The 144179-nt window shown below is 37.4% G+C and overlaps 1 protein-coding gene across 4 annotated transcripts; it reads left to right on the plus strand.

Moving 5' to 3' along the window:
• The first annotated feature begins 24809 nt into the window (after positions 1-24809).
• On the plus strand, positions 24810-75965 carry LOC149255423 (large ribosomal subunit protein mL101 (rPPR4)-like). Of its 4 annotated transcripts, XM_089460483.1 has the most exons (6): positions 24833-24928; positions 25021-25073; positions 25182-25629; positions 73781-74872; positions 75174-75338; positions 75421-75965. In XM_089460483.1, exons 1-5 carry the CDS (start codon positions 24926-24928, stop codon positions 75210-75212), a joined length of 1635 nt encoding a protein of 544 aa, XP_089316609.1. In that variant the 5' UTR covers positions 24833-24925; the 3' UTR covers positions 75213-75338; positions 75421-75965. The 4 variants fall into 4 exon arrangements, with proteins under 4 accessions (XP_089316608.1, XP_089316609.1, XP_089316607.1 ...); XM_089460484.1 differs by lacking the exon at positions 75421-75965 and having other exon boundaries at positions 24834-24928; positions 73781-75057; positions 75174-75328; XM_089460482.1 differs by lacking the exon at positions 75421-75965 and having other exon boundaries at positions 24810-25073; positions 73781-75057; positions 75174-75328.
• Positions 75966-144179: the final 68214 nt, after the last annotated feature.

The following is a 144179-nucleotide window of genomic DNA, read 5'->3' on the forward strand; positions in this document are numbered from 1 at the left end:
AACCACTAAGTGAATTCCTGGGATAGATGGTTCAATGATATATCAACATGCGAAACTATGTTTCTTCCCACTTTGTATTTACATTTGTGTGAAGGGATAAAAATGGCTCCTCGGGTGCGATCGCTGACCCGATTCCTTCTTGTTTAGTAATGTGTTTCGGTTGGGGTAACACCTTCTGGTATGGTAATTAGTTGGCTAGGTATAGTGGTTTGATTTCGTTACACTTTGTTCATCTACGAGCAAGGCTTGTAAATGGTAATCCTAGAAACTATTTGGCACTTTACTTGTTAACTCTTCACATTGTAGGTAGTAGAAGGAATTCATGGAAAACAAGCTATCCCTGTCACTTGACATTTTTAATATTATGTGAAAAGTTACTATGAGAACCCAATATTCACCTTTCAATTCTGTAGTGAGTTTCCAACAAATTCATTGCATATGATCAAGGAAGAGGATCATTTTGGAAGGAATGTATTTTTTTTTATGACTAGAGGAATCAACAACTAGGTTGGTCTTGTGTTCGTGTGGCATGGTTTATTCCTACAGTTACCACTAGAACCCCTAGGTGTGTTTAAAAATGTAACTAGAGTCGGTCTTCATATTATCTTGTATCACTATGTATTTTTTGTAAAAAAAAAAAAAGGAAAAAAAAATATTTTTTTCATCATTATTAGTTAAGCATGTTCTTCATGCTTCTAGGTTTTATTAAGTCAAAGAGTCAAATTCATATTTGGACTTCTTGTTAAAAAAAGGGAAAAATATTTTCAAAAATGTAATTTGGGTTAATTCACCTCAAGAAGTCAAGTTGACCCTCCTGGATGATAAGTCAGCTCACTCAAAAGATGTGTCTTTTCACTTATGCAAACAACTATATATTGGCATACATCCTCCACCAAAATGGAAAGGAATTCAATGCTATTTTTTGTGATGAATTCTGAGATAGAGATGTAAAGTTAAAAAGTTATTTCCTTGTGAAGGAATGCGAGTTCATGAGGCTATACATCTGCAAAGTGATGCAAACTTTTCTATGGAAATGATTTGAAATGATGTGATCTATTTATGTGGAAGATGATGTGATTTCCCTAAAGTAATATATTTGTTATTATTGCGAGTTTCTTAAAGTGATACATATGTTATTAATGCAAGTTTTTGTAGCCTATAAGGCTACATTCGAATATTGACATGAATTCTTTGTCACGACCTATATTAGGAGATTGCTACGAGTTCTAGGTGGCATATGAGCTAAGTTACCGTGACTAAGATTGATCTTATTTCCTATGACTATGATGATGAATTTGGAGGGCTTTACTTGGATTTTGGGAGGTTGGATTTTTGGATTTGGATTTCTTACTTTGATTTGATTCTATAAGAAGAGGAGATTTTATGGGTTTTCCCCTTTGTGGGGTTTTTTCCTGGCTTGGAGCCTATATCTTGTGTCTCTTGTTCTATGTGATCTTCATACTTTTGCATTTTGATAATTGCTTGATGAAAAGAAGAATACAAATGTAATAATAATAAGCCAGCAATGATTTCACAAGTAATTATCGAGTAAGAGAAATCGTCACTTTTACTCGCATGTTGATTTCTCAACATGGATTAGAGCTAAGGTTAATGGATGGTAGCTTGAAGATCACATTATGTTATCATTCTTGAAGAAGACTAATCTTTGTTGTAGCAATTATCCTAGGTCTACAAATTCCAATTGAAAATACTTATAGTATGGCTTGCATATATAATTACAATGTGGCTCAAATACAATTACAACAACTCGTACTATGTGGCTTGTGTGTCTCTGTGGCTGGTTCGTACTATGATATATACTCTATGATGGATTTCACATATACTTTGTGACAGTAGCTCACAATCTGTAAAGACTTGTTGACACATCTTTGTGGTTCGTTCCATTCACTATGGCTCTAATGCTCAGTTAAGCAACTTCTGTCTATATTTGAGACTTGACATACTTAAGTGGTTCAATTCTGAAGCTCACTCTAAATCATCTATGGCACGCAAATGAATTATACCAGCTCATTCTTCAAGTGTGTTTCTTTACTATGTACTTTTGTAACTTACAATCTGACGGTCACAATATGTTCTAGACATGAAGTGATCCGACGGTTCATTCTCTCCTCGGTATTACCAACGTTTGATCTGTGGCTTAACACCCCATTGGTCCATGATCTCTATCTAAAGAGCATGGAGGGTCATTTGTAGGGTAATCGTTCATGAGAGAAGCTTATGTAAATTTTCGTTCTTTGATTAATAAATTGCCTGGAGTGGCTGTGTTGGCTCAGGCCGTGGACTGTTTCCCTCTTTGAGGGTTTTAACCACGTCAAGAATACTGGTGTATTGATCTGTGATTTGTTTGTGAGCGGTGTCCTTCGGTGTTCTGTCTGAGGAACTTACCCTGTAAATTCCTACATGGTATCAGAGCTATTTGAGGGTTGCATCCGTTGGTGATCCAAATCTGAAGCCGGTACAACTGCATCCCATTGTTGTTTCTTAGATCTACTATTTCTAGCTGATTTTGGGCCAAGAGGACTGCTCTATTGTGTTAAGAGCATCTGTTCTAGTGAGGAACCCCTTTCGTTTCACGCGAAAAGGTTTCCGGTAGCCCTAGCTATGTCATTTTTAAGATTTTGAGGTATACAATCTTTATTTGCAGTTCTAGATATTCATCTCTCTGTTTATTTTGGATTATTTAGCTCTTTGTTTTTTATTACTTTTTCTATACCTTTCATTTCTGTGTATGCTCTTTTCCCCGCGACTCTGTGCGATCTGGGAAAATCAAAAACAGAAAGGAAGGATTTTTTTCATGCGTATGTCCTTTTCCGTCGCGCCTTAGTGTGATTTCGGAAAATTAGAAACATCGAGAAAAATTTTTGGTTTCCCCTTCCTCTTTTCCAAAAATTATTAACCTTTTAAACTAGTTTACTTGGTCCAAACTTACTTTATGAGAATAGAGGTCTTGAGTTCAAGTCTTTCTTTTTGTTGAATTACTTTTTCAAAAAGCACATGTAACTTATGTTTTAAACTTACTTTATGTAAAAGTGTTCTCACCCATTATAAAAAGTGAGTCACTTATAATTCTAAAGTTTATCTTTTATTTAAGTTACAATTTAGTGGGTAGCTCATAAAGTACCATTGTAAAAGTGACTTTCACTTATTTATAAAAGTGAGTCACATAAAATCTTCTTCTTCTTCTTCTTCTTTTTTTTTTTTTTTTTTTTTTTTTTTTTTTTAAGTGAGCTAATTAGATTAAGTTTGGAAAGGGGTGGGGGGCGGATTTTTTTAAATATAACATTATCATTTATTTCCGCACATTCACACACTTCGTTGGCATCTTCAACAATTTTTCTTCAAAAAGCCATAACTTCTTCATCCGGAAGCCATTTTCACAGCCCTTTTTTTTTAATCAGCCTAATTTTTCGAGATCTTTCCATTGAAACACTTAGTTTCAACATCTATAGCTTCGGTTTTTGTTAAAATGGAAAGTCCATGCCAAGTTATTCTTGACAGCTCCAACTACTTCCAATGGTGGTCCTACATTGTGGATTTAGTTAGAAGTAAAGGTCTTTACATAATAGCCTCAGGCCAAGAAACCAAACCTCAAGATGAAGATAAGGTAGCCAAATGGGAAAATAGGCAAGATCAGGCACGTGGGTTGATAGGGATATTTCTCCAAACCTTAGATTCCATATCGCAGAACTTGATACTCCTAATGAAGCAATGAAATATCTCACTAAAGTTTTTGGAATTAAAAATGAAATTAGAGTCCATCAACTCGAAAATGAGTTGCTTACATTGAACCCCAATAATTTTCTTCCATTGAATATTTTTTGTCCAAGTTCAAGACCCTTAGACTTCTCTTGGAAGGTTAAGAAAGAAGATGGTAGCCTTATCTATTCCATTCTCACTAAGTTGGGACCAACCTACTCTGTGTTTGTTTCCACCTTCCATTCTACTAGAGAAGCCTTTATTTCTCAAGGACAAGACTACAAGTCCCCCCTCTTTTGATGCCTTTTGTGATTATTTAATAAGAGAACAAGAAAAGCTCTTATATCTTGGTCTTCTTAATCTTGGAAACTCTTCTAAGAAAGCCTTAGCCGCCTAGCAACAACCAAATTTAAAGAATCCTAAGAAGCAGTATCCTAAAAAGAATGGTCCTAAACCAAACAAGGGTCCTAAGCAATTTCAGTCTCAAAATGAAAAATTATTTTAACAAAATGATAAGGAAACTAAAAACAAAGGGAAGAAGACTGATAGACATTGCCACTTTTGTAATCAATATGACCATTTAGAATCCAAATGCTTTAAGAATATGGAAGCCTTGGAAGCAACAATGAAGAAGCATAACATCCATTTGGGCACTTTTCAACTTCAACTTCATCTTCGGGAATATCACTTTCTGCATGTGGTTGTCAAGCATCTCAGTATGGTTATGAACTGAATGTATCTTCTTCTTCTCATTCTCATGAGTGGCTCATTGATTCTGGAGCTTCTTATCACATGGAAAAAAACAAAGCCATGTATTCCTCTTTAAATGATTGTAACACCAAAAATATATATGTTGGTGATGATAGATCTCATAGTGTTGTTGGGTCTGGAACTGTTCATCTAGACAATGGTCAATGTAATGATGTATTATGTGTTCCAACCTTATCCTGCAACCTTCTATTTGTATATCAGATAACTCATTCAGGTGAAGGTAAAATCATTGAATTTTCACCTCACGATGTTTTAATTAAACACCTAAGAGATCCTAGATAGATTTTAGCTACTGGCATTACTGATGATTCTACAAGGTTGTATAAGTTTAACAACTTTGGGTCATCAAATCTTCCCTCAGTATTTGTTGCTCATAATGATGAAGTGAGCAAACTTTGGAATGAGTGATTTGGTCAATTAAACAATCGCTCCCTTCAGAATCTATGTAAAGAAAATATGGTGATAGGTCTTCCAATGGTATCTTGCAGAGATGGTGTTTGTTCCGGATGTGTACTCAGAAAGAATCATCGGGATAGTTTTGGAAAACATGCCTCACCCCTTTATAGCTTGTGCATAGTGATTTATGTGGTCCACTTCCAGTTGTTTCATTCTCTGGCTACAAGTATTTCTTAACTTTCATTGATGATTTCTCTAGACGCACTTGGGTATACTTCTTGAAACTGAAGAGTGAAGTATTTAACATGTTCTTGGCCTTTAAGGCCTTTGTTGAAAAACAATTTGGACATCAAATTCTTAAGCTAAGATCTGATAATGGTGGAGAATAGGTTAACAACAAAGTCATCAACTTTTGCACTGAGAATGGAATTAAAATGCAACATATTGTTCCATATACTCCACAACAAAATGGTGTAGCTGAAAGGGAGAATCACACCTTAAAGGAAATGGTTAATTCTATGCTTCAATCTAAAGGACTTAGTCTTAATTTTTGGGCATAAGCAATTAACTGTGCAAATTACATAGTAAATCGCACTCCTACTAAGGTTTTAAAGAATATCACTCCAGAAGGAGCATGGAGCTCAATTAAACCAGATGTAAGTCACTTTCGTGTTTTTGGAAGTGAAGCATGGGCCCATATTCCAGATGAGAAACATAAAGCTTTAGAACCTAAGAGTGAAAAATGTATTTTTGTTGAATATTCTGAAGATGTCAAAGGATATAGACTTATTCCACTTAAGTCCAAAAATGTTATCATTAGAAGAGATGTAAAGTTTGTTGAAAATATATCGGCCTACGAGCCTAGTTCGACGGATGTGCCACTTCTCTCTATCCCTTCTACTTCTGAAAATATTTCTTCTCCAGATGATGACAACAAGGATGAAAATACCCCCCCACCTTCTCAAGATCCTCCTTCAACTCCTCAGCTTCCAAAATGGGTTCGTGCTACTCAGGATGCAGTAGGTGCTCGGGGTGCAGTGGGTGTTGGAGATCCTACAGATCAGCGACATACACGTTCTCAATTCGCTAGAGCCTCTTCTTTACTGGCTCAAGCTTCAACGAATTATGATCCTAACACCTTTGCAGAAGCTTCAAACCATTTAGATTGGGATGCATCTATGAATGAAGAATATTGTTCATTATTGGAAAATGATACATGGGATATTGTTCCTCTTCCAAAGGGATGAAAACTTGTTAGATGCAAATGGGTTTACACAACCAAGTATGGACCAGATGGAAAAGTTGATAAACATAAAGCTCATCTTGTTGCTAAGGGTTTTTCACAAGTTGAAGGCATTGACTATACCGAAACCTTCTTCCCTGTTGCCAAAATGAACTCTATTCGCTTTGTTCTTTCCCTTGCTGCCTCTTTCAAATGGGAAGTCCATCAGATGGTTGTTAAATCTGCCTTCTTGCATGAAGAAATCTATATGGAACAACCTACTGGCTTTATACAAACAGAATCCAGCCTTGTATGTCAGCTTAAGAAATCCCTTTATGGTCTCAAGCAAGCCCCTTGGGCTTGGTATGCCAAAATGGATAGCTTTCTTTTAGAAATTGGCTTTTCTAGGTGTCATTCTGACAATATTGTCTACACCAAGAAAGTGGGCAAGTCTCTTATCATTCTTGTTCTATATGTTAATGATCTTATCCTTAGTGGTAGTGATCCCAACCTTATAAACCATGTGAAGTCCAGCCTTAAAAAGAAGTTTGAAATGACAGACTTAGGACACTTGCATTATTTTCTTGGTCTTCAAGTCTTGCAATCCAAGGAAGGTATTTCCCTTTCCCAGTCCAAGTATGCATGTGATCTTCTACGCCATTTTCACATGGAAGACTGTAAGCCAACCCCTTCTCCCTTTCAGTATGGAGCCAAACTTTCAGTCACTTGTACTTCCCCTGAAGTTGATGCTACCTTATACCATCAACTTGTAGGAAAACTTTTGTATATGACCCATACTTGACCTGACCTCTCCTTTGATGTTGGCCTTATTGCTCGGTGTATGCAAAATACACATGAAAGTCATTGGAAAGCAGCTAAAAGAATACTTTGTTATGTTCGAGGTAGAGTTCAGTTCGGGATTCATTACAGTGTAGAAGCATCTCTTCTATTGGTTGGTTTCACTGATTTTGATTGGGTTGGTGACCTGATGATTGGAATTCTACTGCAGGTTATGTGTTCACTCTTGGTTCAAAACCTATTACAAGGGTTTGTAAGAAACAAAGTGCCATTTCTCTTTCTTCAGCAGAAGCAGAGTATCATGGTGTTGTAGAAGCTAGTAAGGAAGCCCTGTGGCTTCGTCAGATCCTGTCAGAGTTTAGCTTTCAGTAGCAGCATCCGACTACACTTTGGTGTGATAATCAAAGTTCCATTCAACTATGCAAAGATCCAGTCCAACATCAGCGCAACAATCACATTGAACTGCACATGCACTTCATCAGAAAGCTCATTCATGACCATGTTCTTGAAGTGCAATATTATTCAATAGATGATCAAGTTGCAGACATATTTACAAAGGCTCTCACAGAGGTGAAATTTACTAAACTTCAATTTATGGTTGGAGTTCAGGAAGTTGTCACTAAGGGGGGATAAGCTCTAATGTCTCCTTCCTTCTCCTATTGTGTCATATTTGTACATCCGTCAACCCTATCCCAAGTTGTTCTTAAGGGGGGATGTTAGGACATTCTGACACATAGGAAATAGTTAAGTATAACTTGGTCTAGTGTAGAGTTAGGTAAAATGTGTTTTTTACTATGTACTTTTGTAACTTACAATCCAACAGTCACGATATGTTCTAGACATGAAGTGACCCGATGGTTCATTCTCTCCTCGGTATTATCGACCCCTAATCCGTGGCTTAACACCCAATTGGTACATGATCTCTATTTAAAGAGAATGGAAGGTCATTTGTAGGGTAACCGTTCATGAGAGAAGCTTATGTAAATTTTCATTCTTTTATTAATACATTTCCTGAAGTGGTCGTGTTGGCTCAGGTCGTGGACTGTTTCCCTCTTTGAGGGTTTTAACCACGTCAAGAATACCGGTGTATTGATCCGTGATCTGTTTGTGAGCGGTGTCCTTTAGTGTTCTGTCTGAAGAACTTACCCTGTAAATTACTACAAGGCTCACATTGCCTTGGCTCGTATTTGTTATCTATTTCACAATTATTATGGTTCAACTTTGATGCATCTACTTTACCTCTACATTGCTTGACTTTTCGTACCTATTGTGGCTCGTATCTCATTGATATCATTCACGTACATTACAGTGTCATTGACTTGTACTATATGGCTTGCTTCAGTGGCTAGGATGTTGCTTTCTATGGCTCGATATATAATGGCTCAATTTTATTTTAATATATAGTGGATCACATTAATGTACAACAATTCGTATATCCCATCTATGTCTCATTGACATGTATCTTTAGCTTGTTCTTTATGGCTCACATACTTTGTTGAAGCTTGCACACTTCCTTGTGATCACATCTTTGTGGTTCTCACATTTGTTTATGGCAATGTCACTAAGGCTCGATATATATATATATATATATATACAGTGGCATTACATCACTATGGCTCACATTTTATACTTTATGTCTCACACGTGATGTTAAAAATTATTGGCCAATGACTTTGACATAATGTAACGATCTATATAAGAATAATAACATGACTCAGTTGCTTAACAAAGATACATGAAAAGTCTCCTAATGATATAAGGCAATTGGTTGGAAGATGTATGGCTATGACACATATTCTATGATGACAACGATCTAATGAAGATTGGTAGTAACCCTAGTAAGACAGTGATATTTGACCCTCTTGCATAATAATGACTTCAATGGATGACGCTGATAGTAATCTTATTGTATGCCAGAAGGACTCTCACAATGACAACAATATAGAAGTATGACATAATGTCCTCACTCCTATAATGTATAACTACAATGTATGACAGTGACAAATTGTGAAGTATATATAGCAATCATGAAACTTTGTTTCTATATGATGGATTTCACCATGAAGCTGACCTTTTTAGAAGAAACCAACTTAACTTTTTTTAATTAATGGAAAAACCTGTGAGCAATTTATGAAACCGACGTTTCGGACTAGCTAAGTGAGTCCATCATTAGGGTAATGAGATCTGTATTTTGAGAAGAGAGAGTCAAGAAGATGTGAACCTATTAATAGAAGGATAGAGAGATAACTTTGGGTAGGTGAGGTCGGCTTGAATTTTCATATATTTATTAATAAATTGATTAAAATAATTTTAATTTAGTTTTGAATTTTATTTTAATAATAAATTTAAAACTAAATTAAAAATAAAATTAATTTAACCTAAATTAAAATTAAAATTAAAAATAATTTAAACTAAATTTAAAATAAAATCAATTTAATTAATTAATTAATTAAATTAATTTTAAATTTAGTTTAAATATTATTTTAACTCATTAATTAATTAATTTAATTATTTATTTGTGTATATATATATATATATATATATATTATTATTTTAATTATAATTTTTTAAATTATGAGTTGTAAATGTTGTCTCAAGGAAGAATTTGCATAAATTAAAGTTACTTTATTTTATTCAGCAAGGGTTTCCAGGTATTACTTAGTTTAAGACCATCATCCCTATTCATATTATTAGAAGATTTTTCAATTTCAATTGCCTCTTTAATTCTTCTTTTTAAATAGTGGTCTTCCTTATGGATTAATTTAGCTTGTGCCATGCATATATAGTGAGAGGAGGAGCAAGCGTGCTCTGCAAGACCTGATTTATCAGACCTATTTCTAGTAATATCACTAGTGTGTTCTTTTAATCTTACTCCAAAGGATCTCCCTGTTTCCCCTATATAAACTTTACCGCATGAACAGGGAATCGAATAAACGCCTTTGTGATTTTTTGGGTCGATTGCATCTTTAGCAGATTCAAGCATGTTTTTTATGGTGTTAGGGGGGGTGAAAGCTACCATAATGTTTAATTAAGCATAAATTGTTTTAGAATTCGCTTTTTAAGTGCTCTGTTATGGCTTATTGAACAATTTAGTGTTTTTCTTGTAGAAAATCTTGTAGATTCACAAGATCATGTAATCTACTAAAGCAAGAGACAAGAATCTACTTCCACTCTTTACAGCGGAAGCCCTTAAACATCGAGCAAACAATAATCAATATAGGAAGAGAATCAAAGGCACATAACACAATAAATATCTCGGGAAAGCCACAGCTCAAAACCCCACTATTTGTTTTGTATTAATCCAGAAAATCAAGATGAAATTACAATGCTTGTTCTCTCTAGAACAATCCCAGCACTCAACAAATTCAATCTCCAACTCATAAGCAAGCTCAAGGCCAAATCTTAGCCAATTCACAAGCTCTCCAAGTCTCTATTACAATGTGTAATTCATATGAAGAATAGCTTGTATTTAAAGGGAAATAAAGCCTCTAAAAATTGCGCAATCCCTCAAGGATCAGTTCCTGATTGCATGCACTGTCAGTGCAACTCAGAAAAATATAAAACAATTAGTACACTGTCCCTACACTCTAGTCTCAACTGGGTCTTTCTCATAATCGACATGCATGAGTTTCTAATGGTGGAATCTTCAGTTAACTAGAGTAGCACTAATTAGGTCACTAGTGTCCCAATTGACTGTTTACTCACTATTTGTTCTTGAAACTTATTAGAACTAATTTAACTAGACTTAACTTAATAAAATGAGTTAACTAATTACAACTCATTCATAACTCATCCTTAACTCCTATAAGTTAGGGAGAACATATACATGTCTTCTAAAAGACTTCCAATTCAAATTTCCTAAATTAATTAAGTTAATTAATTATTTTCAAATTGCTATGAGAAAATAATTCTATTTTAGTTCCACAGTTTAATTCAAGGACAAATTAAACTAGAATTTCTTATTGCCATTTCTCAACATTTCTTCCATTGAGATATCTAGAATTCATCCTCAGCTAGATGCTTTAGATGTTGTCAATTCCATTATTCCTCTGCTCACCCCTCTACAAAGAAATTTGATAATAATAAAAAAACGCCAGAAGGATTGCCTACCTTGCCCCTGTCTAAAGATTCCTCATTTTTTCATCCTCTCACTGAAAATCATTAGCTTAATATGACTCCATGCCTAATGGATTTTCCCTCTTCCCTGCCATCAAATTGTTAAACTTTTTCCTGTCAAATATCAATACCTCGCCTAAAACCTAAGACAACCAATCATCCAACTGACTAAAGATCCATATAGAGAGACCCATACTTGAAGTTGAAAGGGCTAGATTCCAGTTTTAAAGTGGTTTGTGGTTACCTTTGGATTCCTCTCCTCAACCTGGAGGAATTACGAAGTGCTAACGCCAAGCACAATAGTGCTAGAGATTTCAAAAAAATAGAGGTGACCCTATAAGCAACAAGTCTTGTCGAACTTCCCATTGACCTCCATCTACTCTATAAACATGGAATCTATGATATATAACAAATCGAGATTGTGACAATAGGACATTTATAAGGAAAATATAGTCACACACCCCACCAATACCTTAAATGTTCTTTGGAGTTTGTTTTTCTGTATATTTAAGAGGATAATGTTGTAGGAATTTACAGAGTAAGTTCCTCAGATAGAACACCAAAGGACACCACTCACAAACATATCACAAATCAACACACCAGTATTCTTGACGTGGTTAAAACCCTCAAAGAGGGAAACAGTCCACGGCTTGGGCCAACGTGGCCACTTCAGGCAATTTATTAATAAAAGAAAGAAAATTTACATAATCTTCTCTCATGAACGATCACCCTACAAATGACCCTCCATGTTTTTTATATAGAGATCATGGACCAATCAGGTGTTAAGCCACGAATCAAGTGTCGATAATACCGAGGAGGGAATGAACTGTTAGATCACTTCATGTCTAGAACATATCGTGGCCGTCGGATTGTAAGTTAGAAAAGTACAGAGTAAAGAAATACACTTTACCTAACTCTACACAAGACCAAGTTATACTTAACTATTTCCTATGTGTCATAATATCTTAACATCCCCCCTTAAGAACAACTTGGGATAGGATTCAAGGATGTACGAATATGACACAATAGGAGAAGGAAGGAGGCATTAGAGCCTATTCCCCCTTAGTGATAACTTCCTAAACTCCAACCATAAATTGAAGTTTAGTAAACTTCGCCTCTGTGAGAGCCTTTGTAAAGATGTCTGCAACTTGATCATCGATTGAACAATATTGCACTTAAAGAACATGGTCATGAATGAGCTCTCTAATGAAGTGCATGTGTAGTTCAATGTGTTTGTTGTGCTGATGTTGGACTGGATCTTTGCATAGTTGAATGGCACTTTGATTATCACACCAAAGTGTAGTTAGATGTTGCTGCTAAAAGCCAAACTCTGACAGGATCTGATGAAGCCATAGGGGTTCCTTACTAGCTTCTACGGTGCCACGATACTCTGCTTCTGCTGAAGAAAGAGAAATGGCACTTTGTTTCTTGCAAGCCCATGTAATAGGTCTAGAACTAAGAGTGAAGACATAACCTGCAGTAGACTTCCGATCATCAGGGTCACTAGCCCAATCTGAATCAGTGAAACCAACCAATAAAGGAGATGCTTCTACACTGTAATGAATCCCAAACTGAACTGTACCTCGAACATAACGAAGTATTCTTTTATCTGCTTTCCAATGACTTTGATGTGGGTTTTGAATAAATCGAGCAATAAGGCCAATAACAAAGGAAAGATCAAGATGGGTATGGGTCAGATACATAAGTTTTCCTACAAGTTGACCATATAAGTTAGCATCAACTTCAAGGGAAGTACAAGTGACTGAAACTTTGCCTCCAGACTGAAAGGGAGAAGGGGCTGGATTACAGTCTTCCATGTGAAAGTGGCGTACAAGATCACAGGCATACTTGGACTGGGAAAGGAAAATACCTTCCTTGGATTGCAAGACTTGAAGACTAAGAAAATAATGTAAGTGTCCTAAGTCTGTCATTTCAAACTGTTTTTTAAGGCTGTACTTCACATGGTTTATAAGGTTGGGATCACTACCAGTAAGGATAAGATCACCAACATAAAGAACAATAATGATAAGAGACTTACCCACTTTCTTGGTGTAGACAGTATTGTTAGAATGACACCTAGAAAAGCCAGTATCTGAAAGAAAGCTATCCATTTTGGCTTTGATACCATGTAGGAATTTACAGGGTAAGTTCCTCAGATAGAACACCAAAGGACACCGCTCACAAACAGATCACAGATCAACACACTAGTATTCTTGACGTGGTTAAAACCCTCAAATAGGGAAATAGTCCACGGCCTGAGCCAACGCAGCCACTTCAGGCAATTTATTAATAAAAGAAATAAAATTTACATAAGCTTCTTTCATGAACGGTCACCCTACAAATGACCCTCCATGCTCTTTAAATAGAGATCATGGACCAATCGGGTGTTAATCCACGAATCAAGTGTCGATAATACCGAGGAGAGAATGAACCATCGGATCACTTCATGTCTAGAACATATCGTGACCGTTGGATTGTAAGTTACAAAAGTACATAGTAAAGAAACACACTTTACCTAACTTTACACTAGACCAAGTTATCCTTAACTATTTCCTATGTGTCGGAATATCCTAACAAATGTAAGGATAATATAATCAATTTTATTTTTATTATCATCTTAAGTGTTATCAGGAGCTTTGTTTTTATGCATCTAAGATTTAATGAGATAATGTGGGAGAAATTTATTGATATGATATTGTTTAGGGTGGTTTCAAATTTGTTTCTTATATAATAATAATAATTTATTTTTAAAATCACAATCAAGATAGATATTAAATTGGTGTATAGAATATTTTATTTATGGGATAAGGGACCTTCTCTTTACAACCTTTTGACTATTAAAGTCTACAAAGTTGTATGACTCAAGTTGGTAGCTAGAGTGGTTGGGAGCATGGTTTGTTCCACCTGGGTTCAATTCTAAGGGATATGTTTGGCCTGCTATGACAAGACTCGATCAATAGGCAACCCCACCCATATGACATCTTGGCTCTTGTTAAGTCATAAGTTATTGGTATATTTGACTTGCAGGCTATTGGATATACTCTTGGTGTTAAATGACAACCATAAGATTCAACCTTGGGCCTTGCCCATATTACTCCAATGTGTTACCAATTCACCATGTTTAAGAAAAAAAGTCTACAAAGGTGTACATACTCTACCCCCCTTTGGATTTGAACCGATATCCTTTAAGAAGGAAACACATGTTCTTAACCATAGGCCCACTATTATGTGGTTATATTGTTGTTTTCAACTTTTGCATTACAAGTGGCTTTTAGTTTTGTTTATGATGCTATGTTTTTTTAAGTAAATGGGAATCAATAACTCGTTAAAATGACTCGCATTAGGTTTGAGATCAAATCAAATGGAAACTATTATAACTCAAGAGTTATCCAATATTCCACAAGCCACATATACCAATAATTCGTGATTTAATAAGGAATGAGGCATTCCAATGCACACCAAAGTGGACCTCTATCCAAGGGGCATCTATTGTTCTAACTTTATCATAACAATTTAGAGTCTCATTGGAGATTCAAACATGGATATGAAGAATGCAAGACCTACCTCCGAACCATCTCATTAAACCACCTCAATCCTATCTATAATTATATGTTATTCCAATGTGTTTATTTCTTAAAGTGCATTGCCCATCCACTGAAGGTGTATTTTTTTAGATTCAGAGTCATTGATAAAACTAGTCGGGTTTGTTTGGGTAATCCTCAAGTTCAAATCTAGCTACCATTATAACCTCTATGCTAGTACCTACAACCTGCAATCTACCACCTAGTAGGAAACTTATCTTTGAATGAGAGTTAAGGCATCCTAGGGGTGTCTACCTTTCCAACTTTATCACAACGAGCCAACATATCACTTTATGAGAATGAAACCCAAGTGGAAAGGATTACAAACAAATTTCCAAAATATTCAAACTAAACCCATGTGATATCCACTTATAACTAACAAACATTTTAGATCCATCTTAACTTTGAATCTACCAAGCACAGAGAGGAATCAAATCTATCAAGATGCAAACATCATTTTGAGTGCAAAACTTGACAAAAGGTTTGCACCTCAAGAAATTTAATTCCTCTCAGTGCTTGGTAGATCTAAAGTTAAGATGGATCTATGTTGGTTCTTAATAGTATTATTTAAATTTATATAATTTCACATTTTTATATCTAGAGATATTCTTATTTTTAATTTTATTAAAACCTTGATGATGATATATATATATAACAAAACACCTAACATGTATCCTATATATTAATGGTTATTTTATAACTATTATCATATTATTATTATAACGTTAGCATGAAAATCAATTGCTAGAACTCTACATTTACAAGAGAATATAGCCTTTGCAAGAGAATATATATATATATATATATATATATATATATATATATATATATATATATTATCATATTATTATTATAACATTAGCATGAAAATCAATTGCTAGAACTCTGCCTTTGCAAGAGAATATATTCTCTTGCAAAGGCAGAGTTCTAGCAATTGATTTTCATGCTAAGGTTATAAAAATAATATGATAATATTTACAAAATAACCATTAATATATATTCTTAAGTGTGAATCATCATTTATAAATTAATAAAGAAACCTAATTTTGTTTTTTCATTCACATAGGGATTTGAACCTTGAATTTCTTTAACAAAATTACAAACATTTTTTACAACGAAAAATCATCATATACATATCATATTAAAATAAATTTAAACAAGAGAAACAAGTGTTGAAGAGCAACTTAGTCCCTGCCATCCAAATTATAAATTATGTTCACGAAATATTGCATACAAAACTATAATCTACAGTGGTTAATCTTAAATTAATAGTGGTCAATAGGCAAATCAACTGTTATAGTCTTGATTTGGTAGGAATTCATGTTTTAAGATTTGAAGTGGATAAATTAATTACTTATGCTTGGTAGTAATCACTAGTAAGTCTACACATTTACAATTTTACTCCTACACCAATCTAGATCCATCTTAACCCCAGATTTATCAAGCGCCGAGAGGGATCAAATCTCTCGAGGTGCAAACCTCTTTTTTGAGTGCAAAACTTGAGGACAGATTTGCACCTCGAGAGATTTGATCCCTCTCGGTGCTCGATAGATATGGGGTTAAGATGGATCTAGGCTGGTTTCAGTCGTGAGCAGACATACAAAATTTGTTGAACATTTAATTATTCTGATCATTTTAAATATGCTAAATATGTCTAATATAAATTTGGTCATTTTAATTTTAGATTTGCTTAGTTATCTTAGTTTGTTGAGATGAGAAAGATTGGTAGTAACTTGAATGATGAAAAATGATGAAACAAAATTTTTGAATGCAAAGTGACAATGTTGAATGATAGAAAATGTGAATACTAAGAATGTAGTCAATTACAAACAATCTTCATTGTGAACAACCTGAAACTATTTTCTTCTATTGTTCTTATTGTCACACCTATTAGTTTTTCCATCTTTTCATATCGATCATTTGAAAAGGGAAGTTGAAATCATAGACCATTCAAATATTTAACTCGACCTATTATAGTAAACATCATACCTTGTCTCTCTTGCTCTCCAATACTAATAGTAGTTTTCTCCAATGTCAATCATTGTGATTTATCGAGTGTTAAACCCCAAAATTTTTTCAATGGTAGTTGTTTTCTACTACCTCGTTTGAATGCAAAGTGATTAACAATGTTGAATGATAGAAAACGAGAATAATAAGAAAGAATCCATTTACAAATAGTTTATAGTTTAAGGAAGGACACATTTAAGGTACGTGAACATTTTATTTAGGATGAAAATTCAAGTATTGTATTTATGGTTGAATTACTGTAACACAAAAGTTAATGCACATCATCAATAATTTTTATGTGCTTACACTAACATCAATGCACACTATTAATCTAATTACTTTGAAAATAATGTACATCATACACCTAGTTGCATCAAATCATAAATCAACATCTACACTGAAATCAATGCATCTAGTGCAAACGATCAAACATGATTAGAAATCAATGTCTGCACTGAAATCAGTGCATCTAGCACAAGCAATCAAATAGGATTAGAAATCAATATCTACACTGAAACCAATGCATCCAGTGCAAATAATCAAATAGGAGTAGAAATCAACATCTACACTGAAAATGATGCCTCTAGTGCAAGCTATCAAATAGGATTGGAAATTGACATCTACATTGAAATCAATGCATCTAGTGCAAGCAATCAAGTAGGATTAGAAATCAACAACTATACTAAAAAATACAACTATTTTAGTGAAAAAACAAAATATTCATGAATTTATAGATGTAACTTCTATGTCTATGTTTGTCTTTGTGTGTCTCTTTCTTCTTCCTTCTCTATCCACCTTCCATATTTGTGTCTATCTCCCTCCCTCTCTTTGTCTCTCTCGCCCCCCTTCCCCCCATCTCTCTCTCTCCACCTCTCCATCCTTCTCTATATCTCTCTCTTCTTTCCTCTCTCCCCCTGCCATCTATACCTCCCTCCATCTCTCCTTATTTTTCTCTCTATCTCACCCCCTAAACACATGCCTCTCTCTCTCTCTCTCTCTCTCTTCTCCCCTCTCGCCCCCTACATCTATATATCCATCTCTCTCCATCTCTCCTTTATCTCTCTATAGCATCACACAAACATACACACACATTCTCTCTCTCTCTCTCCATATCTATATATCTATTTATCTCTTCCTCCCTCTCTCTCCCCTCCCCTTCTCTCTCTCTTGTCTCTCCATATCTATCTCTCTTCTTCCCTCCCTCTCTTTGTCTCTCTCTTCTTCCCTCTCTGGCCCCCATCTATATTTGTATCTCCCATTGTCTCTCGTTCTTTGTCTCTCTATCTCACCCCCCAAACTTACTCTCTCTCTCTCTCTCTCTCTTTCTCTTCTTTCCTCTCTCCCCCCTCCATCTATATCTCTAACTCCCCTTGTCTCTCCTTCTCACCCCCAAAACATCCACACTCTCTCTCCATATCTATCTATCTCTCTCCTTCCCTCTTCCTCTCCCTCTCTCTCTCTCTCTTCCCCTTCTCTCCCTCTCCCTCTCTTCCCTCATGCTCTCCTCTCTCCCTCACTATCTCTCCCTTGTCACTCCCTTTCCCTCTCCACCTTTCTATCTCTATGTCTTTCTTCTTCCCTCCCTCTCTCACCCCCTCCAACTCCACATCTCTCTCTCCTTCTCCCTCTCAAGTCCTCTCTCTCTTCCTTCCTCTCTCTCCATTTCTCTCCCACCTCCCTTTGTCTCTCCCCCATCATACTTTCTCTGTCCACCCTCCAACTCTGTCACTATCTCCCTCCCTCTCTCCTTCTCTCTCTCCCCCCCTACATATCTCTCTCTCTCTCTCTTCCCCTTCTTTCCTTGTCTCTATCCTCTCCTTTTCGCTCTCTTCCCTCATCTCCTCTCTCATTCATTTCTTCTTCATCTCTCTCTTGTCATTCCCTCTCTCTCTCTCCACCCCTATCTCTCAACATATTTGTTCTTCCCTCCCTCTCTTCCCCTCTCCAAATTTATCTCTCTCTCCATCTCTCTCTCCTTCTCTCTCCCCCTCCTCTCTCTCTTCCTCCCTCTCTCTCCCTCTCTCCCACCTCTCTCTCTCTCTCTTAAATCCCAAAGAATCTAAATTAAAAAAAATATATATGATTGGTTGTAAAATTTTAAACCTATATTTTTGATCAATCATGCCAAAGAAAATACAATAATAAAAAACTTAAAGGAATTATGCATTATCTTTCCTTTATCATTGTTAGTCACTTTGCCTTATCTCTTTGCTTGGATCCTTAGTTAAGATGCATCTATCCCAGTTCTTTATAATATTATTTATATCATATAGATTTCACATATGCATATATGAAAGTATTCTAATTTTTAATTTTATTAAAAACTCAATTTAATCTCTATCCCGGTTCTTTATAATATTATTTATATAATATAGATTTCACATATGTATATATAAAAGTATTCTAATTTTTAATTTGATTAAAACTTCAATTTAATCTCTATGGGAATATTTTTAGTAGTTGTAAGGATGGAAGGATGGAGGGTTTATATATATATATATATATATATATATATATAATAATTATAACCTTTTTGCTTTTAGATTTAATTGAAAAATGTCATAAAATAAAATAAAATAAAAAATATTTATAAAATATTTTGATTGTGAAATAAGTTATGGTTTTTGGGCATGTGGTATTGATAAGCCATGGTATTGTAGCAAAATAATTAAAAGCTTAGATCCATAACATAGCAATCAAAAGCAAGCCCCAAAGGTTAGCTCAACTAGTCGAGTCCCCGTTATTAAGTGCCTTGCCAATCGGGAGGTCATAGGGTCAATTCTCCTCGACACCCTTGGGGTTAGGCCCTACTAGTCTAGTCGACGGGCTTTAAAAGATTCCCTTCGGTGTTGATTTGCCTAGATTTTCCCATGGATGTAACAGCCACCCAGTGTCCGTGAACCACAACGTAAAAAAACATAACAATCAAAAGCTTAGATGACCCATGGTATTGATAAACCATGGCATTGACCCATGGTATTTTGAATTTATTTTATCTAAAAAATTGTTCATAATTTTATTAATAAAAACAAAATTAAACTATAACAAATTAAATTTTATTATTTTTATTACTCAACTCAAAGTCGTTTATTGCATAAAGAAGGACTAAAGAGAACATAGAAGTTTGTGTTGTTTTTTTAAGTTATTATTATTAGTAGTAGTAGTAGTTATAATATAGTCGACATTAAAAATGTTGACATACGATCTTTTTAACATTACATCTAACACCTACACATCTACCCTACACTGAGTTGTAGAGCCTTTCTCAAGGTGAAAACCCTTAAATTTGATGGGTGGGTTTATTTTGAAATTCCAACCCTACTTTCTAGCCCCAGTTAATCACATGGTAATTTACAAATTTTTAAAACCATCTGACACCTACACATCTACCCTATATGTAGTTCTAGAGTGTTTCTTGAGGTGAAAACCCTCAAATTTGATGTGTGGGTTTATTTTGAAACACCAACCCTACTTTCTAGCCTCGATTTATCACATGGTAATTTAAAAATTTTAAAAACCGTCAAAATCCTTCTTTTGAAAAAAAAATCGTAGGGGAAGTGTGAAAATTTGAGGGGTGGGTCTATTTTGAAATTCCAACCCTACTTTCCAGCCTCGATTAATCACATGGTAATTTAAAATTTTAAAAAACCGTGAAAATCCTTCTTTTGAATTATTTTTTGGTAGGGGAGGTGTGAAAATTTGAGGGGTCGTTCTATTTTGAAATTCCATACCCACTTTCGAGTCTCTGTTAATCGCATGGTGGTTCTGTTTTTGAGATATACAAGGACTTTGGAAACGAGAAGCATCATCTTCATGCCCCGCTTTGCTCCCCAAAATGTATTACCCAGAAACGAAATGATATTTTAACGTCCACGTGACTAATAATAGTCTATGGTACAATCGGTTCCCTGCTTTTTCATCTTTTGCAATTCAATCCTTTTCTTATTCAAATTGATGATGAGCTAGCCCAACCTTCCAACAGTCCCCTCGCTGAAAAGACAATGCTAAGAAACCAATGCTAACATATTCTCATAACTTTCTCTGATGTCTTTGAATGCCTCATATTCCAAAATGAAATGTTTTTCCAATTCCACTGCCCCAAACGTGCAAAATGTACACACTCGTTCTTTCCAAACTTTAGGTTTTTTCCACCGTCTTGTTTCACATCGAAGTTGATGTGAGTTGGTTCTTAATTAAGCAATAAGAACCTTTCCCCCACACAGAATGCTAGCTCCAATGAACTATTTTTGTTGTAGTCACATGCAGGGTTGAATTCCTCAATGTAGTACTTCTTATTTCTGCCCAACTCTTTTCCCCATACTGGTTTACGAAACTTCTCCATAACAAAATTCTTTAGCTCCTTGCTATTTGTGGGACATACATTGAGGTAGATATTCCATTTTTGCATCCATGTGTAGTTTTGTCTCATCCATGTTTTCTTTCTTTCACTCATGCCTTCATTGAAGATAACATTAGGCCATCTACCTACTCCCATTTCCTCAGTTCTTTTTAGATATCTTATGAGCTGCACCATAGCAATTGCTTCGATGGGAGTTGCTCCTGTTTCACTCAACATTATCTCATAAGGTATTGAACTTTTTATTTTGAACTTGCTCATGATAAAGCATTTTTGGATTTTCTCAATTTGTTTTCATTTTGAGATGGGGGTGCTGCTTACCCACAATTCACACCCATATAGCATCACTGGACAAACTAGGAGTCCAAAAAGAACTTTAATCATTTTCCAATCCCATAACCCTCTCTCTCTACATCTGTTTTGAAGAGCATATGATGCTTTCCACCCTCATAAAATTCTCTTCTTTCTACAATCCTCCCAATTAAGTTTGTTCTTGAAATCAATCTCGAGGTACTTGTACTCATTTACTTCTTCAAGAATGTTGCCTTCAAAGAAGAATGTATGTTGGCTCTGCTTCCTTTTATTAGAGAAAATCATTGTTTTGGTATTGCTAGTATTGACTTGCACCCCCACTGCTATTCAAAAATTCTCAAGGGCATATAGGTGCGTCTACAATCCATGAGCCAATTTAGAAATGAATACAAGATCATCAACATATAAAATAAGGTTTATCACAAACTCCCCCAACCAAACACCATCTCCACCTCACAGATTTAGGCACTCTTCCAGTTTATCAATATATAAACAAAAAAGAATAGGGGATAGAGGACAACCTTGCTTGACTCCAATGTCACTTCTAAAGCTTTCTGAAATACCCGTTGAGGTTCTAATTTGACTTTCACCTCTTCATAAAGTCTATGGACAATGACTATATAATGCAAAGGAATTTCAAGTTCTTTCATTCTACACCACAACTTATCTCTAGGGACTGTGTCAAATGCCTTTTTGAAGTCAATAAAGCAACATAATACTTCTTCCCTTTCTTGATATCCTTCTAACTAAAAGAGACGGGTCTCTTGGTTTCCAAGTCTATAGAAAGAAAACCCATACAAAACGATATCTACATGCAAATTCCCATCACCACCCTAAACAAAAGATTTGCATCATTACGACCTTAACCACTAGGGAGGCCAGAATATCTGATCCTGACCATTTAAATGATGAACTCAATCATCTTCACAAAGTGTTTGAACTAAATGGCTATAATAGAAATACCATCAAGAAATCCATGCACCTATCCCTAAACAAGAATAACAATGATATCAAAGATCAAATTTTATCAACTCCTAAGGTCTCCCTTCCATACATAAAAGGCACCACTGATAAAATTACTAAAATTCTTAATAAACATAACATTAATGTAGCCTTCACCCCTACTAACACCATCAGACAATTATTCAACTCAGTCAAGGATCCCATAAACCCTAACCTTCAAAAAGGTGTTTATGTGATTCCTTGCTCATGCGGTAAGGAATACATAGGTGAAACATGTAGGTCTCTTAATATTAGAATTAAAGAACACACTGTCGACTTAAGAAGAGAAAGGACCTCAAAATCAGCCTTAGCAGAACATGTTCACTCTTTCTCTCATTACATCTGCATGGAAGAAGTCAAACTGGTCAGAAAAGAAGACCACTATCTTAAAAGGAAAATCAAAGAAGCCATTGAAATAGAAAAAAGGAAGAATAACTTGAACCGGGACAATGGATTAAAACTAAGCAACACCTAGAAACCTTTACTTGAAATCTTAAAAAATCAATAATTAAGTCATATCCCTTAAAAGAACCTATTCCCTCCTCTCTTAAAAAATTAGTATAATAAATAACAAAAACATCAATTATATAACATCCTCCTTAAACAATAAAACAATTAACAAATATAAACATACATTAGTAATTGATTACTTCACATATAATCATTTGATAATATTAAAATATAACTAATAAAATGCATATAGTCATAATTACTCAAAGCTAAACAATTAAAAATTAACTCTAAGAATTATAGATAATTTTATAGCAAAATAAGTTACCAAATCTGTAAGGATTAATTAATTAATTAAATAAATAAATTAATCAAATTAAAATAAATTAATCAAATAAAATAAATAAATAATTAAACAAAGAAATAAATACATAAAAATCAAATTAATAAACATATTAATAATTAATAAATAATAAAATTAATTAATTAATCTATTCTTTAATTAATTAATCAAACAAATTAGTTAATTAGTTAAACAAATTAATAAATTAATTAAACAAATTATTTAAAAAAATTAATTTTACATAAAATTAATAAACATAATAATTAAATCAATAAATAATTAAATTAATTAATTAATTTATCCCTTTAACTTATTAATTAATCAATTAATCAAATTAATAAATTAATAAACATATTAATAAAGAATAAATAAATTAATCTATTCTTTTAATTTATTAATCAAATTAATTAAACAAATTAATGAATTAATTAAACAAATTATTTAAATAATTAATTTTATATAAAATTAATAAACATAATAATTAATTCAATAAATAATAAAATTAATTAATTAATTTATCCCTTTAACTTATTAATTAGCTAATTAATTAAAAAATTAGTAGTAATAATAATAAATAATTAAATAAATGAAAAACTAAAAAGATAATGGCCGACCTAATTTCTTATATCTTTTCTTTTATAACCTCTATATATATATATATACCCTAAATATAGCTCATGGATACATTATTAATATATGAGAATATCTATTGACCATCCCTGATGATGGACTCACTTGGTAGTTCGAAACGTTGGGTTCACAAACCTTTTCAATAATGTGTCTCAATGTAATACCATGATCCATTGTAGAATGCTTCGGCCTAAAACCCGCTTGTCTTTTTGCCCCTTTTTTTTTTACTTCTGCTCACCTACTGATTCTATTTTCTTCCAAGCTGCCGAAAAGATTTTCAAACAAAGGATTGATCATAGTGGTCCTATAATTGGAAGGATTATTAATGTCTCTACTTTTAAAAAGGGGTATTGCTAGGGTAGTTGTCCAGTCTCTTGAGAATCCTTGCTGAATGATGTTGTTGAATATTTCCATGATGTGTGGTGCAAGAGTGTCCATTCCCATTTTAGATACTCTACTTGAAGTTCAACCAAGTCCTTTGCCTTTCTTGTTTTTAGCTTCTTAATTTCAATCTCCACCTCTTGTAACGTGAAGAGCTTTGTAGTTGTGTTGATCTTGGGGGGGCTCCGCCTGCAATTCTCTCTCATAGAGTTGTTTTGCACATTCAAACCATTGATTGACGATAATATTATTTTTGATTTGCTTCTTCCTTGGTTGAAGTTCCTGCCAAAAAACGCTTTGGGTTATTCTTGCCTAGATATATTAACTCTTCTCGCCTTGTTTGCATGAACTCGTCTTTTTTCATTTTTAGTATCTATTTATATAATTTTACATTCATCTTCTTCTTGCTTGCCTTTTTCTAGGTTCTTCTTGCCATTTTGCATTTCTCATCAAACCAAATATTTCTAGGAAAACAATTTGATTTCCATTTCCTATTTTTTGCTCTTTTGCACTTCTCAAGTGCACTTGGACTTACTTATATGTGTTAACTCATGATTGTTGAAGCTTTTGAAACCAATTTTCTCCCTCTGAATCAATTTTTCTAACATTATCTTGAAAATAGCACAATTTTTTTTTGTGTTACAAGAATTTTGCTTTTTAATAGTGATTAATGAGTACCATAATAACTTTATATGCCATCATAATAACTTTATATAAATTGGATTCTGGTGAGAAGCAAACATGACATTTCAAACAATGAAGAAATTGAACGTCGGTATTTGTGGAAGCTGACACACTTTCAAGGTAGCGTCGATCAGGTTACTTGTTTTCTCATTTTGAAAATGGTAAGAAAGCTGTGTATTACCCCGCAAACACAAAAATTGTAGCAATGAAGAAATCCAACGTTGGAATTTATGGATGATTCCTATTTTCGTAGATGTTCAAGCTCGCAGCAATGAAGTCACTTGTTTTCTCAGCAATTTCTAAATGGTAAGGAAGAGCTTTAAGTTCCCCACTATTTCAATCGTCTCATTTTCGGGATTTGCAGACTCAGGAAACCGTCGATGTATTTTTAATCAGGCGTTTACTTACATGCAGGTTTACCCATTTTTCAAATCGTAATTCATCCGTACGATTCGGCCAGAAGTACATGGCGCCTTTGTGCCCTGGCCGCCTGAAAATCCTACTTTACAGGGAGCTTCATGGATCAGTGTTTCGTGAAACTCTTTTCATGAATGGGAAATTTTATAGGTTCAATTATTCATCTGATCACTTTAGGGTTTCGAAAATAGGGATCTTCAGAGCAATTCAAACGCAGGCATTTGCGGCTGGAAAAACCTTACACGAGGAAATGACAGAGAAACCAGTACCGGAGCCGCGGCCTTTCGATTTGTACAAGGCTATATGCTGCTCGTCGGATCGTCAGGGCAATGCAATCGCAATGCTGGAAGGGTGGTTGAATGAAGGCAGGAAGACTGCCAAATGGGAGCTAGACCGGATCATTAAAGACCTAATGAAGTACAACAGAGACAGCCATGCTCTGGAGGTTGGTTTTCATACTCCTTTTCTTTTCAGCTACTTATTTTTGTTTTTGTCTATTTTGACGCTTTATTTTCCATTCCAGCTGTCCGTAGTAGTTTATTTGTCTTTCCAGCTATATGCCTGTATGTATAAATATAAGTATGTCGAGGCGCTTCACAGTAGAAAGCGGACTTCCTTCGTCCGAGGTTCCATGTCTGAGGCGTAGCTATTCTACCAAAATCGCCTGGGACTTGTAACCTACCTCTCACCCCTTTGACATTTGTGCCATAAGGGTTGTGCGGATCACAACAAAAATGGAACTCTCGTGGATGACTTAGCAATCTTCAGCTTCACTAGGGTACCAATGCCCCAGTGGCTCGCTGAATTTGAATGCCAATGCTACTTTGTAGGTATTTTCACAGTGACGTTTTTAGTATGGAATTTGATGCCCCATTCAGCAACTCAGAAAATTAAGTTTATGATGAACAGAATAAAAAACAGGAGTTGTAGATGCTCCTGCATTATAGTCAAAACATCTCTGGCAGATTGCACAGGGTGGCAACTATATTTGTATGGACCAATCAATGTGCAATTGAGCTTGATAGGTTGCCTATGACCCCATTCTTAAACCCACCTTGGAATGTCCAGGTGATCATGCACACGAAACAATCAAGCATAACAACTTTAAACACAGGGTACCAGTTAAACTTGTTTAGGCCAATCAAAGTCCAATTGAGCTTTAGTGGTTGTCTTAAACCCAAATCTGAACGCAACCTGGGGATGTATAGGTATGACTATAAGTACAAACCAATAGAATGAAGTAACTTTTTCTTTTCGTTGAAATCTATTAGTATAATAGATTATCAAACAGCTTATTTATATTGCTACATGGGGAGAATAATAAATTGACAGAAGAGATCTTCACTAGAGCTTGAAATCTAGATTGAAAATAGAAAATAGTTAGTTATTTGAATGTAGTTTGTCCAGTCAACCATTTGATATCTGAACTATTATCATATATAAACAGCTCTGAACAAAACCATTATCTGTATACTAAAAACGGCCCTAATTGTAGTTGTAAGGTTCTTTAACGTGTGTATTTCTATGCAAAAGTCAGCGAGGTCAACTGATGGATATGTGTGTGCTATTTATTGATATGCATAGTCTGTAGTCTGCCATGGACAAGATCATATTATTGCGCACTCTTCTCAGGTGTTTGTGTAACTCAATTTGAGCTTAATTTGCATGCATAGATCATAACTATTCTATACACTTCTACTATCACTGGACGGATATTGAGATTGCCACATCTTACACCTATTTGGAATTCGGGGTACGGTTAACAGTTTCTAGATTTAGCATGCCATAGGAACTCCCACATTGGTTTTGTAAAGGTTACAACTCCTTAGCCCTCATCGAGCGATAGTCCTTCCAACCCAGTTCCAGGACATCTCAACCAAGCTCCACCTCATGGAGACCTTTATCAAACCCATGGTCCTTTATGGTTTCGAGATTTGGGGATGTTAAGTTTAGGTATGTTCTATCTTAGAGCAATTTATTTCAATTTTCACAGTTAGCTTAGAATCTTTTCCAGATTAGCAATCACATTAGCATTAAAGTAAATTGCAGATAGAACATAAACATAAATCGTAGAAGACAAGCCAAGACAAGAGGACACAAGATGTGGCGCAAGCCAGGGACAAACCCCAATGTGGGGAAACTCTTGATCAATTCTTCTTTTGTGATCTTCAATAGTTTAGTAGAGAGAGAGATTGTACATTTACAACAGAAGTCAACATTTTGACTTTTCTAGATAAGAGCAAAGATCATCTCTAGGAAGATGATACATGAGATTAGTTGAAGACATTTTGCTTCAACTGATTCTCCAAGGTGACTCCTTCACCTATCATTGTTTTGCATCTCGTCATCATGCTGCACCTCACCGCGCTGCACCATGTTGCACCCATCATTACAATGCTGGATCTCATGCTATACACATCATATTGCTGCACCTTATGCTGCACTGCTGTCCCATGTGCCAGATTGCTGCCCCACTGTTATGCTCCAACAAGCATCATAGCCTGGCTGTACCAATGTGTTAGCAACACCATGCTTGCCACCATGTACTTACTGTTGTCGCTGTCCTATTGTGCCACTGCTGCACAATGTCATAGCTCTCCTAATCATTATGCTATCCCAACATGCTGCTGTCCCAATATGCTGCCGTCCCATCATTGTGCTGTCTAATGAGTTTGTAGCACCATGAACCATTGCTGCTATGTACAACAACACTGCTGTCCCACTGTTGGCATTGTTGCGCCTTGTGCATCATGTACTTGCTGTCCATGTATCCAACATGAACCATTGTTGCTATGTACAACAACACTGCTGTCCCACTGTTGCTGGTTAGGGCATATTTGCTTGCTGTAATAACCCTTGATCAACTACTAAAACAACCCTTGATCAGCTACTAAAACAACCCTTATTTACTGCTGCTTACCCTTGGAGAAGTGGTGGCTCCCATCACTATTGTTCTGGGCATAGACAGCCCCCAATACACCTTCACGCTGCCTTGTCTTAGAGTGGCTAGGCCTGCGGCCTACCACAGACCTCCGCTACCACATATAGCCCACTCAAACCACCATACGTTGCCCTCCAAAAAGTTCGTAGGGCTGCAGCTTACCCACAGCAGTCTACACTGCCCTTTACCAAGCATTGGGCACCTAAGAACTCCTTCACGCAGGCTGCAACAGCCTTTCCTTATCTCGGCCCTTTAGGGAGTAATCTCGACCTCCCTTATGACAAACTCAGCGCTCCAAAAGATCATGAAACAAGGCTCTATAACCACACTGTTCAGCTCTCCTTTGTTGCGGCTAAGACAAAGTTCCCTTGCCTCCAACTTAGGGCTATCTCCTTCACAACATGACTGCGTCTTCTTGGATTAGGGTATACTGCGGCTAGGGCATCCTTTCTAGGGCAACTCCCTTCGTCTTCTTTCCTCCAATATCTAGGGCTTCCACTCCTAGATTTCTCTTCCACTAAAACCCAAGACAAGTGGAGAGAAATCAAGATAGAAGTGTGTGTTGAAATGACTCTCAAGTCATCTCCTTTTATACTAAAACATTGAGCAAATGTGGGGTTTATTTGGTTGCTCGCTAACCTTGACGAATTGGCTTATAACACAAATAAATTCATAACTTCATGAATACTTATCAGAATCAGCTGCCATAAGTAAGATGACCCACATGGAGTTTGGCCCTAGTTTCCAATTTTAACACTCCTTCTCAACTAGGGAGAACTCCATTTGCTGATCCATATGTCCGACTGTACTATCTCTGGCATCAGTGCCTTGCATTGGTCTGGTCTGCTCTGTTGAACCATGAAGAAGAAGAATTGATCGAGAATGTCTCATACCATTCTCTATTGACCTGAAGTCAGTTTTATTGATCCCAGATCAATATCACAATAGAGTGTCTCAAACCACTCATACTGATCCCAGATCAGTTTCATTGATCCTAGATCAATGGAGGTCATCCTAGCATAGGGAGTATGATAGATACAACGATGCATCCATCAAAAGTACTATTATGGCCCCTAAGCCCATTTCCCTTCTCATTGGCCAGATGAGAGGTACTTCCCATGAGTCCCAGACTGCATGGGTGTTAGGATATTCCGACACATAGGATATAGTTAAGTTCAACTTGGTCTAGTATAGAGTTAGGTTAGAGTTAGGTAAAGTGTGTTTCTTTACCGTTGTACATTTTGTAACTTACAATCCGACGGTCACGATATGTAGTGATCCGACGGTTCACTCTCACCTCGGTATTACCGACACTTGATCCGTGGCTTGACACCCGATTGGTCCATGAGTTCTATTTAAAGCGCATGGAGGGTCATTGTTCGGGTAATCCGTGCATGAGAGAAGCTTATGTAAATTTTCATTCTTTGATTAATAAATTGTCTGTACCCACGTTGGGACAGGCCGTGGACTGTTTCCCTCCTTGCACTCTGAGGGTTTTAACCACGTCAAAAATACTGGTGTATTGATTTGAGATCTGGTTGTGAGCGGTGTCCTTTTGGTATTCTTCTGTGGAACTTACCCTGTAAATTCGTACATGGTATCAGAGCTATTTGAGGGCCGCGTCCGTTGGTGATCCAAATCTGAAGCCGGTAGAACTGCATGCGGCTGTCGTTTCCTAGATCTGCTGTTTCTGACTGCTTTCGGGCCGAGAGGACTGCTCTGTTGCATTCGGAGCATCTGTTTCAGTGAGGAACCCCTTTCGTTTCACGCGAAAAGGTTTCCGGTAGCCCTAGCTGCGTCATTTTTCAGATCGGGAGGTATACAGTGTTTTTTTTTGCAGTTTACTGTCATTTTCTCTCTGCTTATTTCGGTTTCGGTTTATTTAGCCTTTTTTTTTCCCGGATCTATACCTTTCATTTCTGCGTATGCTCTTTGCCCTGCGACTCTGTGCGATCTGGGCAAATCAGAAACAGAAAGAAAGGATTTTTCTCATGCGTATGCTCTTTTCCCTGCACCTTAGTGTGATCTCGGAAAATCAGAAACATTGAGGAAAATATTTAGTTTTTCGGCTAAAAGCTAACTTTGAGATTTTTTTAAAAATTTCTAGTTTTTTGGCTAAAGCTAACTTCGAGCCGTAAGGTTCGTTTTTCTTTGGATATTCGTGTTGGGTTTTGTGTTTTGTGTTTTGTAGGGAAAAGAGTCTTCCCAGGCAAGCACGCAAATCGAGGCCCCCCCCCCCCCCCCCCCCCTCTCTCTCTCTCTCTCTCTCTCTCTCTCTCTCTCTCTCAAATCTTTTGTATAGATCAATTGGTTCAAAGACCTTTTAAGAGAGTAGAGGTCTTGGGTTCAAGTCTCCATTTTGTGGGGGCGGATTTTTTCATTCCCGCACATTCGCGCACTTTGCCGGCAACGTCAACAATTTTTTTCAAAAAGCCATAACTTCTTCATCCGGAAGCCTTTTTCAGAGCCGTTTTTTTTAAAACCGCCTATTTTTTCGAGATCTATCCATTGGACCACTCACTTTCAGCATCTTCAGCTTCAGTTGTTTTTCAAAAATGGAAAGTCCATGCCAAGTCATTCTTGACAGCACTAACTACTTCCAATGGGTCGCCTACATGGGAGATTTACTTAGAAGTAAAGGTCTCTTCAGAATAGCCACAGACCAAGAGAAGAAACCCAAAGATGAAGACAAGGCCGAAAAATGGGAAAATCGACAAGATCAAGCACGTGGCTTGATAGGAATGTCTGTTTCTCCTGATCTTAGATTCCACATTGCAGAAATTGAAACTCCTCATGAAGCATTAGAAAAACTTGCTAAAGTTTTTGGGATTAAAAATGAAATTAGATCCCATCAACTTGAAAATGAGCTGCTTACTTTGGATCCTAATAATTTTTCTTGCATTGAAGATTTCTTGTCAAAATTCAAGAACCTTAGATATCTCTTGGAAGGTGTTAAAGTTAAGAAAGATGATGGTAACCTTATTTATTCCATCCTCACTAAGTTAGGGCCAGCCTACTCTGTATTTGTTTCCACTTTCCATTCTACCAGGGAAGCTTTCATTTGTCAAGGCAAAGACTACAAGCCCCCTTCCTTTGACTCCTTTTGTGATTCCTTAATAAGAGAACAAGAAAAACTCTTACACCTTGGTCTTCTTAATCTTGGAAACTCTTCCACAAAAGCGTTAGCCGCCCAGCAGTATCCAAATTCAAAGAATCCTAAGAAGTCTTATCCTCAAAGGAATGGTCCTAAACCAACTCAGCCTCAAGATGAAAGATCATTTCAGCAATATGATAAGCCCAATAAAAACAAATGGAAGAAGACTGAAAGACATTGTAACTTTTGTAATCGAGATGGCCACTTAGAATCTAAATGCTTTAAGAAGATGGAAGCCTTGGAAGCCGCAATGAAGAAACATAACATCCATCTGGAGCCTACTTCAACTTCAACTTCCGGAACGGCATTTCTGCATGTCATCGTCAATCATCTCAGTCTGGTTATGCATTAAATGTATCTTCTTCTTCTTCTCATTCTCATGAGTGGCTCATTGATTCTGGAGCCTCTTGTCACATGGCCAAAAACCAAGCCATGTTTTCTTCTTTAAATGATTGTAACACCAAAAATATATATGTTGGTGATGATAGATCTCTTAATGTTGTAGGGACTGGAACTGTTCATCTAGACAATGGTCAGTTCAATGATGTATTATGTGTTCCAAACTTATCCTGCAACCTTCTATCTGTCTATCAGATAACTCATTCAGGTGAAGGTAAAATCGTTGAATTTTCACCTCATGATGTTGTAATCAAGGATCTAAAAGATCCTAAACAGATTCTAGCTACTGGTCTTGCTGATGATTCCAAAAGGTTGTATAAGTTTCACAACTTTGGGTCATCCCATCTTCCCTCAGTATTTGTTGCTCATAATGATGAAGTGAGCAAACTTTGGCATGAGCGGTATGGTCACTTAAACTATCGCTCCCTTCAGCATCTCTGTAAAGAAAACATGGTGACAGGTCTTCCTATGGTATCTTGCAAAGATGGTGTTTGTTCCGGATGTGTACTCGGAAAACATCATCGGGACAGTTTTGACAAACGTGCCTCTTGGCACGCCTCAGCCCCTTTACAGCTTGTGCACAGTGATTTATGTGGTCCTCTTCCTGTTGCTTCATTCTCTGGCTGCAAGTACTTCTTAACTTTCATTGATGATTTCTCTAGACGCACTTGGGTATACTTCTTAAAACTCAAGAGCGAAGTATTTACCACCTTTTTGGCCTTCAAAGCATTCGTTGAAAAACAATCTGGACATCAAATTCTTAAGCTAAGAACTGATAATGGTGGAGAATATGTTAAAAATGCATTCATCACCTTTTGCACCGAAAATGGCATTCAAATGCAACATACTGTTCCATACACTCCACAACAAAATGGTGTAGCTGAAAGAAAAATCGCACTTTAAAGGAAATGGCTAATTGTATGCTGCAATCTAAAGGACTCAGTCTTAGTTTTTGGGCCGAAGCAATTAATTGTGCAAATTATATAATCAATCGCACTCCTACTAAGGTTCTAGAGAATATCACTCCAGAAGAAGCTTGGAGTTCCATTAAACCAGATGTAAGTCACTTTCGTGTGTTTGGAAGTGAAGCATGGGCCCATATTCCAGATGAAAAGCATAAAGCCTTAGAACCTAAGAGTGAGAAATGTACTTTTGTTGGATATTCTGAAGATGTAAAAGGCTATAGACTTATTCCATTTAAGTCCAAAAATGTTATCATTAGAAGAGATGTAAAATTTGATGAAAATAAATCGGCCTGCGAGCCTAGTCCGGCGGATGTGCCACCTCTTCCCATCTCTTCTATCTTTGAGAACATTTCTTCTTCTGATGATGAAAGCGAGGATGATAATCCTTCCCCACCTTCTCAGGATCCTCAACTTCCAAGATGGGTCCGTGCTACTCGGGATGCAGCAGGTGATCTTGCCGGTGATCCTACAGATCAGCGACGTACACGTTCTCAGTTTGAAAGAGCCTCTTCTTTACTGGCTCAAGCTCCAGTGAATCATGATCCTGACACTTTTGCAGAAGCTTCAGGCCATCCACATTGGGAAACAGCTATGAATGAAGAATATCATTCATTGATGACAAATGATACATGGGATCTTGTTCCTCTACCAAAGGGACGCAAACTTGTTAGATGCAAATGGGTTTACAGAACCAAGTATGGACCAGATGGGAAAGTTAACAAACATAAAGCTCGTCTAGTTGCTAAGGGCTTTTCACAGGTTGAAGGCATTGACTACACTGAAACCTTCTCTCCAGTTGCCAAAATGAACTCTATCCGCCTTGTTCTTTCCCTTGCTGCCTCTTTAAAATGGGAAGTACATCAAATGGATGTTAAATCTGCCTTCTTGCATGGGGACTTGCAGGAAGAAATCTATATGGAACAACCCATTGGCTTCATACAAACAGACTCCAGCCTCGTTTGTCGCCTTAAGAAATCCCTTTATGGCCTCAAGCAAGCTCCTCGAGCTTGGTATGCCAAAATGGATAGCTTTCTTTTAGAATCTGGCTTTTCTAGGTGTCATTCTGACAATACTGTCTACACCAAGAAAGTGGGCAACTCTCTCATCATCCTTGTTCTTTATGTTGATGATCTTATTCTTACTGGTAGTGATCCCAACCTTATAAACCATGTGAAGTCCAGCCTTAAAAAGAAATTTGAAATGACAGACTTAGGACACTTACACTATTTTCTCGGTCTTCAAGTCTTGCAATCCCAAGAGGGTATTTTCCTTTCCCAGTCCAAGTATGCTTGTGATATTCTTCGTCATTTTCACATGGAAGACTGTAAGCCAGCCCCTTCTCCCTTTCAGTCTGGAGTCAAACTTTCAGTCTCTTGTACTTCTCCTGAAGTTGATGCTACCTTATACCGTCAACTTGTCGGAAAACTCTTGTATTTAACCCATACTCGTCCTGATCTTTCCTTTGTTGTTGGCCTTGTTGCTCGTTTTATGCAAAACCCCCGTGAAAGTCATTGGAAAGCAGCTAAAAGAATACTTCGTTATGTTCGAGGTACAATACAGTTTGGGATTCATTACAGTGCCAAAGCAGCTCCTCTGTTAGTTGGTTTCACTGATTCTGATTGGGCTGGTGACCTTGATGATCGGAAGTCTACTGCCGGTTATGTCTTCACTCTTGGTTCAGGACCTATTACATGGGCTTGTAAGAAACAGGCTGCCATTTCTCTTTCGTCAGCAGAAGCAGAGTATCGTGGTGCCGTGGAAGCTAGTAAGGAAGCCTTGTGGCTTCGTCAGATCCTATCAGAGTTTGGCTTTGAGCAGCAGCATCCAACCACACTTTGGTGTGATAATCAAAGTGCCATTCAGCTATGCAAAGATCCAGTCCAGCATCAGCGCAGCAAACACATTGAACTACACATGCACTTCATCAGAAAACTCATTCTTGACCATGTTCTTGAAGTGCAATATTGTCCAACGGATGATCAGGTTGCAGACATCTTCACAAAGGCTCTCACAGAGGCGAAGTTCACTAAACTTCGATATATGCTTGGAGTTCAGGAAGTTGTCACTAAGGGGGGATAGGCTCTAGTGCCTCCTTCCTTCTCCTATTGTGTCATATTTGTAAATCCTTCAATCCTATCCCAAGTTGTTCTTAAGGGGGGATGTTAGGATATTCCGACACATAGGATATAGTTAAGTTCAACTTGGTCTAGTATAGAGTTAGGTTAGAGTTAGGTAAAGTGTGTTTCTTTACCGTTGTACATTTTGTAACTTACAATCCGACGGTCACGATATGTAGTGATCCGACGGTTCACTCTCACCTCGGTATTACCGACACTTGATCCGTGGCTTGACACCCGATTGGTCCATGAGTTCTATTTAAAGCGCATGGAGGGTCATTGTTCGGGTAATCCGTGCATGAGAGAAGCTTATGTAAATTTTCATTCTTTGATTAATAAATTGTCTGTACCCACGTTGGGACAGGCCGTGGACTGTTTCCCTCCTTGCACTCTGAGGGTTTTAACCACGTCAAAAATACTGGTGTATTGATTTGAGATCTGGTTGTGAGCGGTGTCCTTTTGGTATTCTTCTGTGGAACTTACCCTGTAAATTCGTACAATGGGTAGGATGCCTCGACAGGAGAACCATTCATCCTGTCCCTAAGTCGCCTCTGGGTATCATAGGGGAAGGTTGAGCCATTCACCCTGTACATAGCGCACCATTAGGGGAGGGTGAGTCGCCCTATGGTCGCGTGTTGCTCCAGTAAGTACCCCCAGAGCTCCCATAGCTCAATGCATGCAACATGCAGGACCCTCATAAGAGGGTCTCTCAATGAATCCAAATTGTTCGGGAAAGTCACAAATTTGACCTTTCCCTGGGGCTTTGACAAAATATCTGTGACCTATACATCAGTCTCAATGCAATGGAGCCTCCTCGCTTATCGACGTACCATATCCCTGATAAGGTAGTATCTGATGTCTATATGCTAGAGCAATCATAGAATACGAGATTCCTCAACAATCAAATCCCCCTTGGTTGACACAAAAGATCACGGTGGTATCCATCATGTGTACAAACAGCTCATTAAAGAGCTTCCACAACCAGGCAGCTTCATACGAGATCATACTCGTAGCTATGTATTCAGTCTCGACGGTGCTTATAGCAACTGACTTTTGCTTCCTGCTCATCCATGATATTGAAGCAGAATCCAAAGAGAACCAACACTCAGAAGTGCTCTTGCGATCCTCCACACTACCTGCCTAGTCAGCATTCGAATAATCATGTAGCTTCACATTTCCGGCAGTGTATCTCAATTCATGAGAGATTGTGCCCCGAAGATATCTCAGAAGATTCTTGGCACCAATCCAGTGAGGCTCAGGCTCAATCATGCTAATTGCAGAACATATGTCCGGACGGAAGTTCACCAAGAACATCAACGCGAATGAGTTTATGAAACTCAGAGGCATTTCCCAAATCTGGTCTAGCATCACTACCACATAACTTCTAAAAGTTAAGATTCTCGAGGTAGTCACGGGCTTGTAGTTTACCGTTCCACATCCAGAATCCAACTCCCTCTTAATCCTGCAAATGAGAGGGTCTGCACTTGTCAGAAATAGGTCGTCCTTAGAAGGTGTTGGTATGAGAGGTCTATCATCCACAACCTTTGAGCAATGGTTTGGATCGGTTTCACTCCTAGTGTATCTCAGCTTCATCAGACAGCTATCGATCCTCTCATACTATGCCCGGGGTGTTTTGCTTCAAGCCATAGAGAGCTTTCTTCCACCTGTATACATGAGATTCTCAATCATGAATCTCAAACTCCTCGGGTTGTTCCAAACCTATGGCAGCTACATAAGGGGAATGGTCCCCTTGTAAGATTTTCCTTCGGTACATCTCAGACATGTACCTTCATGTTCTTCTTGAATTCAGACATCCCTGTCACCATTTGACTCACATCAGGTAGGGCCCCATAAGTAGACCTTCGATGTTATAGATGAGATATCCCCAATGGACCATCTTGCAACTTGATATAAATTGCCAACCCTGAACCCATGGAAAAAAAAGGATCTTTGAAAATTCTATTTTCAAACACGTACCTTTCCATCGATGAATGCCACCCTGAAACCTTTGACTTCCATTGTCGAAGTGGACACCGGGTTCTTCTTGCAATTAGGTACATAAAAGAGATTCTGTACATGAATCGAGTTACTCTCATTCAATTGAGGGGTAAAATTTCGTACACCCTTTCTGGGATAGGTGGCATCGGCTCCAAGTATAATCCCACGATTGTTTCCATTTCTTACCAAATTCGAGAGAGTACCCTTCTATCCGATGAAGTGCCTTGAAGCACTATAATCAATAAGCTAGATTCCCACATAATCTGGAGGAGAGGGCCAATATAAGATAATACTTATTTATCTTACCAAAAACAACATTTGATTCTTCATACTTGGGGTTCCTTGCTTTCTCTGAAGAGTCGGCCATTTCCTTGATGACCTGTATTACTTGTCATTCTTCTGATCATTGAAGATGTCCCTGGAATGATTGTTATCATCATCAAGTGATGTGTTCCTGCCATTTGGACACTCCTTCGCATAATGGCCGAACTTATTATAAACAAGGCATCTGTCTTTCTTTCCACCCATAGATCCAGACTTCCCATTGAAGTGATCTTTAGGCCATCAGAAACTTCCGCTGCGCCATTCTGATAATATTCTTTGCTTCGACTTCACCCTCAGTGAATTTGAAGATGGATGAAGAATCCATTGAGCCTTTTGTCCTTTCCCAACTGTCTTCGATGATTGCTCTTTCACTCTTGCTTGGGCTTTGTTTTCACCTCAGCTCTGATACCATGTTAAGTTTAGGTATGTTCTATGCTTAGAGCAATTTATTTCAATTTTCACAGTTAACTTAGTATCTTTTCCAGATTAGCAATCACATCAGCATTGAAGTAAACTGCAGATAGAACATAAACATAAATCACAGAAGACAAGCCAAGACAAGAGGACACAAGATGTGGCGCTAGCCAGGGACAAACCTCAATGTGGGGAAACCCTTGATCAATTCTTCTTTTATGATCTTTAATAGTTCAACAGAGTGAGAGAGAGATAGTACATTTACAACAAAAGTCAACACTTTGACTTTTCTAGATAAGAACAAAGATCATCTCTAGGAAGATGATACATGAGATCAGTTGAAGACATGCTGCTTCAACTGATTCTCCAAGGTGACTCCTTCGCCTATCATTGTGCTGCATCTCATCATCATGCTGCACCTCACTGCGTTGCACCATGCTGCACCCATCATTACAATGCTGGATCTCATGCTGTACACATCATACTGCTGCACCTTATGTTACAGTGCTGTCCCATGTGCTATACTACTGTCCCACTGTTATGCTCCAACAAGCATCATAGCCTAGCTGTACCAATGTGTTAGCAACACCATGCTTGCCACCATGTACTTGCTGTTGTCGATGTCCTATTGTGCCACTGCTGCACAATGTCATGGCTGTCCTAATCATTGTGCTATCCCAACATGCTACTGTCCTACTATGCTGTTGTCCTGTCATTGTGCTGTCCAATGAGTTTGCAGCACCTTGAACCATTGCTGCTATGTACAACAACACTGCTGTCCCATTGTTGGCATTGTTGCGCCTTGTGCATCATGTACTTGCCGTCCATGTATCCACCATGAACCATCGCTGCTATGTACAACGACACTATTGTCCCACTGTTGCTAGTTAGGGCATATTTTCCTACTGTAATAACCCTTGATCAGCTACTAAAACAACCCTTCTTGACTACGGCTTACCCTTGGATAAGTGGTGGTTCCCATCACTGCTGTTCTGGGCATAGACAACCCCCAATACACCTTCACGCTGCCTTGTTTTGGAGTGGCTAGGCTTGCAGCCTACCACAGACCTCCGCTGCCACTTATAGCCCACTCAAACCACCATACGTTGCCTTCCCTCCAAACAGTCGGTAGGGTTGTGGCTTACTGACATCAGTCTGCACTGCCCTTTACCACGCGTTGGGCGCCTAAGAACTCCTCCACACAGGCTGCAACAACCTTTCCTTATCTCGACCCTTTAGGGAGTAATCTCGGCCTCCCTTACGACAAACTCAACCCTCCAAAAGATCATGAAACAAGCTTCTATAACCACACTGTTCAGCTCTCCTTTGTTGTGGCTAAGATGGAGTTCCCTTGCCTCCAACTTAGGGCTATCTCCTTCACAACATGACTACGTCTTCTTGGATTAGGGTAGACTGCGGCTAGGGCATCCTCTCTAGGGCAACACCCTTCGTCTTCTTTCCTCCAACGTCTAGGGTTTCCGTTCCTAGATTTCTCTTCCACTAAAACCCAAGACAAGTGGAGAGAAATCAAGATAGAAGTGTGTGTTGAAATGACTCTCAAGTCATCTCCTTTTATACTAAAACGTTGAGCACATGTGGGGTTTATTTGGTTGTTGGCCGACCTTGACAAATTGGCTTATAACACAAATAAATTCATAACTCCATGAATACTTATCGGAATGGGATGATTTTTAGATCAATCCTACACCTCTCAATGAGAGGGATCCAAGAAAAATATCAGCTGCCATAAGTAAGATGACCCACATGGAGTTTGGCTCTAGTTGCCAGTTTTAACAGGGACCTAGTTTACTACAGTCAGATTGGGCCACGGTGGAGAGGGTGTAGACCCTGCTTATCTTTCATATCATCTGCTACAAAGGCATAGTTTTGCATCCCATTATTCAACAGAGTTTGGGGTCCACCAATTTCACCTTGAGGTCATTTTCCACTGGGTCTTTTTCCTCCATAAAGTCAGGGCTTACAAAGGTTTCTACTGGGAGAGAGAGATACCCCTATCTTGCACTTTGTTCTTTGTAGGCCATCGCTTTGGTTACCCCTTCAGGTCGTGCTTGTGGATGGTTCGTGGAGGTATCTTGGCTCCTTCAGTTGATGACCATCTCCCCAGATCGCCTTCCTCCATTTTTCACTCTTGACAGACCAACAAATCTCTTTCCAACTCGTCAGATATTGAATTATGCCATTAGAGAGGATATTTACAGATTATACATTCAAGTCACTTGGACATCCCCCTGGGTGAGCCTTGGCTCAAAGATGTCCTTCTACCTAGAGCACTTTTTGGAGTTGTAGGATGGCCTCATTGTTCACCTCCCTTATATTCCAAGCATTGAATGCACTCACTCAGGATCCCACTGCGGCAGTTTTGAGTTGGGTCCCATCGACTTTCATAATTACTTTGTGGTCTTGACTCTTTTCTATCCTGTCAATGATTATGAGGATCTCTTTGCATGTTGATTGCAATTGTAGTAGTCATTTGGATAGATAGTATAGTAGTTCATTAAGCTCTTTTCTAAGCTCCAATCTCAACTTTAGAGCATTGAATTAGAAGAGGTACTTATTGTCATATTTAACTTTGGTTTATGTGGCATGATGTCGTCTTGCTTACCAACACCACTCTTAATGAGGCTTTCATGTGTATCTTTGCTATAGAAAATAAAAATGTTGCGAAGAGTCACTTTGGTGTCTTGTTGAATTTTTTTGCCTTTTCCCCTTCCCACACACTACCTCCTCTCCCCCATGTAGCAACTAGATTCTGCTTCTTCAACCACATAATCACCCATAACACAACCGATTGTTGCACCTTGAAAGCTCGCTAAGAGGCTAAAACTTTGTTTACTATTCCCACTGTTAAACCTTAATCCTTGAAATCAAATCTCCTTGATTTGGCTAACACTTCCTCCCTTGATCCCAATCTGACCTTAATGATTACCTCTCTAACTCTTGCTACTTCCTCTCTCTTTTGTCACAATTGTGAAATTAATTAGTCCTTGGCTCATTTGATTATTGACAATGGATGTGAACTCAATCTTGTATCCCAAGCATTGGTTTTTGAACTTACTACATCCCATCATCAACCTTACTATATCAGCTAAATAACTATAGGAAACATAAATATATTAATAAATAATCATAAATATACGCTATTAAATGTTACAGCTCAAAATGTCACCATCGAGGTCGATCATAGCTCAAAGTGACACCCCCTTGGGTCTACTAGGGAAAGACATCAAAATGGAGGTTGGAATGCTGGAAGAAGTCCATGGAAACCCTACCAAAACTCGTGTTTTCCCTTCTCACACACTCTCTCCTCTCCCATATGGAGCAACTAGATTATGCATTTTCAACCACATAATTACCCATAACACCACAAATTGTTACACCTTGAAAGCTTGCGAAGAGGTTAAAACTTTGCTCACTAACCCCACTGTTAAACCTTAACCCTTGAAATCAGATCTCCTTGAGTTGGCTAACCCTTCTATCCTTGATCCCAATTTGACCTTAATGATTACCTCTTTAACTCTTGCTACTTCCTCCCTCTTTTGTCACAATTGTGAAATTAATTAGTCCTTGGCTCATTTGATTATTGACAATTAATGTGAACTCAATTTTGTATCCCAAGCATTGATTTTTGAACTTAATCTTGCTAGTACACCCCATCACCTACCTTACCATATGAGCTAAATAACTATAACAAACTATAAATGTATTGATAAATAATCATAAATATACACCTCTAAATGTTATAGCTCAAAATGTCACCATCAGGGTCTATCATAGCTCAAAGTGACACCCCCTTGGGTCTACTAGGGAAAGACATCAAAATGGAGGTTGGAATGCAAGAAGAAGTCCATGGAAACCCTACCAAAATTAGTGTTTTGCCTCTTCAACGCCCATAGAACACTAGCAAGGTGATTTGCAATGCTCCAATTTCACAACAAAAAGAGTTGAAGTAGCTAGAGTTGGCAAAGCAAAAGCATAAGGGCAGAAAAGTTCAAAATTGATTAGTTCTAAAAAATAAGGATGAAAGAACCATATCAAACATAGTCAACAAAGTGCCTATATGCATTTGATCACTCTTCCAAAGCTTTCTATATAAGCAATGTTCTCAATGGAACAAGGGGAGAAAAGTTAATGTAATGAAATGTTGTTGGAACGAGAACTTGGTTTCTCGTTTCGATAAGTTCATTCCAACAACATTTTGTTACATTAACTTTTCTCCCCTTGTTCCATGGGGAACATTGCTTATATAGAAAGCTTTGGAGGAGTGATTATATGTATCTAGACACTTTTTTGTTCATGTTGTTATGGTCCTTTCATCGTTATCTTCTAGAACTGAACACTTTTGATCTTATCCATTCGCTTTACCAACCCTATGTTTGACATGGTCCTTTCATCCTTATCTTTTAGAACTGATTGATTTTCACCTTTTTTGCCCTTATCCATTCGCTTTGCGAATCCTAGCCACTTCAACTCTCTTTTGATATGTAACTGGAGTGCAAAAACTCTTTTTCACAATCCAACAAGAGCATTGCAACTCTCCCTGCTAGTGTTCTAGTGGCGTTGGAGAGGCAAAGCACTAGTTTTGGTAGGGATTCCATGGACTTCTTCTTGCATTTCGGCTTCCATTTTGATGTCTTTCCCTACTATAGACCCAAGTGGGTGTCACTTTGGTCTATGATAGACCTTGATGGTGACATTTTGCACTGCAACACTAAACAAATAAATGAAGTGACACATCCAACCAAAGGACATGACTCTTCAACCATTGTGACTAGTTAATTTTTAAGCATACCATCACATGACATTGTATTAATTATTGAGAGGTTTGTCATTGATGTTGACGTAAGGGCCATTGATGAATTGCAGTTCACATGAGTTTTCTTGAGATTGTTGAGAGGTCAATGAATGGTGCATATTAAGATGCAACTAAACACTTCCAAGATATGTTAGGATGAAAACCTTTTGGTTGTGCCTAGTTGCTTAGCAATAAAGATCAAGAAGCCAAATTGTGAAAACCAATCAAACAACTAATGATGTTCACAGCCAAACAGATCACTACAAGGAGAGACCCTCCATGGCATGCATGTAATAGTAGGCCAAATCATAATAGGTATGACTTTTGGTAAGAGGATGTTTAGCTGCTCCCCAATAAATTTTGAATTATGCAGCAAAATTATGATCATTAATGATGCCTGAAAAATTTGCAAATAAATGTTGCATAAGACATCTCCAATGACTGTAAGCTTGATATTAAAGGGACCAACCAAGGATTCTTGAGCTAAAATTGTTTAAGAGGATTAGAAACATACTATCTTGAAAGGGCATTTTGCAAGCAATGGGCAAGAATTGCAAGAATCACCTTCATCGTTGAATATGTAATTGTTATTGGAAAAGGAATGGGAAAGCTTGACCTCCTATCTTCACAATATTCTTTCTGAAAAGGAGAATTGACCTTCTCCAAGAATATCTGCGGCTTGTTGTTGAGAAATCAATATGCTAGTAGATTAGGGTCGATTCCTCTTTCTTGATAATTACTTGTGAATATTTGTTGGTTTCTTATTAATATTATGTTCTCTTCATCAAGCAATTACTAAAACATAAAGATCGCAAAGAGACAAAGAACACAATAAATTAGGCTCCAAGCCAGGGCAAAATCCCACAAGGGGGAAAACCCAAAAATCTTCTTCTTATAGAATCAGATCAAAGTGAGATATCCAATAACCAAGACCAAGACTTCCACAAAGACTGAAGTCAACTCTCCTTCAAATCTCCTCCAACCAAGTCAAAGTCAACAAAAATCAAAGTTGGTCAAACCTTGCCAAATCTAGTCAAACATAGTTATTTGAACCTGTAATTTCGTAGAGTTGCCTAGCACCTTCCCACGTGTGAACAAAAAGCAAGAAAAAATTCAAGTTTTTCTCTCTCCTTTGACTTTGCTATCTTTCTTCTTCTATTTGGCACGAAAATCAATGTGTGTTGAGTGATCAAATGAGGTCGAAATGTCTTCTATTTATCGCTGTCTAGGAGGTCGAATAGGTGCCTCTTCTAGGCCGACTTGTCCAGGCATGACCGACTTGATCTTGTGGATGACAAATTGACTCTTTTGACTCAAAATAAATATTTAATTTTTCTTACAAGTATTCCAAATGGGACTTTGACTCAAGTACGTTTGTTTGACTCATAAATTTTTTTCTTCTGACTCAATAAACCCTAGAAGCATGAAGAACATGCTTTGACTAGAAAATAATAATAATAATGAATGGAATAAATGAATATAACAAATATTTCAATAATACATTTGAGTTATATTATGAAGATCGATACTAGTTACATTTTCAACACTTGTATGATTTCGCATGCCAAACAGAAACAAATCCACTAGGCTTTTGTCTAAGATATTTTACACTCCCATTTAACAAATCCCCTTGAGATCCCTCTTGGCGAAATTGATAATGCTCTAACATAATACAGGTCGACTCTCCTCTAAAGTCGTCATGGTTATTAATGAACTCAACTAATATAAATAAAACATCACATTTCCTCCATTTGCACACAGATCTAAGCCAATAAAGATACAAAACTCGACAAGGATAAGAAAGAACATTTGGACTTGAGGCAAAGTGAAGAGGAATTGTTTGAAAGATTTTTTTTTTTGGATAAAATTTCTATTTTGGTTAAAGGGTCTTGGCAAATTGTTTTTGAACACGATGTTGGGATATAAGACCTTGAGAAATTTCAACTACCTTGACTTGTGAAGAGATTTTTGGCCTTAAACTAGGGCATTTTAGTGAAATTCCAAATCTCTGAAGTTCACCCTTGCAACCTTTCAGACCTATGAAAGAGGAATAATTCAAACATTTTGAATCTGTGGAGTAGATCTATACCTTAGACCTTGTTGTAGCGACTACAACAACACCCAAAATTTCGGGTATGTTCAAAATTTTGGGTCCCCCTCTGCTCGCCTCGAGCCTTTAGGATTTTGATCATGTTTTTCAACTGGTTACTTTCCCTGCGACCCTTCCTATCAAACCTTGCTGATGTGCCCACTCACGCTTCACACATTGCATCTACACACCATGTGTTGTCTCAGATGCTGACCTTATGATTGCATTAAGCTTTTGAAGGTTTGTCGCTTCATTGATGTGTTAAGAATCTCCCATGAATTCGAAACTTAACTTTCATACTATTCATCGCCAATTGGTGGAGGCACTATGCATGGACAGACAAGACTTCAATTTGGTTTTCATTATGTTGACCATACTAAGGTTTGGGAGAAACCCTAAATTGGCAAAAGAGTGATCCCCTTCTTATTTTAACCTAGTTCGTATGCCTCTAGGGGCACATTCTCGTCGACATTGCACGATATCATGATGAGAGTCATTGCAGACTATCTTCTCTTAGGTTCTTGACTAGTACTACACCTCAGCATGTGCATTAGGGTTTGCGAGAATTATGTATTCCCCTTGCATCATTGTAACCCTAGACGTATGCGATTGAGTGTCCAATCCTACCTTGAATTAATCCTCACTCTCTAGGGTGCTTATCATCTTCGCCCTTCTCATCTTATCTCGAAACATGATCACATCAGTAGCATTAGGGTTTATGGGAATACCTTTTCTCAGTGATTTCGCCTCACCATCATTCTCATCCCTTACAAATTCATTAGGGTTTATGCATTGTTACCCTTCTCATGCACGCCTGAAACCCTGAATGTTTGATTAGAGTCCCAACCTTGTGCATTGCGACTAATGTGTTATGGTATTGACAACACACCGTAACATCATCTTGATGTTATTGGGTCATATTTATGTGACTGCACTAGGGTTGGAGAGATTTTCCTGACCCCCATATTATAACTTTGATCTCTTCTCTCTCTAAGATGCAATCATAATTTCAGTTCTAGACATGACAGCTGCATAGTCATTATTGAAATTGAGGCAATTCACGTGCTAAGGGGTTTAATACATTTGAGAAAGTGTCATTCACATACCCAAGATTAAAGTCTTGGAAGATACTCAAGCATGCACTCTATCATGCTTTTGAGAAGGTCATTTACATTAGTGGTATTTATGTCATCATTCAAAACACCTCTAACATTTTTATAACAAGTATTTTAAGACCCAACCCCTATTTATTTCACTTTTAGGTCTGAGCATTTGAGTGTGCAAATTCTTTTCTTTGTGACTTATAATATCGTCTGTTCATTTCACTTTTAGGTCTGAACATTTGAGTGTGCAAATTCTTTTATTTGTGAATTATAATATCCTCTGTTGACCCCGTCGCCTAAACCTACATACAAGTCAGTGATAAAATCTTCAACCCCACAAGGTGTGGTTGGTGGCAAGGAACTAAGAGAAAAGGCTGTCACACTAAATCCCTACTCTCTCCATTTAAGCTATTTCCTAGGTTAGCTATGGGGGGTGGTCCCTTAATGGAAGACTGAGTTAAAAGAAATGTGAGGTTCTAGGAGAGATGTTAAAGTGAAAGTGGATTACTTTTAAGAATTATGAGCAAAATATGATATGAGCAATAAAAATCATTAATATGATAAAACTAGTGCTTTAAGATAAATTGCTCAACAAGGATGAAAGATACATTTGCTCAAAACAAAAGTAGAATATTTCCAACCATGAAAGCAAATCAATCCTGAAATGGAAACAAAGATGTTAGCACGATAATCAATACAAGATATAAAATACTTTCAAAATATAATCAATGCCTAAATCAAAACATATAGAGGTATCTTGCAAAAGGAAAAATAATTAGTGTTCTACTTGAAAAAGGAAAATGAAACAATGTTTGCCAACATAAAATATTCAACAATGACAAGTAGAATGGACAATTGCAAGTAAAACCATAAGATGTATTAGCATGAGATGCACTTATACTATATTTAGATGCAATTAGTCTTAGTTATTTTTAATCTAAAATACCTAATCTAAGTGATAAGTCTTCCTCTTGGGCTTTTACCAAAGGGTAAAAATTGGGATCACTGTAAGAAAGAGGGGGCGATAGCACATATATGTCATTAACGATACCCATCTTTTGAGTCTTACAATCTAGCATGTGCCTTTGTTCCTACAAGGGGACAAACCACCTTCATAACTGTAGGGTTACAACGCTTTTACCTTACTTCATACCAGATGGAAGAACTTTCCAAGAAAGTTTTTCTTTATACTTTCTATCAATCAAACTTATGCTTGGAAGTTAATTTTAGTGAGGCTTGGAAGCTTGATTTGGAAGTATTCCTATATTAAAATGCTTAGATGAGAGCGTAGATTGTGTTAATTCCCTAATTAAAATATACTTACATGCAAATGCTTCATAAATGGAAAATGAGAGCTTGTAAAACTTTGAGGATTGAACATATAAATGAACTCATATGTGCTTGCATGGAAAATAAGCAAATGAAGTAGATTGTTTTAAAACTACGATTGTTACAATAGAATTGCTGTAAAAGTTACCAATGTGTATAATAAAAAAAGTGAAGCATGTACTTGAAAGAATAATCAAAACTTGTTACAATGTTGAATGTTTGCACATATGATAAAATTTATTCAAAATTTACAAGTTGAAGCTTATGCATGTGGGGGATTTAAAATTATGAAAAATTGTATGTGGATTGGAATGAGTTAATTCTTAAACATGAAATTAGAAGTTAAGAAAACTAGAAGCAAAAAATCAGCCAAACCATAAGAATTCCCTTCTCAAATGAGGAAGAGGGATGCCATGGGAAAAAATTCCAAGCTCTCTCAAAACATAAATTTTGTTTTATTAGTGCTTGAGATAAGTTAAAATGCCTTTAAAGAACTGCCCACAATATGATAGAAATCTTTACAAAGTGCAAAAATGTAACAAGGCTAAACTCTGTCTCAAAAATATACAACAACAAGCTACAAAGCTCAAAAAACCCTTCAAAAGATAGTTGCCAGACTCAATAACGCCTATGGCCTGTATGAACTTGCAGTTTTCCTGAAATGCTCATGACTTCCCTTGAAAAATCAATCTTTGAAATGGGTGAGGGGGTCTTGCATGCATACAAGTAAGTAGCTTTTCAATGTCTCTCTTCAAAGCTCTTTGTTGTCCAATGCTTCAAGCTTATGAGATGCAAAATTAAAATCAAGAGTTAGTTGAAAATAAATCAAAACAAACAAACTAGAATACAAATTTAATGTACAAAAATACCAGCTCAAGTATTGGAAGTAAATCCCCATACTTACGTAGTTTTGATGATGGTTCTTGAATAACAAATATGCTTTTGAAAAACTAGAATCAGAGAGGTATTTAAATGATGATAAAGTAACTATAGAGTAAGGAAACTCCATCTTGCTTCATTGGATGAAAAACCTTGGAGTGGAAGATAGCTAAATCTTGGATTGCTATGGCTTTAGGAGTTGGTTGATCTCGTGAAAATTTCCCTTCTTTCAGATGGATTCTTGCACACACAACGAAAATCTTTTCCACACACTTGAAAGAGATATTAGTCCATACATGGATTAGAGTAATATAATAAATAGGATAACCAAAAATTCATCTGAAAATGAATTGAAAAGCCTATTCCTAGAATATTACTCTAAATCAATGGGTGTGTAAGATAGCTTGTACATACCAATCCAAATAAGATGACAAATACAATCTAATATTCATTCAATATGCAAAAGAAAATGAACATAATAACAATAGCATGAAAATAAGTCACTTCATAATGCCAAGGGAACACAAGCCCATGTAGCGCCACAGTCTTGATTATATTAAGAATATACAAGTACAAACATGCAGAGTCTCCTCAAGCCCAATAACTCATAACATGATACAATATGAGAGCCCATAACCTCATTATATAGAGAGTTGAGAGCAAATGCCAATGAAGAATGACAATGGCAAATGACATTGGAGCTAATTCCAAGGTAGAGAGAGCCAAACTCTAAGTGGAGATGAGAGAACCACTCAAACAAATCCAATTCCCTGTGTGTCACCACCAAATTCTCCAAGAGAAATCAAATTCTCTGTATCACAAGTAGAAAACTTAAGTGTGAAGTGAGACAAGTAGTTGCCTCAAGTCCTAATCCAATCCTCATCCATATGATGCCACCTCTGTAGATGATCCCAATGAGGGATAATGTAGATCCTCAAGGAATACGTGGTCCCCTCTTTGGAGCAATTCAAATTCCTTAACTGTAGCTGAGTGTAGATGAAGTGAAGTTCTAAGTGGGACAAGCTCCCATGAAATCTTCCACCAAAATCCAGTCAAATATTCTTCTGTGCATTAACTCATCCAAGGAATTCGATTTCTTCACATGTGAAGTGCTATATTAACTCTGGGACATTGTGTTTTTCCAAGGACATTTGTCCAAAAATAATGGTGTCTGTTGTTGCATAGATTGTCACGACAACACTCAGATCGGGGGCTGTCACCCTGATCCCCGATTTCTCTGTTTAAGCTGTCTCCCGAGGCTAAGGGAGGTAGACCCTATGGGATAAAGGAAGACCAACTGTGGAACAATTGGGTTGGGAGACACAACAAGGGGAAACAAGCACTTGATTGATTTTATAAGTCAATGTACCAGTGCCTTATGGAGTTAATGATGAAATGATTATTTATTAAATATTGCAGAAATATTAACCTTGTAAAAAATCATTTATCATTGAATATCCCAAGCAATACAAGCTATTCAATAAACTCCACGCTTTAATAATGATCCAACAATTAAATTTTAAAAGATTAAATGCTTTAAGCGACCACAAAATTTAAATGTTGACCAGCTATCACTTTCATATATCCAACTTGTAAATAAACATTTAAATGCATTTAGCTATAGAAAAAATACCACAAAAAGACACCAAAATGATTTTTCAATTTTTAGCTAAACTTTTCAATTTTTTTTTTAATTTTTATACATTTTTATATAATTCTAAGCTGAAAAATCAAAGTAGAACAAAATTAAAATCCTAAATTAAAATCTAATCTAAAACTATAAAGGAATTTTTTATATTTTAAAGTTAAAAATGAGAATAAAGCCTAAATCTATTCTAAACTAAAATTCTAAAGATGAAAATGAACCTTTTAATTTTTAAAATGATTTATGATTTTTTTATATTTTATATTTTTTATAATTTTTGATTTATTAAAAAAATAAAACAAAACTAAATTCTAAATAAAGTAAATGAAACTTAAAAACACTAAACTAAACTAAATAAATAGAAAAAAGGAAATAAAATAAAACTAAAACCTAACTAAATGGGCCTAACACATATATACAAACTGAAAAGAAAACCGGAATTTTTTTTTTTTGTTTAATTTAAATTCTAAACTATAGTAAAAAAAATAAAATCGAATCTAAATCCTAATTAATTGAAATCTGAACATATGAAACTAAAATAAAATTACGCCAGCCCTGTCTTAAACTAAAGCTAAAGCATAAAAAAAAGAAAAAAAAGAAAAAAAAGAAAACAAAGAAGGAAAATCGAATTTTTCTTTTTATTCTTTTTATATTTTTTATGTTTTCTATAGATTGCAATATTTTAAATTTAAAATCAAAACATAATAAAACTAAAATCTAATGAAAAATAAAAAAAATCTAAATCCTAACTAAAACTTATATCAAATAAAAAATCTAATAAAAAACCCAACTTAAATTTAACCAACGCATAAAAAAAAGGAAAAGAAAAAAAAAACTTACGCTAACCTACTTTACGCTAACTTACGCATATCAATTTTTTTTGTTTTTTGCTAAGCGTTCGATGTGTGCAGGCTTGGACGTTTGAGGCAGTGGAGATTGCAGCGATGGGGGTTCGACGGACAGGGGATGTGAGATGGAGCAGCTGCGTGAGATCGCCGGAGGAGCTGTAGATTCTACTGCAGATTGAAGATCGATGAATGGTCAAGGTGAGAAGCTCGGTGGTGGAGATTGTAGACAACAAGGAAGAAATGCGTGGGCAGTAGCAGTGAATGCATTTTTTTTTTGCAGGTACAATGGCAGTTTGGATATGCGGTGAGAGATGGACGGATGGCGTGAAGGAGAAAGAGCAGCACGCAGGAGAACGGGTTGATGAAGGGAGCGTGGAAATATCGCAGGCCTGGCAGCGTGAGGAGCTCAGGTCTGATGGAGCAGTCACGCTGATGGCCAGACAGTTCACGTGCAGGAGAGGAGCGATATGGCAGAATGCTGGCGGGCATCATGGATACACGCAGATGGCTGTGTATATATAGTTGGATGGTGAAGGGAAAAAAGGCAACAGTGAAGGAGAATGGAATCATGCAGAGAATAGAGAAGCTGAGGATGCAGATAGAGCTGAAATGGCAGAGGGTATAACAGCAACATGCACAACACAATTTGCCTTTAAAAAAAACATTAAAATTAAACAAAAAAAATTCGAAATTCTCCTGCGAAAATGAAACCCCAGCAGACAAATGGCTTGGAAAACCTCGAATTTTTTCAGAAAAACCCTGCAAATTCTCCAGTAAATTTTAAATTGCCCTGCATTCAGATTTGTCTAATGAAAACCCCGAAAAATTTTCAAGATCTGTACCTGCAACCTGCAATGGCAAAAATAGAACACCCAGAAGTAAAATGTGCAAGAAACAAAACCTTAAAAAAAACCATAAATCAGCTAAATAATTACAGTATTTACAAATTAACGACTCTAACCAACCAGATTTATCAATAATCCACATAAATATTTTCAGAATTTTAAATTTAATGTGAGATGCTTCAGAAAACCTTTCATGCATTCATTTTTTTTTTTTTCAAATGATAAGCCTGGGATCAAAATTGGTTGGGCTCTTTCAGAAAACGCAATCTGGGAGTTGGCTGGTTCAGCTGAGAACTTCCCCTAACGCCTGGTAAACTCAAAACTAAAGATATTCTGTACAACTTAAATCAACCATTAACATAGAGGGAGAAAACAATAGTGAAATTCAGATCAAATGGAGATACTTGCCATTATATTTCAGAAATTAAACTATCATTTAAATCCCAGAGATCAGACAAGATACCTGTGCCTAAATCAATCTTCATCAAGCTATCATCAAGGGCTGAAAATTAAAGTATGCAGAAAAATAAAACATCTTATAGCATTTCCAGAAGAGTAACACCAGCAAGATTTTCAACCCCAAAGTCTTTCTTTATTGCACAAAAAAATGACTACAAGAGAACTTTCTTTAACACATGACTCTAAGATCGAATGATCTCAAATGACCCCTGACACCCTATTTAAAGGAAAATTTCCCAACGGCTAGTTCGAGTGATCCGTGTCAAAATGATCTCGCAATTTTAAATGCATTTTAATATATAAAACATTTAAATTTTGCATTTATTTTCTCAAAGTTTTGACTACTTATTATTTTATTTTATTTTTTAAAATTTTTATTTATCTTTTTTAATTTTTATTTTATTTTAATTTTAATTTTTTTAATTTTTAATTTTTAATTTTATTTTTGGATCATCGAACTTAACCCTTTGGAAAAATCACCTAGGACCTAGGACTTAGAACTTATGAGGGGATTAAAACATTTTCTAACCTTCAAGACACTTTACATCATGATTTTTACAATTTTACATTTCAAGGGGGAAAACCCATTTGACATAGACCCTCATAGACCACCCAGTTCTGCGACACAACTATAATCTAGCAGATCAAGCAATTTGTAATAACCTAACCAAATAGTTAGAGTTATTTCCAAATTACTTTTACATAGACTCAACCAAGTACACTAGGAGTCCCCTAAGATTCTAATGACAAAATCCATTTCGGCTTTGGGGTTAGGCTGAAGGAAAACTCTGTCGATCATGGATTGGTGAGACAAAAAACCTTCCGGAACGTAGATTATCACTAGAAAATTAGGTTTGCCTAGGCAATTTACATACATGACTCAGATCTGCTAAGATTATTTACAATTTACACATGCAGACTGAGTTTACAACATAACATGATCGGGCTGATGATGACAATCGAATGGCATGAACACATTGATCCAGTGTTGTCCCTTTTGCGAAAAAGGGGGTGTATTGCTACGGGTAGTTGACACACGGTCAACATCTGGCTCTACTTGGGGACACGCTGCTGCACTGTAGGAATGTGAGAATCCAGAATCTGCATGCATGCAACACACAACAAAACATAAGTAGTGTCCATTCAAAAATCATCATATAACATTAAGCACAGGAAATATATAAGCTCTTCATTTATTAACTATCTAGTAACATGTAAAGTAAATCTAATCCTAAAACAGAAATGAAAATGCTGAAAAAACAAGGAGTAGGGTTAGAAATACAGAGGATGCCCCATGGCATCAGATGTGTTCAATATAGTGTATACTGAGCATTTGCCTGCTTTAAGGCAAATCTGTCGGCTGCTTGTCGAATGTGTCATGTCCAATTCTGCATACAATAGGACTTTTCCCTATTCGAAAATCAAGCTGCTCGCAGCCGTCTGATGCATCAAATCTTCTTCTCGTTTTCCTTCTCTTGCGCTTTTTCTTCGTGGTAGGCTGTATTACTGATAATGTGGTACTTTTTGCTTCAAAGCTCTTAGATGAAGTATGTAAGATATGCGTGACATGTCTTTCTTCATCTTGCATCTGATCTTTATCGTTTTTAATTTTATCTGGATCACCTTTAATCAACCACTTTTCAATTCAACCAATGACCTCCTCATAATAAGATGGAGCTTGTTGCAGCAAATAAGGACGCTCCTGATCTATTGATGTTCCCTGGTTTCTTTCATCCTCTAACTGCTGTTGAAATTTATGTACCTATATTGTAATGGCATCTATCTGGCTAGAGTGTTCAACTTTCATAGCATTGATTTCCCTGGCATGGTCTTCTTCCATATCTTTTATTACTTTATCGTTCTTTTCCTTTATGGTCATCAAGCAATGTTGCATAGAGTTTCTCTCTTTCTTATGATTTGCTTGCATGGTAGCCAACTGATTATTATGATCGAATGTCATGATAGTCATTTCTTCATCCATAGTTAATAATTTGTTTTGCATAGAATTAATTTCCATATAATGATTAGCTTTCATGGTCGTCATCTTTTCCTCTAAGCCTGATAACTTGCTTTGCGTAAAACTAATTTCTGTGTCATGATTAGTCTTCATGGCCTCAATTTCCTTAGCATGCTGATTTTGCATGATCTCCATCTCCTTATTACATTTTTCCAGGTGGGTGCATAAAGTTCTCACATCATTGGCGTAATTAGTTTGATTGATCTCCATATTTTTTACTAGCCGCATTAGTTCTTGTATAATTTGCTTCTGACTTTCCCTTTCATTGTCGACATTGATTTTATAATTTGTCCCTGCTTTTCCATTATCATGGATTTGATCTGCAATGGTACAAGTGGATGGCACATTCTGATATGAAGAATTGTTTTGAAATCTTTCATCGACAGTTGGACCTTTTATAAGATTACTTTCATTCTGTTGCACAATTTTAAGGGCATAAGGCGAGCTATCTGGATCACCATATCTATCTTTAAAAGCATTGACAATCTCTTGTAAAGAAGTGAAAGAATCCTTAGGACAATTGTTAAACCAATTCAAAGCATCACCCTCTAAAGAAAGGACAAAAAGACGCATTTTGACATCTTCATGATTTTACTGAGGGGGTCTACAATATATGATCATTATATGAGTAAACAAGCCTAGATGCTTTTTAACAGTGATTGAATCACTACTTGAGAACAAAGGTAATTTAAAAATGGCCACATTTGGAAAATCATGGAGATCATCAGTGAAATGACATGGTTTAAACGAATAATCCATGATGAATAACGAGGGACCAAATGGATGATAGAAAGAGATCTCTGCTCAAGAAAATCAAGAGATGAAAGAAGTGGAGTCGCCACTTGAACAATGAATTTAATTCTAGGATCCAAAAAGCAACAAACAAGCTGATATGAGAGCGACTTCTTGTCTGGGAAAAATAAATGAAAGAAATGGAGTCGCCACCCAAACAAGAAACGAATTGAAGAGTGATGAAAAGATCCAAATGATGCCAAAAAATGTCGAATCTGCCAGCTCAAATGAGAGATGAGAAATGAGAAGATGAATGTTGTTGAAACGCCAGGGACAAAAAAACTCTATTCCCGGCAACAGTGCCAAAAAATGTTGTCGCACAGACTGTCACGACAACGCTCAGACCAGGGGCTGCTACCCTGATTCCTAATTTCTCCTTTTAAGCCGTCTCCCGAGGCTAAGGGGGGTAGACCCTATGGGATAAAGGAAGACCAACTGTGGACCAGTTGGGTTGAGAGAAACAGCAAGGGGAAACAAACACTTTGTTTGATTTTATAAGTTAATGTACTAGTGCCTTATGGAGTTAATGATTAAATGATTATTTATTAAATATTGTAGAAATATGAACCTTGTAAAACAATCATTTATCATCGAATATCCCAAGTGATACAAGCTATTCAATAAACTCCATGCTTTAATAAGATCCAGCGATTAAATTTTAAAAGATTAAATGCTTTAAGCGACCACAAAATTTAAACGCTGACCAGCTACCACTTTCATATAGCCAACTTGTAAATAAACATTTAAGTGCATTTAGCTATAGAAAAATACCACAAAAATACACCAAAATGATTTTTCAATTTTTTTTTTTTATACATTCTTATATAATTCTAAGCTGAAAAGTCAAAGTAGAACAAAATTAAAATTCTAAATTAGAATCTAATCTAAAACTACAAAGGAATTTTTTATATTTTAAAGTTAAAAATCAGAATAAAGCCTAATCTATTCTAAACTAAAAATGAAAAGGAACCTTTTAATTCTTTAAATGATTTATGATTTTTTTATATTTTATATTTTTTATAATTTTTGATTTATTAAAAAAATAAAACAAAACTAAATTCTAAACAAAGTAAATGAAACTTAAAAACACTAAACTAAACTAAATAAATAGAAAAAAGGGAAATAAAATAAAACTAAAACCTAACTAAATGGGCCTAACACATATATACAAACTGAAAAGAAAACCCAAAATTTTATTTTTTTCGTTTAATTTAAATTCTAAATTACAGTAAAAAAAAATAAAATCGAATCTAAATCCTAATTAATTGAAATCTGAACATATGAAACTAAAATAAAATTACGCTAGCCCTATCTTAAACCAAAGCTAAAGCATACATTTAAAAAAAAAAAACAACAACTACTAAAGGAAAATCGATTTTTTCTTTTTATTATTTTATATTATTTTTATGTTTTTTATAGATTGCAATATTTTAAATTTAAAATCAAAACAAAATAAAACTAAAATCTAATGAAAAATAAAAAAAAAATCTAAATCCTAACTAAAACTTAGATCAAATAAAAAATCTAATAAAAAACCCAACTTAAATTTAACCAACGCATAAAAAAAAGGAAAAGAAGAAAAAAAAACTTACGCTAACCTACCGTACGCTAACTTATGCATATCGGATTTTTTTGTTTTTTGCTGAGCGTTCGATGTGTGCAGGCTTGGACGTTTGAGGCAACAGAGATTGCAGCGATGGGGGTTCGATGGACAGGGGATGTGAGATGGAGCAACTGCGTGAGATAGCCGGAGGAGCTGCAGATTCTACTGCAGATTGAAGATCGATGAATCGTCAACGTGAGAAGCTCGGCGGTGGAGATTGAAGACATCATGGGAGAAATGCGTGGGCAGTAGCAGTGAATGTGATTTTTTTTTGCATGTAGAATTGCAGTTTGGATATGCGGTGAGAGATGCACGGATGGTGTGAGGGAGAAAGAGCAACACGCAGGAGGACGGGCTGATGAAGGGAGCATGGAAATATCGCAGGCCTGGCAGCGTGAGGAGCTTAGGTCTGATGGAGTAGTCACGCTGATGGCCAGACAGTTCACGCACAGGAGAGGAGCGATATGGCAGAATGCTAGCGGGCAGCGTGGATACACGTAGATGGCTGTGCGCATGTAGCTGGATGGTGAAGGGAAAAAAGGCAACAGTGAAGGAGAATGGAATCATGCAGAGAATAGAGGAGTTGAGGATGCAGATAGAGCTGAAATGGCAGAGGGTATGGCAGAAGCATGCACAACACAACTTGCCTTTTAAAAAAAAAATAAATATTTTTTTTTCGAAATTCTCCTGCGAAAATGAAACCCTAGCAGACAAATGGCTTGGAAAATCTCGAATTTTTCAGAAAAATCCTGCAAATTCTCCAGTGAATTTTAAATTGCCTTGCATTCAGATTTGTCTAATGAAAACCTTGAAAAATTTTCAAGATCTGTACCTGCAACCTGCAGTAGCAAAAACAGAATACCCAGAAGTAAAATGTGCAAGAAACAAAACTTAAAAAAAAAACCTTAAATCAGCTAAATAATTACAGTATTTACAGATTAACGACTCTAACCAGCCAGATTTATCAATAATCCACAGAAATATTTTTAGAATTTTAAATTTAATGTGAGATGCTTCAGAGAACCCTTCATGCATTCATAATTTTATTTCAAATGATGAGCCCGAGATCAAAACTGGCTGGGCTCTTTCAGAAAACGCAATCTGGGAGTTGGCTGGTTTAGCCGCGAACTTCCCCTAACGCCCGGTAAACTCAAAACTAAAGATATCCTGCACAACCTTAAATCAACCATTAACATACAGGTAGAAAACAACAGTGAAATTCAGATCAAATGGAGATACCTGCCATTATATTTCAGAAATTAAACTATCATTTAAACTCCAGAGATCAGACAGGATACCTGTGCCTAAATCAATTTTCATCAAGCAATCATCAATGGCTGAAAATTAAATTATGCAGAAAAATAAAACATCTTATAGCATTTCGAGAAGAGTAACACCAGCAAGATTTTCAACCACAAAGTATTTCTTTATTGCACAAAAAAATGACTACAAGAGAGCTTTCTTTAGCACATGATTCTAAGATCGAATGATCTCAAATGACCCCTGACACCCTATTTAAAGGAAAATTTCCCAACGACTAGTTCGAGTGATCCATGTCAAAATGATCTCGACCGTCGATGAGGATCAAAATCCCTTTCAATCTCATTCGTCGAAATTTTAAATGCATTTTAATATATAAAACATTTAAATTTTGCATTTATTCTCTCAAAATTTTGACTTATTATTATTTTATTATTTAAAATTTTTATTTATCTTTTTTTAATTTTTATTTTATTTTAATTTTTAATTTTTTTAATTTTTATTTTTGGATCCTCGAACTTAGCCCTTTGGAAAAATCACCTAGGACCTAGGACTTAGGACTTATGAGAGGATTAAAACATTTTCTAACCCTCAAGACACTTTACATCATGACTTTTACAATTTTACATCTCAAGGGGAAAACCCCATTTGACATAGACCCTCATAGACCACCCAGTTCTGTGACACAACTATAATCTAGCAGATCAAACAATTTGTAATAACCTAACCAAATAGTTAGAGTTATTTCCAAATTACTTTTACATAGACTCGACCAAGTACACTAGGAGTCCCCTAAGATTCTAATGACAAAATCCATTCTGGCTTTGGGGTTAGGCTGAAGGAAAACTCTGCCGATCATGGATCGGTGAGACAAAAAACCTTCTGGAACATAGATTATCACTAGAAAATTAGGTTTGCCTAGGCAATTTACATACATGACTCAGATCTGCGAAGATTATTTACAATTTACACATGAAGACTGGGTTTACAACATAACATGATCGCGCTGATGATGACAATCGAATGGCATGGACACGTTGATCTAGTGCTATCCCTTTTACGAAAAAGGAGGTGTACTACTATGGGTAGTTGACACACGGTCAACAATGTCATGTGGTGTATTTATTTTTATTTTTTTTAGTTGCTGATCTGTAATATGTTGAGGATGCACTGGCGTTTATTTTCAGTATTTACTTTGTAAATAACTTGTTAAAATTAACAAGTAGGTAGGAATAAATTAGGAAAAGTGCATGAAGGGTTTCCAAATTAAGTCAACTTAGAAACTTCAACAACCTAATTCTTTTGAGGGATACCTACAACTTATCAAAATAATTCAAAAGTGTTCTAATGAGACATGTTAGACCTACAAACATTAGAAATCAAAATATAAAGGGAAATAATATAAGGCTAAGAAGGATATATAGGAGAGGACTTAGCAGCATAAGTCCTTGACTTCTGATGCCTCAGACTTGTTCTTCTTTTGTGGAGCTTCATTGCCAATATTTGCTTATTCCCTATCCCTCTCCTTATTCCTTTGATTCTCAGGACATTGATTCTTGTAATGACCCATCCTATTACAAACATTAGAAATCAAAATATAAAGGGAAATAATATAAGGCTAAGAAGGATATATAGGAGAGGACTTAGCAGTATAAGTCCTTGACTTCTGATGCCTCAGACTTGTTCTTCTTTTGTGGAGCTTCATTGCCAATATTTGCTTGTTCCCTATCCCTCTCCTTATTCCTTGGATTCTCAGGACATTGATTCTTGTAATGACCCATCCTATGACAGTTGTAACATTCAATTTTGGATAGGTCAACTTTCTTCTTTGGTCCTTTGAACTTCTTGAAGAATCCCTTTTTCTTGTGACGAGTAGAATAGGCATTAGAGGTATTTTCTTCTTCACCATCCTTCTTGTTGTTTACTAGTGATATTCGAGTTTCTTTTTGACTGCATGCATTCCACATTTGTTCAAATGTTGGAGTATCCTTCCAATTGTTAATTCCCAATGCAAAATCACTCCAAGATTTTGGTAGTCTCAGAAGAGTAGTAATTATGAGCTCTTTTTTTGGTATAACTTTATCTATTGCTTGGAGTTCATCTTTGATTCTAGATTTCCTTATAAAGTAGAATGATACAATATTGTCTTTCATCATCTTAATAGTTCTTAATTCATTCTTGAGGCTTGCTATTTGACCAATGTTCTTGATGGGGAATAATTTGGAGAGAGCCTCATACATTTCTCAAGTGAAATCTATGTTGGTTATGTATGGAATTAGTTTGTCCTTTATTCCATCCACTATTAGGTTCATGGCTAATATTTCGGTTTCTTTGAACTTCTCTTTCTTTGCTTCATCAGAAGGCTTCTTGACTTTTCCTCTAAGAAGATTTAAAACTTTGTGCTTTTCGAGGATAAGATCTATCCTCTTTTGTTATGCCCTGTAGTTGGAGGCTTCTTCTAGTGTATTTTCTCCCTTCATTGAAGTTGACATAGTTCTTGTAGACAATAGGCTTCTCTTATTATATAACCTTTTCCTTAATGACCTTTGTTTGATCCCCTTTTCTTCAATAGGTCTTCAATTTGTTTTTTTCCTTCTTCACCTTAGCTCTAATACCCTGTTAGAAAATTGGAAAGGCAGAAATATTTTCTTATGTTGATAATTACTTGTGATATTGTTATTCTCTTATTCACTTCTTTATGTTCTTCCTTCATCTTCTTTTCATCAAGCAATTATCAGAACAAAAAACATGAAGATCATGGACACCAGATGTAGGCACTCAACTAGGGCTAAAATCCCTATATAGGTGAAAACCCAATCAAAAACTCTTCCTTCAGTGGATTCAAAATGAGATAGACCAATACGTTAGACCAACATACCTTCCTCCTCCACCAAGTCAGCCTTCCAAGATGATTTAGTAGTCTCTTCTTATCCAACAAATTCAACCCAACAACAACCCAAAAATTTGACTTCCCAGCTACAAAACTTCGACCCCCAGCGACAAAATTTCGGCCAAACTTCAGCACTACAGTTTTGGCCCCTCTGCAGCTTGATAACTTCACAGCTGAGAGAGAGAGAGAGAATTTCGACTTCTTAGACTTCATTAGACACACTCACTAATCAAGTTCGATCTGTGGCTTCTGGGGCCAGAAAAAGTGTGAAATTCTAGAATTAAGAAGGAAAAGGATAGCAAAGGAGGAGGTCTAATTGACCTATTTTACAATAAAATAAATTTCTTCTTTGACCAATAGAGCCCAAGAAGGGTCTTTTACATTATGACATGGACAAGGATACTTGACATAAACCTTATAAGTCTTCAATGGAGGTTTTGACCTAAAACCATTGACCCAAGCATGAAACCCATGCTTTAATAAGTTAATTTCTTTAATAATAAAATTTCCTTTTTCTCTTCTTTTGAATAATACATTACATGATGACTCAAATACTCTGAAATCAGATTTCTTTAAACAGGCCGACGTGTCCCGAATCAGAAACGATTCGTGCCAATTCGTGTCTGGAAATTGGGACACATCATGTCTGATTGGGACACGATCGAATCCTGATCGTGTCCCAATCGGATACATCGTGTCCCGATTTCTGGACACGAATTCGGAAAAAAGGGACTTGCGCGGCCATAAAAGGCGAAAATCACTGTTCTTTTCATCATTTTCACTCATCGCTTTTGCAATAGGTGGCTGTGGGTTTGCTGTGAGGAGTTTGGAGCAAGGAGCAAAGGGTATGGGAGTGTTTTCAAGGAGATTCAAGAAATATGTAAGTGCATTTCCTCTCTATTTTTTTGCATTTGTATTAGAGCAGTTTGCATATGCATTCCGTTTACAAATTTGTGCATTTTTTGTTTAATTTTTTACAGTTTTCATGGCTCAATCAAGGGCAACAAGTAAGGGGCAAAGGAAGGGGAAGAATGTCCCCAGTGGAGATGCTCCTCCTCCCCCAATTTCATCAAAGTCTGCTGCAAGTATTCCCTCTATTGCAAGTAATGTTGAAGAAAGACTTCCTTCTAAAGGTAACATTGAGAAATATCTCTTGTGGAAATATGTCACAAGAGAGGAAGGGCCAAGCAACAAGGTGAAGGGAGGAGGCAATGTGAATTGGAGATGCAACTTTTGCCACAATACTTTCAGAAGCACATATTTCCATGTGAAAGGCCATTTGTTGGCTTTACTAGGTTGTGGACTTGGAGCTTGTACACAAGTTTTTTTACACAAGAGGAAAGAAATGGAAAGAGAGTTCAATGTTGGTATGGAAAATGTGGCTGCAAAATTAAAAAACCAAGAATGATGGCCCCCTTCCATTTTCGAGGAAAGGCAACAACAAATTCCCATTTGAGAGTTCTAGTGGGGGAAAAGCAAAAAAAAGAAATGCAATTTCACTTGCTCCAATGGAGAAAATTTTTCAAAAGGAGAAACGAAAAGAGCTTGATCTCACCATTGCTTTTTTTTCTATCAAAACTTCATATCCTTTAATGTTGCATTGTCACCTCTATTTATTGAGATGTGCCAAGCTCTAACTCAAGGGGCTCCATCATGGTATGTGCCTCTTGGTTCAGAGAAGCTTAGAACCACATTGTTGACGAAGACAAAAAAAGAGGTGCAAAAAATGCTTGAGCCTATTAAAGCATCATGGCCAACATCTGGGGTTAGCATTGCTTCTGATGGATGGACAAATCCAACACAGCACCCACTCATCAACTTCATGGTGTCTTCCTTGAATGGTCCAATTTTCTTGAAAGCAGTGGATACACTTGGAGAATACAAGGATGCACAATATATGGGTGAGTTGTTTATTAAAGTTATTAAAGATGTAGGTGTTTATTCTTGTGTGCAAATCATTACAGATAGTGCACCTGTTTGCAAGTCCGCTGGCATGATTGTGGAAGCTAAATATCTACAAGTGTTTTGGACACCTTGCATTGTCCATTCGTTGAACTTAGCACTGAAATCCATTACTTTTGATGTGCTTTGGATTGGTAACATTATTGGATGCACGACATATTCGTAACTTTGTACAAAATCATACAAATGCCCTCATTATCTACAAGGAGGACAACAATCTATCATTGTTAAATATTGCGGATACATGGTTTTCCTCTTTATTCATCATGTTGAAGAGGTTGAGGGAGGTCAAGACCGCTCTTGGGGCCATGGCTATTTCAGAGTTTTTGTTTTTTTGGAGAAAGACAAATCACGTAGCCTCTAAAAGAGTGAAGGACACAATGCTAGATGATGCTTGGTGGGAGAGGGTAGATCTACTTATTCAGATCATGGACCCTATCATTTCTTTGCTTCGGTTTGCAGATACAAACCAACCCATCCTAGGAGAGGTTTATGAGGGATGGGATTCCATGATTGAGTCTGCGAGGAGCCTTATTTTATAGAGTGAGTGCCCCGAGTATGAGACATCACCAGAGGCCTTTTGTGGTACTATATAGGATATTCTTGTCAGCAGATGAGACAAGAATTGCACACCTTTACATTGTTTGGCTCACTCATTGAACTCAAAATACTACAACCATGAGTGGCTGAATGGTGGACCTTCCCGCAGTTTCCCTCCTCACATGGATGGTGAAATCTCATAGGGGAGGAAAGATGCATTCAGGCGGGTTTTTCAGGATAGAGCATTGCTTGATGAGGTGGAGGATGCATTTGTAGAGTTTTCCACTGGCACTGGTCGATTTGCAGGATATGATGTGATTAGAGACAGGGGGGCTAAGAAGCCCTATTCTTGGTGGGCAAATCATGGGGCAACAAGCCCTCCTCTACAATAGTTAGCCATGAGACTCCTCTCTCAGGTGACTTCATCCTCTTGTTGCGAGAGGAATTGGAGCACATATGGGAATTTGTATAGTGTTAAGAAAAGCAGGCTTGAGCAGTCCAGGGCATAGACAATGGTGTATCTGCACACCAACCTTTGTCTTATTTACAGGCAGAGGGAAAAGTGGTTGAAGGGAAAGACAAAAATGTGGGATGTCTTTCCTGATGATATGGGTCTGAACAATAGTGTTGAGTTGGCATTGGCCAACATGGATCTCAATGATCCAGTGCTAGAGCCTGTTAGATTTGATGATGGTGATATTGTAGAGGGGTCATCCTCCACACCAGCAGACGTAGAGACGACTTTGGATATAGGGGAGGAGGATGCAGTCGAGGAGAGTAGTGGTGACCATGATGATGAGAACAATGACGCTGATTTTGATGATGACTATGAGGATTGATGACTCATGAGTCATGAGCTACCTACTACCTTGAGGCTTGTATATTTGTAGTTGTTTTGTATTTTCTATTTCTATTTGCCATTGGCATTTCACCACCTATGTAACACATTTTGATTTTGATGACTTAATGAGAAAACTACAACTGTAAGTGTCTTTATCTTACTATCTTGTCTTTCTCTTATTGGATCATTGATGAATTGAATATGTATTATGATTTATCATTTATGAATATAGAATTTATGATTCATTGATTTATCATTTATGTGACATGTCACAAATTACAATTGTATTTGAATTTTGTGTGTACTATGCATGCTATAATGTTACTAACTTATTTTGTAAATAGTAAAACATACATCTAAATGAAGATCTATGTTTGAAATCAATGAATTTGTATCATGAATGAAAATTTGTGTAAGAAATATCTAATTTTTAATATATATATATATATATTTTATTTAATAAAATAATATATAATGTATCCGAACATGTCTTGTTTCGGGGGGTCAACGTGTCCGAATCTGACACTCGAGTCCCCATATTCGACGAATCCCGAATCCACGTGTTAGGTTACTTAGCTCAAATGTAATTATGAAGACCGACCCTAGTTACATTCTTCAACACTTACCACATTAAAAGCATCGAAATAAAAACATAGAGATAAAAACACTTCACACAAAGTGGCACACTTCGTTTTCTTAGGAAACCCAACAGGGAAAAGATGCTTCCTTGATGTGGTATTTTATTGATTGTCTTGGAGCAATTGAATCTATTACGAGGCAATCTGTCTCTCTTGAGAAAGTGTTTTGCTTCTCTCACAAATCTCAACTAATATGGTTGATTTTGGCTGGCCTTGATCACTGCTTGATCTTGGCCCTCTAGCTTGCAACCAATCCTCTGCTCCCTCCTTGACTTGCTCTGCAAATCCTGCTCCCTTGCTTCAATCCTGCTCCTCCTTCCTTGCACACTTCTCCTATTTCCTTGCGCACTTTAGGTCCTATTTTCTTGCGCACTTTTTGCCTCCTATTCTTTAAGGCCCAACTCATATTCATTGCGCACAATCACCTCCTAAATCCTTGCACACTTGTTCGTCCTATTTCTAAGGAAACAATTCCTATGCTCTCCACAATCAATGCTCCTCTCGCAAACTCGTGATCTGTCTTGTCACACAAACCTTGTGCACAAAACTTATGAATTCTTTGTGCCTTTTTAATCCTCTTTATAGGCCGAATTCAAACAAGTAAGGAGGCCCAATTCAATTTTAGAACTCGAGTTTTTGATTGATGGGTTAACTGAGAGTTCTTCTCATCCTTTCTCCAATCAACACTGGAGCTCTTAACTTGTTCTCTCTCCAATCAACACTGGAGACTAACTCGCTTTAACTGAACTTGTAACTGCCACCTCGTTCTGTAGTCAAATTGATGAAGACTCCTCTTTAACTGAAGCTCCAAATTTATACCTGCTAACTTGATGATTATTCTAGTAAACTGGAAATAACTCATCCTAACTGAAGTCTAACTCGTGAGGGCAATTCAAGGTCTTCATTGGCTAAGGCACAAGCCAAATGACCTTGCTCACTACATTTTCAACAAACAATCAATGCTGCCAATATCAATGTACCTAGAGGGCTTGATGCTCATGATTACATGCCAGTTCTATACCTTCATACATGAGAGAATCCAATGGAAATGCCACAATGACGCTAATCCTAAAAGCTTTCGCGTTTGCAGAATTTCAAATGAGATCTAAAAATTTGCTTTCCCATATGAAGTCCTATGAGGTTGGAACTACTCAAACATTCTAAAACAATTAAGGTAACATTAAAAATTTAAGTAGAAGGATAGAAAATGTCGACTTTTATTTTAAAAATTTGATATTACCATTAATTTCTAGGGATAGGTTTTTTGCTTCCACTTTTATTATCTTATCTTATCTATTTATTTTTAAATTTGACTTTTAATGGTGCCTAGTTGCAGTGGTACATAATCAGCCAGTGCTTCGATTTAAGGCCAATTTCGTATGGAACTGGCCAGTTCAAGTATGGAATCGGGTGGTTTGGTATGGAACCCTCAATTGGATCATTATGGTCCTGGAACTGGTCAGACCAGCTGGTTTTGCCTGTTCTGGTTTGATTCTGATAATATTCATCGTTTCTTATCTCTCATATTATAAACTGGTCGGTTCAAGTATGGAATCAGGTGGTTTGGTGTGGAACCCTCAATTGGCTCATTATGGTCCCAGAACCGGTCAGACAGGCTAGTTTTTCTGGTTCTGGTTTGATTCTGATAATATTGATTTTCTCTTATCTCTCATATTATATTTTATGTACTAATCCATATGGATTCTTTGATGTTATCCTATTGATTTTGGATATTGGTTATATGAACCAGATTGGTTCATTCCAGTAACCAATCAAGGCATCCCTCTTCTCATCAAACAACACTGCCAAATTACGTTTTCCATTGACCCCATCGATTGGGATGTGGCTCTTCTGGACTTGTGTCTGTCTGATCTCAGGGCAACCTTATCGTATTGATCGTAATGCTATTCATGATGGTACTGTTTCTGTTCTTCCTCACCTCCACCCACTTCCATCTCCCATCCCCTGAACTCATTGCTGCTGTCCTCCATGCCACTCCCAGTTGTCTCACATCATGCATAAGTCAGACTTACAATACTGCTTTATTCCCTGGCTCTCTTCGACGTCAGCATCGTGGTCAGATCTCAGTTCCTCCACACCAACCACCAGAACAACAACTGAGTGCTGTAATCCAGTGCCATCATTGTATGCCCCTTAGCCACTTCTTATTCAGAGCTCTTCCCCTTAAACTTCTCAGTGTCTCCCCTTCCCTACTGATTAAAATTCAACTACCATCATCTCTACCATCTCCCAAAAGTGAACCTCTAGTACAAGATACAACTTCCTAATGCTCCATGCTTGCTTCTTCACCTCTTTTGGAGACTCTGGTCGTATAGTCCACTTCTGTTGTCTCTTGTACCTGATATTATGACGTTACTAAGAATCCTCAACAGTCTCCAGCAGCCAAAGCTGAGTGTCTCACCATTGTTCTGGCAGAAAGTCCCATTCTCTCTCCTAAGATTGCACAAGATCCATTCTCAAATTCACACAATTTGCTTGCTGCCTGAGCAATTGGACAAATACATGTAATGCTAACGTTGACTATAACAATCATATTTGCTGAAGGACATCTGTCTTTCACACCATACTACAAATTCCAAGCCACCCTTGGCACATAATATTTTGATCGCTTTGTGCGTACAGGATACTCTCTATCAGTACTGTATTCAATCTCTAGTGGGTAGCCAAGGCTACATTACTCAGTTGTCCTTAACTTTCATATTAAGTCTACAAACACAATCCAACTTCTTCCAACAATGTAACAGACAACCACGCTTCCGACTTCTTTCCAGCTACCTGACTACAACAACAAGGTCAAGATGAAGGCATCAAGCTTAAAGCAGGAGAACAATGGTGCCTAAAACTGGGAGGGGATGGTATGGTTGACAAAGGTGCCTAGGTTGGAGAATCTCAGTCTATAGATTTGTGCCCGGCATTGGATAATGTTTAGCATGCCACAAGAGTTCTATCCTCTTGCAGTAGAGATAAATCTACTTCAGTGGTAATATAATAATGAGTGTCTATATTCAGTGAGTAAATATTATTGTTTATTATTTCACAAGAGACTTAGTCAGATCAGATTTCTCTCTCTCTCTCATATGTATAAATACTTGTATAATAAAATCATCAGGCGTTCATTGTCTGGCTAAGTTTCTGATTTTCTTTGTCATTTAGTTACTATGCACTCTTGTCCATACCAATTCAAACTGGGCACATGCTAGCATGGAATTAGTGAAATGCTCATCAACGTTGGCAACCGCTGGTTGAGCTAACCCGTTGAGCTAATTTTGATATTAATATATTATAGGTATGATATAATATTTACTTCATATTATATTATAATACATATATAATATGATTTATGTCGGTCATAATATATACATTCCAAATCAGGGAGAGGCCTACAATGCTTCGGTCTACTGGCCTAATCTTTCTTGATACAATCTTAATACCTTTGACATGCAGCAATATTATTGTGTAGACAAAACCTGCCCCCCTCTGAAGTAACCCACTGGTGGTTTGCAAGGAGTAGAATTCCACCTCTGTCAGATGCATCTTTGTTTTGGGTGGTTCACCTGTTTCATTACATCCTAGGAAGAGTTCTTGACCAGTTAGTAGCAGTGTTAGGTTATAATCCAGGATCAAATAGATGAATTAGTTTATATATTATTAATTGTAATATTTAAATTTCGGAGTACTTTATCAGTTAACGTAAACTTTGAAGTTTGAAATATAATAATTATTTGAAATAAAATTCTACGACTATATAATACAGTTAATTTAAAGCATTTTTGTAATCTATTTTTAAGTTTAATGTGAACAGTTCTATTTCAAATTCGAAAATTTCCCTTATGCGATGCATGAGTATGCATTTTTTTCTATATGTAGGATCAGCTGTACTTGTGAACTGGCACACCCTGGGGATCCATTCCGGATACTCCTTCCCCATACCCAGCACACTCTGTACATATGTATCCGTGCAATCTTGAGGGTATTACATAATTATAATAACGAGTTGGATGTTGGGTTAACCAGCGTTGATAATATTGGTATCGGCAAAATATCGGCGAGAGTCTAGAAAACATCTTATCGGCAAAATATTGGCAAATATCGGCAAACATAAAAAATAATTTTTTCAAATTTTTAAACATAGCCGATATTTTCTCAGCGATATATCGTTTTGTCGAAAATTTCGTGATATTTTCGAATATCGCCGATATTATCAACAGTGGTGTTAACAGTAGATTTTTTACTGTGGTTACTGGTTAGCTTCTCAAGGACATAAAATAGGTCACGCCCATTCCCCAGCGATGGTATCTGATAAGTTTAGATGAACTTTTAAATTTGTTTGTTTGTGAAAGTGTGAAAATATTATCTGTTCAATACTACATTGGGGTACACCTTAGGAAAAACTTTGCTTGTGGAAATGAAAAGGGAATATGCTTCTTTTCATCCTCTAGTTGTATGTAAGTCGCCATTTCTCTCCATAAGCTTACATCGTAGGGCATCTAAGTTTTTATAAAACCACTCAGTTCTGGTCTCATCTATAGTTGGATGAAGACTTGTGGTAAGCTCATAATAAATATATGCCAGAAAGTTATTTCCATGCTAGTGTGCATCTTCATCTGGCTATTGTAAACTTGAAATGTTGATCCTGTAATATTTTTCACGCAGGATAAAAGGAACTCAATAATCCATGCTATGGAATGGGAAGCATGGGTTTATTGCAAGTAGTAACTCCTCAAGTTGTAGTTTAACTTGACTACTTAATGATTGCATGCACCTTCAAGAAGTTGCCATTCAGGGGACATGCCAATGCCTAGACCATTTGTCCACTGGGTTTAATTTAAAATGGGTTCCAAAAGGCATAGCAGGTAATATCAGCACTAACTGCCCTCTACCAAAACGAAATGTCAAAATATTCTTTCTATTTAGTGGTTAAGCTGTACGGCTCTCAGTGTAATACAAAGCCACTGATATGGGATATTATTGAAATGATAATTCAAAAAATCCCAAAGTATTAACAGAAATAGAAAAGGTTTATGGTGTGAATTTTTTTGAATCTAACACATCAGAAACCCCGATTGCATTTTCTGATTTACTATCTCCTACTTGTTCTTTGCATTAGCAAGTTATTTAAATGCATAAATATCGAAGTAAACACAAATGCAGCCTTCACAAATATACAGATCAACAACTGAAATAAACTGAGACAACAAAAGGGACACAGTTATATTTGGACAATTGTCTTCGGAAAAACCCAATTCAGGAAAATCGGTGCAGCATATAGAGGGGTTTATTATTAAGCAGATTCTAAATACAACTAGGGTGCCAAAAATGGCTCACCTTTCAGAGAATATCCTTGGCAGCGATACCTCTATCAGGAGATAGATATTCTGGCAAATTAGCAGCTGGATGAACAACCCCACAGTGACTCTGTGTGTTCCTTGTGCTAGATAGCGAACGCTGCTTCAAGCACTCCTCTGGAATTGCGTCACCTTCTCCTGGCTAATTTGCTCTCAGTTTGCCCCACAAAACCTCCTCAACGCAGCCTCTAAAGCTATCTGCATCCCCTGCGTCAGCTTCTACGGCCTCTGCGTAAGCATCTTTGACCCTCTGCGTGCTCTGCGCTGGCCTCCTTAGCCCTCTGCGTCAACCCTTGCTGCCTATGCATCAGCCCTCCTAGGCTTTGCGTTGCCTCTTCCAGCACTCTGCTGCCTCTCTGATATGTATTCTTCGGCCTCTTGTCGAACTGCCCCACTGCGACTGATCACTTGTTTGATTTCCTCAGCAAACCTCGCCCCAGAAAATCGAACTGAATGATCTCTCTTGGTGTCTTGGTTTGTCTCCAACTGACCCTCAAGCCTCCTCTTATACTTTTCTTGTTGACAATTCAATGACCAAGATTAAGTCACTAATCAACGGCTAAAATTAGATCTGGCTTGATCCTCGTTATTTAGAACATTCTCACCCATATTATATTAATACACATTAATATTTTAATTTTCCTAAGTTTAGACTTAGGAATCCCATTAAAAATATTAATTATTTTAATATCTCTTCATCCGGGTGGAATTTCCCCAAACGATTTCTAGGTCTTGGAGATCTCATGTGCCTTAGCCTCTCCGCCAATTTTCATGGCTAGAGCACATCCGATGCTACCAAAAATCAACACTCTCTCTTAGCGAGGAATGTGCTCTAGTAATGCTTCACCATAGAAACATCACACTGATCCTTCACATCGGTACTTGTGCTCTTGGCCTGCTACCTTACATCCACTGCATTGCTGCTTCTTGTACTACTGCCCATGACACTGCTACGGCCACAGCCAAATCTGTACTACATCTCCCTCTCAACATGTTGCATCATGTTGCCCATAGCACTGCCATTGCTAACTGCTGCACTGCAACTCAGTTACCGAGAAGTAAGTAACTGACTTTCCCCAAATATTGACATCCCGGTCAGTCTGGAAGCCTCGTGATGCTGAAGCTACCTCTGCTGCTATCCTGTACTCCTTCTGCTGCCATTGCACTGCTGCAAACACCTCTGTGCCTCTCGCACTGCTACAACCTCTGCTGCGCTGCTACAGACTTCTGCATTCTAGCCCTGCCTTGCTACTCCACCACACTTTTCTCCACTCGGCATCTGTAATCATGCTACTGTCGTTAAGGGCTCCCGTAGCTGGATGTGATCCAAGAGTTTGGGTACTTCAAGGATCCTGCCCTTACATGTAATCCTCTTGACTACAACTCGCTGTCACCCCACCTCTTCTCTAGAGGTGCATGAACACTCATGCTACAATCATCATCAATCTCGACATCCTTCTCCGCCTTTGCTGGAGTTGCCTTTGAGTCAGAAGCTTCTCCCTTGCCTTTCTTCCCGGGGCACTGAGAGGCATAATGTCCTAGCTCCGCACAATTGAAGCACTTGACCTTGGAGATGTCTTTCTTCTTCCTCTTCTGAACCCCTCACTGTCCCGCAGATACTAGAGTTGCTTCCTCCTCCTCCTCCTTGATTCGAACTCCTTTCCCGCTACTCCTTGCCTTGGTCATTCTCCCGAGCTCTTCCTGTCAAAGAGCTGCCCACATCTCCTCCCAACTGGGGAGAGTCGTTCTGCCCAAGATGCTTTGGAAAAATGTCTCCCATTCCTCGCAGACTGTTATGTAAAAATTAGTTTATTTTAGGTTATTGTTTAATTTTAGGTTTAGTTAGATGAAAGGGCACGATCATAAGATCATGCCCTTTCCCAAAGGGTATCCGTGGCGGTATATAAGCCAGGAACCCCCATTGTAATCAATCATCATCTGTCTATTCATTTATTAATAAAGTATTTTTATATATATTTCTGTTATCTGGAAGTTTTACACTTCACAGACTACATTCAGGGCAGTCCTGACCATGAACTCTGGATCCATTGTAGACCCCACTGAAGTAAGTTGGTCTCAAATCCCTTGCAACCTGAGAAGGAAGGGATCTGTCTCCTCTCCTTTTTGCATTTGATATGACCTCAGTTGATTTTCCAATAACATCTTCCGCTGCACAGAAGAGCCCTGGTATAAGGTGGTCAGGGTCTGCCACATCTCCCTTGTTGTGTTCTTCTTAGCAATATGTGGTATGACATGATCCTTGACCTCGTCTAGGATCATGCATTTCGCCTTTGCCTGGGCCTCCTGATACTTCTCATTAATATCAAGGTCAACTGGGACAACTGTAGTTCTCAAGGCATAATCCTTGATGCGATGTTTATCCAGGATTGCCAGAATCCTGGCCTTCGAGATGACAAAATTGGAAGCCCCGTCCAATTTGCCCTGATCCCTCAATCCGTTTAATTCCATCTCTGCTCCTCTTCTGGACTCCCTCTGAGTCTCGACTTACCTCCTTGAAATCATTTTGTTCACTGTCGAATCACTCCTCTCCAATCCTCCTTTGGTGCACCATATAGAGGGTTTTATTGTTAAGTAGATTCTGAATACAACTAGGGTGCCAGAAATGGCTCACCCTTCAGAGAATATCCTTGGCAGCAATAACTCTATCTGGAGACAGATATTCGGCAAATCAACAGCTAGATGAACAACCCCACAGTGACTCTGACTGTTCCTTGTGCTGGACAGCGAAAGCTGCTCCAAGCACTCCTCTGGAACCGTGTCACCCTCTCCTGGCTAATCTGCTCTCATTCTGCTCCACAGAACCTCCTCAGCGCAACCTCTAAAGCTCTTTGCGTTAACCTATTTGGCCCTCTGCATATGTTGCACGAAACTTCTAGGAACCCAGTGTTTTGGGCCGTACATGTACCCGTACCTGAAACTCTGAAACTTGGCCAAAAATCAGCTGAAACTCGACCATCATGTAATCATCTATGAGAGATAATATAGACTTGTTTTTCTTCTAAATTGTCATCTATGGGTTTTATTCCCTTTTTTCTTGCAAAGATAATGTGTTATTCACTTATTTATTTATTTATATATATATATATATATATTTTACATATACATATATGATGTTTTGGCTGACCTTTCAACCGACGTTTCCATTTTTGGGAGGTGACGTTTCTAGATGTACCCGTTTCGGAAACTTCGAAACATTTTGACATTTCGTGCAACTTAGCTGCGTGCTCTACGCTGGCCTCCTTAGTCTCTATGTCAACCCTTGCTGCCTCTGCGTCAACCCTCCTAGGCTCTGCGACGCCTCTTTCGGCACTCTGTTGCCTCTCTGATATGTATTCTTCGGGCTCTTTCTGAACTGCCCCACTGCAACTGATCACTTGTTTGATTTCCTCAACAAACCTCGCCCCAAAAAATCGAACTGACTAATCTCTCTTGGTGTCTTGGTGTGTCTCCAATTGATCCTCAAACGTCCTTTTATACTTTTCCTGTTGACGATTCAACAACCGAGATTAAGTACCTAATCAACGACTAAGATTAGATCTGGCTTGATCCTTGTTATTTAGAACTTTCTCACCCATATTATATTAATACACATTAATATTTTAATTTTCCTAAGTTTAGACTTAGGAACCCTATTAAAAATATTAATTATTTTAATATCTCTTCATCTAGGTGGAATTTCCCCAAACGATTTCTGAGTCTTGGAAATCTCATGTGCCTTAGCCTCTCCACCAATTTTCATGGCTAGAGCACATCCAATGCTACCAAAAATCAACATATGGTAGTTTCTTTAGGATCAACTTGAAGTCGAATACTAGGTCTATCTACCATGTTTAAGAATTGCTTGAGCATTATAGTTAAGTAGCAAATAGATTTTTGTATAGCTAATGTTTGACATGGCCTTATTGTGGCTGGAAAGAATCCATGAAATGAAAAATATTAACAATGCTTTTTAGGTTTCATGAAATTCAGGAGGCTGCGCTATCAGGAGAATAGTAGGATAAAAAAAATTGTTCAGACTAAATCCATGCTTAAAATTTCTATACTACACTATCATTTCCTTTCAAGAGAAGCCAATCAATATTCTTAATCTTCTATTTTGTCGTATGAAAATCTGGCATTTGGCACGAATTGGAGAAATAATATCAGGTGGCACTTTTTTATGCTATTTATAATATAGACAAAAGATCTGTTTTAATTTTTAAAACATGCCAGATTATGGTTCAGTTACTCCCACGGTCCACCTTTATTCTTGTTTGCTAAAAAGTTAAAAACGGATTCTCTTTGCAGAATGTTGCATGACGTGAATTGGATTGTTTCTCTAATTTATTGGTTTTGGTTTTACAGGTTTCTGAATGGATGGGAAGCTGTAAGAAGTTTCCTTTTTCTCCTGCTGACCATGCTATCCACTTGGAGTTGATAGCTAAAGTGCATGGCATAGCCAGTGCTGAAAATTATTTTGTTGGATTACCTGACAGAGCAAAGAACCAACTAACCTATTATGCACTTCTAAACTGCTATGTAAAGCACCATATGACTGAAAAAGCAGAGGTTATCATGGAAAAACTGAAGGTGTTGGGTTTTGCTACAAATGCACTTCCTTATAATCAGATGATGACACTTTATATGGAGAACGGGCAATTAGATAAAGTGCCTCTGGTGATCGAGGAATTGAAAAGGAATGGTGTCATACTTGATGCACGTTCTTATAAGATTTCAATGATGACCTACGCAGCAATGTCAGAGATTGACAAAATAGAGAATGTGTGGAAGGAGATGAAATGTGACAATAAAGTGAACACAGATTGGACAATATACAATGCTCTTGCAAACATTTATATTAAGGCTCGTGACCTTGACAATGCACATTCTGCTTTGAAGGAGATGGAGAATATGATTACTCAAACTGATCGGTCTTCTTATTACCGTCTGATCAGTCTGTATGCTAGGATTGGTAGTAAAGAGGAGGTTTATAGGATTTGGCAAGCTTTTCAGTTGGTTTTTCCTAAAAGGACGATTGAAGACTATGTTTGCTTGCTTTCTTCACTGGTGAAGATTGGGAACATTAAGGAAGCTGAGGAAATATTTGAAGAATGGGAGTCACTGACATCAAGTTATGATATTCGAGTGCCCAATGTTCTTTTTGGTGCTTATATAAGAAATGGATTGTTGGAAAAAGCAGAGCTGCTTCTTAAGCGCATCTTAGATGCAGGTTGGAAACCTAATTCCTGTACATGGGAAATCTTTGCAGAGGGATATATAGAGAATAAACAGATTGATAAGGCTGTGGAGGCCATGAGAACAGCCATGTCAATTGTGAAATTTACTCCATGGAAACCAAAACAAGCGAATTTGTTACACATTCTAGAATGTTTTCAGAATAAAGGTGATATTGAACATGCAGATGAGTTTTTAAAGATACTCAGCCGTGGAAATTTTGTAAGTCAAGAGGTTTATAATTCATTATCTTCTACGTATATTCAGATTCGTAAAGCTGGGTCAGAAGATCCTAGCATATAAATTTGCAGGGTTCCTGTCTCAAATTTAAAATAGAGAAATTTTGAATTTTCCAAACATGCAAGCCATAAGGAGCGAAGTATTTGGTGTGCGAACCAATAGTTGAAGTTAGTATTATCTATTCCTTAAGTTGGCTTTTCTTTAAAAACCCCTTATATAAATTCAGCCAGTCATTACCCTTGAAATTCAACATTTTTAATTTTCTATGAATTACTTGTGATAGCACACGAAAATATCTCTGGGTGGAAAGCAAGGACAATGAAATCTGAAGCCTTGCCTTAAGCTTCACTGCTAGAATCATAGACATATCCATGTCTATATTTATGCTTCCATGGATTGGAGCGAACTCTTTAAGCACTTTATTCAAGAAGCATTTATGATTGTACAGGTAATTTTTTGCGACCCTTCATGTCACCACAGTTTAGGTCCGACATTTTAAGCTCTTATTCAAAGTATTTATTATTATGCAGGCAGAATATTATGATCCTTTTATTTGTGGCGAGGAAGACAGGAGTGGAGTCTCAAATAAATATCAGGTTTCTTCTTCCAACTCAACTTCAGCTTCTCCACTGGATTGGAGCTCACTCTTTTGAAAGTTTATTTACTGTTGTCCAAGAAAATGTCAATCGCTCTCTCTGCTTCTTTGGGATACTGTAAAGTAAGTTTGCACCTAATATTGGATGTAGTTTCTTCTGGCTTGGCTTTGCTTCCCGGCTCTAATTACAGATATCCTTGTTTTTTCCCATGACTATCCATAGATTAAATCTGTAATTTCTTCAGTTACAGTGATTTTCTTTTATCGACTGTAAGCAGACGTATGCTTATACTTGTTTTTGGCTCAATGACTATCCATGGATTGGACCTGTAAGAAATTACAGTTACTTCCTCTTATTGATTTTAAGCAGTGTACCCTAACAAAGGGATATGCTGAGTGCTTGTAATAAGCTTTTTCTTACGAAAATTTGACCCTTTTATTAATTGCACCAAGAGAAAACATGGTGCATTTGACAGTTCATTATTGAAGAGGTTGTGTTAGATTTCTTGTCCATCCTTTATTGTTGACATCAATATATGTTGGTCCAATATAGTATGTTATACAAAACTAAAAATCTAATAATAACATACATTGTGGGCTAAATAATAAACTCTCTCACACACATCCACAGACACACACACACACACATATATTTGATGAAATGCACATCCCAAGGAAACCCTCTATGCACCTCCCGTCAGTTTGAGGATGGTACCTAGGTAAATTGACTGGTTGAATGAGGCCCAATGATATTTACATAGACAGCCATCCTAGGGACTTGACTCTATAACTTCCTATTTGTAATTCATAGCACCCACTACTCAAACTAATACGATCGGTCAAATCTCGACACACACAATCAACTATTGTAAAATGAGGAAACTAATGCAATACTGTTTGGCACCATTTCTCATTGTTTTATGTGAACCGCCAGTGAGTTACATGAAACCAAGCATGCACACACATCACACTAGCTTAAATCCATCTTAACGAAGAGCTTTTTAAGCACGCTAGTGTAAATCCATCTTAACTAAGTGTTTTTTAAACATTGAGAGATTGAAATCTGTTTTTGTTTTTGATCCTCTTGGTGCTAATAGATACAGAGTTAAGATGGATTTACTGGGGTTGAATCATTATGTCATTTGAGTATGTATGTATGCCGAGTTTAGCGAATGTTCTTAAATCCCTAATTGGTATTTAGAGCAGTGATTATTTGTTAATAATTTAAATAATGTTTGTCATTCTTACAATACTTCGTCATTTTGCCCTATGTTTATAGAACTTGAATCAGTGTTTGTCTTAACTTACAACACAATCGCAATGTGAGGTAAAAGTGTCCAAGGATAAGAGCACTTGTATTAATTGTCACAAAGTTACAATTCAATACTTGAGTGACAAAGTTACAATTCAATACTTGAGTGACATGATTGTTTTGGTGAATTTACATACCTCATTTTTCGTAAGGTGTTGTTATCGAAGTATACGAAGAAACATTGTCAAATCTCAAAAAACACTATTGACCCATTATATCAATATCACTCTATTTCAAGTCGGCTTTTATTATTCCCTGCACCAGCAGGGTAATAACGTATTAAAGAAAAATTGATGTTGACATTAAATCTAAGTTGTCCAAAAATTTATGAAACTTTTCTAAAGTTTAACATTATAAATTAAAATTTATTATTTTTAAACCATATTTAAATTCATTTATCTAAAATACCACTGGTTCAATTCTTTCACCTCTTATTATGTAATAATGGCAGATTTACTTCACTATTAATTATCTTTCATATTTTAAATGTAGCCCAGTTAAGCCAAGTAATAAAGTTGTAATCATTTAATGCAGATAAAATTAGAGGGCATTCATTGTTGATCTCTAGGATTAGACAGATTGGCATATGCATCATCCATCAAATCGTACCTTTCCTGAAGAAAAAAATATCATACTTTTCCCAACACTAATTTCATAAATTGCAGTGAAAACTTGAGAGGACAAATATAACTCTAGAATGGTCCTTTGGCAAAAGTTATGAGCGAACCTGAAATCGAATCAAGGCCATTCATTCTCCATATCAAGATGAGATGTAGTGATGGACGCATCATCCATCAAATCGTACCTTGCCAAGCTTCTCATAGATAGCATTTATTGACCGCCCTCCTTTAATGACGTAACATAATGCCAAATTGACTTTTCTGCAAAGTTATTCACTTTAAATAACTCATTAATAGGAGGGTTGGAATTTCAAAACGGACTTCACATCTCTCCATGGTTTTTCATTGCTTCAAGCAGGGTTTAAAATTGACGTATGTATACACGTTCTCTCCATGGTTTTTCATTGCTTCAAGCAGGGTTTAAAATTGATGTATGTATACACGTTTTGACTGCTTCAAGCAGGGTTTAAAATTGAATTGATGTATGTATACAAGTCTTGACTATTTCTAGCTGTCAAATACAATTTATTTTAAAATATACACGTCATTGTTAACTTGTTAGTGATTTCCGAAAATGTCATAATGATTCGCATATAATAAAATCATAATTTTACACGTTATTGTTAATTTTTAGAAAAAAGTAGTTATGAATTATTGTACTTATATAGTTATGTTTCAAGATATACAGTGTAAACACCATTAAATATTGGAGATAGAAGCTTAAAACACTATAAAATCTTATTATTCCCTACAACAGGGTGCAACAGGGTAATAACGTATTAAAAAAATTGATGTTGACATTAAATCTAAGTTGTCCAAAATTTATGAAACTTTTCCAAAGTTTAATATTATAAATTAAAATTTATTATTTTTAAACCATATTTAAATTCTTTTATCTAAAACACTATTGGTTCAATTATTTCATCTCTTATTATGTAATGATGCCAGATGTACTTCACTATTAATTAACATTGTACAATTTAATGTACAACTTCCACTATAAAATGAGAGATGTAGTCCATCACTAATATAATTTATATTGTACGAGTCCTCACTTTGTTTTTGTAGTAAGACCTCACATATCCTAACCAGTGTAATATTAGATTGCCCAAAAGGTAAAGGGTTATCAGACGGATTTTGAACATCTGGTCATAGAGTCTAATAAGCATTAATGCGCACAAGTTCTGAGGGCATGTACTCCAAAAAAAGTGATGGCGAAGTTCAATAAATTACAATGGGCACACGTTTCCTAGCGCACAAGTTTCCTTTATATTTAGGAAGACAAATATCCTAATAAATGCAATCTAACAACTACCAGAAATATACACAAATATTAGAGGGGTCAGGCATAATAAGCATTCAATCTTTAATAATGTATTTGTTGAGATACAATAATTTATTGGTGTTTCAAATTTATCGATTTTTTTGAAATCAGTGTTTTAGTGGAACCATGGAACCACTAATGTTCAGGGACAAATAATGGTAAATGTTATTAACTGTTTACTTATAAGTTATTATTTATTATTGTGCAATCACAAATTAAGTAAGAAGTATGGAATAATAAAATTTTTAAAATTACAACAAATAAATGCTGATTAAAAATATTGCAATAAATAAAAAAGTAATTGTTAATTTTTTTTAACCAAAATAGATGGTCAAACAAAAACCTAATGCATAATAGGCGGGCATAATAGAGTATACATGAGGAAGGATAACACGTACTAAAAGTTGACAGAGGATTCCATACTTAAAAGCATATAATAGCCTATGGAGATAATAATATTATAATTTTATCACTATTTAATGATACATTGTGTTTATGTACAAATTAGCCAAAGTACATATTATCCTAAACAATGTATAACTAATGGTTAATTTTCTAAAATTCACGTTAAATGATTTAATACCTATTATTTGATATTATAATGTTATATATAAACACTTTCACATTATTAGGGCCTTACGTATAAACAAACTAATTTAATATTTAAAATTAGGTTGGCCCTAGTCAATGTTTATAACATGTGTTTATGTACGTTTATTATAATAATACATTTGATAACATTTGTGACATGGGCCTCTAATTTAAGGATACTTAAAATAAGAAAGAGCATTTACAAAGTAGCCCTTGTTCAAATACAATAGTTAGTTCATACATTTCAAAATTCAATAATTGAACAGAGCTGTAGAGAAACGCTAGCTATGCGGCCTTGTTGAATATTGTGTTAGGTTTTGGAACAAAGGTTGAAATTTCTCTATTTGGAAAAATGAAAATATTGTCTTTGTTAAAAACACATTGTCAATATCACCGCCCTATTCTAGGTTGGCTTCTATTGAATATTGTATTAAAAAAGATTCCTTAACAAAATTTCATTTATTGAAATTTTCGTGAGTGTTTTTGGAACAAAGTTTGAAATTTCTTTACTTTGAAAAATGAAAGAGTGTTGTCTTTATTAAAAAGCATTGTTGATGATAAGGTTCTATTGTATTTTGATTTCAATTTTGAAATAATCCTTAATAATATTAACTTGTGTATTGAGGTATCTATTAGATATTTTGTTGATTTCTAAATAGAATTTTGATAGATGGTAGGATTTCCAAATTTAATGATTTGTTTGTAGATGTTTTTATATGAACATTTTGTTTCTATTTTTCAAGTGTTTTTGAAAATTAATTCTTTTGTATGGTAAATAAAAAGATAATATATGAAAGGCTTAGTCAAGAACTTTAATGGTTAAGCTTTGTAATAATTATTAATACAAATAATAACAAATAGATATATTACAATGTCAAACAAATACTTCGTTAGGAAATTTGCTTCTCACAATCATTAATAGCATAACATTACATTTTGATAGGCATTAGATTATCTATTTTATCTTTGCAAAATTGGCAAAAAGATAAATCTATGAACATTTTCATGACAAAGTGCAAAATTACTATCTTATACCCAAATAGAAATCTACATCCCAAGGCAAGAGGTTAAAGTGAAACTCAGGATAGTATTTGATTTCATGTATAGGACCAACTCTAGATGCTACTTGAAGGAACAAGACTTCACTCTGGTAGCCTTAAAGATGATATTGCACAATGTTGAACTTGTTGTAGACATTGCTAAGGTTGAATCTTTCTTTTTAGTAATAGAGTATGACTTAAAAATTGTTTTTTATTGGATAGTAGGGTTTGTCTTTTTGGAATTAAAGGAACAAGTTAACGATTCGAGACTTGAGGCATTTGCTAGGAGTGGAAGTTTGCTCTATCATCAAGCACCAACCGGGTATTTCAAGTGGGTAGATTTTATCTACATATAATGATGTTGTTGCATGTTGGGTTTTTGAGATTATATTAACAGAAGATACACTGGTTTTTTAGAGTATTTAAGACTTTTTCATCCTTTTGAAAAAAATTTATTGTGAAAGTGATAATAAAATATTATTAATTTGTATAGACACGTCTATTGTCTTGGTGTTCAAATTGTATTGTTTTACATTTAAACAATGTCTTATAATTAAATTAACTTAGCATCTATTCATAAATATCATTGATGTTCATTTGAAATTTTCATCAGGTAAGATTGTTTATTGATTGGATTTGGTAAGTGATGAAATAGATAAAAAAACATCTTTAAAAGTCATACAGAGCTAGAAGAGGGGAGGTAACTCTATTTATACAAAAAGTTGGAGAAGCATCTAACACATATTTCAAGTAACTAGCATACTTGTCAATGTGATGTGTGGATGCACACTAGTATATATGTACTTGTAGACATTTATGCCATTCCCAAAGCCAAACCATCAAAGAAACCCTCATTTTGTTTGTAGGAGATGGGAAAGGCATCAACTGCGATGGCTAAACCCCTTACAACAAATTGATCCATGAATTGAAACTCTCGAAAGGTGGAGCAGTAACTTTACGGAGGAAAAGTGAGTTGAGAGCATAATAGTAATTTTGCAAGGCCTTGGCAAAGTGAGCTTTGTTACCACTCAAACTAGCATAGTTAGAAAGATTCAACCAAGTCTGCTAAAAAATAATCACTCTTAAAAATACATTCACTGTCATTTCAATGTATTCATCTCGCTTTAGGCTAACTCCTGCAAAACACCAACGATAGTATTCCTACAAATAGACACTCAACCAAAATATAAGTAAACCAGTGCCTAAGTAAAAGTATATGGAAGAGGTAGGAGTTAATTTCATAGAAAAATCTAATCTCATAAAATATGTTAGAACAAAACTATATTGTAGACCAACAAAGAAAATACTCAATATATCAAAGGATATAAGCTTGGAAAGTGCCACAAATTGAGTATGAATATTTTTTACCACAATCAGAAATAAATTGGAAGTAGTATACCTTTTCTATAGTGTCGTAAGAAGGATATAAGTTAGCTTTTTAAACTTGTAACTTTTGTACTTTTAAAGATTGCACCAAGACAACAAACATATGCCCACTTCAAGGGTACGAAACTAGCTCTTGGTGGACCCGAAATTGAAGGAACTTGGTTGGAAGTCTTAGTAATATGAAAATCCTTTCAAATGAGCATAAGAACACCAAATTTGGATGAGTAGTTTAAAATATATTCAATCTGCAAGTTAACTATTTAGAAAACGACCTTTAACTGTGAGGGTTGAAAATTGACTGTGCCCAAAAGAGTGATCAATTGTGTTTTGCACAACTAATATATGATCTAAAATCAACAAATAATTAATAGAAAACCTCTTTAGTTCAACTATAAAGGATGCAAGAGAGTTACTCTTGAGTTTCATGTATCCCAAAGCAAGGGTTTGCTTCCAATTGCTTCCAATTGTTGTAAATAATTTTCAGAACATGTAATAAACCTTGAACCAATTGGAAATGATGTTAGCACATAGATATAGAGAAAAATAAATGGGGGCTTACAACCTTAGGGATTTTAGGGCTTCCCAAAATGCAATTTGTGCTTTTTTGTCCAATAAAATAGTCAATAATGCAAATTAAACCACAGGTTAGTGAAGAAATTCACTGTTGAAATATTTTTTTCTATTTCCTTATATGAATTTTAAGAGCTTTTGGAATATATAATTTTGTGAGTATTTTTTTTTTTTTTTTTAATATATGTGATACTCAATTCAAATTTACAAAAAATTACTATAAATTTTGAAAATTATTTTTTTAAAGAGATTTGATTACAAATAGTTAGAAATAAGGGTATGGCCCCTTATCCACAAGAGTAAAGGATAGAGAATTATGTCCACTCTTAGATTTAGTATCACAAATTTTGTGGTTTTGGTACTAGGTGGAACACCAAGGATATGACCTTAAAATCAAAACAAGACAAGAAATGAAACCAAAATCCTACTAGGAGGGCTTCATATGTAACAAACTCTCCAACCGCGAAATCAACAATTATACAAAATAATGTTACTTACTCTCAAGAGGAGTGTGAAACATGTCCCCAAAAAGAACAATATTATACATTGTATGAATTAAGAAAATGGTGTGACATAGACTCTAGACCTTCCTCTTCCAAGCCTTATTGAATCAATTTCCTTAGCCTTGTAGTAACTTTGATATGCTCCACAAATTGCTTTTGAATAGTTTTATATCAACCAAGCAAGAGACAAGAATTCACATGTAAATCCTTTTGTCTGATGAAATCTTTCACAATTTATTTAAATAGCTCAACAAGTTCACAATAAATTGCCAAGGAGAAGGCCTATATATAGACAAAGCTCTTAAAATTTCCTCCTTGGTCTCCCACAAAATTGGTAACTTGTCATCCACAAAATGCTTTGAGGCTAAGTTAATTTTTTTGTATATTAATTTACATTGAGTAAACCCTAAATGGAGGCAAAACACTACATAGATATGGCCAAGAGGAGTTGTTTTGACTCTAAATGACCAAACATTCCACAAATGATTGTATGGTTGGCTCGCATGCGAAATTAGCTCTTCATTGGTGGTATAACAACTTGACTTTGTTGATAAATATAGGGCAGAGAGTTAAAGTATTTATTAACTTGATTTCTCTTTGATCCTTGACATTCTCTAGTGATTTATATTAGGATATTTTCATCATTATTTAGTTTTGTTCATCATCAAGAGAAATGCCAATAAAAATATCACAATGCAAACATAAGAACACCAGATGTAGGTTGTTAGCCAGGGCCAAAACCTCTCTTAGAGAGGAAAATCCACAAAAATCTCTTTTTATAAAATCAATTAAATGAAGACTTCCAAGACCTTGAACCAAGACCAAACCTTCCAAGAGATTAGCCAACCAAACCACAAACAATATCTCTGCAAATTCTAGACTGAGGAAACCCTAGGTTCTCCAACAAACTCATACATGTGGGTAAGCAGAGACAAAAAATTGCTTCCTTTACTTCCTCATTGGCTTCCTCAGAATTCTGCTCCTCTAATTTGTTGAATCAAACCTTCACTTCTTTGCTAGGATCAAAAGTAATTCATAAGATGCGTGTCTTCAAATGAGAGTGAGCTTTTATTTTATAGATATCATGCTGGGTGACTTAGGCATCTTTAGGCTGACTTGAGAAACGTTGTCCGACTCATCTCATGGAGGCTTCTAGACTTGACATAATACAATAATAATTTGTCTTTCTTAATACATGAGCCCTCCAATGGCTAGTACATCATGAATTTGACTCTTTGACCTTTCACTGAAACCCTTAGAGCACTCAATGGGTGCTTTGACCTAGGACAAAATAACTATGGGCAAGAAACCGATTTCACAATAAATAATCTTCTTTTACAAATAATTTTGTTTTCTTTTTCTTTTTGACAAATACATCAATTACATCAAGTCATGACATATACAATTATGAAGACCGACACTAGTTACATTTCAACAAATTTGACCCTTCAACGGTTGGCTAGGGTTGGCAATTATATTTAGGTGGATGACTTGGATAAGCTAGTCTTCATTGCTTGAAATTTGGATGAATTTTTCTTGTAAAGTGATTTTTCCTTGCTTTTTCCTTCAAATTTGACTTGTAGAAGGGCCCTTCCATGCAACGTCTCACTCCTTAACCTTTCTTGCACAAAAAATGAGGGCTCAACCTCCCTTCAAGGCTAAACATGGCTTGAGTTTGAATCGAAAACACTTGAAGTAACCCTTGCGGGCTCTCGTTCATCAATAACATTTATTAAGTTTGCTTGAGAAAGGATTAATCTTGCTCAAAGAGGGCTCAACCTCCTTCCTTGGTCCTAAATGTTCCCAATGGCTACCTTACTTGAAATAAAACACTTGGATTTGGCCCTTGATTGTACATTGCTTGATATAGTCCTTGGGGGTTAGTTTCCGACTTCTTCCTTCGACATCTTGCTTGGAGATGCTTCCTTTTCTTGCTTGGAGGACTCAACATCCATTTCTTCCCTTGTAATGCTATTGGTTAGGTTGGTTTGGAGCCCTTTGACCTTTTCTTTGAGTAATTTTGAGTTGTCACTTGGATGAATAGCCCTTGGGGGCTCCGTTTTTCACAAATAGACTTCAATGTTCCAACATTTACCTTTATCTTTGCCTTTTACTCCATCCAACAACCCAAAATAGGCTGACATTATGCCCCACATGTGGTACAAATGCTTGAAAGGCTTGATTTGATGCCACTTTGCTTGAGCATTGAGCTGATTTGGCTTGGATGTGATACTTACTTGACCACTCCTCTTTTTCCACCTAATCAGTAGTCCTCAAACATGGTTTCTTGCAATGCCACATGGAAAACTCTCTATCCCCAAAGTGGGTCCACTGATAGAACTAGAGATCTATGAGGGCGTTCTCACTGCTTTGAAAGACAAGTGGTTCATCTTGGCATAGAGAATCAAATGGACACCCTTTTGCCTCAAAAGAAATAGGATGATGCCTTGGAAAACAAAAACGCATTGGGAATTGTCGAAACATCAAGATGAAGATCCAAGGCCAAAGGGAAGTACGAAACACATAAAGACACATGACACATGTGGGGTAGGGGGGTGCACTGGTACCATAAGAGATAATGTTAGGGAAAAGTACATATTGTGATCACCCTTATGAGGCTTTATGATGCAAGTGATCCCTTAAACCATGAGTCATAATAGTGTCTAATTCATGATATTGGCATCACCATCCCCAAGTATAAGAATGACCATCAAGGTAGGGGGTTATTACCCACTAGGGGGAAGTCGAAAATACCACAAAGACAAACATACCATGAAATAAAAAAAACTAGCAGTAGCCATGGTCGTTCACACCAATGGGAATCTAAGTGTCACTTTCACAAAATAACATACACCCACATTGCTTTGCAAGGCTATAAGGCACAACCTTTGGGCTTATATGGCATGGCCAAAAAGTTCTAGAGTATCCTTGCCAAAAGAGGGGTAACATAAGGCTCCAACTACAGAACAAGTGCTTTTCTCAGGGGTGCTTGAGAATCTTACAATATCCAAATGTCCATCACTCAAAGACCTACATCCACAAATTCAAAAACAAGTATCAAATTTTATGAAAATAAATAAACAAAATAAAGAAAATCAAACTAATCTAGCATGCAATGTAATAACATCAATGAATCAACCACATAAGTAAGCAAAGAAACAAAAAACACCTACTCTATCCGGGGATGCCCTAAATGCATAAGATATTACTCGAATAGAACAATTTTAAGGCTTGCTGATTTACGAGGCAAGGATAACTTCTCACCATCCGTGTGGCATAGGTGGAAAGAGTTTGTACCTACAATCACATCAATAATTTAAGGTCCTAACCATAACCTTTCAAACATACCATGTTTACTTGGTTTTTCACCTCTTTTATTCCATAAGAGGACTAAGTCCCCTTTTCAAAAGTCACGTTAGCAAGCCTTCTTGTAAAATTTCTTCTTTGTGTTGATTTGAGTTGTCATAGGAAATCATAAGCATGTCTTCGACTTTCATCTAATTCCATGATTTGATTGATCCTTTTTTGCAATCCATTTGAATCAATGGAATATTCTTGCATCAACTTCAATACAAGAAGCTTCAAGTGAATAGGCAATGTAACATCCATCCTGTAGACCAGCTCGAATAGGATTACCAATGGAGTCTTTATTTGAAATTCTATCAGCCCATAGAGCATACTTAATCTTGCCATCCCAATTCTTATTACTGTTTCCAATTGTCTTATTAATGATTGTCACGAGGTTCTTACTACTTGAATATGTGAATCCATTACCTTAGGAGTAATAGTTAGAATAATGAGATAGGAAAATGCCATAGTCAAAACAAAATGTAGTCATCGTCGTTGAAACTAAAGGCTCTGACATTGTCAGTAGTGATCTTGCTTGGCACCCTGAATCTCGTGAAAATTCTTTCTTCAAGGAAATCCATAATCACTGAATCGATTTCCTTATTTGTGGGGATTTCCTCTACCCACTTTGTGAAATAATCTGCAACATTTAAGATCCATTGGTGACCATTGCTTGAATTTTCTTTGAACTCTCCGATGAAACCCAAGCCCCATCGTTGGAAGGGAGCTTCCACTACAAATGACTGAAGAGTGAGTATCTCCAACTTCTTCTATCCTATGAAAAATTGACATGGTCGACACTCTCTAACGAATTTATGCACATCTGTAAATATTGAAGGCAAATAATATCCAGCTCTGAGAATCTTATGTTCGATACTATTTGTTGAATGATGTTCCCTGCATAATCATTTTTGTAATTCCTCTGTTAAATTTGTGGCTTCATCTGGGTTGACACACTTGACAACCAATTCATCAAGGTTTTTCCACCCAAGTCCTTGCTCAATCAAATATTATTTTTCTACTTTCAGTCTGAGTGACCTCTTCTTATGCTTTGGAAGATGTCTCAGTCCTGGAAGGTTCTTGAGGTAGAAGATGATGTCCTTATAACAATCATATCCTTCTAATTCATTATTGGTCATTGTGCATACCGAGGAACATGTGTCATCCTTCATCCCTATTGCTTCTTCATTCCCCTCGACCATAAGTTGAGTTAGCCGTTGACCTTTAATGAGCTTTGTGGGCTTTATTTCCAAATCATATTCTTGTATTTTAGACACCCACTTGCCTCGAGTTCCTAAATAGCCTTGCTAAGACAATATGTCCTTGACTGTTGGATGAGGAACATAGAAAGTTACTTTATTGTACCCAATGTACATCCTAAAATTCTTGAGTTATTTGACTAAGGAATATGCTTGTTTTTTCATAATGTCATAGTTGAGTTCTAAGTCTCTAAGAATTTCTCTCATGAAATATATAGGTTGTTTTTCACCCTGTTCATTCCTTTGAAGAAGGATACATGCAATAGTCTCGTCTGAGAAGCAAAAGAAAACACAAAAAAACTATAGAATAATCAAGATTTACCAATACCGATGACCTTACTATGGATTCTTTGATGTTGTTGAATGTTGATTTGGTGTCTTCGTCTCATTTGAAATAATAATATTTCTTTCACAATCCGGTTAATGGTTTGGTAATTTTTTTAAAGTTGGGAATGGACCTTCTTATGAAATTGATCTTCCCAAAGAAATATTGGATATCTTTATGGTGTCTTGGTGTGTTGAAGAATCAAGGGAAATAATGTATAGTAGGATTCTTCTAGACTTGATAACAATTTGTGAAGTAATTTTACAATTTATCTTAGCTTGATCTTCTTCTTATTATTAGTGTGTTTGTTTACTTCATCAAACTGCTACCAAAACATAAGAAACTCTCACAAAATGTTGGCTCTCTGCCAGGGCCAAAATCTCTCTCTCTTAGAGAGGAAAACCCTTTGGTAATTTTCTCACATTGCAGCTTCTTATTGATCAATGCCCATCCCTAGACCCTTTACTAGAAATTCCTCTAAGCACAAGTCAAGTCCTTCCTTCTTTCTGCATTTTGTTCCCTGACACTTAGTCTTTCTTCTTCTGACACTTTTCTCCCCGACACTTCGTCCTCCTTCTTTGTTATTTGACTGGAGATAGAGCTTGCTTATGTGAGCTCTAGATGAGATGCTTCTATTCTATACTTAGTGATGTCCTTTACTCGTGGATGCATCTTTGTCTTGATCAAACAAGATTCTTCTTGAGATGTATATGTAGACTGATGTGACTGTACAACAACCCTACATTCTCGCACGTGTGGTAGGTATCCTTGTGAATTAGGGCCCTTTCACCTTTGATTGAGTAGGAGGCTTTGTAGGCCTAAGTTTCTAGTCCAAACAAAGATGAATGTGTGACTGTGATCTTGCTGTTGATATAACTGCATAATTCCCTCCTTTTTCCTCACACGTGTGATTGTACTTTTCCCTAGAAACAGTCCCAAAACTTCGCTTTTCTTCCTTCTTTCTTCACTGCACTTGGAGACCCCTTACACTTCGCCCTTCTGCGTTTTTCCTTGACTTCTCTTGCTCGCTGATTTCAGAGGGGAGTGATAGTCATTATGAGGGAGTGGAAAACTTATATATATAGAGGACTGTCCCTCCTTTAGGCTGACTTGTTGACTGTAGGCCGACTTGGCATTTCTTCATCATTTTTGCTGCTAGGAGGATGTCGTTGCATGGAGAGGACTTGACTTTGCTTGGATGCCCTACACATCCTCAAAGAGTATCGGATGCCAGATGATTACCTAATCCTCCCATTCTTTCTTCCCAAGTGAAGACAAGAATTTTGTGTCTCTCTCTTCCTCTCAATTGAGGAAGACATGCCCAAGTATCCTCTAACAAGGTACTTGTCCAAGTTCCTTTGTAAGTGGGAACTTGTTATAACTTCCTCTTAGCTAGGGACTTGTCCATTCATCAACAACTTCTTCTTCGTGGGTCCTTCAGTTGCTTGATCTCCTTCTTTGATGTCATGAAGTCTTTTTTCTAACTTCTTCTTGGTAGGGAACCGACCATTGATCACTTTCCTTCTTGTCTTTTCATGTCATTGCTTCTTCGTGGAAAGTGTCCTTCTAGATATGTGTCAAGTTCTTTTATCATCTAACTACTCCTTTGTCATCTATCTACGCTTTTAGAATACTTATCACATTGATGCTTAGTTGTACTTGTTTTATGCTTCGATTTGGTAACTCGTCATGATTTCATCCTGACTTTCTTCAACATTAGATAATGTTTTTGTTGGATGACCTCTTCATCATGATATCTTCGTAGAGTTGAATCAACTATCTGCACCTTAATATCTCCAAGGCCTTCATAGGTGTCAAGGGTCCTTTGATATTTTTCTTCCTTTGTCAGAGTTGTCATGCCTTCTTTCAGGAGATGTCTTTAATGGATCTTGTCGGATAGTGATTCCTTATGACCATGATTTTCTTCACATGCTTTATCTCTTTCTTCATTTGCTTCTTCTTGATTTGTTTAGATAATAACCTTATACTTCCCCATGAGAGCACTTTCTTCTTTTCCTACTTACTTGCTTGAACTAGTCAACATTTCTTCTTCACATGCCTTTTAGTTAGAAATCTTGTACTCCTTTGGAGAGTACTTTCTTCTTCACTTGCCTCACGGAGTAGTCAACAACCTTATGCTCCTTATGTGAGCACTTCTCTTGTTGACTTGTACATGCTCTTGAGTATGTCTTCGGTGAAAGAGATCTTTTTGTACTTGATCATGTCTTAGATCTATTCCCATGACTTTAATAATATATAAGATCACATGAATTTACCTTTTAATGCTTACATACCTCATATTGATTCTATTTTGATTGTATCGGCTTCATTTGATGGTCCTTCTTGATTGATGTAGCCCTTCTTTGCTTCATCCATTCTTGCCTGCACATCATACTTCCTTGTATTCCATGAATGGAATTCTTGTTCACACATATGCTCTTATTTATGAACCTTCTTTTGAAGATTCTTGTCATAGGATCTTATAGATCATCATCCTACAAATGTCTCTTTCTTTTGATGATGGTGGCCTTCTAGGATTTACAATCATGATCACGTATTCTTTTATCATGGATGAGGTCTTATAATAGGTATGCTCCTTCTATATGAATATCTTGAGCTATATGTACACTATGCTCCTATATTCTAGAAGATATTTCTAACCATGCATTTTGTTCTATTTCTAAATGCTCCTTCTACATGAGTATTTTGAACTCTATGTACATCATGCTTCTAGATTCTAGAAGATGTTTCTAGCCATGCATTTTTATTCTATTCCTACATGCTCCTATACTACTCAAAACTTTGAAAGAAGACTTTAAGTAAAGAAGTAGACTTAGTCATAGTATAGATCCAAAGGATCTTCCTTCTTTTGCTTCTTGTCTTCTTCTTTCACCTCTTGAGTCATGTGAGCTTCTTCCCTTTTTCTTTTGTTGTTGTTGTCCTTCTTAAGTTTTGGACAATTCCTTTTGTAGTGTCCATATTCTTGGCATCCAAAGCATTGGATTTTGGACATATCTCTATTGTTTGTTCTTCGTGGACCAAATTTGCCAAAATTTCCCTTTTTCTTGGCCATGGTTGCAAATGCTTGCTCCTTTGATCCCACATCCTCTTTTGCTTTGAGTCTAGTTTCCTCTATCTTGCATAGAGACCATAATTCAATTAGTGGGGTAGCTTCCTTCTTGGAATATATGCTTGATGTGAAGTTGCCTCAATCCTCATGTATAGCATTGAGTACTACGATTGTCATTTCTTTGTTAGACATGAATTCTTCCAGCTCTTGAAGTTGATCCCCCATCTTAGAGATCTTCATGGAATATCGAGTTATTCCTTCATTTGATATCTTCAACTTATACAAATCATTTCGAAGAGATATCACTTCTCTAGCTGTGCTTACCAAGAATAACTCTATTAGCTTGTCATAGATTTCTTTTGATGTTTCAAATTTGGAGACATAAGGAATGAGAGAGTCTTTGATGGATTCTATTAGAATCCTTTGAGCTCTTGTCTAATCCTTATTGTACTTGGCTAAGGCTAGAGTTTGTTCCTTAGCAGGGATCAATGTTGATAATACCGGTGGTGGAAAAATATCAGCGAGGGTCTAGAAAACATCTTATCGGAAATATCGGCGAAAATATCGTCAAAATACCGGCAAATATCGACAAGCATAAAAAATATTTTTTTTTTCAAATTTTTAAATATAGCCAATATTTGCTGATTTTTTGAAAATATCGCAATATTTTCTAAATAGAAAATATTGCGATATTTTCTCGGTGATAATTTAGAAAATATTGCGATATTTTCTCGGTGATATATCGTTTTTCCAAAATATCATGATATTTTCGAATATGGCCGATATTGTCAACAGTGGCAGGGATAGTGATATTTCTTTTGATGTGTTCTAGAAATTCATTCTCCTTGAGAAGTAAATAAATCCTCTTCTTCCATGCAAGGAAGTTAGTGCTCCCAACCAATTTATTGCTTTCCTTGAAAAAATACATTGACGTATAATCAGAAGGGGACATATACTTACTTGTTAGAGTTTGAGATGTAGTGGACTTGATTTCTTCTTGAAGACTTGATGACTTGCCTTCCTTGGATCTTGATGTTCTTCAAGTTGCTTTCTTCAAATGGACTCAATTGATTGCTTGATGACTTGTGCTTGTAGAGATTTTTATTTTGAAGATGGTGTGGCTTGATGTAGGTCCCTCCTTGATTTTCTCTTCTTGTAGGTGCCTTTATACAAAAGACTTCTCCTTTTGCTTTGTAGTCTTCTTGTAGTCCTTTCTTGTCCTTGATGAGATCAATACTTCTTGGCTTAATACTTCAAATTTGTAGATGTCCTTTCTTGATGAGTGTTCTTGAGATGCCCTTTCCTTGATGTGCCACCTTAGATCTAACACCATGTTGAAGAATCAAGGGAAATAATGTATAGTAGGATTCTTCTATTCTTGATAACAATTTGTGAAGTACTTTTGCAATTTATCTTAGCTTGATCTTCTTCTTCTTATTAGTTTTTTTGTTTACTTCATCAAAATTTTACCAAAACATAAGAAACAAGAACACAAAATGTTGGCTCTCTGCATGGGCCAAAACCTCTCTCTCTTAGAGAGGAAAACCCTTTGGTAAGTTTCTCTTATTGAAGCTTCTTATTGGTCAATGCCAAACCTTAGACCCTTGACTAGAATGTCCTCCAAGCAAAAGTCAAGTCCTTCCTCCTTTTTGCACTTTGTTCCCTAACACTTAGTCTTCCTTCTTCCGACACTTTTCTCCACGACACTTCGTACTCCTTCATTCTTTGGCTGGAGATAGACCTTGCTTATGTGATCTATAGATGAGATGCTTCTCTTCTATACTTAGTGATGTCCTTTACTTGTGGATACACCTTTCTCTTGATGAAACAAGATTCTTCTTGAGATGTATATGTAGACCGATGTGACCGTACAAAAACCCTAGATTCTCACACGTGTGGTAGGTATCCTTGTGAATTAGGGTCCTTTCACCTTTGCTTGAGAGATAGTCTTATTCACTTGAGTAGGAGGCCTTGTAGGCTCGAGTTTCTAGCCCAAACAAAGATGAATGTGTGACTATGATCTTGTTGCTGATATACCCGCAAAATGCCTTCCTTTTTCCTCTCATGTGTGACTGTACTTTGACCTAGAAACAATCCCAAAACTTCGATTTTCTTCCTTGTTTCTTCACTGCACTTGGAGACCCCTAAAAATTCGTCCTTCTTCGTTTTTCCTTGACTTCTCTTGCTCGCTTATTTTAGAGGTGAGTGATAGTCGTTTTGAGGGAGTGGACAACCTCTATATATAGAGGACTGTTCCTCCTTTAGGACAACTTGGTGTTTCTTCATCATTTTTGCTGCTAGGAGGATGTCATTGCATGGAGACGACTTGACTTTGCTTGGAGATATTTTCTTTAACTCTTATACAAGTTTATACATAATGTAACATGCCCTTAAGGGTATTCAATAATTACATTGACTCTTTGACTTCGAAGCACTTAAAAATGTGCTTGACCTAATTCAATGAGCAAGAAACTCATTGATAAATATAACAAAAATAATATTTCTTTTCTTGAATAAATAAAAATATCAAAAGTACATTTATGAAGACTGAACCTAGTTACACTTTCTTCAACATGGTGGAGAAATTTCCTTGATCCCTTTGATTCTTTTGGGGTCCACCGTCAAACCTTCCTTTGAAACAATATGACCAAACAACTCTCCTTTGGTGGCACCCAAAATTGTCTTCTTTAGATTAAATGATATGCGATATTGCTTCCATCTTTAAAAAACATGTTTAAGCTTAGATATGTGAGATTCCCTTTGTTTGGAGTATACAGTCAAATCATTCTGATAAATCTCAATAATTTTCCTCATTATATCTTTGAAATTATAATCCATGGCCCTTTGAAATGTAGTAGATGCATTAATTAGTCCAAATGGTATTCTTTGGTACTCATAAGTGCCCCAAGGCGTAGTTAAAATTGTCTTATGTTTATCATCACTTTTTACAATCACCTAGTTATAACCTGAAAATCTAGTAAGGAATGACATCATTTCTCCCCCTGTGATTCTTTGGAATAGAAATACCATGTTCAAGAGTAGATAGTTATCCTTAATGGATGACAAATTCAAATTTATGAAATCAATTCATAATCTGATCTTTCTTGACTTCTTTCTAACCACCACCAAGTTGACGAACCATGTGCAGTATCTTGTAGCCACAATGATGTTTGGATTGATTCAATATCTTCTCCAATTCATTTCGTTTAAGTGGTAGAAACTTGGGGTTGGTTTGCCAAAGCTTTTGACAAAAATGATTAACACCTTCCTTCAATGGTATATCATGTTGGATCACATCTTCTCGGTAAGCCTTTAAGTCGTCGTAGGACCACGTAAAAACATATCTAAAGTATTGAACCAATTATTTGATGGCCTTTATTTCCTTTTCTATTGTAGTTTTGCCAACCTTTATAATCTTTGGATCCTTCGGTGATCCAATGTTAATTTCATTAAATTCTTATAGCTTGGTGTTCAACTTCTTTCCTTTATATGAATCATTTCTCTTTAATAAATCTTCCAATGGAGCAAGACCCACCAAGATTTTGTTATCCACAATTCAACCACTAAGTCCTTGTTTAACTAACCAACTTGATTTTTTAGAGAATTCCTGAAGATTGTTCATAAATTTGAGGATATGTTCATCATTTTAAAAGACCTTACAATGCACATTGTTATTTAGAATGGAGGGTTTGCATATCACTTCTGGTTGCTTGTCTTCTAATAGATCACATGGTTGTCTTGTGGAAGCAACAACTGCTAAAGAATATGCTCTTTGATTGATTCCCCTAGGTATTACTTCCATGGACAAGGCATCAAACCCTTTAACATCGACTATAACTTGTCTATATATCATTAACTTGTCATTCTTACAACCAAATTGCCCTTTCACTTGAAAAACAATAAGGTCATAATCCCCAATATTATTTAACATTTTGATATTCATTTCCTTAGCTAAACTTAAACCAATAAGAAAAGCTTCATATTCAACAATATTATTAGTAGCATCAAATTATAAACGAAATGAATAGCACAACAATTTGCCTTTTGGTGAGGTAAATACAATACCTACATCATTACCCACCTTAGATGAGGAACCATTGAAATTAATTCTCCATATGTTATTTGTGTATTCTTGAAGTGGCTCACACATGGCCATGACTATGTAAGAGCCAAAACCATCAATGTGCTCTTTGTGAAAGTTTTCCCTGTGAAGTTTCACATACTCATATTCACCAATAGTAATGATGGTGTATGTTAAATCCAACTAAATGCTTCCACCTAGTTTTGAAGTCCATTTCTTGGAAAGGATCATGACCTAAGTGGGAGGAGCATCGATTATAACTATGTCCATTTCCATGCACTTGTCAAAGAACACTGCAAGATAAACCTATATGTCTTTGATTAATCCAATGACTAGTACTTCACAGGAATCCAATGCACATATGTTCTTGGATGGCCTAGATGTTCTTAGGCCCATACTCTTTATAAATTCAAAATTCATAATATTTGTTGAAGCTCCTGAATCCGACATACAATTATGCCATAAAATCAAATCAATGACTATCAAGGAGATATAAAAAGGCTGATATGTTGGATTAGATTCATTTTGACTAATGGATGTTTGTAAAATAATAGGGACATCTTCCCCTTCATTTGCATTTGGAGTTAGAGATTTTTGAACATAGGACCTTAATGTTTCTCCAAGCTCTTTCTTGTAAGAAAGGCTCTTCATCAATTCTTTCAAAGGCATGGGAACCGTTGCACTATTGGCCCAAGAAGCAAGCAAAATTTTCTCGGGAGATGATTCATTTGACTTATTCCTTTGGATCTCTTCAACTTTGGGCTACTCCAGTTCTTCGGAAGACTGAGATGGTTCTCCTTGATTAGGTTCATTCTTTCTTCTATAAACATTGCCCTTGAATCTTCTTGAAGCAATTGTTGCCACACGACCTATTTCTTCCTTGGGTGGCATTTCTCCAAATATTTTAGTGGATCGATCTTCCCCTGTTGCATTGATTTTATCTTCCTAAAAAAGGTTGGAACTGTCAAATAACATGTTACACGAATTAGGCTCCCCCATGTCCTCTTATTACATATTTTCCTAATATATTGCACATGTCTTCTCTAAATGGGGTTGTTTGTGAAAAATAGTGAGGATATGGTAGGTCTTTCATATTGGCATGCTCAAGTGAATTCAATATATTGTCATTCTTAGATTGTTTTTGAACTCATTCGTTTGGGGAAATCGACAATATTGATTTTGTTGATTCTTCTCTATTTAGAGAATCCTTTCTTGTAATTATGCCCGATCCTTGATGCAAGAGCATTCAACTCAGAAGAATCATTGTATTTTAGTAGACATAGGGGGGTCTTGTGTTTTAGGGAAGTTGGTTTCCTAAGTGTTGAATTAATGTAATTATTAAGGTATTGAGTGATTTTAATGAGAGAAGTTATAATAGGGATTTAATTGAGTATTGTGAGGCATATTTGTAAATATTATCGAATGTAGGAGAACATGAGAGATTTAGGATAGTTGAAAGAATTGAGAATTAATTGTAAAACTTAGATTAGGAGTTAGTTCATGATTTTGTGGATTAGAGAGGATCCTTAGGGATAAGGAAGAGATTTTAGGATTTTGTTGAGAAGGTTATGGATCTAAACCAGAAATTGGTTATAGACTCCTTTTGTATAAATGTAAGCCAAAAAGGTAGAGAAAGAGTTAGTCAAGTTAGTAGTTAGAGGTTTGATTGTAAGCCTACATGCATGTAGGAAATAGAGGCCACTGATACATAAGATCAGGCCAGAGAGAGAGAGAGAGACTCTTATGTAAATACTTGTTTATTAATACAAACAACTCGATTTTGAGTTCATGTGTGTGTATTGAGTAATTGAGATATAGATTGTGTATGATCTTGAGTTATTCTGCGTAACATAGGTTGCAGGTGCAGAATCAGAGGTGAAATACAGAGAAGAGTAACAGAGAAGTGTTACAGATTTACACACATCGATAGTACATGAGGAAGCATTTAATGTTACAGTGAAGGTGGAGGAAGTATAAAGGTGCGAGCAGAGTTAAGCTCAGGAGAAAGTTGTGTTGCAGAACAATTAAAGTCCAGAACCCTGGAAGAAACCCAAACCCATAGAAGAACACTGAAGAAACGACATAAAAATGAAGTAAAGGGAATAACAAAGAAGTGAGGTTTCAATGCATAGGAGCCATTGGATTAGCTAGATCAATGGACAAGATTGTTCACGATAAGCGGCCGGGATTAAATCGCGTAGAATGGAGTAAACGAAATGAACGACGAAGATTAACTTAAATGTTAGCGGAAGAGGAATCCGGAGGAGCCGTTGCAGCCGTCGATGGTAGAAGATCTACGGTCATCGGGCACCAATAATCTCGGGCGTTAATCAAGGAAGAAAGGTGGATTTATAAGCGAAAGCGGGTTATCGGGTGGGGAAAAAGTGGTAAGTGGTAATTCGGGGTGGTCACCCGGTTCCAGTAATCAGTTGACACATAGCACGTCGGAGGAGAGAGGAAACCGCTTTATCGGGCGGGTAATCCCCATGCAAGTGGCTCACCCGATATTGTTGTTAACTGTTGGATCAAATGGGTTTTGATCAACGGTGGAGGGTTAGTGATTAGGTTTGTTGATCAGGTGAACGAACAACCGTTGGATTGAAGGGTAAGATCTATGGCAGAGGTTGAAGCCGATAAGGCTTGGGAAAGAGTCGACCCGAGAAGTTTATGGACGCGAGTTCAAGTTATTTGAGTTCCAGAGGATGAGTGGAGATTAGGTTTGTTGATCTGGTGGAGTGAAATCAACGGGGGAGGATGAACACGATGAGTGAGCATCGATAAATGTGCAAAGGCCGTGGATTGGCAGAAAGGTGAAAAGGTAAGTTTACATGTGTTTGTGGAGTATTTTTATTATATAAGAATTATAATAGAAATAAAGCAGATAAATGTTTTATGGGTTAAGTTCGCATATAGCCAAAGTTTAAGAGTGGGGTTTGGTTAATATGTGCAGGGTATAAATTAACTAAAGTTTATTAGGGTGTATAAAGTCCTGATGGAAAGTTTAATGAAGGTTGAGTAGAGTTCTGCTCAAAGGTTAATTGAGGGTCAGACTATTGTATGTCAAATATAGCGTTTCCGCATAAAACTTAATTAAGAACATTAAACCTTGGTTTAAGAAGGTTTTCACCATGAATCATGTGATTAAGGCCTGAAACCAATGACATGCAATTTTATTTTCATAATGTGGGTATTGTCGGCTTAAGATGGCATCATTTTGGTATCAGAGCAGAATTGTGGTTGAAACAATTGATATCATAACAGAATAAGGAAATTTTGTGTGAAAATTTCTTTGAGAAATTTAGAACACAATTATGTTTTAAGATGTGTATGCATGCAAGAGGAGATCAGATTCTAATCTAACAAACAGTAGGCACACAAAGATAAAGTGCAGCAGAATTAACAGAGGACAATCCATTCAAAGTGCAGGTGAATGGTAGAACAAGATCATGCAAAGATCTTGAAGGTGAGATGATATGTTTTGTTTTAATTTGATTTGAAGATTGGAGAGCTTGTGGTATTTATATTGACACACAGGTAGTAGCATAAGAAGGTGAGAAGATTGCAGCAACCTAGAGCAAGGAGTGCTCAATTGGTTCTAGAGGAAAGAACCAGAGAAATGCCAAAAGGCTGAGCTCAGAGGAGAGAATATTAGTGAGTCATATGTAACAAGAAGGAGAGTTGTTACTATAGGGGTTTTGTTGCAGCTCACAGGAATATCATAAGGGCAATTCCACATAGGATGTGGGTAGAATTGCTAAGTATTGAAGGAAGCTGATAAGACTTTCTAAGTGAAAGAAGAGGTGGTCAGAACCACGTATTTCATTAGTGATTGAAATACAAAAGGACAATTGTGTTCTTAGAAGATGCAGATGAGTTGAAGCCTAGAAGGAGTAGAGAGAAGTGGTCAAAACAAGTTCCAGAGACAGAGAACCAAGGGCTTGCCAAAATACCAAGTACAGAGGAAAGCTTGGTGACGTAAGTGGCAGCAGGGAGGACTTGCTGTTGCAGAGGCTTTAATGCAGCTCATAGTAAGTGAATAAGGAGCTCATGAAGATAAAGAAGGAGAAGATGACCACTGATAGTCATAGCAGAGGTTCTGAGGAAAACCACAATAAAAGAAAAGTGAAGAAGGAGGATGCCAAGGCAAATGGCAAGATAATGATTCAAGAGGAAATTGACAAAGAGATTGTTGAGATGAAACAATAACTCAATGTATTAAGGATGATACTTGAGGAAAACCAAAAACTAGTTTGGGTATTAAAGAAGAAGCCAGTGAAGTGGTCTAAGTTACAGAGAAGGCTACAATAGAAGCAAGTAAATTGGTTGATGGAAAAACTCAGAGAAGCTGAGTTGGAAATGAAACTTTCTATTTGTGAACCAGAGCAGGGTGAAGTTTTGGGTGAAGAAGAAGGAATTATTGATCATTTTTTGAATTGTTGGACAAACGCAAACTAGCAGGAGAATGTAAAACCTTATATTTGTGAATCTAATAATTTTGATGTGATTACAGGTTTTGCAGATGATAAGCAATTTTTTGAAGCTATCAAAAGTATGGAAGAGTATTTTTCAGAAGATTAAAACTTTGAAGTAAAGAATGATGGAGAATGTCTCTTGAATGAGAAAAGCAGTGAATTATTGTAGAAGAAAGAATTTAGTAATACATTGATGTTTGAAGCTGTGACAACACAGGAAAAACCTCTTGTGAAAGGAGATGAAATTTAGTCTAAAGAACTGATATGTGAAGCAACAATTGAGACTGTTGAGCCATGTAATTTTCAAACTAATAATTTGTGTATAAATGCAGGAATCATAAGTATTGATGAAGTACTTATGAAATGTCAAAAAGAACTTGAATTACTGGAGTATTTGTTGGGAAATTCAGAGTATGATAGTGTGATTGCAGAGGAAGGAGTTCAGTACAATGGACAAAAGAAAAAAGACATCATTAGAGCAGATGATGTGGAGGGGAGACTAACTGATAGTCTTGAGAGTACATTAGAGAATTCTTTAGAGAGGTTGAACTAGCATACTGATGTGCTGATAGAAGAGGAGAAATCAGAGCATCATACTGAAGTGTTGCCAAAGGAAGAAGAGGCATTGAGGCCTTATGTTTTTGATTTTAATAATTGTTTTGTGAGTGCATTTTTAGTTGCAGATGTTGGAGGAAATTTGGCACAGATGAGCAGTCAAGTAAAGATGGTAGAAGAGGATTCTGTGGAAGATTTTAATCCATGGAACAAAGATGTTCAAAGATGTTCAATTGCCGGAGAGGATGCTGGAAAGTTAGGATTCAATGTAGAAATAGATAATCATGAAAGAGAGTAAGGATGAAAGGGAGACATAAAAATTAAGAGTAAGAGTAAGAATTTGGCAACTTCAAAGAGAAGAAAAACAGTTTGAAGAGTTAGTGAAAAACAGAAACAACCTGAAACAAAGAAAAAGAGGTAACAGTAAGTGGCAGAGTATGTACCAGTCCAAGGATGTGTTGGAGATGGAGATTGAAGAATTATGGCAGTTAATGATGAAACCGTCCAAGATGAGGGAAATGACAACATGAAGGATGATCAATTAGAACGTGAACCTAATTGATAAGGAGAGGAAGATGAAACAGAAGACAACAAACATACAACAATAACAAAAGTGCAAGGCGTTTGGTCATTTACAAACTAAAGTTTGGGACCTTGGAGGTTTTTTATCAACATAGGAAGACACGTGATTAGGAGACCATGAATGTTTTCTACTTTGGGAGTTTGATGTAGGAGCATTCAACTCATAAGACTCATTGTATTTTAGTAGACATAGGGGGTCTTGTGTTTTTAGGAAGTTGGTTTCCTAAGTGTTGAATTAATGTAATTATTAAGGTTTTGAGTGATTTTAATGAGAGAAGCTAGAATAGGGATTTAATTAAGTATTGTGAGGCATATTTGTAAATTTTCTCGAATGTAGGAGAACATGAGAGATTTAGGATAGTTGAAAGAATTGAGAATTAATTGTAAAACTTAGATTAGGAGTTAGTTCATGATTTTGTGGATTAGAGAGGATCCTTAGGGATAAGGAAGAGATTTTAGGATTTTTGTTGAGAAGGTTATGGATCTAAACCAGAAATTGGTTATAGACTCCTTTTGTATAAATGTAAGCCAAAAAGGTAGAGAAAGAGTTAGTCAAGTTAGATAGTTAGTCAAGTTAGTAGTTAGAGGTTTGATTGTAAGCCTATAGGCAGGTAGGAAAATAGAGGCCACTGATACAGAAGATCAGGCCAGAGAGAGAGAGAGAGAAAATTTTATGTAAATACTTGTTTATTAATACAAACAACTCGATTTTGAGTTCATGTGTGTGTATTGAGTAATTGATATATAGATTGTGTATGATCTTGAGTTATTCTGTGTAACATAGGTTGTAGGTGTAGAATTAGAGGCGAAATATAGAGAAGAGTAATAAAGAGGTGTTACGAATTTACACACATCCACAGTATAGGAGGAAGCCTTTAATGTTACAGTGAAGGTGGACGAAGTATAAAGGCGCGAGCGGAGTTAAGCTCAAGAGAAAGTTGTGATGCAGAACAATTAAAGTCTAGAACCCTGGAATAAACTCAAACCCACAAAAGAACACTGAAGAAATGACATAAAAACGAAGTAAAGGGAATAACAAAGAAGTGAGGTGTCGATGCATATGAGCCATTGGATCAGCTAGATCAACGGATGAGATGGTTCGCGATAAGCAGCTAGGATTAAGTTGTGTAGAATGGAGTAAAAGAAATGAACGATGAAGATTAACTTAAGTGTTAGCGAAAGAGGAATTCAGAGGAGCCGTCGCAACCATCGATGGTAGAACATCTACGGTCATCGAGCGCAAATAAGCTCGGGCGTTAATCAAGGAAGAAAGGTGGATTTATAAGCGAAAGCGGGTTATTGGGTGGAGAAAAAGTGGTAAGTGGTAATTCGGGGTGGTCACCCGATTCCATTAATCAGTCAGACACGTAGCACATCGGAGGAGAGAGGAAAACACTTTATCAGGCGGGTGATTCCCGTGCAAGTGGATCACTCAATATCATTGTTAACCATTGGATCAAATGGGTTTTGATCAATGGTGGAGGGTCAGCGATTAGGTTTGTTGATCGGGTGAATGAACAACCGTTGGATTGAAGGGTAAGATCTATGACGGAGGTTGAAGCCGATAAGGCTTGGAAAAGAGCGGACCTATGTTTATGGACACAAGTTAAAGTTATTTGAGTTGCAGAGGATGAGTGGAGATCACGCGACAACCGTTGATCTGGTGGAATGAAATCAACGGTGGAGGATGAACGTGATGAGTGAGCATCGATAAATGTGCAAAGGTTGTGGATTGGCGAAAAGGTGAAAAGGTAAGTTTATGTGTGTTTGTGGAGTATTTCTATTATATAAGAATTATAATAGAAATAAAGCAGATAAAGGTTTTATGGGTTAAGTTAGCATATAACCAAAGTTTAAGAGTGGGGTTTGGTTAATATGCCCCAATATAAATTAACTAAAGTTTATGAGGGTGTATAAAGTCCCGATTGAAAGTTTAATGAAGGTTGAGTAGAGTTCCCTCAAAGGTTAATTAAGGGTCAGACTATTGTCTAGTCGAATATAACGTTTCCGCATAAAACTTAATTAAGAACATTAAACCTTGGTTTAAGAAGGTTTTCACCATGGATTAGGTGATTAAGGCTTGGGACTAGTGACATGCAATTTTATTTGCATAATATGGCTATTGTCGTCTCAGGCTTGCATCAGTCCTTTGTGATGTTAAGTTCCAATTATTTGAATTCATTGACTAGAAATGACATTGGGTTGGTTGCTGGTGCTAGTTCTTCTTTCTGGGCATATGTTTGGCTTCAACCTTTATTATTGGTCCCAAACGATCAGGCCCTCCGGTTATCATCCAACCATACTTCTAGCTTTGGCCTTTGCTTTAGCAAGTGTTCGAGGTTTCGATTCATTGAGGAAAAAATTAAAATCACCATTGAAAGCATTAAGGTAATAGGTAAGCGTGGTATCTAGAGTAGGATGATGCGATATTGGAATCTCATTCAGTGTCCTGTCAAATCTCTTACTAAAATATTTGACAGTTTTATTGTCTATACATTTGATGTTAGTAAGAGCATTCAAAAGGAAGTGAACATTCTTCTTTTCAACCCATTTTTTAAAGAATTCTTTTGACAAGATTCTAAAGAGTCAATACAATTATTAGACAAACTCATAAACCATGTTTCTGCATCTTTCTTAAGAGATAAAGCAAAACATTTAAGTAACACATCAAGATGACAAACAAAAATGTCAACTATATATTCTATTAAACATCCCAATTTTTCTGGGAAGAAACAACAGCATCTCCATGAAAAGATAGAGAATTGTTCAAAACAAGCATATCATGGAGTTGTGAAGAAATGAAAACCAAGTTGATTGGCTTGTAACTAGTTGTCATCCATGGTGTAACGATTAGATACATAGTAAATTTATATAATCAAAGTTTTTCTTTAAAACCACAAGACGAAAAATGGAGTTTCTTCCTTATATTTTCTTTGATAAGTGAAACAAGGCTTGGGGACCTGAAGAAACTCACCTCTGGTGTTTACCTTCATTAGAGAAATTTTGAGGTCTAAAATGGGTCTCAAAACAAAAATGTACAACCAAAATAAACTTTATAAGAACCAATAGGATTCAAGATGATGATGTCAACCATGAGGGATGATTCAACATTTTTGGAGATAAAAATAAAAAAATGAAAAAATTTCAACTCGTATTTTCAACTGATCTCCATATGGTTTTACTCAAATTTTGAGCAAGATCACTCGTTGGATGCATAATTTAATACCTCATCCAAGGAATACGCATGTTGCATACTTTCGAAGGACCATACTACATGAAAAATGAAAAATACATGAAAACCATGATTGTAATCACGTTTTTCATGTATTTCTCATTTTTCATGTAGTAGGGTCAATTGAAAGTATAAAACATGGGTACTCGTTAGATGAGGAATTAAATTATCCATCCAACGAGTGTTCCCTCTAGAAATTTGAGTAAAACCATATGGAGATAAGTTGAAAATACGAGTTGAAAAATAGTTTTTCTTTTTTCCCTTTAAAATTTGATGATGTCGTCTAATCTTGTTTTATTATTTCCACTATTATTTTATAATATTCCTTAGGAGGACCATTTTAGGCCTCAAAATTTCTGTAATTATGAATATTGCAACGGGACAACAAGTATAAATAAATTTTGGGGTCTTGAAACTAGCTCTTGGTGGACCTAAAATTGAAGGAGTTTGGTTAGAAGTGTTAGTACTATGAAAATCCTTTCCAATGAGAATAAAAACACCAACTTTGGATGAGTGGTTGAAAATATATTCAATCTGCAAGTTAACTACTCAGAAAATGGTCCTCAACCATGAGGGTTGAAAATTGACTTAGCCCAAAAGGGTGACTAGACCTACAAATTGTTTCATACAACTATACTATCTAAAATCAATAAATAATCAATATAAAACCTCATTAGAGAAACTATAAAGGATACAAGAGAGTTAAGCTTGAGTTTCATGTATCCCAAGGTAAGGGTTTGCCTCCAATTGTTGTAAATAATTTCCAAAACCTATAATAAAGCTTGAAACACTTGGAAATTATGCTAACACATCAATATAAAGCAAAATGAAGGGGGTTGTACAACCTTGGGGCTTTTAAGGCTTCCCAAAAATGCAATTTGTGGTGATTTATCCAATGAAATAGTTAATAAGAGCACAATAAACCATATGTTAATGAAGAAATTTTCTATTGAAATATTTTTTGTATTTTCTTATGTGAATTTTTACAATTATTGGAATATATACATTTTTCAGGATTTTTTTAAATATTTAATGGTAAATAAAAAAAAATACAATAAAGTTTGAGAAATAATTTTGTAAAGTGACTTGATTGTAAATTGTTGGAAATAAGGGTATGATCCATTTTCCACAAGAGTCAAGGATAGGGAATTATGTCAATTCTTATATTTTGCATCACAACGCTTGAGGTTTTGTTACTAGGTGGAACATCAAGGATACAACCTTAGAATCAAAACAAGACAAGAAATAGAACCAAAATCCTATTAGGAGGGATTCCTATGACATGAATCCTAAAACCAAGGAATAATTTAATTTAAAAGATAAGGTTACTTACCCTCAATGGGAGTGTGAAACATGTCCTAAAAATGAACAACATTGCCGTGTATGAATTAAGAGAATGGTGTGAGATAGACCCTAGACCTTCCTCTTCCAAGCCTTCTTGAATCAGTTTCCTTGTCCTTGTAGTAAATTTGATATGCTCCACAAATTGCCTTTGAATAATTTTATATCAACCAAGCAAAAGAAGAGAATTCACGTATAAACCCTTTTGTCTCATGAAAATTTTCACATTTTTATTAGACAACTTAGTAAGTTCACAATGATTTTTTGAGGAGAAGGCCTATATTTGTAGATGAGGATCTTTAACATTTCCTCCTTGGTAATCCCACAAAATAATAACTTTCCATCCACAAAATGCTTGGAGGCTAAGTTGAAAATTTATTTTTTTCAAGTTTACATTGACTAAACCCCAAATAGAGGCAAATTTCTACATAGATGTGGCGAAGAGGGGTTGTTTTGACTTTAAATGACCAAACATTCCACAAGTGATTGCATGGTTGGATTGCTTGCAAAATTAGCTCTTCATTGGTGGTCCAATGACTTGATTTTACCTTGCTTTGACCTTCCAATGGCTAGGCCAAGGATGGCTGCTAGGCTTAGGTGGACGACTTGGATAGGCTAGTCTTCATTGCTTGAAATTTAGATGAATTTTGCTTGTAAAGTGAATTTTCCTTTCTTATTCCTTTACATTTGAATTGTAAAAGGCCCTTTCCATGCAACATCACACTCCTTGATCTTCTTGCACAAAAAATGAGGACATGGACTCCCTTCAAGGCTAATGACTAGTTGATTTGGTGAAGAATACTTAAAACTTGGCTTAAATTTGACTTGAAACACTTGAAATAGCCCTTGGGGGCTCTCCTTCATTAATAAGTCTTCTTAAGTTTCCTTTAGAAAGGCTTAATATTGCTTAAGGAGGCTCAACCTCCTTCCTTAGTGTTAATTTCTCAAGTGCAATTTACACAAGCACTTTATTTCTGAAACTTGATAATTACTTCCAATCATGTAGATATGTATTTTGCACTTTTAAATGTATCTTTAAGCAATTACACATTCAAAATTAAACCATAAATATAATGATGCAATAGAGATCAAAATGCATAATAGAGACACAATGTTTACCCTGGGAAAACCCACTTGGGGAAAAACCCAACAACCTCCTTCTTAGAGAAATATTCAATTCAACATGAGATATATCAAATTCAATGCTTATGGTCACACTCACATGACTATAATAAAAAATATGTCAAGTCCAACTCTTTCATTATCGACAACTGGTCCTCCTTAAACAACTTGGTTAAGCTCAACAACAAGGTCCAGGTCTTGACCTCCTTCTCCTACAGAAGCTCACCACCATGACACTATCATACACATTAGGGGTTGATCTTACTTGAACATTAGAGGAGTCGACTTGACATCTTGTTGAGTCTAGATTTTTCTATTGAAAAATTCAATTTCTTTCCTTTGAAAAGGGCATGAAGAACATGCCTCATAAAATAATCGTTTGACAAAAACAATAAATATTTTTCCTTATCTCACAAGCATGAAGAACATGCTAAACAATATCTTCTCTCATCACACATACAATTTATATTTTATCTTTACATGTACAACATTGTATATTATGAACATCGACCGCAGCTACAAAATTCAACGCTCCCTCTTAGCTAGGGAGGTATTCATAATGACTATATAGATGTTCTGTATTGAAATATTTTCTCTATGAATAAGGTTTCACAGTCATATAGGTCAACACCCTTGACCTATAACAATCATAACATTCATTCAATACCATTATTCCAGGTTAGCACACCTAACCTATGGTACATCATCAAATCCACTAGGTACCATTATCTAGGTTAGCACACCTAACCTATGGTACAATATCAACACACACTAAGTACGATTATCTAGGCTAGCACACCTAGCATATGGTACAATATCACCCTTAACTAATCACCATGATCTGGTCAACGCCTCAAACTCATGGTATACATACTAGTATAGGTTTACCATCACCATGGTAAAACCTTAGGGAATATCCATGTTCCAACTTCGTCTGGTTGGCCAAACCATAGAGGACATTCACATCCTTACACCACAAGGTTTCCATCACCACGATTAAATCCTAAAGGATATCCATGTCCTTACACCACAGGGTTTCCATCACCACGATCAAACCCTAAAGGACATCCACATCCTGACTCCACAGGCCTCATTCTAGGTCATAATGCTCATTGCTATATGGGCTCACTCAATGAGTAACCAATCTGGATGTTGAAAATGCACCTGCTATTATAGAGTGACCAGGCCAAAACATTGATCAACACCCACTCTTTTGAGTAGCCTCTACCAGACCATTCTCCTTAATTCCAGTTATAGTACTTGACATAGGGATAATATCCCTAATTCCAATCACAATACTTGACATAGGGAGAATGCTTGTCCAATGGACCATTCTTCCTAATTCTGGTCAATGCACTTGATACATGGATAACATCCCTAATTCCATTCAGAGTATGTGACACAGGAAGAATGACTGCCCATGATGCTATCAAATCTATCAACCCATTCTCCTTAATTTTAGTCAATATACTTGACACAAGGATAACCTTCCTAATTCTAGTTGAAGTATAGATACAAGGAGAATCCATATCAATGATGCTATATCATCCTTGCTCCTTGTCAACCAAGGATGTAATCTCCACAAATCCAAACTTGTCTCGTAAGTGCACAAACTTCCTTCTAGAAAGAGGCTTTGAAAAAATATTGATTGTTTTCTAATAAATGGAAATACACACAAGCTTCGTTTTTTCTCCTTCCAGATGTACTCTTCCTCTATTTCAACATTCCTTGCTCAATAAATATAATCATGCAACACCTCGAACCATAGTATCATGCAAATGACTCAATACACATTGCAAAACAAATGTCCAACCTATTAGGGAACCAATCAGTTGTTCATACTAAGATTTTCCCCGTGGACATAAAATCCATCATTCCAAACTTCCAGTCCCAAGTAGTACATCAAACAAAAATTGTTCATATCAAAATCAACAACCAACTCCCTCTTAATCTGTAACAGAGTTAAATCTTTCTGCCATGGCTAATCCTTTTAACACATGAGTTCTGACAAGATCTCACTTCAAGACATACTTCAACTTTGATGATTAGAATACTCCCTCTGAATCTAGATCATGCCACAAGCTTTGATTTTTTCTTTTAATCTTATCAATTGTTTCCAAAACCTAGGCAACCTTCACCATGTACATGCAATCCTTACTAGGATATCATGGAAGAACAATTATAACCAAGAAAAGAATACAAAGCTAAAAGACTAACTATTAGTAATAACAATAATAGTAATGATTAAAGAAAAAAGATATAAAAATACTTATATTTTAAAAAGAATATCAACGCCCTCTTGATCTTAGGCTTCTTGCATTCCTTTTCCATGATGTCATTTTCACATGAGCTAGGGATTTCATCAAAAGCATCCCCATCCTAGTGTTTCATCCATAATTCTAGGGTTTTTCTCAATTCAAGTCCTTTTGTTAGCTAAGGTTTACAAACCTTAGATATCCAAATGTCAGAACCTTAATTGGTATTTTTCACAAGAGATAGTTCAATCTAGGGTTTTGTCCAAAAACGTTAGATATCATATTCAACGTCTTCCAAAACCTCACTCCTTGCAAGTCATATTCCAAAAATCCATGCAATTTCACAATCACGAATATTTATTGAGCTAATATTGTTTCTTAAATCCAAGTAGTTTGGTAATCCAAATGACTTTGGACTTCAATCATAAAGAGGAGCTCGTCCTATTCATGCCTCCGTGATTCTTTATGGATTCCTTTCATAATTGAAAATGACATATACCTCTAATGCAAATTCACTTTTCAAGATATTAGAGGTCAATTTGACACAAGTCTAACAGAGTTTCCATCAGACCTATACTTGGTCTTTTGACAAGTTGTTATGACTATAAAAATTCTTGAGAACAATATGTTGCAATACATATTAGTGATCATACCTTTTATTTGTGGTTCCTTTGTCTAATAAATGCTTATTTATATCTTTAGTTTGACTACACTACACCACAGGAACTTGGGTTGTTACATATTTTTCTCCTTACTAAAAACTCAAACCTCAGTAACTTTGGATCGGTACCATAGAGTTGTCTCATACTTTACCCCTCGGTCTCAGTAATTTGGACTTGTATGACATAGAACTCGGTCTTGAACAAAAGCTGGTGCATATACCACATAAGCTTGGACAAAAACTTCAGACTTGTATCTTAGTCAACTCGGACTTGTATTACAAAACCTTTGTAGTAGAACTGATTCAGACTTCGTCAAAAAATATTTTGGACTGTAGTAGGCTACTTAGATTCTTCTTCTCTTCTATTTTGATTTGTATTCATTAGAGATATACATATCATCTTATGGATTCGAATTATGTCATGAGGGAGAATGAGTGACTTCAATATATAGTCTTCCAAAGGGGTCAATTTTTTTTCTCAATTGAGTACGGATTCTCTAGCTCAAGTATAGAACAAACTTTGACCTTTTAGTTTATGGACCTTGGCCTCCTTCAGAAGGTAATCTAAATGCTCCATCATTTCACCAAAAGCTTTGATATGATGTCAAATTTTCAAGTGCACTGTATACAAGCACTTTATTTTTGAAACTTGATAATTACTTCCAATGATGTATATATTTATTTTGCACTTTTCAATGTATCATTAAGCAAATACACATTCAAAAATTCAACCATAAATACAAAGAAGTAGAGGAGATCATAGTGCACAATAGAGACACAATGTTTACCCTAGGAAAACCCAACAACCTTCTTCTTAGAGAAACATTCAATTCAACATAAGATACATCAAAGTCAATGCTTATGGTCACACTCACAGGTCAATCAACAACATGTCAAGTCTGTCTCTTTCACTTGTCCACAATTGGTCCTCCTTGAAAAACTTGGTTAAGATCAACAATGAGGTCCAAGTCTTGACCTCCTTCTCCCACATATGCTCACCATCATGTCATTGTCATACACAAACATAGTTCACTCCATTGGCTCGTACCATGACGCTTATTTGGATCATCATAACTTGGAGCATCACTGGCTTGGATCATCACAACTAGGCTTAGATCATCATAGGCTTGGACCAACATCAAAGAGTAGGCTCAGTACCACAAAATTGGATCATGTAACTTGTACTTGTCATAAAGATAATTTTGCACTTTATCACAAATATAACCTCACTCTGCCACAGAGATAACTCGTACTTTGTATCCTCCTTTTATTTGTTTTAGATAAGATCATATGTGCTATGTAGTGAGGCCGAATGGTGCCTTTGGAGGAAGTATTTGTCTCATATTCATATTCATAAGAAGGGGTCTAGAATGATGTCTTTATAGGGGTTGAGCCGAATTGAACATTAGAGGAGATGAATTGACATCTTGTTGAGTCTAGATTTTGCTTTTGAAAAATTGAATTTCTTTCCTTTGAAAAGGGCATGAAGAACATGCCTCATAAAATAATCATTTGACAAAAACAATAAATAATTTTTCCTTTTCTCACAAGCATGAAGAACATGCTAAATAATATTTTCTCTCATCACAAATACAATTTATATTTTGTCTTTACATGTACAACAATGTACATTATGAAGACCAACCATAGCTACAAAATTCAACACTTGGTCCTCAATTTTCCCAATGGTTTCCTCACTTGAGATAAAACACTTGTATTTGGCCCCTGATTGGACATTACTTTACATGATTTAGTCCTCGTGGGCTTACTTCTTGAATTCTTCCTTCAACGTCTTGCTTGGAGATGCTTCCTTCTCTTTTGCTCAGAGGACTCGACATCCCTTTCTTCCCTTGGAAAGCTAACGACTATGTTGATTTGGATCCCTTTGACCTTTTCTTTGAATAATTTTGAGTTGAGACTTGGATGATTAGCCCTTGGGGGCTCCAATTTGCACAAACAAAGTTTAATGTTCCAACATTTGCCTTTATCTTTTCCTTTTACTCCATCCAACAACCCAAAGGAGGATGACATCATTCCCCACATGTGGTACGAATGCTTGAAAGGCTTGATTTGATGCCACTTTACTTGAGAATTGGGCTTATTTGGCTTGGATACGATACTTTCTTGACCATTCCTCTTCGTCCACCTTATCATTAGTCGTCAAACATGGTAGCTTGAAATACCAAATGGAAAGCCCTCTTTCCCCCAAAGTGGGTTGACTACTGTAACTAGACATTTGTGAGGGCTTTCTGATTGCTTTGAAAGACAAGTGGTTCATCTTGGCATAGATATTCAAATGGATACCCACTTTGACATAGAATACGTAACATGATGCCTTGGGAGACACAAAAACATTGAGAACTATGAGACCATCACCATGTAGATCCAAGGCCAAGGGGAAGTCCAAAATACATAAAGACACATGGCACATGTGGGATAGGGGGTGCATTAGGATCAGAAAGGATAATGTTAAGGAAAAGTACATATCGTGATCACCCTTACAAGGATTTATGATACAAGTTCTCTCTTAAACCATGGGTCCTACTAGTGTCTAATCCATGATACCTACAATATCATCCCAAAGTATAAGAATACTCATCAAGGGCTATATGACACATCCTTTGGGCTTATATGGTGTGGCCAAAAGGTTCCAAGGTACCCCTGTTGAAAGAGGAGTAACAAGTTCAAAGTGGAGTAGTAATTGGGACGAGAGTCTAGATTTATGGTGTGCTGATTATAATTCCAATTGAAAGTTTTATATTTAATTAAAATGCATATGAACCCACACAAACACTCACTTGGTAAACCACTTCCCTAGATAAATGTGTATGATGTTACTGCTGAAACTATTTAAAACACTTGCATCAAATTTTGTGGGGTTTCATAGAGTACAAGTTGTGGAAACACTTTTATTAAAGAGATATTTATAAATTGAAAAAAAATAGAATTTCTATAAATAAAAAAACAAATAACATGCTTAAAAGGCATTTGACCTTCCTAAAATTTTATAATTTTGACACCCTGAAAGGAATCTAAGCCTTTGCAAAATTTTATCCTTTTTTAACTTATCCATAGACATTAAATATATCATAAATATTAGTGTTTTTAACATGCCTAAAACACAATAGGGCCTCAACAAAATTAGGAAGATTTAGGCAATAATCATGGATTAGAATTAGTAGAGTTTCACCATAGGAAATGCATGCCTTCATTTGATCATATCCCCATAATATACAAAATCAATGAATGGGTAGGATTAATAGTGTGACAATTTTAAAATTGTTGCAGTTAATATTGTTATTATTCACCTATTTTCAAAATATTATTTGTCTTCTATAAATTATATACGAAAAATACTTAATAAAACATGATTGCAACTTAACCAAAATTAAATCACAGGAACTGAGAAAATATCACACACACAAAATAATAGACACTAATATTTTTGGACAAGTTGTCCCTTAAAAAACCCAATGTGGGGAAAACAAGTTCTATATATGAGTATTTTATTATTCTTCAACAAATTTGTGATTGAAATTACATACATTGTTTGTCGTAAAATTAAAAAACCTCTGGAAAATTATTTTCTTTACTTCTGCTAGATGATATGACCTCCTAGAAGCTATTCAACCTCTAAAAATCAATTCATCCCTTTTCTAGAAACTCACACTTCCGAGTAGAATATCATGACCTTTACTGGAAATTTGATCTCTACTAACCAATTCGATTTCTTTCTTTCAAGTAGAATTTCTCTAGGAATTTCATTCTTCCTCTAGAAATTCAACCTCTTCAGTTAATTCTCACCTGTTGGGAGCGGGATCCCCCAAGGGAAGTTTTGGGGCTAAAAGCCCATGTTTAAGTCAAATTTTTGTAATATTATTGTAAAGAATCCGCATTTTGTGGTCGTGGAGCGCGAAGGTGTTATGTGTCACAAAGGGTAGTTTGCCCTTAGTTTTGTAAAGTAAAGTTGGCTCTAAGAGAACTACCCATGGTCCGTAGACCATGGGATTGTATAAAAAGAGCTAAGCTCTAAGTAATTTTAAGAGAATCATAGCTTTAAAGCAAGAAGTTTAAGTCTTGGGTTGTAGCGTAGGTAAAGACTTTGCAGATGAGTGCGGAAAGGCCTAGGGTAGAAGTCCACAGTTGATTGCGTGGACCCCTACAGCTGTGTGCGCAGGGTAGATAGAGTTTGTAACCACTTGGAAGATATTAATAAAAAGAGATATTCTGCAATTTATGTGTCTTTGTTCTATTGATGCATCTTGATATGTTATGTATGAATTTTCTTTATTATGCTTATATGGTGCATGAATGAATGCAATTAAATTGAATAACTGAATGCATATAATAATATCTGTTTTGCGGGGATAATCATAATTGTTTGATAAGTTAAACAAGGCACTTAGATTAATTAGGGAATTTGTATGACACACTTCCATAGCAATGCGAAAGTAATTGAGTAGCTGGCTCGTGCTGCACAAATAATGATCGTATCCTTTCGTGGAGGTATTGAAGAACAGAACATAGGGTTTGTCTTGTAAGCCCTAGAGTGAAGCGACCTGCACGAAGGTAGGGATAGAAGAAATCAAACAACATCATAACCATCTCAGGGTGCAGAAACTTGGTTCCAGCATCCCCCCATATTGCTTTGGGTGGGACTTTGGTCCGCGCTCTGCGGGCTGATGCCGAAAGGGCCAGTAGGGTGGGGATTTGTTTGGCTAATTAACACTGAACCTAGGTCAAGCCCCCTCAAGCCAACAAATGGTTTAGTTGCCGGGACCGGAATCTACATAAGAGATGTGTGATGTCGTATCACTAGAATCCAACTAAGAAGGAGATTGGAGATTGGTTGGATATAAAAATCCATGAATTCGCGGCACAAGAGAACAGAGACCCGCGACTGACAAAAGAATATTGGTTGGATAGATACCTATATACAGAGATCCATGAGATCTTTTTCTACTCCTTCCCTATCGATTTATACTATTGGATCGCGAAGCTAGCAGATAGCCAAGGAAGGTGGAAACTTGATGGTCGTATTGTGTGGACCTCAGAGTTAGTGCAAAGGTTGGAAGCATCGAAGGATTAGATTGCCCTCGTTGTCGATTGTTGGCTCGATCGCGTCATAGGAGGATTTGTGACTGAATTCGCAGTCGACACCTCAATCAACTATAGCAAGGTGGAGCGACGTTTTTTCAAAGGACCGCGAGGTAAGTACGTAAAATATTTGAATACTTGGATTCAAATGATATTGTGTGAAAAATGGGTTATACAACTACCTTGATGTTCGGAACTACACGAAGCAGAAAAAATTATAGGAACGAAGGACAAAAGGGTCCGGAGAATAGTCCATTGATTTCACCTCCACGAGGTGATGTGGAAGGGATAATGAAGGTTTCTCCACGAAGTGCTATTGAGTTAATAAGACAAGGATTCCCACGAATACCACCTCCATCCACACCACCATCACCCCCGACTTCCTCTGTACCACCTCCACCTCCACCACGGTTTAATATGGCAAATACAATGAAGTTTCCTTTATTCAAAGGCTTGGGAAATGAGGACCTGGATCAATTCTGGTTTGTTGTGAGAGCTATATGGGAAGCTCAAGATGTTACAGATGATCATATAAAGAAGGCAACACTGGTTAGTGCTTTGCAAGATCGCGCACTAACCTGGTATATTAAGTACTCTAACGATAACCCGAATGCTGGAGTAGCAGACATCCAGGCAACATTAAATAGGGAATTTAGTAGGCCTAAATCTGAGGCGCAATCAATTGTGGGATTCAAAGAAATCGCGATGCAACCAGGCGAGACACCTTGGGAAATAGATCAGAGGCTGAAATGTACAATCCACGAAGCCAACATGAATTTGACGAATGGACGACATCATGAGTGGTTTGCGACCTCGCTACTACCACACTTAAGGAGTGTTTTGTCGCAGCAGAAGATAACAACTCAGGCAAAGGCCTGGGAGATTTCCATGAGACGACATGAGATTCCAATGCAAGATCCTAATCTAGGAGTTCAGCAGATCCATGCGCAGCTAAAGAATCTATGCCTTGAGATGCAAATCCTGAAGCAGGATAGGATGGTTCGACCAAAGGTACGCGAGGAAGTATGGTGCCTAAAATGCAAGAGCCAGGGTCATGTCAAAGATTATTGCCTAGTATTTGAAAATTACATTACATGAGGAGGACTGATGCCTTTAAGGCCAGAAGCTCAAGTTGGACCTAGCGTGGGGCCTGCATTATGGTGCGCTATCTATCAGGTAGCCAGAAAACATGCCATGGATAACTGTCACTTGCTACAGAAGTATGTACAAGCACCACAACCGCTGTTCTACAACTTTTGTAGGTCGGTAGGACATGATGAGAATAATTGCAAGAGATATGAACTAATGATGGATGGAACTCCTACCTATAGGGTTCAGGCTGAAACACGGCCCCTTGACCAGAACATGGGAATAGCGTGGACAAGATTTCAGGGGCACGGAAGAGGCCGAGGTGGAGGAGGAGCTGGTAGAGGTCGAGGACAATTGATTTGATACAACTGCGGAGGACCAAGACACTATGTCCGCAATTGCACTAACCCAACACGTCCGTCATGCAAGTATTGCACGCTGTTTGATAATGAAACAGAAGATTGTCCTACAATGATAGATAGGAAACGTGACAAAGGGGCACTACCACCTCCGCCGACTCAGAACCTGCAGATGATGAGGTCTGAGCCGCGTGAAGAAGATCCAAACATAAATATAGTGCTCAGAAGTGGAATCACGATGGGAGATGACACAGGGAAGTAGCTAGAAGACAATGCATGGGTCCGCAAAGCTCCAACGAAGGAGGCTAAGTTTGATTTGGAGCGCGCACATGAAACATTCATGGAAGTTAAGAAGAGCTTTGCTGAGGCCTCTGCCTTAGGAAGTAAGGATAAGCCTGAGCAGGAGATGGAACCCTCTATGCTCACAACTTTCTTGGAAACCTGTATGAAGTTGCTGCGCGACAGTAAGGATATGAAAGGATTACAGGAACTCATCAATAGATGCGCTAGAACCGCGCCAGGTGAGCTGCACCTAGTATGAAAGATTGGCAAGCATAAAACAAGGACGGGACAAGAGATGAGACTGACCGCACAGATAGGAGAGTATGAAATGGATCAGGTCATTTTGGACCTCAGGTTAGATGCGAATGTCCTACCAAAACAGACTTGGGAATGGATGGGGATACCTGCATTGCAATGGTCTCTGATTTAGCTAAGGATGGTGAATCAACAGAAGATCATCCTCATGGGGCGGTTGCAGGGGGTGACATGGATATTGAGGGATTAAGCGCGCTGACTGATGTTGAAGTAATAGAGATAGTGGATGACAACAATCCCTATCCTACGCTCCTGGGAATTGACTGGGCTATTGATATGAACAGGGTAATCAATCTAAAGAAGCGAAAGATGATCTTTGAGAAGAAATCACTACGTGTAATAGTACCCCTCGATCTTGCTGAAGGATCACGCTACACTAAACTTGTCCGCGATTATGAGAGTGACGATGACTTGGCCTATATCTATTAGATAACAGCGCGAGATCAAGTTTGGGTGAATCCCACCGCAGATGGATGGATTACATGGGATCGAGAGAGTTCCTGCACTTCAGACTCCAAAGAAGAAATAAAACGCTGGCAGAATCGGTTACATGAAGTAACTACGCTAAATTGCAACATGATGACCCGGTCGCTATGCTATGTGTCATCAAAGGTAAGAAATCTACCTACTTATGATGGTATGAATGAGGTAGATATATTTTTGGATGCATTTGAAAGGGAGGTACCAGAAAAGCAACGCTTCCAAGCCTTAGATTTGCCACTGTGCGCTACACCCGCAAGATGGTGGGGTATGCACAATGGAAGCTTTGACGATTAACACAAATGTAGGAGGATGATGAGAACATGATTTGAGAAGCCTAAGATGCAACTGGTAAACAAGTATGATGGGCAGAATGATCCGCGTGCACATCTGGCCAAATGGACCCAGGCTTATGGAGAAAAGCCCCAACCTGAGTGGGTGCACCCGTTCTATCATACCCTGGATGCTATCCCAATGAATTGGTACATAGAAACAGAGCTTCGCCATGAGACAGGCGAATGGGATGTCCTGCACAAAGGATTCATGATGACCTTTAGTTTTGAGGATGGGTTTGACAGTATTGATGAAGTGCTACAAGAGGTGAAATTAGCTATCTTTAGGATACCGCAAGATCCTTTAGACATGGCTCAGTCTGAATGGGCTACTTAGCTAAGCTAGAATGCTATAATGTAACTGTTGAAGAAGAGGATGAGGATTCGTGGAGGATTAACATTCCAGAAACAGAAGGCCACTGCGCGGTTCAGGGACCGCAGATTGAGAACCCTAACATAACCGCCCCATTGAAAACGAAACAAGTGAACATTGGTATGGAGGTGGAACCCAAATTTACAAAGATTGGAGATTACTGGGATGACGTGACGGTAGATAAGGTCACTGAATTACTCCACGAATACCAGGACTTATTCCCTACCAAGTTTACAGATCTGAAAGGAATAATCATGGACCTAAGAATGATGAAGATCACGTTAAAGCCCGACACGAAGCCAGTGAAGCAAAGGCCTTACCATCTCAATCTGAAATATAAGGAGAAGATTCGCTTAGAGCTAGACAAGATACTTGCAGCAGACATCATTGATCCCGTGGAAGAATTAGATTTGGTAAGCCCAATGGTGGTGCAAGAGAAGAAACATAAGGATGAGATAAGGATATGCATGGATCTTAGAAAATTGAATGACACTTGTGTGCACGATCCTTTCTCGACTCCATTCACGGATGAAGTGTTGGACAATGTAGGTGCCCAGGAAACGTATTCCTTCACTTATGGGTTCTCTGGGTACCACCAAATCAAAATCGCGTTGGAGTATAGGATCAAGACAACCTTCGCGACTAAGTGGGGTTGTTTTCAATACACTGTAATGCCATTTGGGTTGAAGAATGCGCTTGCAATCTTTTCGCGCGTGGTTGTTGTGGCATTCAAGGAATTTATTCATAAGTTCCTGGAGGTATATTTTGATGACTGGACTGTATTTGGGTTGGTTAAGCGCCATGTAGCAAGCTTGTGCTTGATGCTGGATACCTGTCAAAGATACCAGATCGCGCTCAATCTCAAGAAGTGTCTATTTTGCATTCCTTTTGGGAACTTATTGGGGCATGTGGTTTGCAGACAAGGACTGATGGTAGACCCCACGAAGATCGTGGTGATACTGAACTTGGAAGCGCCGAGGAGTGTGAAACAGCTGTGCGCTACTCTGGGACATATGGGATATTAAAGAAAGTTTATCAAAATTTATGCCCAGATCACTATGCCTATGGAAAAATTATTGAAGAAGGATGTCACGTTCTGCTGGAACAATGACTGTAACAAGAGCTTGGATATATTGAAAGAAAAGATGGTTACCGTGCTGATTCTAGTCTTCTTGGACTAGAAGAAAGAGTTCCATGTACATGTCGACGCGTCATGTATAGCATTGGGATTAGTACTAACGCAAGCTGGAAGAGAAGTCTTGGACCATCCTATCATGTTCACAAGCCTCAGGTTATCCAAAGCAGATAAGAACTATTCCACCACTGAGCGCGAAGGGCTAGCTATATGCGCTCCAGAAGTATTGATACTACTTGCTAGGAGGCCATTTTAAGATGTATACGGATCACTCTACACTGAAGTACTTGGTCACTAAGCCTGTGTTGGGGGGGGGGAGAGAATCTGTAGATGGCTCTTATTGTTCTAGGAGTATGATTTTGAAGTTGTCGTGAAGCCTGGGTGATTGAACACAGGACCTGATCATCTGTTGAGCATCGAAACGGGGGAGGAACGTACTAACTTGGATGAAGGATTGCCTGACGCGTAACTATTTGCAGTGCGTGTCGCCGATGGTCACTTCGAGGATACAATACACTTCCTAACAATAGAAACTGCGCTGGAAGGATACACTTTCTAGTAAAGGAAGGAATTTGTGGTGCGCACAACAAATTTCTTTGTCATTGCTGGGCATCTGTACAAAATGGGAACTTATGAGATATTGCGATGGTATGTACCTGAGTTTGAAAGAAGAAGCATCCTAGCAGACACTAATGGGGTGCTGCTGGAGGAGATTATGTAGGGAGAGCAATCACGTAGGAGATTCTACGCACAGGGTTGTGGTGGCCAACCCTTCATCAAGATTCAAAAGTATATTGCAAGGTGTGTGATGTATGTCAAAGAACGAGTAGGCCATCGCAGAGGGATGAAATGCCTTTGAATCCAAAAATGACATTGCAACCCTTCGAGAAGTGGGTGATTAATTTTGTAGGACCCATTCAACCACAAGGAAAGACAGGATCAAGATACATTATCAATGCGACGGAGTATTTGACTCATTGGGTAGAAGCGCAGCCGGTGAAGGATTGCACAGGTGCGACTGCTGCGAAGTTCCTATTTGAGCATGTACTGATGTGATTTGGATGCCCAATGATCTTGATGAGTGATCATGGTATGCACTTCCTAAATGAAATGATCAGTGCGCTAACAAAGGAATTTCAAGTATATCACCAGAAGAGCACACCTTATCACCCATAGGCTAACGGAACAGTGCAGGTTTTTAACAAAGTGCTCGAAAACATGCTGACCAAGGTTTGCAATGCTCATTGAAGTGATTGGGACCTATGCATACCTGCAGTACTATGGGCTTATCGAACGACATGCAAAAAGTTGACTGGACAAACCTCTTTTAAGCTTGTCTATGGCATGGAAGCAGTAATGCCTATGAAATACATCATACCTAGTCTGTGCATAGAAGCTCTCAAAGGTATGACAGATCGTGTAGCCTTGGAGGAGGGGCTCGTGCACTCAACAAGCTCGAAGAAGAAATATTTTTGGCTGGATTTCACCAACAGGTCCAAAAGCAGCACGAAAGGCATGGCATGATCGACACATCAAGCTGTGCACATTTAAGGTAAATGACCTAGTTTTGTTATACGATAGTAAGTTTGATAAATTTCTAGGGAAATTCAAGATGCATTGGTAGGGCCTTATGTTATTAAGGAGATTACTGATAGAGGAGTGGTATAGTTGGTTAAGTTAAATGGAGAACCCTTCCCAGGAAAGGTGAATGAAAATCGCTTGAAGCCATACATTGGTGGCTCGGCCATGTGACTAAATGAAAGTGGTATAGTCTTAGCACTCTAGGTAGCTAAAAGGAGGCACAAGACTATAAACTACACTGCCCGGGTGGGGGAGCTGCACGATGGGAAAATGGTGCGAAGCAAGGATGTGTCACTGGGTCCGCCGTAGCGCGGAGGGAGATGCGCTACCCAGGGAGAAATTGCGCATGTTGGTTGGAAAGTGACTGTTAAAGTCATTGTTCATGAAAAGACGGTAGAAGTGAGGCCAAATGGCGTGGGCGACCGACATTTAAGACGAAATTTATGGATTAGATCCTTGAAAATCTGCGGCCAATCCGACATTTATGAACCAATTTCATGGGGAACGGTTAGATTTGAATTCAAAATGCCCTATATATTACAAGTCGCTATCCAGCGAAAAACACTTGGCATTTTGAGAATTGAGTTGTTGCGCTCTCAGGTGCACATGAATTTGAATTCTTTCAAGATCTAGTAGCGACTCTGGCTTTTGAACAATTGTCAAAGGAGACATAAGAAATAGTGAACAGAATCATGTCGAAACATATAGGAGCTATGGACACCAAAGGAGTGGCCGCTGAGGAGAATGTGCAAGAGATTGATATGGGGGCCGTAGTAGCTGCCCTAGAAGTGGCTGAAGTACTAGTGGAGGTCCCTAAATCTCTGAGAATGTCGAGACCAAAGCCAACCCCAACTAAGGAGACTATGAAAGACAAGAAGGGAAAGTAGCCAGCCATACCGGTATGCGCATCGCCAGGACGAAACCCACCAAAGCCCACTGTCTAGGAGAAAGGCAATGTTATAAACCTAGAAGTAGAGGAGGAGGATATCGAAGACATTCCCATGGACAACGAGGATGTGGGAGTTGAAATAGAGGAGGTTGAAGCTTAGGGTGCAGACCTTATTACACAGTTGCCGGAGTACGTCCCTCTGTGCTCCAAGGTCCCAAAGGACATTGATGAAAGTAAGACTACCTTGCAAACCCATTTTCTACTAGATGAAATCACTTTTGAAAATCCGTGTTTGGCACGGTGCCGATTTTGAAGCTCGAATATTGGGACTTGGCGGACGATGAGAAGTTCTCACACTTGGCGATCGAATAGTTGATGCACCACATCATCGACACAAATACGAGGATGACTACATTGGAGCCACGGAAGTGGCTCAGAGGAGTAGAGAAGGTAGGATTACTCAACCTGCTCTGGGTGCCACACTATAACCACACCCCCATGACAATGTTGGTCATCAAGTAGCTGCTGTGCTTGGTGCATGATGGGTGTTCGTGGCTGGAGGAGCTGATACCCATCACCAATATGTTGATTCATTGCATAACACGTATGCCATATACAGGGGAAAATCCCGCTATGATCTTTGGTGGCAAGGGTGGCGAGTAGGTGCTTGCAGAATCAATGAAGGAGAAGTTCAAACTGGTAAAGAAGCCACACAGGTACGCTATCTCCAGCATCTGCGACCTTGCTGTGAGGTTGGCAATGCAAATCATTGTAGGGAAGGTGATGCAGAAATGTCACGCTAATGAGGTACCGGCGCCTATCATTGCGCTCACACAACAGTGTGCCAAAGGAGTCTAGTTTACCTTGTTAGACTACCTTCGCGGAGAGTTCCTAGCGAACTGCCACAAAGTGCAAGAGCAGAGCAAGACCTTCCACTATGCATGGCTCGTGCTATTGATCGTGCTCGTGGCGTGGGAGTTACCAGAAGAGAGCTAATTCCCCTCGGTCACACTAGACCTTCCTAAAGCAATGAAGTACGATTCGCTGTGGGCGACCAAGGATGCGGAGCGCGTTTGAGATAGCAAGATCTTCTGGATCTTGATGGAAATGAATATTAGGATGGCTATCAATCGCAAGCCATGATTGTTGCCCACAGTTTATGCTAACCTATAGAGCTATGCCGAGTTTAAGGCTGATTTCCATTGAATTTTGATCGGGGCGCGGAAGGACCCTACACAGAAGTGGTATGATTTGTCATACCTAGCCATAGATGATGCCATCGATGCGGTGTTGGATAAATGGCTAGTAGAGTGGTGCACCTCGATGGACTTGGCGGTGGGTGGAAAAAAGTCCGCCGCACAAAAGAAGGAAGAGGCCAAGTTGAAGATGGCGCAGCTGGTTGAAAAGGGGAAGGAGGAGGCCGTTGAGAAGGCCCATATAGAACAGACAGGAAAGGAGGCAGGAAAATAGATAGGTGGCGCAGAGTGGGGCTCTAACAAAGGTGCGTGGTTGCCTTCACCCGAAACAAAAAAGGAGGACACAAAGAAACATGGTGCGAACCCTCAGGAGAAGTCCGACCACATTAAGCACCCGAGAGAGCTGGAAAAGAGAGGGTCCAGAAAGAAATCCAAGGCAACCAAGACCTTGTTGGACCCCATCACATTGACAGAGGGTGACTTATATGACATCGGTGACACAGTTAGAGATGTCACCATGGAAGCCCTCTAGCAATTTGAGAAGTAGCAGCAGGTCCTCCTAGGGGCCATCCAGACTAGGCTGCAGGAGTTGTAGACCCGCGTGTTGCAAGATGGTACGTTGTCCACCAACTTGGCTAGTGATGCTGGATGGAGCAATGACAACAAAAAATGAGGCTAACAGGCCCACTGTCAGTGCCTTGAAGGGAGTGGGATTGAACCTGGCAGTGCTCCCGTGTGAAGTGCTCCACCTCTTGTAGGATGGAGTCATTGCAGAGCTGAGGGCCCATGAGCACCATGCCCTCTAGGTGATCAGTGAATAGAAGATAAACAATGAGTAGATGGCCCTGCAAAGGAATCTTGCCATCGCCACCAAGGCCAAGGTGACCATCCAGAATAAGAAGATCATATAGGTCGTGGGGGAGGCCTGTAGAATGGTCCCGGAATTGGCCATTCTGGAGCAGGAGCTAGTCAAGGTTCGCATCTGCAAATTGGCCACAGGGGTGTGCGACACTCGGACAAAGATGGCGCAGGTTCAGTTGGATCTGAACCTACATAGTATAGAGCTCTAGTTGTGGGCTCAACCTTCAACATCACCAGAGGTAAGGGAAAACAGGGCAGCTGTTGTCACAGAAGCAGTTGCGGCAGTGGAGAGTGCAGTAGCAGATTGCATATAGTTGTTCAAACAATCATTTGAGGTCCTGACCGGCTTGCAGGAAGACACAAACATCCAAAGGTTAGAAATAGAAGCGCACGAACTAAAAAAAAACTATGATGAAGTTAAGGGCACAACACGAACATGCATGCCAACACAGAGGTTAGAGAAGTTGCGGGAAGCCAGGTAGCTAAAGGAACAGGTGGACGCAGCGCTGCACAAGGAAGTAGTGCTGAAGGCGTGACTTAAGCCCTGGTTGGAGGAAGCTTACACAGTCACAGGAAACATTGAAGGCAAGCTTGTGACTCTGCCAATGATGCAACAACAACTTCAGGTTGATAGTATAGGGGCAATAACCGAGAAAACAGTCAAAGATGCGAAGCAGACAGCAGCTCAGTGCACATCCAAAGTTGCAGTCATCAGGGTTGAGCTAGATGGGCTTCGCGTAAAGATCTCCGTGCCTACCGAGTGACTCGAGGGAAAGTCATGATTTTTGTGTTTGGGGCTTGTTGGGAGCGGAATCCTCCAAGGGCAGATTTGGGGCTAAAAGCCCATGTTTAAGTCAAATTTTTGTAATATTATTGTAAAGACTCCGCATTTTGTGGTTGTAGAGCGTGAAGGTGTTATGTGTCACAAAGGGTAGTTTGCCCTTGGTTTTGTAAAGTAAAGTCAGTTGTAAGAGAACTACCCATGGTCCGCGAACCATGGGATTGTATAAAAAGAGCTAAGCTCTAAGTAGTTTAAAGAGAACAGACAATGATGAATGATGTAAGAGAATCATAGCTTTAGAGTGAGAAGTCTAAGTCTTGGGTTGTAGTGTAGGTAAAGGCTTTGCAGCTGAGTACGTAGAGGCCTAGGGTAGAAGTCCAAAATTGAGTTAGCGGACCCCTACAGCTGTGTGCGCAAGGCAGACAGAGGTTGTAACCACTTGGAAGATATTAATAAAAAGAGATATTATACAATATTTGTGTCTTTGTTCTATTGATGCATATTGATATGTTATGTATGAATTTTCTTTATTATGCTTATATGATGCGCAAATGAATGCAATTACATTGAATAACTGAATGCATATACGAATATTTGTTTTCGTGGGAATAACAATAATTGTTTGATAAGGTAACCAAAGCACTTAGAATAACTGGGGAATTTGTATGGCACGCTGCCATAGCAGCGTGAAAGTACCTGAGAAACAGGCTCGGACTGCGTGAAGAATGATCGTATCCTTTTGTGGAGGTATTGAAGAACATAATGCAGGGTTTGTCTTGTAAGCCCTAGAGCGAAGCGACCTGCGTGAAGGCAGGGATAAAAGAAATCAAACGACATCACAACCATCTCAGGGTGCAGAAACTTGGTTCCAGTATCCCCCCATACTGCTTCGAGTGAGACTTCGATCCACGCTCCGTTGGCTAATGCCGAAAGGGCCAGTGGTGTAGGGATTTGTTTGGCTAATTAACGTTGAACCTAGGTCAGGCCTCCTCAAGCCAACAACACCCTTGTTGGGAATATCAACGTATGCAAATAAAAACGATCTCCCTCTATTGCAGAGAATCTGGAAATTGTTGTGAAGAAATCTATTCGACAACTCGATCTTCAATCACTGCTGAACTCAATTGTTGGTGTCCTCCACACTATCTTTGCGCCCTTGCTCTCACTACAATTCATTGTCTCTCCAAAAGCCCCATAAATCCCCTCTTATAATATCTCATTGAGCAATAAAAAACCATGATCTATTCCCAATCGATGGGTAAGATCATCTTGACTTCTAAAAATCACTTTTCTAGAAGTAACTAGAGAAAAATCGATTTGTCTCAAGTAATCTCAATTAATTAATCATGTTTCCTAGGTTAGACTTAGGAAAATAATTAAACTGACTAATTTAATCTAATTAAGACATTCCTTAGAAACTTTTTATGGGTATTGAAGATAGTTAATCCATTTGTGTTCCTAGACTCATAGACACCACATGAGACTAGAACACCTGTCCAAGCTAAACAAACTAAAAAATAGGATTGTAGCGGCAGAACTGTAGCTTGTTCTACTTTAAAATGTAGAATACACAATGTATTGTAAATAATATTTTTATTAATAAGATGAATGTACCACCCTTTCTGGAAGAAGCATCAAAATTGTTTCCTCCCAATTCTATTGATCCACCACTAATATTCAATCCACCTTTTCTTCCTAAGGTCGCAGATTCTTTAAAGTTGACAGTTGAATTTCTAGCATGACAACGAAATAATTTAGGTACTTTTATTATTTGATTCTACCTCATCATCGTCCATGTGGTCCCATTTAGTACGAGATCCAATATAAATTTTAGTAATATTCTCACTGATCGCTCCTTGCTCAACTTTATTAATTTCATAATGTTTGATGTACCCCACATTACTAGCAAAAACCTTACCAATTGTTCCTTCCCCTGAGATTATTCTAGTAGCCTGCTCGACTCCATATTGAATTTTTTGCTAGGCCCTTCCATTCCCACCATTTTCTTGTTTGGTGCTTTGGTAGGTATTCACAGGTGTTTGGATAAAAATCACATTTAAAGCGTTGTAAAGATCATAATATTTATCATTTTCAACAGTTTCCTTATTAGTAGACTCATCTTTATCTTCTTCATATTTAGTTTTCATATACCCACTTTTATTATCAGCCTCATTTATGTCAACCTGAGGAGATCCTAATTCAACATGTTCAACATCATTTTATCGATTAGAGCATTATTTATCGTTAGTATCTTTCGTCTCAATGTCCTAATCCATCATAGATGTTGAATATGTTTCAAAATGCTTTATTGATTTTGCAATTGATCATTTTATTTGTTGTAACAATTCTCCGATATCACTTAACAGTTCAAAACTTCATATTTAGATTTATGATATTCGTTTAAGTTCATGATTTTAGGGCCTAAGCTTAAGGGAGAATTTTGAAGTGGATAACATCCAAAGGGTCGAGTCGCTCTGACTACAAAAATGATAATTTCAACTCTATGATCTAGTTACTTATTGATTTGAACCCATGAGTTGATCTTGTTGAAATATGTAAATAGGTTCAGTCTTCATAATGGCATATGTAAACATGATTTTATGTATTTAATGTAAAAAGAAAAATAAATTTATTATTGTTGTTCTTGAGGCATGGGTTTCATGCTCAAGGAATTTTTTTTTAGGTCAAGAACCCATTGAGTGCTTCCAGGTCAATTCAGTCATTGTCACGTATTGAAGACCCATTTGGGCATGTTACATATTGTCAAAATAATTTATTCGAGTCATAGTTGAGTCAAAATACCCTCCAAGACCTTGTCAAATGTGCAAGCTACAATTTGGCCTTCTTAAAAGACAATTCATCCTATTTGATGTGACAATAAGCCTATATATACAAGGCTAGTCGACCACCTTTGAAGGCATCTAAGCACTCACAAGTAGCTCGATCTAAAGCACAAAAGATAATGAAGAAATGAGAAAACAAAACAAGGAAGGAGATGTACTTTTTTGAGGTATATTTTGGGTATTCTCTCACAGGTGGGGGCTATAACTAGGGCATCATATCACCTACAAAAAAACATAATTAGAGTCAGTCAAGAAGCCAAATGAAAGGTGAAAAAACCACCTATATTCAAGCACTAGAGAAAGTATTTTTGCCCAAGAAAAGGAGAAGAGAAGCCATATTCACCATATTTTTGTCACACATGCGAATTAGGGATTGTTGTAGGGAGGCCGAAAATCACAGGCAAAAGTGTAGGGCTGAAATTGAGGTCGAAGTGGAAGCAAGTAGTTCTTGAAAGGCTAGTTTGAATATCATTGACTTTTTTGAAGAGGAGTTCATCCATGAGAATTTTGACTTGGTTTTGGAGGGATCTTGGTCAAGGGTCATAGGTCTTGGAATTCATCAATTGAATTTATATAAGAAGAGAAAAGTTCTTGTGGGTTTTCCTTTCAAAAGGAGATGTTTTGGCCCTGGAAGATACCCTACATCTTGTGTCCTATTGTATTATTGTTATTTATTATTTGGTAGATGTCTGATGAAAAGAACACTAAATATAATCAACTGAAAGAATAATATAATTAAGTTAATTAAAATACATCACAAGCATTTAACAAAGTAAGAGAAATCACCTATATTGTTGCCCCTAGATTTCTCAACATGGTATCAGAGCTAAGGTAACAAGGCAAGGAAAGGCAACTTAAATAAGGATACTCGAGGGTTGAAACACAAGAAGATCATATAGGAAACATCAAGAGCATCAATCATCAAGAAGGACTAACCCTCTCATCATATTGAAGAAAGTAATTAAGGAGCATCGAAGAAGGCCTCAAAACCATAGCTCATTCAAAGAAAGGGTTTTTCAATTGAAGTATTCTTGGGAAGCTTACACACTGAATAATATTCATCACCAAGAAAAGAAGATCACAAGAACCCGACATCAACTAAATCAAAGAAATACCCTACATTTGAAGCACCTTGGGAAAGCCACCACATTCTACACTATCATCTAAGAAAGCAAGAAGATTTTTGTCATCATCATCAAGGAATCAAGGTGATCTCCCTCAATTTAAGCCAAGGATCACATTTGAAGGAAGACATCTTCTATTATCAACATCATAATCAAAATCAGGATTAAGTCGTCAAGTTGAAGATATCATCATCAAGGAGTAACTTCACTTAGCAAGTAATTATCTTTATATCTATGTCTAAATCCATAAAAATGACTTAATTTTGCAAGGAGAGCAACAAATTGGTTGGTTCATCAAACTTTCTTTAATGGAAAAGAGGACAGATTTGATCCTCATAGAAAATGAAGTCATTGGACATGTTAAGGGTTCAATCACTAAACCTCCAAAGGAAGAGGCTCAAGCTCTAGATAAGTAAATGAAAGGGGAAATAAGGGCTCAAAGGATCCATATAGAATCCATCAAGGATACCCTCATACATTATGTATCAAAGTTGGAGATATAAAAAGAAATCTACGAGAAGTTAGTAGAATTATTTTCCATAAGCACCACTGGAGAAGTCATATCTTTGAGAACCGAGCTATATAACATGAAGGTATCAAAGGAAGAAGGAATAGCCTCATATCTTATGAGGGTGTCAGAAATAAGAGACCAACTACAAGAATTAGGGGAAATAATGTTTGATAAAGAAATGACCATTGTGGTACTTAATGCACTACTTGATGAATGGGGCAAATTCGTATCAAGCATCTTTGGAAAGAAGGAATCCACCCCATTTAGTGAACTTTGGTCATTGTGTAAGACTGAGGAAACTAGGCTGAAGGAAAAAAGTGATGTGAGATCAAATGAACAAGTTCAAGCATTTGCTGCCATGGCTAAGAGAAAAGGAAAATTTGGAAAGCTTGGTCCTCAAAAAAGAAGAAGAAGGATATGTCAAAGATCCAATGCTATGGCTGTTAATAAAATGGGCACTTCAAGAGATATTGTTTGAAACTCAAGAAGGACAACAGGAAAACAAAAGAAAGAATTGAAGCCCATATCACCGAAGAAGTGGAAGAACCTGATGAGAATAAATCAAAAGGGATAGACATTCACTATTAGGGTTTCTTTGATGCATAACAAGGAGAAGTATGAGGTGAAAAGACCTCTAACATGGCTGTCAAGATGAGAATCATTATGACTAGATGCATCTTAGTAGAAGATGGCATCCTATTAGAAGAAATCAAGAGCTCATGACATTATTAGAGAACATTGGAAGAATAGTTGAAGTAGAAGTCTATATGGATGTAGCAGTCATCATATAAAGCAAGTATCTCTTGGTAACCTCACTAAAAGCATGAGTAGCACACATGGTGAAAGTCATCTAGCATAGTAAAAATAAATCATCATACACCATCATCATTAGAAAGGAGAATTTGTAGAATGAGAATAATTAAGATCCTCTATTGGAATATTCATTAGAAGGTTCACCTATCTTGGGAAAAGAAAGTGTCTCGTTGATGGTAAAAGTTCCACGTTGTGTGGGATCCTTTGTTTAGAAGGATGATGGTATTGTGGTAGAGGGGTGCAGTAGGTAAAAGTACTTTCAATCAAGGAAAGGAGGTTGCCAAAGGAAGTTTGGATGACCAAAAGGAGAAAATAGGTATGTATATATTTGATAGATTAAGGCATATCATCATATAGTTGTAGATAGCATGGGTAAATTCTCCACCTCATGAGCATGATCAAAGAAAAGGGATCTCTTTCTTTGGAAAGATGCATAAAGGCATGGTTCACATATTGAAAAGATGAAATCATCATAATATGTCATCATATGGAATATGAGGTAGTTGATAAAGATGAAGGAACTATGGATGGAAGTTCCTTGGAAGCAATGTGTGAAGAAAGAAAGAAGAGATCATGAAAGATGCAATTATAGTCACGTAAGAAAAGATAAGAAATCAACATCCGAAGACTAGAAAAATTGGCTGTGACATATCCATAGAGAAGGTATGAAGACTTTGATAAGGTTTGTAAATAAAGGAGACCCTTGACATATAAATTCTTGGAGATGTGTTTATGGATGTGCAGGATGTTGATGTTGCAAGCAACTATATGTCATGATGAAAGTCCATCACAAAAGGTAATTTTGATTTGATGTTCATTTTTATTTTTATTTTTGAGCAACATTTGGATGGGTTGATATAGGGTTACCAAAAGAGAGTTGTAGATGTCACCTGCAACTAGCACTCATGTGGTCAGATGGAAGACCCTAAAGGAAACATGACTTGGTAGGTGTATCAGTATGAACAAAAGTTAGATGTCGACTGGAAGATCACTTTCTGATGAAAAAAATGATGACAGGATTGTTGGTTCAATCCTATGGTTCATTAAAGGAAAGTGATGGATGGTCGATGCCCTACGAAGAAGAAATAGAAGATGAAGGCTCCATAATAATGGAGATGAAATTCATGACATCAAAAGGAGGAGCTCTACAAGCAGTTGAAGGTACCATGATCTCCACCAAAGAATAGAAAGTTGTTGGAAGCAAGTCCCTAGTTAAGAGGGATCTTGGACAAGTCCCTGGATAGGAAGGATCTTGGGTAAATTGCTTTATAGGAATGAGAATATCTTCCCTAGTTGAGAGGGAGAGGTAGACACATCATTCTTGTCTTCACTTTGTGAAGAAAGAATGGAGGATCGGGTAAGCATATGGCATATTATACTCTTTGAGGATGAGGTAGGGCATCCAATATAAGAGTAGTTGAAGATGAAATTCCTTGAGGTTGTGTTATTCCAAGATAGGAATTGTCCTAGAAGGACATATCCCGTGGAAACCCGGGTGGTGTGTGCCTTGAGAGACAATGATGTTGACGTTTTTCAGTCATTGGTCTCACCAACATTGTGCTTTGATCTTGAGGAGAGATAGAGTTTTTAGTCAAGGCCTTACTATGTGACAATGCTGGTTGGTATGATGCAAAGAGATGGCTTACCAATTCGAATTTTCTTATGAGAATTATTCAGATTGAGAATATCTAAGTACCTTGTATGAATTATGAATACCTCCCTAGTTAAGAGGGAGTGTTGAAATATGTAACTAGGTTCAGTCTTCATAATGACATATGTAAACATGATTTTATGTATTTAATGTAAAAAGAAAAATAAATTTATTACTGTTTTTCTTGAGGCATGGGTTTCATGCTCAAGGAAATTTTATTTTTTGGTCAAGCACCCATTGAATGCTTCCAGGTCAATTGAGTCATTGTCACGTGTTGGAGACCCATTTTGGCATGTTACATATTGTAAAAAGAATTTATTTGGATCATAGTTGAGTCAAAAAACCCTCCAAGACCTTGTCAAATGTGCAAGCTACATGTCAGCCTTCTCAAAAGATAAGTCGGCCTATAAATAGTGACAAGTCGACCTATTTGATATGAAAAGAAGCCTATATATACAAGGCTAGTCGACCAACTTTGAAGGCATATAACCACTCACAAGTAGCTCGATCTAAAGCACAGAAGATAGCGAAGAAAGGAGAAGACACATTTGTGTTTAGGTTTGTTTTGGGTAATCTCTCACATGTGTGGGTTGTAACTAGGGAATCATATCACCTACAATAAAACAAAATTACAGTTAGTCAAGAAGCCAAGTGAAGGGTGAAAGAAGCACCTATATTCAAGTTGAGTTATTGGAGAAAGGTATACATCCCAAGCGAAGGAGAAGAGAACCATCTTCACCATATTTTTGTCACATGTGAGAATTAGGGATTGTTGTAGGAAGGCTGAAAATCACAGTCAAAAGTGCAAGTCTGAAATTGAGGTCAATGAGGAAGCAAGTTGTTGTTGAAATGCTAGTTTGACTATCATTGAATTTGTGGAAGAGGAGCTCATCTATGAGAAGTTTGACTTGGTCTTGGAGGCCTCTTGGTCAGGGTCATAGGTCTTGTAATTCTTCAATTGAAGTTCTATAAGAAGAGAAGAGTTCTTGTGGGTTTTCCTCTCGAAATAAGAGGTTTTGGCCCTGGCTGATAGCCTACATCTTGTGTCCTCTTGTATTATTGGTCTTTATGGTTTGGTTTTTGTTTGATGAAAAGAACACTAAATATAATAAAGTGAAAGAAGAATCTAATTAAGTTAAGTAAAATACATCACAAGCAATTATCAAAGTAAGAGAAATCACCTATCTTGACACTCCTAGAATTCTCAACAGATCCTAGGAAGTAAACATCTTTGCTTCTCCAATCACGAACATCACCACATAGTCCAAAATATCTACTTCAAAAGATGGGAATTTGGGGATTTAACCACTAAGACAATTATGGTTATTTATTTGGATATTAAATGTGAAAATGTATTCATTTTTTTTTTGCAAAATGACATGGATACTCAATTACTATAGACAACCAACCTCAAGATTGTTAGGAGGCATTATGAATCATAATATCAAGTATGATTTGCTCTCCATCACTAAAGAAGTTTCTTAGGAAATGCATATATGTGTTTACATTAAATCCACACCAAAGGAATCAAATAGATGTCAATACCTTTTTTCTAGGGATCCTATAGTGGTAAAGTGTTCCATTCTATGAATTAAAGTCTTTGAGTTGTGCCCTCATTCCCTCTTGAACAATAGTTACCACTTATCCTTATCAAGGTTTCCCTCAATTAACACATAAATAGACCATTTTGGAGAGTACAATTTCTAAGGTTATGCCTTCATTAAAGAATGTCTTCTACAAATTAAGCATGGTGAATCCCTTATTATATGTTAGAAATTGTAGCAAGAAATGCTCAATTTGATTTGTGCCTTATTCAAATTGAGTAGTTAGATTTTCCACATCAACAAGATGACTTGGATTGCAGTTAGCTTGAGTGACATGGGCTTGTCACTGTGTTATATCAACAAATTCGAGTTCGTATGCTTGGAGTAGAGTTGTGCTTGTAGTTACTGCTAAAATTTAGCAATCTAGTTCATTTATTTTCAATTGAACTTAGTTAACTGAGCTCAAGTCATTAGTTGATTTAGTTGAAGGTTAGTTTAGTAGTAGGACTATTGTTAAATCACTAATCTCTCAATTAACTAGTCAAATAGCTAAAAATATCCCAGAAATGCATGGAATTTGAATTACCTGGCTGGAGTGGAGGAAAAGGAACATTGTAATTATCAATTGTATACTAGTTTAGTGTACAAGCTTGGCAGTTAAGTAGGTAATATATTCATTGGGAATTGCGCAAGGAAATAGGAGGAAGTTGGAGGCTTGAATTGGTTAAGTGTTGGCTAGAGCAGGAGAATCAACAAGAGAACAAATTTACAGTGCAAGGTGTGCTTCAGGATTGAAGCAAGACATTCTAATAGTTTCTCATTCTCATCCGATTAATGAAAAGCAATGGAGTGGTTTTTTCCAGATGGGTTCCCCTGTAAAATCATTGTGTTCTAGTGTGTTTGATGGTTATATCTAATTGTATGTGTTTCTAAATTGTGATTTCCATTCCACAATATTGTAGAGGAAATTTGTAATCTCTTAATTTCAGTTCGATTTAATCAGTAGTAGGAAAATTTCTATTAATTTCTACATGGTATAAGAGCTGAAAATCACAATAGAAACTAGTCAATAGATCTTCTCCCTTATATATTTTCAATGAAGAAATTTTCTTTTGTGCGGGAAAATGTGTTTCAACAGATTGAGATTGGAGTATTCCCTAGAGGGAACCTTGAATTTCATAACTTGGAAGGACAAGATGGAAGTTGTACTCAGTGATAATGAAGTGCCGCAGTACACCAAAACTGACATTCCAAAACCAATAGTATTGGATGCATAACAATTATCCTAGTGGAAGAAGGATATTGCAAAATCCATGAGGATCATCCTAGTGGGTGTGAGAGACCACATAGTCTCAAATTTACATGGCAAAGAAACTCCATTTTATATGTGGAAGACCCTCATTGAGTTATTCGAAAATAGTAGTGATGCCAGGAAATTGGCATTGAGGGAAAGGCTCATAAACATTCATTTGTAGAAAAATGAAACCATTCCACATTACCTCTCCAGATTCACTCAGGTTTGAGATGAAATTGGAGGAGTATGAGAAAATGTTTACTCATCCAAGCTAGTGAGCCTAGCTCTCCTAGGCCTTTGCAAATTCCGACATAGTTATCAGGACTTTGTAAATGGAAGGGACAAATTGCCAAATTGGGAGAGACTTTGGTTCGATTTAGTGTAGGAAGAAATTCTAAGGAACGCCATAGATGGAGTAACATCCCATGCCGAGGAGGAAGAATTCTTTTCCTTGGTAGGCAAGGGAAAGAAGGCCAAGGGTAATAAGGCCCAAGGCAAGCCCGAGTTCAGCCAGAACAATGGCAATAAGAAGGACCTCAACAAGATAAAATATTTTCACTACCATGAATATGGGTATTATGCAACAAAGTGCATGCACAAGAAGTCTAATAGGAATCCTTCAAGAGGAGCAGAAGGTGAAGCAATTGCCTCACAATTTGAATTATACTTCACCCTATTTGCATGCATGACCAACACTGTAATGGGGAGTGTGTGGTACCTAGATTCAGGTACCTCGTTCCATATGACAAGATGAAAGAAAAAATAGTAGCCTAGAGGAGAAGGATCTCCAGATGCACATAGAGCTTGGGGATGATGGGAGGTACAATACTAAAGGAATTGGAACTATAACCTTTAAGAGGGAGTCAGGCTCCCATCTTCATTTGAAATATGTTATGTATGTACCTGGGCTGAAGAAGAATTTGATTTTTTTAGTTACATTGGAGGATAAAGGCTATGATGTTGTTTTCAGTAAGGGGAAATCCTTTCTGAGACATGTAGCTATGGAGAAAATGAAACAGATTGGAGTTCGAGTGAATATTATCTACAAACATGAGGTGGAGGCTTGTGCTACATTAATTAGCAAGGCAAAAAAAGTGTAGAGTCGAGATGTTGGAGAACTCTGGCATAGGTGCATGGGACACTTACACCATGGGGCCTTAAAAATCATGCAACGAATTACCACCGATCTCCCAAAATGCACCCTTGACCAACATGATGTTTATAAGGGATGCATAGTAGGGAAATATGTAAAATCCGCCTTCTAGGGCCAAGATAGTAGAGTTGGAGCAATCTTGGAGCGAGTCCACCCCAATGTACGTGGACCATTTTCTAGATCCTCTACAACAAAACATAGGTATTATGTAATTTTTGTTGATGACTTTTCTAAAAGATGTTGGATCTTCTTCGTGAGGAAAAAGGATGAGGTGTTTTCCAATTTTTTTGAATTCAAAGCATTGCTTGAAAAGGAGATTGTTAAGAAATTGAAAGCCCTGAGAAGTGATAATGGAGGAGAATTTGTTTCTAACACCTTCAAGGACTTTTGTGCCAAAGAGGGGATTAGAAGAGAACTGATAGCACCCCATAACCCATGGAAAAATAGGGTGGCTGAAAGGAAAAATAGAAGCACAGTCACAACAACAAGAGACATGTTGCATGATCAAGGGTTTCCATTACATCTATGGACAGAAGCATGAAACACCACAATTTATTTGCAGAACAGGAGCCCTCATAGAATACTTGGCATTATCACACATGAAGAAGATTTCTTTGGGAGGAAGCCATATGTATGCCATTTTCAAAATTTTGGAGCTAGTGGTTATTGTCATGTCTCCAAGGATAGTAGGAAGAAATTGGAGCTACAACTGAGATGGGGGTCTTCATAGGATTCACAAAGTCTCCACATAACTATAGGGTGTATTTTCCCTCACTCGGTGTGACACTAGTGAGGAGAGATGTCAAATTTGATGAGGAGAGGTCTATGAGATGCTCTCTAGAGTGAGAGTTGAGTATCCCACCAAAGGAGGAGCTTCTAGCTCCAAAGGAGGAGGCTCAAGCAGAGCTTCAGGGTGTTGTGGAGAATCCACCTATGGAGGAGCAAACAAGAGGCCGAGTGGAGGAAGCCACTCAACCAGAATCTTCTAGAGAGGGGAGGAAGAGAACCAAAGAGGCTGATAGGTTGTTGCAAGATGCTAGGGAGCATGTGGGAGCTCCTACATCATTGTACAGACAAAGGAGGTCACTAGACAAATAAACGGGTTATATGGATCTCATGACAGAACTCATTAAGTCAGAGCCTTCTTCATTTGAGGAGGCAATTTCTCAACTAGTGTGGGTTGATGCCATGGTGGAGGAGTATGACTCCATCATGAAGAACAATGTATGGGAGGTGGTGTCAAGACCAAAGAACAAGTCATTAATTGGTTCCAGATGGATTTAAAAAGAGAAGCATGTAGCTAATGGGAGCATAGAGAAGTATAAGGAAAAATTTGTGGCCAAAGGCTTCTCTAAGGTAGAGGGAGGGGACTATGAGGAATGTTTTTCCTAGTGGCAAGATATTCCTCGATCAGAACCATTCTAGCATTACTCACACAGATGGGGTGGAAGATCCACTAGATGGATGTGAAGACCACCTTCCTCAATGGTGTTGTTGAGGAAGAAATTTACATAGAGCATCCAAAGGTATTTGTGAATAATGACAAGGAGACACATGTGCGTAGACTCAGGCAAGCCTTGTATGGTCTCAAACAGGCACCTCGAATATGGTGTACTCTGATCAACACATATATCAGTGGATTGGGCTTCACTAAAGTGAAGCAGATGCCAATCTCTATCACATTGTGGTAGATGGAAAGTTTCTTATCTTGGTATTGTATTTTGATGACTTCATAGTTACAGGGGATGAGAAATTGATCCACTCTTGCAAGGAGGACACTGCAAGAGAATTCGAGATGAAATACATGGGCTTGATGCATTACTTCAATGGGATGAAAGTATGGCAGGGTGATGGTTATGTTGAGATTGCAACAAAATGATGTAGCTTAGTGGAAAGGAGTCACCTTCACTAAGTGGGCCTACAGGCCAATTATGGTGCAAAGTCTATTTTTGGATTATAGCAGGAGTGATCAGAGTCTATTTTTAGACTGCTAGTCAAAAATAGAAAAGTCAAATATTATTGTCTCATAATAATATTGAGACTATAAACTTTATCTTATTCTCTTGGAGCACTTCAGTTTGAGTTACAGATGTGGCACATGCAGCTGTCAAAAGGAAATACTCTTTCTTTGTGGGTCAGTTGAGTTGTTGCATGCATGACTTCAGTTAGAACTCAAGCAGTTGAGTTTGGTGGAGTTGATTGTGGAGTTGATGGAGTTGTGTTCAGTTTGACTTGGTTAAACTAGTTGTAATTAGTCTAACTGCAAATAGACTAATGATGAGTTGTTAAACTAATTATTAACTCATAAAGCAACTAAAGAATACATCAGTTAACTCAGTTGCATGTCAATGCATGTACAGTTCAATAGGGACAGGTGTTAGAGGATGAGATTGCTATCAGTTGTGACTATAGTTGTGCATGAGGATTTGCACAAGCAATGTATTGAGTATGCCAATGAGTATTGCGTTGATTTGCCCAATAGAATAGCCTGTGCTCACGTGATTTCCAGTGTGAGTGATTCTCAGTAGGTTTATGCAATAGAGGCAGGCAAAGCAGTGGAGCAGATTTGAACTTGTGACTTGTTCGAGTCTGAGCTGGTTTGTGTGTAATAGGTGGAGATAGTGCTGGATACTTGTGAGAAGTATTGACTATGTAATGTTACATGTTCTCAATCATTAATATATAGATAGTGAGGGGTTTTCAGCTGTAAGCTTTCCCCGGGTTACATACTGTGTTAATGTGTGCATGCTATGGATGTTTTATTGTTATTGATGCTGCTAAATTGATGATCAACGTAGAGGAGCTTATGTATTGTGTATGTATTCCACAATAGTACATGATTAGGATAATCTCAATTGAATTTGTGTTTATTATTCAAAATTTCTACATGGTATCGGAGCTGTTGATCATCAGATCTACTATTCACGAAGTGTTTACATTCTATTTCTTCAGGCAGAGTCTGTAATCGGACCAGGTAGCCTCTGGATTCATCCTTCCTTTGGAAGGTGAGATATCCGGTAAAAGCCCATATAGTCAATCCCTGTACGAGAAATATTTTGTTCTCATGAATCTTAGATCCGAGGCGGTTGAGTTTGGAGCTGGTGGAATTTAAATTTGCAGTAGTGTTTTCTTGGTGTCAAAGAAGCAATGTCTTTCAATGGATTGCGATTGGAGCATGCTCTTGAGGGCAGCTCAAACTATATTGCATGGAAGGACAGGATGGAGGTAGTATTGGATGATAACGAGCTGAAGGAGTTCATAGAGACTGATGTCCCGAAGCCCACTGATGCTACTCAAGCTGATGCTTGGCAAAAGAAGACAACAAAGTGTCGAAGGATTCTGTTGGAGGGTGTGAAGGATCACATTGTGTCCAACCTGCATGGAAAGACTTCTCCATACTTTATGTGGAAGGCTTTAACATATCTATTCCAAAGCAAGAGCGATCAGAGGAAGCTGGTGCTCAAAGATAAACTCAGAAACATCAAATGCGAGAAGGGTGACAGTATGCCCAAGTATCTCACGAAGTTCACTCAGTGTCGAGATGAGCTGGGAAGTGTGGGGGTTACTGTCGATGATGAGGACTTGGTGAGCTTGGCTCTCCTTGGTCTTCCGAAGAGTTGGCATTCCTATCAGGACTCTGTCAATGGTCGAGAGAAATTGCCAGGATGGGAAAGACTGTGGTCAAATCTTTTGCAGGAGGAGATCAGGCGGAGTACCAGGGACGGATCTTCATCAAAGGGAGATGATGAAGAAAATTGCACTTTGGCTGCCAAAGCAAAGAAGGGGAAGAGCAAGAAAGATTCTCAGTCTGGTGCGAAAGGAAAGAAGCAGGACATGTCCAAGGTGAAGTGTTTTCACTGTCACCAGCGCGGACACTATGCCACTAATTGTCCGCAGAAGAAGAAGAACAAGCAAGCTATTGGATCTGCAGCAGGAGAGACTCTAGCCTCGCAGTTTGAGCTTGATTTTTCATTGATCGCATGCTTGGTTTCAAGTGTGATGGGATCGGTGTGGTTCTTGGACAGTGGTGCATCTTTTCACATGAAGGGAGATCGAGATTTGTTTTCTGATATGGAGGACAAAGATCTTGGAGTGCACATCGAGATGGGCGATGATGGTAGATATAATGCGACCGGTATCGGTACCATTTCCTTTGAGAGGGAGTTTGGTAAACCCTTCGTATTGAAGGAAGTCATGCATGTTCCAGGATTGAAGAAGAATCTTATCTCTGTGGCGATGTTAGAAGACAAGGGGTATGATGTTGTTTTCAGCGAGGGAAAGGCTTTCCTACATAGCAAGACAATTGGTGAAACTCGTAAGATAGGGGTTCGAGTGAGGAACCTTTATTAGTTGCATGTAGATGGATGTGCAGCAATGGCATGCAAGGCGGAAGGATTGGTGAGCCGGGATGATGGTGAGTTGTGGCACAGGAGATTGGGTCACCTTCACCATGGAGCCTTGAAGATTCTACAACAGATCACTACAGGGCTTCCTAAAGGAACTCTTGCGCAGTCAGATCAGTGCAAGGGGTGTACTTTGGGGAAGTTTGTGAAAGCCACCTTTCACAAGAAGGATAGTCACGCCACGACGATCCTTGAGAGAATTCACACAGACGTGTGTGGACCTTTCTCAGTTGCTTAAAACACAGGTATTATGTGATTTTTTTTGATGATTTCTCTCGTAAGTGCTAGATCTTCTTCATGCAGAAGAAGAGCGAGACATATTCAAAGTTCTGTGAATTCAAAGCACTGGTCAAGAAGGAGTCGGGGAAGAAGGTGAAGGCTCTTAGGAGCGATAATGGTGGTGAATACATCTCTGATGAGTTCAAGGATTTCTGCAAGGCAGAAGGGATTCAAAGAGATCTCATAGCTCCCCATAACCCACAGTAGAACGGGGTTGCTGAGCGGAAGAACAGAACGATCGTGGGTGCTACACGGGCGATGTTGCATGATCAGGGCCTACCCCTTCACTTGTGGGCGGAAGCATGCAATACAACAGTTTATGTGCAGAACCGTTGTCCTCACAGGATACTTGGCATGAGTACACCTGAGGAGGCTTATTCTAGTAAGAAGCCTGATCTTTCTCATTTGAGGATTTTTGGTGCTAACATTTACATGCATGTGACGAAGGATTCCAGGAAGAAGTTGGAGCCAACCGCAGAGGTTGGGATATTTGTGGGGTACAATGATACACCCCACAACTATCGTGTGTATTTTCCAGATAGTGGTAAAACTATTGTGCGACGGGATATAAAATTTCAGGAGGAGAAAGTCATGAAGTGTTTACTTGAGAGGGAGCTACACTTGCATGCAGATGAGGAGCTATTAGTTCCTAAGGATGAGCTTCAGGACATGGATCAGCCACAGGATGAGGTTCATGGAGTGGAAGAGACCACTCATGTAGCGCCAAACATCAGAGGGCGAAAGCGCTTGACAGAAGCTGAGCCACTGGCTCAAGATGCAGAGAAAGTTGTAGGACCACCTACAGCCCAACGCAGTCAGAGACAGTCACCTGATCAGTACACTGGATACATGGCTCTTATGAGCAAGTGTGTTGTGACTAAGCCATCCTCTTTCGAGGAAGCTGTGGAGGATCCCGCATGGGTAGACACCATGGTGGAAGAGTATGATTCTATTGTCAGAAACAGTGCATGGGAGATTGTTCCTAGACCAGAAGGGAAATCAATGGTGGGTTCGAGATGGATCTACAAAGTTAAGTAGGCAGCTGACGGGAGTGTGGAGAAGTACAAGGCAAGATTTGTTGCCGAGGCTTTTCACAGATAGAGGGGATCAATTATGAGGAGACCTTTGCACCTATCGCAAGGTATTCTTCCATACGGATGATTCTTGCTCTCTCAGCACAGATGGGGTGGCACATTCATCAGATGGATGTGAAGACTGCATTCCTCAATGGAGTCATTGAGGAGTAGGTGTACATTGAGCAGCCCGAAGGTTTTGAGATCTTCAACAGTGAGTCACATTTGTGCAGGCTCAAGAGAGCACTGTATGGGTTGAAATAAGCACCACGTGCTTGGTACACACGGATAGACAGCTATTTCACCGGACTTGGATTCTCCAAGAGCGAGGCGGATCCTAACCTATACCAGATTGTGGTGGAGGGTAAATTGCTTATCATTGTACTGTATGTAGATGATTTGATTCTAATGGGTGATGAGCTGTTGATACTTTCATGCAAGGATGATCTTACTAAGGAGTTTGAGATGAAGGACTTGGGCCTCCTTCACTATTTCCTGGGATTGGAAATTTGGTAGCGCAGTGGTGGACTCTTTGTTTCTAAGGGTAAGTATGCTCGGGAGATACTGGAGAAGTTCAACATGCAAGGCTGCAAGCCTGTTGATACTCCTCTTCCTGGAGGTTGGAGGAAAGAGGATGCCACTTCGGCAGAAGAAGTGGATGCCGTTATTTATCGATAGTTGGTGGGGTCGCTTATGTATTTGGTCAATACACGACCCGATATATGATATGCAGTTAACCAACTTTCACAAGCTATGGTTAAGCCTACCAAGCTCTTATGGAAGGCAGGCAAGCATGTATTGCGTTATTTGAGAGGCGCATTGGGATATGGATTGTGGTACAGACAGGAGGATGAGGTGAAGCTATGTGGCTTCACGGATGCAGATTGGGCAGGGAGCCCAACGGATAGAAAGAGCACATCAGGAGGAGTCTTCAGTATCAGGTCGACAGCAATTTCTTGGTACAGCAAGAAGCAGAGATCCGTGGCACTCAGTTCAGCAGAGGCTGAGTATATGGCAACAAGTTTGGCTGCATGCGAGGCTATATGGATGAGGAAGATTCTGGTCGGTTTGTTCGGTTCTCACTTGGATCCTACTGTGATTTACTATGATAACCAGAGTTGCATTAAACTCTTGGCTAATCCTGTATTTCATGATAGATCTAAGCATATTGACATCAAGTACCATCATATCAGAGATTGTGTGCAGTAGAGAATCATGTTACTTTCATACATTCCAACGGAGGATCAGGATGCTGATATTCTGACGAAGGCGCTCACCAGGAGCAAATTCGAATACCACCGAGGCAGGATAGGGGTTGCTGATAATCCATATCTTGTTGAGAGGGAGTGTTGAGATTGCAACAAGATGATGGAGCTTAGTGGAAAGGAGTCGCCTTCACTAAGTGGGCCCGCAGGCCAATTATGGCGCAAAGTCTATTTTTGGATCACAGCAGGAGTGATCAGAGTCTATTTTTAGACTACTAGTAAAAAATAGAAAAGTCAAATATTATTGTCTCATAATAATATTTAGACTATAAACTTTATCTTATTCTCTTGGAGCACTTCAGTTTGAGCTACAGATGTGGCACATGTAGCTGTCAGAAGGAAATACGCTTTCTTTGTGGGTCAGTTGAGTTGTTGCATGCATGACTTCAGTTAGAACTCAAGCAGTTGAGTTTGGTGGAGTTGATTGTGGAGTTGATGGAGTTGTGTTCAGTTTGACTTGGTTAAACTAGTTGTAATCAGTCTAACTGCAAATAGAATAATGATGAGTTGTCAAACTAATTATTAACTCATAAAGCAACTAAATAATACATCAGTTAACTCAGTTGCATGTCAGTGAATGTACAGTTCAACATGGACAGGTGTTAGAGGATGAGATTGCTATCAGTTGTGACTATAGTTGTGCATGAGGATTTACACAAGAAATGTATTAAGTATGCCAATGAGTATTGCATTGATTTTCCCAATAGAATAGCCTGTGCTCACATGATTTCCAGTGTGAGTGATTCTCAGCAGGTTTATGCAATAGAGGCAGGCAAAGCAGTGGAGCAGATTTGAACTTGTGACTTGTTTGAGTCTGAGCTGGTTTGTGTGTAACAAGTGGAGATAGTGCTGGATACTTGTGAGAAGTATTGAATATGTAATGATACATGTTCTCAATCATTAATATACAGATAGTGAGGGGTTTTCAACTGTAAGCTTTCCCCGGGTTACATACTGTGTTAATGTGTGCATGCTATGGATGTTTTTTGATGCTGCTAAATTGATGATCAACGTAGAGGAACTTATGTATTGTGTATGTATTCCGCAATAGTACATGATCATGATAATCTCCATTTAATATGTGTTTATTATTCAAAATTTCTACAGGTTAGTTATTCATGAGTCAAGGGAGGTATTCCTTTGAAATACTTCAGAGATTTCACATGGAGAATTACAAGCCTAGGACACACCTCTAGCTAAAAAACTGGAGGAAGGAGCATGGTTCTCCAGGGAAGGTGGTAGATGCCACCATCTATAGGAATCTTGTGGGATCCTTGATATATTTGGTGAAGACAAGGCTCAGAATATGCTATATAGTTAATCATTTGAGTCAAGCCATACTGAAGCCTACCAAGTTATATTGGAAGGAAACAAAGAATGTCTTAAGACACCTTAGAGGCACAACTGAGTATGGTTATGGTATAGGAGGGCAAAGGGAGTGAAGCTCCAATGCTTCACTGATGCAGATTGGGCAGGGAGTCCATCAGACAAGAAAAGTACTTCAAGTGCTATCTTCAGTGTTGCATCTACAACTATTTCCTGGTATAGCAGGAAATAGAGGTTCGTGGCACTTAGCTCAAAAAAGGCTAAATACATGGCTGCAAGTCAAGTAACATGTGAGGTCATATGGATGAGGAAAATACTTGTGGGTCTTTTCAGTCAGGAGATGGATCCGACAGTGATTTATTGTGATAACTAGAGTTGTATTAAACTCCCGAGAATCCAGTATTTCATGACAGGTCCAAGCACATTGATATCATGTACCATCACTTGCGGGATTGTGTGCAGAGGAGAATCATGATGTTACATTACATTCCAATTGAGGAGCAAGATGCAAATATCTTGAAAAAGGCATTGTCAAGAGGAAAACTCGAATTCCACAGGCACAGGATAGGGGTTGTGAAAAATCCATTTCTTGCTAAGAGGGAGTGTTAGAAATTGAAGCAAGAAAGGCTCAATTTGACTTGTGCCTTAGTTAAATTGAGTAATTCGATTTTCCACATCAGTAGGATGACTTGGATTGCAGTTAGCTTGAGTGATACAACCTTGTCACTGATTTAGATCAACAAATTCAAGTTGGTAGGCTTGGAGTAGAGTTGTGCTTGTAGTGATTGCTAAAATTTAGCAATCTAGTTCAATTAACTAAGCTCAAGTCATTAGTTGAGTTAGTTGAAGGTCTGTTGAGTAGTAGAACTGTTGTTAACTCACCAATCTCCCAGTTAAACTAGTCAATCAACTAAAAATAGCCAAAACATGCATGGAACTCGAATTTCCTAGATGGAGTGGAGGAAAAGGCAAATTATAATTATCAATTATATACTA

This window comes from Pinus tabuliformis, chromosome 7 (assembly GCF_031772625.1).
Source record: "Pinus tabuliformis cultivar Carrire ecotype Pingquan chromosome 7, CPIR1, whole genome shotgun sequence".
Taxonomy (NCBI): Eukaryota; Viridiplantae; Streptophyta; class Pinopsida; order Pinales; family Pinaceae; genus Pinus; species Pinus tabuliformis.

What these genes read in the sequence shown, in the direction of transcription:
- LOC149255423 (XM_089460481.1), top strand. An exon ending in TTCTCAGCAATTTCTAAATG is followed by an intron (nt 25,074 to 25,181) that starts GTAAGGAAGAGC and finishes ACTTACATGCAG; the next exon opens with GTTTACCCATTTTTCAAATC. An exon ending in GAGACAGCCATGCTCTGGAG is followed by an intron (nt 25,630 to 73,780) that starts GTTGGTTTTCAT and finishes TTGGTTTTACAG; the next exon opens with GTTTCTGAATGGATGGGAAG.